Raw genomic sequence first — 144,179 nt, forward strand, 5'->3', positions numbered from 1 at the left:
TGTGTATGATTGGTAGGAAAGGAGACAATTAGGCGGAAAATTCCCGTCTCTTGAGCCCATTTGGAAGGACATTGACGATCTTGGTTGAACGAATATTGAAGGAAAGGCAAGAACTAAAGACCAACATTGCAAGAATAAGAAGGATGCGAAGGGAAGCATTCTGAAGAGGAATCCGAGCGTCCAAGGAACTAAGACGCTCGTCCAAGAACCCCGCAATCCGAGCGTCCCGACTCTTCAGCCGCTCGTCCCTCCATGCAGCAATCCGAGCGTCTTACCTCTTGGACGAGCGGACCATGGCGTCTTCAGCAAAGATGCCCATCTTTCAGAAATACTTGCGATTCCCTGCTTAGAACGTAGAATTGTTAATTACTAGTTTAGCCTTTGTTAACCTAATGAAGCACTACTATAAATACCTCATTTTGATGATAATCACAGGGGGCTTCCACATTAGAAAATCCTCTTAGAATGGATTAGGAGTAGATTAGATTAGATTACTCTTTAATCTTTCCACAAATTTCACATTAATCTCTCCTTAATTAATGTTCAAGTTTATTACTTTTGGGTAATTGAAGATTATCGGGCTATTATTGGAGGATTGACAACCCTTCATCAATCAATCAAGTTCTATTCTTTTAATCTTTGCATTATTATTTGCATCATCTCAAGTTTGGTATAATTCCTTTACTCTTTACCCTTTATTGTTTATTTCCTTAAGCTTTCATCATGTTTATACTTGTTGTGATGATTGACACCATTAATGACATGTTTCCCATGATAATGAGTGAGTAGTCCTTTAGCTAGGATTAGTGGGTAATTAAGGGAAGTAAACATGGGGATTAATCATGCTTAATCTAATAAGTTTCCATGATTAATTTGCTTGCTTGTTGTGATGTCAACCTATGCACATGTTATGCTTGATGAAATGCTAAGACTATGAATCCTTGCATTTTTACCCATCTCTTATCTACCCAACAATACTTGTAAGATATAAACTAACTCGAGTCTTGTTAGACCATGCATAGAAGTTGAATAGGAGGAATTAAGTCGATTTGTAGGTGTTGTACAATCTAATCGATTCGGCTCCGGGACCCAACTCTTCCTATGAACCGTAAGACATAAACCAACTCGGTTCCTTTACAACATTAATTGCCTGCAACTATGTAAACATGTTTGTATGATCAACACCATGAATCCCCTATGACCCCATGACATCCTAGTGCTTTAAGTCATTTGTTTACATTTCTTAGTTCATTGTTTGCTTTACTTTATTGCTTGCATTAGTCTAGGACACAACTACAAACCCAAACAAATTGTGACACTAGCATAAATTGAGATAGATAGACTTAGAACCCAAAGCACACCGTCCCATGGATCGACCTCGACTTACCACTAACTAGTTGTCTGTTGAGTATTATAAATGTGTTTGATTGAATGTGTGACGACCAACTCTTGTCCTATCAATGCGACGCACCACCCCAGTGCTGACCCCCAATCATCAGCCATCCTGTCTATGAGCCACAATGAAAAGGACAAGCCGGCCACATCAGCCGCCTCTCCTCCTCTACGGAAGCATCCTCCACCACCGCCTCGGATCCGGCAGCCTCCTCGGTCACTGCAGCTCCTCCGGGATCATCCTCCTCTTCCAAAACCTCAACAACGGACCCCATAGGTCCCAAATCGTACCCTGCGATCAAAAGAATAAAAAAAACACGTCAGCCGAAATTTTTTCATTATGACGGCGTAAATTGGACCAACCCAGAACAAAAACCTGCAAAGCAAAACAAGGGCAATCCCGCCCAAACCCAACCAAACAAAACAAAAACAATTCACAAAAAACGCACAAAAACGACTTGCCCTACTTTTCAAGCAAAAGACGAGTCAAAACAACCACAACAAATGAAAATGACATCTCAAGACCCACACAGGGTCCGCCAACAACCCATAATACGTTCCCAATGCAATGAGGAATTTTTCTACGGCTCAAAAAGCAATTCATACGCCAATTTGAGCACAAACCGGTCGAAAATTCAAAAACCACCGCAAAAAGGCAAACGTGATTTTATCACGCCTCAAGATGACCTAAACTACCAATAAGCTCCATTTCAAGGCAAACTGACTCAATTTAAGCCCAAACAGGCGCTTATTTTATCAGACATAAGACCGTCACAAAAGGCAAAAATTCCAATTTTGCCCACAATACCCAACAAAGGTCCACAATGGCAAATACGGACTTTCCCGACTACAATGCAACCTAGTGGGACCCACTTCCCAAGCAAATAAACTTGGCCTTGTGAAATGAGACGGTTCCTTCGCCTCACTCGCGTTTTTCGAGCATAGGGAGCGGGAACGGTGACCAAAATGCAAACTAAAAGCACCCCTATAATCCTAAACAGGTTTCTAACCTAGTGCAATCACCAATTTCACTCGAAATGGGCTCAATACAAAATGCCCAAATCGATTTTCTAGGGTAAAATTTTACCCTAATTCAATTAAGCTAAAGACCAACAAATTCAAATAGATTCAAGAGGAAATACATACCTTGAGATGACATTATGGTTGATAGCACGAATGGAAGTGAGCAAAGGTCCAACAATGGCGATTTTTGTGGGATTTTCGTGTCGAAGGTTGAAGATGAATAAGGAATTGAATGCAGCCAAGCCTCGCGTCTTTTACACAAAAATAGGGAAGCCCCTTTGGTTCGCAAGGTGGCTCGTGCCTCAATCAGGCCTCCCCTTGCTTTTTCACCGAAATTTGGGTTTTAGCCCAATTTCCCATATTAAACTTCGAGTTTTCGTTGACGACATTAAGGACCGTCATTTTTCAAATACAAAAACAAATAGTGAAATTCCAAAATTCACTATTTTTTCAAGTTTCAAAAATAATAGTGAAAATTCAAAATTCACTATTTCGTCAAATCTCAAAAATAATAGCGAAAATTCAAATCCGCTATTTCTCCAAACTTCAACGACGGTAATTAAAACCGTCAAATTTCAAAATAATAGTGAAATCAAAATTCACTATTTCCTCAAAATTCAAACGACGGCAATTAAAACCGTCAATTTCAAAAAACAATAGTGAAATCAGAAATCACTATTTTCCTTCAAAAATTTTCAAAAATAATAGCGAAAATTCATATCCGCTATTTCTTCAAATTTCAACGATGGCAATTAAAACCGTCATTTTCAAAAATAATAGTGAAGATTCCAAATTCGCTATTTCCTACACATGTCAACGACGGTACATAAACCGTCACTTCAATTAATAGTGAAGATTCCAAATTCGCTATTTCCTTCACATGTCAACGACGGCACATAAACCGTCACCTCAATTAATAGTGAATATTCTAAATTCGCTATTTCCTTCACATGTCAACGACGGCACATAAACCGTCACTCCAATTAATTGTGAAGATTCCAAATTCGCTATTTCCTTCACATGTCAACGACGGCACATAAACCGTGTAACACGCCCTCATACCAAGGTGCCTTACCAGGACCACCCTACCATGAAAGTGTGTTACCATCTCGGACGCCCGAGGTTAGTACATATCAAAAGCGTCTGAACTGAGCACATTTATTAAAGTACTGCAAGGTATAAAGTTTACAACATCCAAATCCAAATACTGGTTTAACAAAATACAACTCCAATGTCTGACAATAAAAGAAATCAGCTAAGACTCGACGGTGATGCTATGATGGTGATGACAATACTCCCATGACTGTCCCCAAGCTCACACTAGCAATACCTGTCAAGCCTGCTCACCATCCCCGAATGGATCACCGCAGATTCCACAAACAACAACGGGGTCAGTATTATTCAAATATTAAGACAAACAAACAAAGTAATCATCTGATCATCACTGTAACACCCCTATTTATTTAGGAGCCTTTAGCAAGACATTCCCAATAAATAGGACTGTTACCATCTCGGTTGGCCGAGGTAAATGATACAAATTAAAACAAACCAAAGTACTTTAATAACTTTAACTGAAATAATGGTTTTATTACATTGCCAACCGATTAAATTTAAACCTTAACATTACAATATACTACGCAATGAAATTACATAAATAAAGTTTTATAAGTCAACTAAGTGATCTAGACAACAATTATGGTCCAAGTCGTGCTCACGTCCCAATGCTCCCAAGTCGCCTAATCTCTAGTACACTGTTAAACTGCTCCCATTATGGTTCATCACGGTGTTCACGAATACACATCAACCACGAGGTTGAGTAGGGACTAAGCAAACAACGGTATTAACGACATAAATATAGACAATAGTGTTAATATAACAGTAAATAAACCAGCTTAGTAATAAAATTCACATGTTATGCTAGCACCCATAACATTTATCCATCCACAACATACCCATTCACATCCACTCCACCAAACTCCGTCCTAACGCTTCCTCGCCCGAATGTGCACATCTCCCTAGTAGTGAGCCTACTAGAGAAGAGATTTCGAGGGGCGGGTGATCAATCGACGCCACAAGGACTAGCGGTTGCTCGGGACTGGTCCCTTCAAATAATAATCAAGGACTAGCGGTATATCGGTCCCTTCAAATAATAACCAAGGACTAGTCAGTATATCGGTCCCTTCAATAAATAACTCACAAGGACTAGCAGTTTGGTCCCTTCCATCACAAAGGCGACAATCACCACTACTCATAAGCAACCCAACTCCATGTTCTCAATTGCACATCCGTAATCACAATCGCAATATATAAACAACCACATATATGAACAATTAACAAATAGATAAATATAAGTTGAGTAGGATAATCCCTACCGAGACAAATCGCGAATCCAATAAGCCAAGTACAAGTAACAACGGTCCCTTACGAATCCAAATCTACAATATAATAAATCACATAAATAAATAACTAACTAACTAGCTCCTTTATCATCACATCTTAATCTTACTAGAGTATAAAGCAATCACTTTATTTATTTAGATATCAGACCTCCTTATCTACCAGCACATAAACAATGTATGTACAATTCTCGATTATATAAAAAAAATTAAACCTTCTATACTAATACTCCCTACCATACAATAGCATGAATTAAAACTAAATTTGACTTTATATCCATTACATGGCACTATACTCAGCCACGCCCGACACTTATAATTCACACGCAAAACCCGACCATCCCACGCACACTCAACTGCCAGCAACCACGTAACTCGACGCCCATGAAGACCATTATCAATCCCCACGACCTTACCTAGCGACCAGTTCCAACATCGCTACACTTCAATTACCTCAGCCTGAATACAAAAACAAAACAGAGGACTACAGCATCGCCGCGACGGCAACGAAACAGCCCGAGACCATTATCTTTCCGCTACCCATTAAGAAACTAAGTTGTGGTACAAATTTTATATGATAACTCGATTCCTATGAGGATAATGGGCTTGGCGAAACTATGTCGAAATCGACTTAAAACAGAGACCCTAATGCTACTATCCAGCCCGTCATATGACATTAAAACGACCCCAACTTGTAATTAAGAACATCCTCAAGTGCACTCTCAACAATACACTAACAAAGAACAGCGAAGTACCTATAACCCGACTCCCAAATCGAGCCCAAAACAAGAGTATACGGCCTGTAATCTCACGCCCCCAGATGACCTTAATCTACGCTCAAATATCCGCTAACCGAACCCTCTTACCACCACGATCAATTATGGTAACCCGTCATCATACCCGACACTAAATCTCAACTATAAACAATCGAAAAACAATTGCTACATTAAAAGGACGAATGCTTGCTTACCTTGTTAGGTTTAGGAACCCGGACGATGGGCGCGGTGATGAACAGATGACTATGCTTAGAAGACGATTATGATGGTACAAAGGACTCTGTTGCCGGAACTCAATACACGCTCTCGCTCTACTTTTCTCTCTTTTTCTATTCTTTTACGGTTTCCTAGTTTGTGATACAAGGGTTATGTTTTGTAGTATATTTGATTACTTTGTTAGTCGAATACTGCTTATGGTTTGGGGTTTCCTTTTTCTTTTTTTTCCAAAAAGGATACGGAAACATGGGGCTTAAAAGATGGTCTTAATTAGCTAATAGCCCGATAAAATAATAAGATATAATATACTATAATATTCTATAATTATTATCAATGTACTCCACCTTTATTTTATTAAAACGTTTGCTAAAATAATTATTAAATTTAAAAGTACAGGGTATTACAGTCTTCTCCTCTTAAAAGAAACTTCGTCCTCGAAGTTAACGAAGTTTGGGCATATTACTGAAGTCACGCAAAACGACATGTCACTTATACCCACATGCCATAACACTTATATTAATCAACTCAAAATAAACAATAACTATGATTTAATCATTTAAAGTATCATAACAACACATCATTTAAAGAAACATAACCACGAACTTTCCGTATTATCACATTCTACCCCCCTAAAAAAAAACTTCGTCCCGAAGTTTCCTAGCCAATACTTTATTAAAAAAAAATACTTATTAGTTTCACCATCACCCAATACACTATCAATCTCCGAAGTTTAACTTACTAGTCAATCTGAATGCCAACTTATCATTCCACTAATTACCTTTCTCTCCATTTCCTTGCACCGTACTAGCTGCTCCAATTGTCTTTCCTCTGTTGCTTTGGTTACCACCATTACCTTGCCTCTGATCTGAGCCTCTGCCATACCCTCTATTGTTAATGTAGCTCCGTTGATCACTCCACTGACCCGAATTCCTATAGCTCCCATGATTACCCCCTCCATCTCCATTCCTTGGAGTACTCCTACATTCATATGCTCTATGCCCCATCCGGTTACATGCATAACATTTTACTAACTTTCCCTCACAATCCTTACCCGGATGATTACTACCACACACCCTACAATTATACACCCTAACTTCCGAACCACGGTTCCAACCACTACCATTTCGCGCTCCATCGCCATTCCCAAATCCTCTTGGTGAGCTAGTTCGAGATTTATTACTACCTCCCTTCTTGTTACCGCTCCTACTCCCTTCACCAGTACTCTCACTCTTCCTTTTCTCTCCCTTCTCCTTCTTCTCCTCCTTCAGCATATCAGCAATTCTCTCTGCATGTCCAGCTCTTTGATACACATCATCCATGGTACTTAGCTGACTAGCTGCAAGCCTCTTCTTAATAGTGGTTGTTAATCTCTTTTCAAATCTGAGTGCCAACATCTCATCACTAAAATTCAAATCAGCTACATATTCTGACAATTCCATAAACCTGTTATAATAAGTCTCTACTGTCATCTCCTCAGTCATCTTGAAAGAATCAAATTCAGCTCTCATCTTACTCCTAATATGTTCTGGTACAAAAACAGCTCTCATATTCTCCTTGAAACCCCTCCAAGTGATAAAAGGTTCCTCACTCTCCCTCCAAGCTTCCCTTATACTCTCCTTACTACGATTCCACCACAAACCTGCTTTTCCCCTCAAATAATAAGCAGCTTGATCCACTTGCAATTCCGCAGGACAACCCAGTAACTCAAAAAGGTTATCGAACTCTCTATGCCAATCCCCAAGTAAAGATGGTTCACCTAATCCGTCATATTTCGTCGGGTTGTGTCTTGCAATATTAGCACTCATCTTTGTTGGATCCTGAACTGACCCCTTAGCCTTTAGTGCCGCAGTCAAAGCCTCATTCATAGATATCAAACGGTCAATCTCCTCTTGGGACATGGTAGAGGGTGTAGGTGTAGATCTCTTTGGAGGCATGGTTCTATAAAAGTAAAACAAGACAACATAAGTTTCTATCCAAGTAAAGATGGCTCAACATTTTTAAATATTCTATACTTACAAAACAAGGTTTGGTCAACTCTGTCCTTTCTCACCCTCCTTAGGTCCTCCTAACATCACTCTCACCTCCCAATTATTATAGGTTAAAAATTGATAAAACATTTATTTTAAACTTTTAGTAAAACTCGCGTTTTTCGGAAATCAAAGTCAAGCTTTAACTTTCAAAAATCACCATTAAATAATCGTTACATTCTACATTGAGTTTTTATACTTTCCAGAAAATATAAAGAGTTTTCAAACCATGAGAAAAAGAATTAAGCCCAAATCTCGAATAATCATTTTATAAAGATTTTTACAATTCAGTGGGTCGAAACAAAAACCGATCAGCAATTTGTCAAAAACAAAAGTCAACTTGTAAAAATCACTATTAATTGTCATAAATTTACCTTGCAACGTGCCTTATCAATTTAGAAACATATTTGATTCTTTTAAACAGTGGAGTTGGAATCAAGCAAAATTATTAAGTAGGTATTAAATGATAAATTTTACAAAATTGTTTGTCGAAAACATAACTGCACAGGAACATTCTGACCACTGTCCACTAAATTATTTATTTCTCCCAAACCATGAAACTTTTAAACATGAAACTAACGGCATTGGTAAGCTAACTCACTGGGTTATCACTCATAAATATTTCAACCATGTATGATGAACGAAGGTTAAATGGTAACTAAATCTAATAGAGGTAAAATCTGACAGAATAAAGTTCAGCTCTAGGTTCCTTTCTACTAGGTCACAAGCCCTTATTAACACCCTTCTACTCCTATATCAACTCAACTTGGTCCATAAAATTTTACACACGACTAGTATATACTCTAAAGCATTCATATCACAAGCTTAATCATTTCATAATAAATTTTAAATAACATGGCTTTGGGATTCACACAACCGCATATCACTAGACATGATTCTACTATCACACAACGTTCAACCATATAATCAATATCAATTTATAATTACTTTCATGCTCATGATCAAAACAGCTCAACATCAACTCCTCATTTCATCCATTCCACACCCCTTAAAATCAAGGTTACGTCCCGTAAACTTAGTCATCAATGAAAACAATATTCAAACAAGGCAACCAAAACTCCTACGACAAAATAAACAATATTCATTTTAAATTACCCCACTCTGTAATATCTCTCAAGGGAACCGGTTCAAAACTGAAAGGGCCAGAAGTTTGGTGTGAGGGGGCCCCTAACTCATCCCAATCTTTAAGTGGGCTCCTAACAGTTTCTACCCGGGTTCATTTTATTAGACACGTCCTATGTTCATTATTATGTTCATTGGTTAGGCCTGAGGATCGTTTTGCTCTGATACCACTTTGTAACACCCCTATTTATTTAGGAGCCTTTAGCAAGACATTCCCAATAAATAGGACTGTTACCATCTCGGTTGCCCGAGGTAAATGATACAAATTAAAACAAACCAAAGTACTTTAATAACTTTAACTGAAATAATGGTTTTATTACATTGCCAACCGATTAAATTTAAACCTTAACATTACAATATACTACGCAGCGGAAATTACATAAATAAAGTTGTATAAGTCAACTAAGTGATCTAGACAACAATTATGGTCCAAGTCGTGCTCACGTCCCAATGCTCCCAAGTCAGCTAATCTCTAGTACCTGTCAAATCTGCTCCCCATTATGGTTCATCACAGGTGTTCACGAATACACAGTCAACCACGAGGTTGAGTAGGGACTAAGCAAACAACGGTATTAACGACATAAATATAGACAATAGTGTTAATATAACAGTAAATAAACCAGCTTTGTAATAAAATTCACATGTTATGCTAGCACCCATAACATTTATCCATCCACAACATACCCATTCACATCCACTCCACCAAACTCCGTCTTAACGCTTCCTCAGCTCCGAATGTGCACATCTCCCTAGTAGTGAGCCTACTAGAGAAGAGATTCTGAGGGGCGGCCAGTGATCAACTGACGCCACAAGGACTAGCGGTTGCTCAGACCGGTCCCTTCAAATAATAACCAAGGACTAGCGGTATATCGGTCCCTTCAAATAATAACCAAGGACTAGCTGTATATCGGTCCCTTCAATAAATAACTCACAAGGACTAGCAGTTTGGTCCCTTCCATCACAGTGCGACAATCACCACTACTCATAAGCAACCCAACTCCATGTTCTCAATTGCACATCCGTAATCACAATCGCAATATATAAACAACCACATATATGAACAATTAACAAACAGATAAATATAAGTTGAGTAGGATAATCCCTACCTGAGACAGTCGCGAATCCAATAAGCCAAGTACAAGTAACAACGGTCCCTTACGAATCCAAATCTACAATATAATAAATCACATAAATAAATAACTAACTAACTAGCTCCTTTATCATCACATCTTAATCTTACTAGAGTATAAAGCAATCACTTTATTTATTTATATATCAGACCTCCTTATCTACCAGCACATAAACAATGTATGTACAATTCTCGATTATATAAAAAAAATTGCAGCCTTCTATACTAATACTCCCTACCATACAATAGCATGAATTAAAACTAAATTTGACTTTATATCCATTACATGGCACTATACTCAGCCACGCCCGACACTTATAATTCACACGCAAAACCCGACCATCCCACGCACTCTCAACTGCCAGCAACCACGTAACTCGACGCCCATGAAGACCATTATCAATCCCCACGACCTTACCTAGTGACCAGCTCCAACATCGCTACACTTCAATTACCTCAGCCTGAATACAAAAACAAAACAGAGGACTACGGCATCGCCGCGACGGCAACGAAACAGCCCGAGACCATTATCTTTCCGCTACCCATTAAGAAACTAAGTTGTGGTACAAATTTTATATGATAACTCGATTCCTATGAGGATAATGGGCTTGGCGAAACTATGCCGAAATCGACTTAAAACAGAGACCCTAATGCTACTATCCAGCCCGTCATATGACATTAAAACGACCCTAACTTGTAATTAAGAACATCCTCAAGTGCACTCTCAACAATACACTAACAAAGAACAGCGAAGTACCTATAACCCGACTCCCAAATCGAGCCCAAAACAAGAGTATACGGCCTGCAATCTCACGCCCCCAGATGACCTTAATCTACGCTCAAATATCCGCTAACCGAACCCTCTTACCACCACGATCAATTATGGTAACCCGTCATCATACCCGACACTAAATCTCAACTATAAACAATCGAAAAACAATTGCTACATTAAAAGGACGAATGCTTGCTTACCTTGTTAGGTTTAGGAAGCCGGACGATGGGCGCGGTGATGAACAGATGACTATGCTTAGAAGACGATGATGATGGTACAAAGGACTCTGTTGCCGAAACTCAATACACGCTCTCGCTCTACTTTTCTCTCTTTTTCTATTCTTTTACGGTTTCCTAGTTTGTGATACAAGGGTTATGTTTTGTAGTATATTTGATTACTTTGTTAGTCGAATACTGCTTATGGTTTGGGGTTTCCTTTTTTTTTTTTCCAAAAAGGATACGGAAACATGGGGCTTAAAAGATGGTCTTAATTAAAACGTTTGCTAAAATAATTATTAAATTTAAAAGTACAGGGTATTACAATCACCAATTCCCAATCATCCATTCTCACACAGTACCGACTACACACCGAAGTGTGTAGCCCTGCCAGATTACCCATCGCAACAGGTAATCCTTGCCGCCAGTGGGTGACCGCAACCGATCCCACCTAGTCCAGCTCCTCAACGAGCGACTAACAGTCCCTGTCCCTTAATGTGCACATCCCCTCCCGTGGCGGATTCCACGGAGGGCGAACTAGGGTGTGAAGCCACTCCCGCAAGTGAATCCACCACAATCACAATCACATGATATCACAGCCGTCTCAATACCCTCACACCAACATCGTCACAACAATCTCCATACTCCGATGATCAACAGATAACAATAATCACAACAAACATATCTTACAAAGAACAGTAAACTGAGTAGGGAAACCCTACCTTAGCAATCAACAGTGGAATGAAATCGAACAATCAGAAAGGCTCCTCTACGAAGTCTTCTCCTATTCCTTAATCATATAACACAATTACACATTGCACAACCCCCATATTCCCAATTCCGTAAATGTACAGTAACCCCAACGAATACGAATAATATATAATTAGAACTTACCAACAGTAGGATGAGGAATTATACGCAAGAACTCCGAAGATTACACACACAACAAAGCTATGGAATAATTAAGGAGTGATTAGGGGGAGATTAGGGTTAACGTAGAAATGATGAAGTTGAAATGATGTTTTTAAAAACTGACGCGGGATATAAAATAATCTTAAACACTCCCTAATCAAACCGTCAAAATAACACTCGCCAGACCGACTACTCGGTCGAGTAAAGTTATACTCGGCCGAGTATCCGCTACTCGGTCGAGTATTGACTATACTCGGCCGAGTATTCATCGGCAGAACCAAAACAACTCACAACAACAGCACTACTCGGCTGAGTAGGCTCTACTCGTTCGAGTAGTCACCAAAGAAAATCCGTAGTATTACAGTCTTCCCCCCTTAAAAAGAACTTCGTCCCGAAGTTCACACTCCACTCTAAAACTAGGCACAACACAGCGCAACCAGACTATACTAACCACATATAACAACACCAAAGAACTACACAAGTCACCGCAAAATTCAATAACCCGACTCAAAACAGAACAGCAAAACAAGACAAAACACAACCGCGACCATCTCCTACCCCCCTAAAAAGACAACGGTTACGTCCCCGTAACCAAACATACTTGATAAAAAAGGTTAGGAAAACGTTCTCGCATAGCTTCCTCGGGTTCCCATGTGGCTTCCTCCACATTATGATTAGACCAAAGGACCTTGAGTAAGACCGTCTCACCATTCCGGGTCTTACGAACCTTGCGATGAAGAATCTCCTTAGGAATCTCGGCGTAGGACAAGGATTCATCAAGCTCGATGTTCTCCATTTCAAGGATATGCGACGGATCGCTCACATACTTCCGAAGCTGAGATACATGAAAAACATTATGTACCCTATCCAAAGCTGGTGGTAACGCTAACCTGTAAGCTACCTCGCCAACACGGTCCAAAATCTCATAAGGGCCTATAAACTTTTGGCTTAGCTTACCCTTTTTCCCAAACCTCATAACACCTCGCATAGGTGACACTTTCAAAAGGACCTTGTCACCTACCGCAAACTCCATGTCCCTGCGGTGTAAGTCGGCATAGCTCTTCTGACGATCTTGAGCTGCTCTAATTTTTTGCCGAATTAACTGGACTTGCTTAACCATATCTTGTACCAGCTGTGGCCCTAAAACCACCGTCTCAGAACTATCATCCCAACAAACTGGACTTCGGCATTTCGGGCCATACAAAGCTTCAAAAGGTGCCATCCCGATGCTTGAATGATAACTGTTATTGTATGAAAACTCGATCAGATCAAGCCTATCTTCCCAACTGCCCCCAAACTCCATAACACATGCCCTCAACATGTCCTCTAAGGTCTTGATGGTCCGTTTGAGTCTGACCATCGGTTGCCGGATGAAAGGCTGTACTCATCTTCAAAGTAGTACCCATCAACTCTTGCAGTTCTTGCCAAAACATGGATATGAACCTCGCATCACGATCAGAAACGATATCTTTAGGTATACCATGTAACAGAACCACATGCCTCCTGTAACCCAATGCCAGCTGCATCTTAGACCAAGTATCTTTCATGGGAACGAAATGGGCTGACTTGGTTAACCGATCGACAATCACCCAAATCATGTTGTTACCTTGCTGTGACCTAGGCAACCCCACAATGAAGTCCATGGAGATCGACTCCCACTTCCACTCGGGTACTTCCAAAGACTGAATCTTACCTTTTGGTCTCCTTTGTTCACCCTTGACCCTTTGACAGGTCAAACATCTGGCTACAAACTCAGCTACATCTCTCTTCATGTTTGGCCACTAAAAAGTCTTCTTAAGGTCTTTATAAAGCTTGTCACCCCCCGGGTGAACTGAATAGAGAGTGCAATGAGCCTCCGTCAAGATCACTCTTCGCAACTCTACATCCTCAGGAACACACCATCTCCCATCAAAACGAACACTCCCATCTGTATGGATAGAAAACCTGGAAACCGTTCCACTCTCAACCCTTGACTTCCACTCCTGAATCTTAGGATCAAGCTCTTGCTTACTCTTGATGTTCTCATACAACTCTGGCTCGATCGTCAAATCTCCGATGGTATCCCCCTCTCGAATCATAAAGATCCCCAACCTAGACATCTCATCCCTCAGCTTCAGCAAGGACATAGATGTACATAGCGAATGAACACTCTTCCTACTCAATGCATCTGCAACAACATTAGCCTTACCCTCGTGATAGATGATCTCCATATCATAATCTCCGATCAGCTCCATCCACCGTCTCTGTCGCATGTTAAGCTCCTTCTTAGTGTAGATATATTTTAGACTCTTATGATCAGAGAACACCTTTAAAGTTGCTCCATAAAGGTAGTGCCTCCAAATCTTAAGAGCGAACACAACTGCACCCAGCTCCAGATCATGAGTAGGGTAGTTCTCCTCATATTGCTTCAGCTGCCTCGAAGCATAAGCTATGACTTTCCCTTCCTACATAAAAAAACAACCAAGACCATTCTTTGAAGCATCGGTATATACCTCAAAGTTCTCACAACCCTATGTCAAGGCTAGAATAGGAGCTGTGGTCAAGCGTTCCATTAAGGTCTGAAACGCCGTCTCACAACTCTCATCCCAAACAAATCTGACTTCCTTCCTCATCAAAGATGTCATCGGCCGCGCTATGGTAGAGAAATCTTTCACAAATCTTCTGTAGTAGCCGGTAAGGCCTAAGAAACTCTGAATCTCAGCAACATTCTTGGGCGATTCCCACTTGGTTACGGCCTCAATCTTACTCAGATCCACAGATACTTTCTTCTTAGATATCACATGGCCTAGAAAAGCCACCTCTTCTAACCAGAACTCGCACTTAGATAGCTTGGCATAAAGTTAATTCTCTCTCAAGGTCTGCAAGACTATCCTCAAATGCTCCTCATGCACTTCCTTAGTCTTAGAATAGACTAAGATATCGTCGATGAAAACAACCACAAACCTATCCAAGAACGGTGTAAAGATCCGATTCATCAAATCCATAAAAGCTGCTGGCGCATTGGTCAACCCAAAATGCATCACCACATACTCGTAATGACCATATCGAGATCGGAACGCTGTCTTAGGAATATCCTCATCTGCTATCCTCAGCTGGTGATATCCCGACCTAAGATCAATCTTGGTAAACACACCTGCTCCACTTAGCTGATCAAACAAATCATCAATCCTCGGCAACGGATACTTGTTCTTCACTGTGACACGATTGAGCTCTCTGTAGTCAATGCACAGTCTTATACTCCCATCTTTCTTCTTGACAAAAAGAACTGGAGCTCCCCACGGTGACACACTAGGCCTGATGTAACCCTTGCCTAGCAACTCATGTATCTGGCTTTTTAACTCGCAACTCTTTAGGTGCCATACGGTAAGGTGCTTTAGATATAGGACCCGTTCCCGGCTTAAGCTCCACACTGAAATCAACATCCCTCTTGGGAGGCAAACTCGCTATCTCATCAGGAAAAACATCTTCGAACTCTCTCACCACAGATATCTCAGAAGCTGTCGGTGGCTCTACTCGGTGGTCTCTGACATGACAGAGAATCAAGGGACACTTCTTCCTCAAACATGACTTTAAAGTCATCACAGCTATGAACCTACACTTAGGCTTTACCACAAACCCTCTATAAGACACCCTAATACCCTTGGGCCCCTTTAAGGACACCCTCTTTTGCCGACAATCTATCCTGGCATCATACCTACCCAGCCAATCTATCCCGACAATCACCTCGAACCCATCCATGGGAAACTCTAACAGGTCTACTGGTAAATCTACCCCTCCAACTACCATAGATACTCCCTTATACAACTTGAGACACGACACAGACTCTCCCGAAGGTATGAACACGTCATCTTTAACAACCTCAAACTTTCCCAAACCCATAGACATATCATGACTCTTAGACACGAAAGAGTGTGTTGCCCCTGAATCAAACAAAACAAAGGACGGTACGTTATGAACAAGAAAGGTACCGGTAACTACATGAGCATCATCCTGTGCTTCCTGCTTGTCCATCATGAAAAGCTTCCCACTGTTCTTCTGTCCTCCACCCTGAACTGAAGCATTGGAGGTACTTGGCTTGGCTGCTGAATCCTGAGTGGTGATGTTGTTCTAGCGCTGATATGATCCACCACCACTGCGGTTGTAACCGCCCTGGTTGCCCTGTCCACCTCTATTTCCCCATGAACCTCCCGGTCGGTTACTAGCAAAACTCTGAGTCGGCCCCTGAGAAAAATTCCCTGACCGAGCTCCAGAACCAGTGCCGGGCTTGTAGCTCGTGCATTTCCGTCTTTTGTGGCCTATCCCACCACAGTTGAAGCATGTAAGGTTAGAGTTATCACTCACACTCCGACATCCATTCTTTCCCCAGCCACAAGATCCTCCTGAAAAACCAGCTCCACCAGAAAAAGCCTTAGCATGGTTGAAGTTCCCCTTCTTGTTGGTCGACTGACTGTTGCTTCCACTATCAGCCTTCCTCTTTTCCGCGGCAGTCCTCTCATCGATCTGTCTTGAGAGATCTACCATTCTCTCAGCTTGACCCGCTCTCAGATACACCTCCTTGAGGTCAGTAGCAACTCCGGCTGGCATACGGCTCACGATCTTAGCAGATAAACCCCTCTCAAAACGGAGAGCCAAACCTCTCTGTCGTAGCTGCATGTCCTCAACATAACGAGATAGCTCCAGGAACCGATGATAGTAGTCAGTGACTGTCATCTCATCCGTCATGGTGAAAGAATCAAAGTCAGATCTCATCTTGTGTCGGATATGCTCCAGCACGAACTGCTCCCTCATAGCACTCTTCAACCCAGACCACGAAATTGCTCCTTCCGCCTGGTAAAAAGCTCTAGCATCTTCCTTGACGTTTTGCCACCAAACTGCAGCTTCACCTCTTAGGTAGTACACTACCTGCTCGACGATCATGTCTTCCGGGCACTTAACCATTTCCATGAGAGCTTCAATCTCACGGTGCCACTTCTCGAGTAGCTTTGGTTCACCTACCCCATCATATGTGGGAGGGTTGAAGCGAGCAATGATGATGCTGAGCTGAGTGGCATCCATCGACTTCTCGTTCCCCTTTCCCACATTTTTGAGAGCTTCAAGGAGAGCCTCTTGTTGCTCAATCATGCGAGCAACCTCATCAAGAGTCATCTCAGAAGCTTGGATCTGCGCGGGAGTTCTTTTGGGCGGCATTTTGAGCTGACAAGAAATAAGGAAACGTAAACACAAAAGCCTATGGCTCAAAACGTAACATCCTTCCGCCAAAAGAACACTCGGCCGAGTATAAAACCATACTCGGTCGAGTATCATGGATACTCGGTCGAGTATTAGACTCCAGACGTGAATGTTAGAAACTCAAAAACAACACTCGGTCGAGTAAAACAACACTCGGCCGAGTAGCCACTACTCGGTCGAGTATACTTCTTACTCGGTCGAGTTATCACATACAGTAGCTACTGCTACTCACTGCCAAACAATACTCGGTCGAGTGCTTGGTTACTCGGCCGAGTATTCCCTACTCGGTCGAGTACCTGCCCTGCTCGGCCGAGTCACAAAATAGACGGGTATACAATATAAAGTTCTCTATCATGCTCACTATTCCCGCAACAAACACAGAACATCAAGGACTTAAATGCCACATTATAACCATACCAACATGCAATTTATACATATTCTAATTCCAACATAACAAACATTCACAAACCCGTCACCTCCACCATTTCCCCAATCACCACACTTACAAATTTCATCACATACCCTTTTCAATTATCACTATTACCACATGCTTCTTCACATACATGTACATACCAAACCTAACTCTCATCACACTTCCCATGTTACCGGCTCGAGTTAATGAGGGCCAATTTGCGACTCCGGGACGTCTCCCGAGTCTTTTCGGTACCTCCAAACAACTCTCCCCGGGTTCATTTTATTTAGACTCCCTAGGTTAATTAAATTCATTTGTTTAGGTGCCGGAATCTTCGGCTCTGATACCACTTTGTAACACCCCCTCATACCAAGGTGCCTTACCAGGACCACCCTACCATGAAAGTGTGTTACCATCTCGGATGCCCGAGGTTAGTACATATGAAAAGCGTCTGAACTGAGCACATTTATTAAAGTACTGCAAGGTATAAAGTTTACAACATCCAAATCCAAGTACTGGTTTAACAAAATACAACTCCAATGTCTGACAATAAAAGAAATCAGCTAAGACTCAGACGGTGATGCTATGACTGGTGATGATAATACTCCCATGACTGTCCCCAAGCTCACACTAGCAATACCTGTCAAGCCTGCTCACCATCCCCGAATGGATCACCGCAGATTCCACAAACAACAACGGGGTCAGTATTACTCATATATTAAGACAAACAAACGAATTAATCTTCTGATCATCACCAATTCCCAATCATCTATTCTCACACAGTATCGACTACACACCGAAGTGTGTAGCCCTGCCAGATTACCCATCGCAACAGGTAATCCTTGCCACCAGTGGGTGACCGCAGCCGATCCCACCTAGTCCAGCTCCTCAACGAGCGACTAACAATCCTTGTCCCTTAATATGCACATCCCCTCCCGTGGCGGGTTCCACGGAGGGCGAACTAGGGTGTGAAGCCACTCCCGCAAGTGACTCCACCACAATCACAATCACATGATATCACAGCCGTTTCAATACCCTCACACCAACATCGTAACAACAATCTCCATACTCCGATAATCAACAGATAACAATAATCACAACAAACATGTCTTACAAAGAACAGTATACTGAGTAGGGAAACCCTACCTTAGCAATCAACAGTGTAATGAACTCGAACAATCATAAAGGCTCCTCTACGAAGTCTTTTCCTATACCATAATCATATAACACAATTACACATTGCACAACCCCCATATTCCCAATTCCGTAAATGTACAATAACCCCAACGAATACGAATAATATATAATTAGAACTTACCAACAGTAGGATGAGGAATTATACGCAAGAACTCCGAATATTTCACACACAACAAAGCTATGGAATGATTAGGGAGTGATTAGGGGGAGATTAGGGTTAACGTAGAAATGATGAAGTTGAAATGATGTTTTTAAAAACTGACGCAGGATATAAAATAATCTTAAACACTCCTAATCAAACCGTCAAAATAACACTCGCCAGACCGAATACTCGGTCGAGTAAAGTTATACTCGGCCGAGTATCCGCTACTCGGTCGAGTATTGACTATACTCGGCCGAGTATTCATCGGCAGAACCAAAACAACTCACAACAACAGCACTACTCGGCCGAGTAGGCTTTACTCGGTCGAGTAGTCACCAAAAAAAATCCGTAGTATTACAAACCGTCACTTCAATTAATAGTGGAGACTCCAAATTCATTATTCAAATGTCAACGACGGCACATAAACCGTCACTTCAATTAATGGTGAAGATTCCTAATTCACTATTCCTTCAAATACCAACAGGAGGCTTCCTTGCGGAACCCGCTCATTTCAAAAAACAGTGATAGTGAAGATTCGAATTCACTATTTCCACGGCGTCATCATGAGTTCGCTACTTTCAAAACAAGCCCATTTGACGCGGCTATGCTCACGGTCCTTTAACCGACTGCCCCATGGCTAGCGAGCCTTACTACGCACCATGGCTGGCTAGCCTTACTACGCACCATGGCTGGCAAGCCTTACTACGCACCATGGCTAGCGAGCCTTACTACGCACCATGGCTGGCAAGCCTTACTACGCACGATGGCTGGCGATCCTTATTACGCATCGTGGCTGAAGAGCCTTACTACGCGTCGCGACTGGCGAGCCCTCATCAGGAACGTACCATGGCTGGAGAGCCTTACTACGCATTGCGGCTGGCGAGCCCTCCTCAGATACGCACTACGGCTGGCGAGCCTTTGTCCGTAGACCTGCAAGGACGTATCCGAAGATGCCTCAGGTATGACTGCTTCTTATGACTGGCGAGCTTTTGTACGTAGTCTAACGGACTTTAAATGACCCGTACGGATAGTCGACATACTCTAAACTGTTCCCGACGATATGTCCTTGGCTCGTACCCTCGAGTCGCCTTGGCGTCGCCCTTCCCGACGGCAGGTCCTTGGCCCGAATCCTTTCGAGCCGCCTTGACGTCGCTCGGGTCTCCAGGTTGTAATCTTCGATTGACCTGGGTGCTCTACTTTGACTTTCGCCCTGTCCAAGCCTCACTCAAAGTGGGAGCTCTGCTGAGACTCCAACAAACACCTGATGATTATCGGACTACAACATGTTTTGGAATCGCGGCGTTTGATCGACACTTTGTGTACAGCTTTACGTCGGAAAACTTAAAACGATTTCGAAAATAAAACATTTCAAAAATACCTGGAGTGTTTAATGCACAACGACGGGGTTGCAATGGCACTAACTAGAGTCAAAACCGACACCGAACCAAAAATCGACTCAAAAATTCAAATCCCGACTCCAACAACGAGTCAAACCGAGTCAACCACAAAAAAACAAACCTTTTCAAATCTTCTATGTTAAGGTTTCCCGGAATCTTACATAGTCAAGTACCAAACATGTTCATCCAATCTTAGGATAGAACAAATCATGATTGCTCTTGTGTGAAAGTGACAAGACAACTCGAAGACCCGCGACGTGGCTCGCGCCTCTTTGAGCAGCCCAGGTGGCCACGTCTCTCAAAACTCACACAACCACTCATTTTCCTATAAATACCCCTCAAATTCCCCTATTTGAGAAGACACGCGAGTGTCCGCCCCCTCTTTTCTCCCATAAAATTATCGACTCAACTTCTTAAGTCACAATCCGACGTGTATTTACGACCTACCGATCGTAAATACAAGCCTTACACATTGTATGGTACCGTCATCGTGCATTAAATCACATGACCGACCACTTCGACCACTACACCGTCACGAATCTTAAAACACTCTTTTTACTTACCAAAACGGTTTTAAACCGAGTTTTTTCCGACCAAACGAGTTGTTACACTTACGTCAGTCACTCGCCATAACCAAGCATGTAAGTATGAGGGTGTAAAAATCCTTATTTTATCATGTCTTTATTCGTTTCATGACTACAACATGCTAAAACATGCATAACATGAACCAAAACATGGAATAAACGAGCCAAAACTGATTTTGGCCTGAGATAGAAGCCCCTTGGTTCGCCGGCTTGCCCGCGCCTCAATGGGGTGTCCAGGTCAGAACTCAGCCGTATTTGTTCTCATCATTTCCTTTTAATTCATTTTCATATTTACAATCGGATTTTACTATTTCAAATATTTCCGAACCCTTTTTATTTTATTTTATTAGTTTTAACCATAAAACAACTGTGACACCCTCATTTATTGCGGAAAAGTAAACACATAATTCTAGATAAAAACTGCATGGATATGTTTGTAATAGGTTCATTTGGTTAAAAACCTGTAATTTTTAAAACCTGAACCTGTTATAAAAATATCCAAATGGGAAGGTGTCAAACATGCAAGGTCCAAAATAAACCTCATAAATAAAACATCGCTAAAGTCGCGAAATAAAGTTATACAACCCAAGTATGAAAAAGGGAGACATATGTCCCTAAAAAGTATATGACATAAAAAGTGTTCAAGGGTCACAATAAAATAAAGCCAATCTAGGTCCCAAGGTTACTCTGCTCGCTAGCTCGTCCATGTACCCCATATATGCATCACCTACCTGTCAATCGCATTTTATACAAATACAAAAACCACAGTCAGTGGGGAGTAACTCCAAGTTCTCCCAGCCACGAAATGTCATAATTAATATAACATGTAAACATAAGAATATTAATATGAATAACACATAGCCTTAGCATATAGATGCTAGACAATCATGCTTATCATGTGAACAACAATACAACAACACATAGTCCTAGCATGTGAATACTAAACCGACTCATACTACACTATCATGTGAATCACATAACATCCAGGAATCCAAACTCTATCAACCATAGCCGGCTTGCATCTCACCTTCTATGATTCATAGAATCATCAAACAAGAAAGGATAATATATCTAGAGACAGGCATAAGTTCTTAGGACAGTCAATAGTCACTCTGTAACTCGAGTCTATACCACGAGGTAAGGTAAACACCCTAGTCCTAAACTTGCGCAGACCTAGCGACATGCGGAAAGTACCGCATCCAAGACCCATGATCACACACATGAGTACCCCTAAGGAGTCCACCAAAGGGTTGGCTAGTACTTAAGCTGACCACATACTTCTAAGAGTACGTCAGGAGGTCATGCCCTAACTTGGATATAAGCCCACCAAGCTAAGACACAAAGGCTATTAAGCGGTGAACATACACTCGTCAAAGACTATAAGGGCCTATCTATGACGAAGGCCGAAATACTCACCTAGGACCTAGTCCCAGCTTGAATACTTTAGCCCACTCCACACAAGACAAGTAGGACACCCAATTAACCATAAGAGGGGCAAAGAGTCCAAACTTGCACACACAAAAGATCATACACACCCTAGCATATGAAAGACTACGCAAGAGCATATTCAGCTGACACTCCAACAATATCTCCAATATCGATAATAATCCAGATTCCAGCTAACCAACAATACCATAATCCATGAGAACAAGCTAAAATGGCAAAGAGGCAATAAGACTCAAGCATAAGGCATCCAAAGCATCCAACAACCAACATGTGAAATGATAATTACAAATATCAAGGCATAACATAAACATCCAATAACAACCAATCTCACCTCAAAGACAAACCCTCGACCCGAGTCCCGCGACGGGTCATCGGTCAAATCGAGGCTGACCGGTTTAAACCTAGTTTGACCAAATTCGTTCGGTCAATTTGGCCCAGCTCAGAGTCTTGGCCTACTTTGGCCCAAATCACAAAATTCATCACAATATCATTCTCATGCCATTTCCAATTTCTATCATGTGAAAGACTATCAACATAAGAAAATATATTCCAACTTACAAAATAACTAATTCCACAAAATTCTCGCATAATAAAATAGCATAAATAACCGTCTCACACAAGGGTAAACTTTTCTATAAATTTTAATCGATAAAACGACGCCATTTACTCATACGGACTCCGAATTGAGTGATTCAAGTGGCTAAACCACCTAATTTTTCGATGCCGTTCAATCTGTCATATTTTTGGAAATATAGGAAAACATCTCCGTCCGATACTGACGCGTTCCAGCCAAAACACGGACTTGTCACAACACATAATTCCTCATTCAAATTTGTTCCAAACAATAATATACAAATGGGTAACATAAACTAAATATAAGCATACTCATCTTACTCCATTCATTCATTTATCAACAAGATCGTCTCAGACAACAACAAACAACAACAAAAGACAACAAACAACAACAAACAACAAATACAACTATTAATGTGACATTAATTCGTCGAGTAACTCGGAATAGTTACCTTAAGCTAGCAAAGAGACAAGTAATAACTTGAGAAAGCTTGTAAAACCCAAAATTACTCTTCAACTTCAACAACATATGAGTCACCTAACTCATCTTCAAATTCTTCACCTATAAGAACAACAAAAACACAATTATTAAGCTTAAATTCGAAACCCTAAAAAAAGTGTCTTAAACAAAAATTGGGGGAAATGAAAATAAAGCTTACTAGTAGATGAGGATTGAAGAGAGGATTCCAAATATATAGTTTTTATGAGATTTGGTGGAGAAATGAAGGATTTATGGTGGATTTAGGGATTGTAAGGAGGATTTTTAGTGGGTTTTTGGTGTTTGAGAGAAGGAGGAGATAAATTGAGTTATGGAGGAAATGAAAATTGGAAGAGGGGACAAATGGAGGGTAGGTGGCTAGCCAAAAGGCATGGGGAGATGGGTCATTTGTTTACGTTTTGGTTCGTTTCGACGGAAATTAGAAATATTCGTCGAACGCGATTTCCGAGAAAATTAAAGTTCTTAAACACGATTTTACTAAAAGATTAAGTTCTCATATGCCCAATATCCAAACTCGTTTACCCAACGACCGTAAGAAATGGGAAAATCCCAATTTTACGACTTTTATCCGAAATCTATTTTATCAAAGGAAAAGGTTTAAATATAGTTTAAATCACTTTTAAACACTTCTAAACTATAAAAAATGATTACATTTCTTCAAAATAAAATAAGGTTATATTTTATCAAATAAATTTTATTTCAAATAAATTAATATTAAATTAAATAGATTAAAATATTACTCTTAAAATATAATAAAGGTTTTGAAATTTACGGGGTGTTACAATCATCCCTCCTTTTAAGAAGTTTCGTCCCCGAAACTTAGAAGAAGGAACATTGTATATATGTAGGTCTATCTCTTTAAAATCAAGTAAACAAAATCTTTAAAATATGAACGTATGAAATATAAGTGTCTTTTCAATGGAACGGAATATCCTCGTCGGTCGTCCAAGAACATCAACATTCCAAATCAAAGACATAAAAATATATATTTTTACACCAACAAATGAGAAAACCAATTATCGGGCGTCTCCAATAACGAGCTTTACCACTCATTGACGTTAAAACCAGTGGAAAACATTAAAACATTTCCAAAAGTCTATAGTTCGAAACTCTATAATAAGGATAATAACTCCACTAGCTATGACCAAACTCTAACTACGACTTTTAAACAACTAGGCAAGGACTACTAACGCGGAGAGTATTTAAGAGAAGGAGAGGAACACTCGAAAGGATAGCTAAAACTCACAAGAATTAGATAAAGGAAAGAGAATCACCTCACGATAAAAGTTTGGGATATTTAGCTAACATAGAAGATTCAGGCTCCCAAGTTTCTTCTTCGACATTTCCACAACGCCAAAGGATACGAACTAGGGGCACAACTTTGTTTCTAAGTTGCTTGTTTGCCCTTTCGAGGATTCGGATCGGCCTTTCTTCCAAAGCCAAGTTAGGTTCCAAATCTGGGATTTCTTCTTGAATAACATGGCTCGGATCACTAATGTACTTCCTCAACTGAGATACATGGAAGACATCATGAACCTTGCTCAAATTCGGGGGCAACTCTAAACGGTAAGCAACGGGACCAATCTTCTCAAGCACACGGAAAGGTCCAATGTATTTGGGACTCAGCTTTCCTTTCACACCAAACCGTTTTACCCCTTTCATAGGTGATACTTTAAGGAACACTCGATCATCAACCTCAAAGGCAAGTGGTCGACGACGGACATCGGCATACGATTTCTGTCGGTCTTGAGCGGCTTTCATACGCTCTCGAATGATCTGAACCTGGTTGATGGTCTCAGTTACCAAATCGGGTCCCAACACATGAGCATCTTGGACTTGATCCCAACAAACAGGACTACGGCACTTCCTACCATACAAAGATTCATAAGGTGACATCTTGATAGAGGAATGATAGCTATTGTTGTAGGAGAATTCGACAAGAGGTAAACATTTCTCCCAAGAAGTGTGGAAGTCTAAAGCACAAGCACGGAGGAGGTCCTCTAAAGTTTGGATAGTCCTCTCAGTCTGCCCATCTGTAGCGGCATGAATAGCTGTACTCATCAGTAGCTTACTACCCATGGCTTCTTGCAAAGCAGTCCAGAAACGGAAACAGAATCTAGGGTCACGATCTGAAACTATATCCTTAGGCACTCCATGGTAGCGTACTATCTCCCTCACATAGGCCTCAGCTAGGACATCTAATCTCCACGTCTCCTTGATAGGAATAAACCTAGCACATTTGGTCAATCGATCTACAACCACCCAAACCGCATCTTTTCCGCTAGCAGTCTTAGGTAAAGCCATCACAAAGTCCATGGAGATGGACTCCCATTTCCAAAGGGGAACATCCAAAGGTTCTAGCAAACCCCCTGGGTTTCTGATGCTCAACCTTCACTTTCTGACAGGTAAGACACTTGCTAACATACTCTAGGACATCAATCTTCATCCTAGGCCACCAAAACTGTAATCTCAAGTCTTTATACATCTTGTCACCACCAGGATGAATAGAGTAAGGAGAAAGGTGAGCTTCATCAAGGATCTTCTTCCTCAACTCGGCTACTCTCGGAACATACATCCTACCTTGGTAACGAAGGTATCCATCACTATCCACCACACAATCCTTAGCTTGCCCAAGTTGGATTTTTGCTTGAATGGACTTGAAAGTAGCATCCTCAGGTAGGCAAGTACGGATCTCACGGTAAAAGTCGGGTTCTGCACTCAAGGCACTAAGATAGTCAAAGCCCTTCCCAACAAGGCTTATCCCTAACTTTTGAAATTCCGTGGTAAGTTCACCAGGTAACACGCGGATAGTGCTCAAAGAGTGACTAGTCTTCCTACTCAAAGCATCGGCCACCACGTTTGCTTTCCCTTCATGATAAATCAACTCGGCATCATAATCATTCACCAACTCTAGCCATCTTCTTTGCCTCATATTCAATTCTTTCTGGGTAAAGATACACCTCAAACTCTTATGATCGGTATAAATGCGGCAATGAACTCCAATAAGGTAATGCCTCCATGTCTTCAAGGCATGTACCACGGCGGCTAATTCAAGATCATGAGTCGGATAATTCACCTCGTGAACCCTCAGTTGTCGAGAAGCATGATGTGGAGTGATGTCGTCGGGTCACATCCAATCAAACACATTTATAATACTCAACAAACTACTAGTTAGCGGTAAGTCGAGGTCGATCCATGGGACGGTGTGCTTTGGGTTCTAAGTCTATCTATATCAATTTATGCTAGTGTCACAATTTGGTTGGGTTTGTAGTTGTGTTCTAGACTAATAAAAGCAATAAAGTAGAACAAGCAATAAAAGAAAAGATGTAAACAAATGGCTAAAAGTGCTAGGATATCATGGGGTCATAGGGGATTCATGGTGTTGATCATACAAACATGTTTACAAAGTTGCAAGCAATTAATGTTGTGGAGGAACCGAGTTGGTTTATGTCTTACGGTTCATAGGAAGGGTTGGGTCCCGGAGCCGAATTGATTAGATTGTACAACACCTACAAGTCGACTTACTTTCCTCCTATTCAACTTCTATGCATGGTCTAAAAAAACTCGAGTTGGTTTATATCTTACAAGTCAAGTTGAGTAGATAAGAGAAGGTAAAAATGCAAGGATTCATAGGCTTAGCATTTCATCAAACATAACATGTGCATAAAGTTGACATCACAACAAGCAAGCAATTTAATCATGTGAACATATTAGATTAAGCATGAATCAATCCCATGTTGGTTTCCCTTAATTACCCACTAATCCTAGCTAAGTAACTACTCACTCATCATCATGGGAAACATGTCATTAATGGTGTCAATCATCACAACAAGTATAAACATGATAATAGAATGAAGAAATGAACAATAAAGATTAAAGAGCAAAGTAATTATACCAAACATGAGGTGATCCAAATAATAACGCAAAGAATAATAGAAGAACTTGATGATTGATGGAAGGTTGTCAATCTCCCAATAATAACCCAATAATCTTAAATTACCCAATAATAAACTTGAATAATAAACTTGAACAATAATTAAGGAGAGATTAATGTGTAATGTGTGGAAAGATTAAAGAGTAATCTATTCTAATCTACTCCTAATCTAATCTAAAGGAGGATTTTCTACTCTAAAAACTTGTCTAATAAAACTTGATGATTTGATTATTACAAATGGGGTATTTATAGTGGAAATTAGGTGGATGCATTAGGGTTAACTAAGGGCTAAACTAGTAATTACACTTTTGAGATTTGAGCAGGGAGACTCCGGTATTTCTTGAAGGAAGGGCGTCTTTCTTTGAGGCTTGAAGAAGGCGAAAATGCGCTGGGCTGGAATCCGGGCGGATTAAGGTGAATCCGGGCGGATTCTGAAAATGCAATCCGGGCGGATTTGGGAGAAGACGGGCGGATTCGGGAGATGCAATCCGGACGGATTTGGGAGAAGACGCTCGGATTGTCGTTCACGTAGCAAGGGAAAGTTTCCTGTCCAGGAATACGCCCGTCCCGAGCGAAATATGGGCGTCCTGGGCTTCAACCCGAGCGGGTTGAATTTGACCCAAGCGGGTTGAGCTGTATCTTGAGCTCGAATTGTAAAACGGACGTTATTTTCTCATCCGGACTCCTATTGGAGTGATTCAAAAGCCTAGATCACTTGATTTTTCGACGCCGTTCCATCTAGCATACTTTCAGAGCCAAAGGAGCAACTCTTGGCTTGCGTTCCGAGCAATTTTATTCATGAATGGCTTCCTTGTTTTTCCACCTTGCTTTAAACCTTATGACCCTTCTATATACTCATTATTCTTACATCATTGGTCATCATTCTTGCCTCCTCTTCATACTAGTCCACCTAATATCATCAATAAGCTTCCAAATATGCACGAAAGACGGGAATTTCCGCCTTATTATCTTCTTTTCTACAAAACATATGAAATGCGAGACAAAAGCAAATAGGAAGGTTTTGACGGATAAAATGGCCATAAAATGTTATAATAGTATGCAAAATAGGCTCAATTAGGGGACTAAATGTGCGCAAATAATGGTCACATCAAATATCCCCAAACCGAACCTTTACTCGTCCCGAGTAAAGAGGTGACAAAAACTAGACCTTTATTTAAACTAACCTACTAATATAGCCGATATGAGACAATTAGCGGGTCTCACTCCGCCCCTTCAACTCACAACAAGACAACCATGAGGTAGGATGCCTTCTTGCAAGGCAAGGTGGGGCTTGCCAAAATGGCGACACATCCAATCATTAAGCACACAAAATCATGTAATGGATGCATCTACAAAAGAATGGCCACTTTCCTCATCTAAGTGGCGGAAATTATCTACAAGGGAAGCAATTCAAGGGTACACACTCCTTTATAGATGCAATTTGTTCAAACTACTAAGCCTAGAAGGATACCAATAAATCACCTCCAAATTGTGTCAAGCTAGGGTACCTTTGTCCTCAATCGTTAAATGCTTTTGTCAAGAGTAGACTCCCTATGGTGTTAGAAACACTGGAGGATCGCGGAATTCCCCATCTTGCCTAGACAAGAAGAAGGGTCGTCCCCTCTCTACCATGCACAAAAATGGATACGATGGATAAAGGGATCGATAGATATTTGAGTTTCACTTTGGGAGTTTGCTTTTGTTTTTGTTATTCCCCCCAATTTCATGTGGCATATAACATTTGAGAACACTTTCTTGCCATTTCTTTTTGATTTTTGGCAATTCAACACTTGACAAATTTCAACATTTCTTTGCATTTCTTTTTGAACATTTTCAAAGTCACCCCATATGTAGTGAGGGTGCCTTATATTTGAAGCTTTAGGAGTTCTATTTTTGCTCCTCTTTTCATTTGATGCATTTTTTTGCAAACTTTCTTTCACTTTTCATTTCATTGAACTCAAATTGATTTCTTTTTGTGCCCATTCCCTTTGATAACAAAAATGTGGTAGAACATAGATGATGGATGCATGGTTTCAAGGGTCACCTTGGAATAAATGGTAGCCAAGGAGTTATCACACCACAAGGTACTCTTGACTAGGCCTTAATCCATGGGTCAAAGGATACTAGCATGACACATCCTAGGGTGTTTTACAAGTATTCTAACAAGCAAAGTCTTAAGAAGAAAAAGCATCTACTAGGGCCTATATACATTTGTCAAGCTTCCCAAGTAGACGGTTTCGCAAAATTTTTCTAACATGCAATTACATGCCATGATGCAACTAGCATATAAACATCCTAATGCATATGATTCTACCAACTAATATGACATATAAACTAAATGCAAGTCCTAAGTTCACATTGTTATACCGCATCAATCAAAATAAAGCCACATAGTCATTAACATAAAGAAAAAAAAGGAGATTGGAAAGATCATACCATGCGGTCTTCAATATCCTCATGTCTCGGATGTGGCGTAGTCGATCAATGTGAAAAAGGATAGAACAAACACAATATATACAAAATAATATATACAAGACTACACTACAAAGGAAATGAACATGTTTTTGATTTTTTCAATTTTCAAATTTTTATGGTTTTTTTTTTTTTTGTTTTTATGAAATTAAAAGACATATTTTTGTGATTTTTCGAAATTTTTCAACTTTTATACATTTTTGGAATATAAATTCCCATCCCCCACTTTATTTTGGACATTGTCCTCAATGTACATGTAGGAGTAGGAATAAAAAGAAAAAACATGTTTTTGGACTTTTGATTTTTTGAAATAAAGTACAAATGCAATGATATGATATTAATGAATGCATGCTCTAACTAAATGCATTTCTATATGACATATATAACAAATGAATGCAAACAAATCTATACTATATGATGCATGATTTCTAGTAAATTATGGTCACCTATGATCAAACTTCCCCAAACCGATTTAAACACTATTTCTAGTGTAGAAATGAATAGGTTTGGCCATTAGTGACAATGCATGAATTCTAGTCTACATGCAACTATCTACATGAATCATGTGAGATATATTACAATGCAACCTATACTACATGAACTCACTAATGTAAATGCAATATGAAATATAATACAAATGCAATCTAAATGTAAATGTAAATAACTAAATGCAAGTGTAAATGTAATGCAAAGTCAAAGGAAAGGATATCTTACAAATGGTGGTTTGAGGTAGAACTCCACCAAACTAGTTCAAATTGTAGAAATTCTTGTCCATAGAGCTCAAGGCTCTCAATAGTTGATCAAAGGTTTGTGAATGGTCCTCAAGTAAGCATGAATAAGTCTTGAACCATTTCAAAATGAAGTAGGGCCAATCCATGAGGGACCTCCCTTTGAACTCCTTCCCCTTCTCTTTTGCTTTGTGATGATGGCCTTCCCGACTCTTAAAACTAGCAAACTTGAGATTCTTGTCATGGGGGCTTTTCCGGTTGCTCCTATTTCTTCCAAAGTTGATGATGCGAATGCTTGGACTAGTCAATTCTCCAAGGATAGAAGGCAAACTTTCATGGCATTGATGATGGGATGTCTTAGGAGTTGGGATAGTGGATGCCAAATTTCCACATATAGACTCCTTCTTAACCTTTTCTTTGAGCTTCCCCACTATGTAATTCTTGTATGACGATTTGACTTTCGTGAGAAGGTCCATAATGTCATCTCCAACTATCATGGGCTCCATAGTGGGTGCGAAAAGGTTATCGTGAAGGCATTCCTCCTCTTCATCGAAGCAATCTTCAAACTTCTCAAGGATGGGTTCCTCAAGAAAGCTAATCCCATAACTCCATTCATCATTTGAGTACATATTTCCCTCATCATCTTCTTCCATAGATGCATCATCATCGCTTTCTCCATATGAATCATAAATAGGGGCGTCACTTCTCCTCAATAATTCTTTCTTCAACACCTTAAAATCCACATCAAAATTCACACCCTCATACTCACAAAGGCTAAGAGTATTTGGCTTACTCAACCTCATGCCTTTATCATCAAATACCACACTTTCATACTCACAATAGCTCAAGAAGATTGGCTCTTCCCACTTCACATCTTCTTCATCAAAGGTCATTGCCTCAAATTCACATTCATGTTCAATGCTCAAGAATTGGTGGGGAGTGTTTGGTTGGGTGGTTTCTTGGGTTTCCTCCATTTGGGCAATTCGAATTGCCAACTCCTTACCATGGGCAAGAATGCCTTGAAGAACATTATCCCTCTTTTGGCTCACCTCTAGCATTTGTTTGAAGAAGCTTTGTTGATCTCCGATCATTTGGAGAATCATATTTTGAATGGGTTCATTTTCTTGTTGTGGGTAAGTGTGAAAGTGGTTGTATTGTGGCAATTGAAACTCATTATGAAGTGGGTATTGGGTGGGTTGTTGTTGTGGATATTGAATGTGGTGATTTTGGTGGGAAAAATTTGGGTAGTGGTTAGGATTTTCATTGTACAAATAGTAAGGTAGGTTTGTGTTGACTTGCTCCTCAAACTCCCCATACCCATAGTCATACTCAAAAGATCCACCACATACTCCATATGTCAAGTCTTGAGCCATCATAGCTAAGACAAAGAAGTAACTACAAGCATTGAAACTACACAAAAACGGTAAGAACGATCCTTGAGGAACAAGTTCCTCAAGGTTAAAGCACAATTAAAATAGACAAACAAGTAAGAACTTAATCACATAGCACCGTCCCCGACAACGGCGCCATTTTGATGTGGAGTGCGATGTCGTCGGGTCACATCCAATCAAACACATTTATAATACTCAACAAACTACTAGTTAGCGGTAAGTCGAGGTCGATCCATGGGACGGTGTGCTTTGGGTTCTAAGTCTATCTATATCAATTTATGCTAGTGTCACAATTTGGTTGGGTTTGTAGTTGTGTTCTAGACTAATAAAAGCAATAAAGTAGAACAAGCAATAAAAGAAAAGATGTAAACAAATGGCTAAAAGTGCTAGGATATCATGGGGTCATAGGGGATTCATGGTGTTGATCATACAAACATGTTTACAAAGTTGCAAGCAATTAATGTTGTGGAGGAACCGAGTTGGTTTATGTCTTACGGTTCATAGGAAGGGTTGGGTCCCGGAGCCGAATCGATTAGATTGTACAACACCTACAAGTCGACTTACTTTCCTCCTATTCAACTTCTATGCATGGTCTAACAAGACTCGAGTTGGTTTATATCTTACAAGTCAAGTTGAGTAGATAAGAGATGGTAAAAATGCAAGGATTCATAGGCTTAGCATTTCATCAAACATAACATGTGCATAAAGTTGACATCACAACAAGCAAGGAATTTAATCATGTGAACATATTAGATTAACCATGAATCAATCCCATGTTGGTTTCCCTTAATTACCCACTAATCCTAGCTAAGTAACTACTCACTCATCATCATGGGAAACATGTCATTAATGGTGTCAATCATCACAACAAGTATAAACATGATAATAGAATGAAGAAATGAACAATAAAGATTAAAGAGTAAAGTAATTATACCAAACTTGAGGTGATCCAAATAATAATGCAAAGAATAATAGAAGAACTTGATGATTGATGGAAGGTTGTCAATCTCCCAATAATAACCCAATAATCTTCAATTACCCAATAATAAACTTGAATAATAAACTTGAACAATAATTAAGGAGAGATTAATGTGTAATGTGTGGAAAGATTAAAGAGCAATCTATTCTAATCTACTCCTAATCTAATCTACAGGAGGATTTTCTACTCTAAAAACTTGTCTAATAAAACATGATGATTTGATTATTACAAATGGGGTATTTATAGTGGAAATTAGGTGGATGCATTAGGGTTAACTAAGGGATAAACTAGTAATTACACTTTTGAGATTTGAGCAGGGAGACTCCGGTATTTCTTGAAGGAAGGGCGTCTTTCTTTGTGGCTTGAAGAAGACGAAAATGCGCTGGGCTGGAATCCGGGCGGATTAAGGTGAATCCGGGCGGATTCTGAAAATGCAATCCGGGCGGATTTGGGAGAAGACGGGCGGATTCGGGAGATGCAATCCGGGCGGATTTGGGAGAAGACGCTCGGATTGTGGTTCACGTAGCAAGGGAAAGTTTCCTGTCCAGGAATACACCCGTCCCGAGCGAAATATGGGCGTCCTGGGCTTCAACCCGAGCGGGTTGAGCTGTATCTTGAGCTCGGATTGTAAAACGGACGTTATTTTCTTATCCGGACTCCTATTGGAGTGATTCAAAAGCCTAGATCACTTGATTTTTCGACGCCGTTCCATCTAGCATACTTTCAGAGCCAAAGGAGCAACTCTTGGCTTGTGTTCCGAGCAATTTTCTTCATGAATGGCTTCCTTGCTTTTCCTCCTTGCTTTAAACCTTATGACCCTTCTATATACTCATTATTCTTACATCATTGGTCATCATTCTTGCCTCCTCTTCATACTAGTCCACCTAATATCATCAATAAGCTTCCAAATATGCACGAAAGACGGGAATTTCCGCCTTATTATCTTCTTTTCTACAAAACATATGAAATGCGATAGAAAAGCAAATGGGAAGGTTTTGACGGATAAAATGGCCATAAAATGTTATAATAGTATGCAAAATAGGCTCAATTAGGGGACTAAATGTGCGCAAATAATGGTCACATCAAAGCATAAGCAATAACCCTTCGGTTTTGCATCAAGACACAACCCAGGCCATGCTTTAAAGCATCACAATAAACATCGTAGTCCACACCATCCTCAGGTAAGGTCAACAAGGATGTCAAAGATAGAGTTTTTATAGGTCACTAGCATCAAACTTAAGGGAGGAGCAAGATGAAGCGAGGAAAAGAGGTATGAACGGTAACGCTCATGGTCAAAGAAGAAGGGAATTAGACAAGAAGGAAACGCCAAGTACTCGAATCCCGAATTACAACATCAGCCTAAACGGTTCCAAAAACTTCCCAACAACAAAACTTATGACCAAAACACTCCCAAGGAATTTCTCAAAACACTCATGTTACTTCATCCTAAGTTATTCCATGAAACAAGGTACTCCACAATAAGTGTGATCTAATCACTCCAGACCCTCAAACATCCACTAACAACTTCCACAAGATCAAGGTCAAGGTTTCCGACAAAGTTATACTCGTATCCAACTGGTGCCAACCATGGGTTTCTCAAAATGGTAAAACCCTCAATCAAAAATCCCAATACCACGCTCTAAATTGCCAGAATAGATTCCTCAAATATTCCACAAGGTTCTCCTATAAGGCAAGGTAGCAACATGTAAACCCAAAGTCTTCTTTCATGAAAGTCCACTCTACTACCCCCATCTACAACATCATCCCATCATCTCAAGTACTCAACACAACCTCAAGGTTTATAAAACTATAGGGTTAACAAATTCTTCTCAATACTAAGAGTCTCTCAACTCAAGAACTCTCCAAATCAGGGTTAAGGGTTAAGCACAAACAAACTCCACAAAAGTCCAAACTTTTCTAATCAAGGTCAACATCCCTCAAAAGAAAGAGTACTATCAAAAAGGCGTTAAGGAGAATTAGCAAAGAACAGAGAACAAGGTTAGGAAATACAAGAGTGACTTTCAAAGTAAAACAGAAGAGAGTTTAGAAGAAGGATAAGCACCAAGAGATAAAGAATAAGGCAAGGTACACAAAGAATGAGAAACATCTTCGAGGAAGTAGAAGCATTCTTCAAAGGTGAACAAATCTTCAGTCCTCGGCAATAGGCACCAAATCTTGATCTTCATGTAGGTAAGCTCGCGGTCATTGATCCAAGGGTACAAAAATAATTGACAATCAACAAACATGTTAGATCCTACCACGAAGCATACACAAAGAGATTACAACATAAGGTCCTAAGTCTACCCATCCTACCCATCTCTCAAGTTTATTATTTTAAGGTCAAGTTATTTATATTGGGGTGCACAAACGTGCGTCAGGAGCAAATATGCTCTGATACCAACTGTGACACCCTTATTTATTGCGGAAAAGTAAACACATAATTCTAGATAAAAACTGCATGGATATGTTTGTAATAGGTTCATTTGGGTAAAAACCTGTAATTTTTAAAACCTGAACCTGTTATAAAAATATCCAAATGGGAAGGTGTCAAACATGCAAGGTCCAAAATAAACCTCACAAATAAAACATCACTAAAGTCGCGAAATAAAGTTATACAACCCAAGTATGAAAAAGGGAGACATATGTCCCTAAAAAGTATATGACATAAAAAGCGTTCAAGGGTCACAATAAAATAAAGCCAATCTAGGTCCCAAGGTTACTTTGCTCGCTAGCTCGTCCATGTACCCCATATATGCATCACCCTGCCAATCGCATTTTATACAAATACGAAAGCCACGGTCGGTGGGGAGTAACTCCGAGTTCTCCCAGCCACGAAATGTCATAATTAATATAACATGTAAACATAAGAATATGAATATGAATAACACATAGCCTTAACATATAGATGCTAGACAATCATGCTTATCATGTGAACAACAATACGACAACACATAGTCCTAGCATGTGAATACTAGACCGAATCATACTACACTATCATGTGAATCACATAACATCCAGGAATCCAAACTCTATCAACCATAGCCGGCTTGCATCTCACCTTCTATGATTCATAGAATCATCAAACAAGAAAGGACAATATATCTAGAGACATGCATAAGTTCTTAGGACAGTCAATAGTCACTCTGTAACTCGAGTCTATACCACGAGGTAAGGTAAACACCCTAGTCCTAAACCTACGCAGACCTAGCGACATGCGGAAAGTACCGCATCCAAGATTCATGATCACACACATGAGTACCCCTAAGGAGTCCACCAAAAAATTGGCTAGTACTTAAGCTGACCACATACTTCTAAGAGTACGTCAGGAGGTCATGCCCTAACTTGGATATAAGCCCACCAAGCTAAGACACAAAGGCTATTAAGCGGTGAACATACACTCGTCAAAGACTATAAGGGCCTATCTATGACGAAGGCCGAAATACTCACCTAGGACCTAGTCCCAGCTTGAATACTTTAGCCCACTCCACACAAGACAAGTAGGACACCCAATTAACCATAAGAGGGGCAAAGAGTCCAAACTTGCACACACAAAAGATCATACACACCCTAGCATATGAAAGACTACGCAAGAGCATATTCAGCTGACAATCCTACAATATCTCCAATATCGATAATAATCCAGATTCCAGCTAACCAACAGCACCATAATCCATGAGAACAAGCTAAAATGGCAAAGAGGCAATAAGACTCAAGCATAAGGCATCCAAAGCATCCAACAACCAACATGTGAAATGATAATTACAAATATCAAGGCATAACATAAACATCCAATAACAACCAATCTCACCTCAAAGACAAACCCTCGACCCGAGTCCCGCGACGGGTCATCGGTCAAATCGAGGCTGACCGGTTTAAACCTAGTTTGACCAAACTCATTCGGTCAATCTGGCCCAGCTCAGAGTCTTGGCCTACTTTGGTCCAAATCACAAAATTCATCACAATATCATTCTCATGCCATTTCCAATTTCTATCATGTGAAAGACTATCAACATAAGAAAATATATTCCAACTTACAAAATAACTAATTTCACAAAATTTCGCATAATAAAATAGCATAAATAACCGTCTCACACAAGGGTAAACTTTTCTATAAATTTTAATCGATAAAACGACGCCATTTACTCATACGGACTCCGAATTGAGTGATTCAAGTGGCTAAACCACCTAATTTTTCGATGCCGTTCAATCTGTCATATTTTTGGAAACATTGGAAATCGTCTCGGTCCGATACTGACGCGTTCCAGCCAAAACACGGACTTGTCACAACACATAATTCCTCATCCAAATTTGTTCCAAACAATAATATACAAATGGGTAACATAAACTAAATATAAGCATACTCATCTTACTCCATTCATTCATTTTTCAACAAGATCGTCTCAAACAACAACAAACAACAACAAATGACAACAAACAACAACAAACAACAAATACAACTACTAATGTGACATTAATTCGTCGAGTAACTCGGAATAGTTACCTAAGCTAGCAAAGAGACAAGTAATAACTTGAGAAAGCTTGTAAAACCCAAAATTACTCTTCATCTTCAACAACATATGAGTCACCTAACTCATCTTCAAATTCTTCACCTATAAGAACAACAAAAACACAATTATTAAGCTTAAATTCGAAACCCTAAAAAAAGTGTCTTAAACAAAAATTGGGAGAAATGAAAATAAAGCTTACTAGTAGATGAGGATTGAAGAGAGGATTCCAAATATATAATTTTTATGAGATTTGGTGGAGAAATGAAGGATTTATGGTGGATTTAGGGATTGTAAAGAGGATTTTTAGTGGGTTTTTGGTGTTTGAGAGAAGGAGGAGATAAATTGAGTTATGGAGGAAATGAAAATTGGAAGAGGGGACAATTGGAGGGTAGGTGGCTAGCCAAAAGGCATGGGGAGATGGGTCATTTGTTTACGTTTTGGTTCGTTTCGACGGAAATTAGAAATATTCGTCGAACGCGATTTCCGAGAAAATTAAAGTTCTTAAACACGATTTTACTAAAAGATTAAGTACTCATATGCCCAATATCCAAACTCGTTTACCCAACGACCGTAAGAAATGGGAAAATCCCAATTTTACGACTTTTATCCGAAATCTATTTTATCAAAGGAAAAAGTTTAAATATAGTTTAAATCACTTTTAAACATTTCTAAACTATCAAAAATGATTACATTTCTTCAAAATAAAATAAGGTTATATTTTTTCAAATAAATTTTATTTCAAATAAATTAATATTAAATTAAAATAGATTAAAATATTACTCTTAAAATATAATAAAGGTTTTCAAATTTACGGGGTGTTACATTTTTCACCCTTGGTTCCTCATACCATGACGGTTAAATCCGTGTTTCGATGATAATATTTGGTAACTGACATTTAAAAGGTATTTAAACCCTTTTATTTCATTTCTTTACATTTTGGGAGGTATTTCAAAGCCTTTCGTCATTTCTTTACATTTTCAAAATAAGTATATTAGTCTCCAACACAAAGTCATCCTTAGTTCTACATACCATGCCGGATTTTAACCCGGGTACGATGATGAGTATCGACTAATTACATTCAAGTGAACTTAAGACAATTAGTTCATAATTATTTTCAAAACTATTCATGTTCAGTTTGTCAAGTCGAACCCGACACCGAATATCGTCAAAATAATGATGATTATTCGAGTCTCGTTCCTCAAATCAACAAATGCGGTCTAAACGACCCCTTCAAACCAAATCGGGTCAAATACCCATTTTTCAACACGTTTTACAACGTTTTTCAAATGGTCAGAACACGGCATATAACCGTTGGTTGACCCGTGCCTAAACAAGCCTTTCAATTCTCATTTTCAAAACCAGGGGAGGCCCGTTTACACCACCGGCTGGCTCGCGCCTCATGTAGCCGCCTGGTACAGGGCTTGTTCCTTTTTCCAGCATTAGTCCAGGACGATCTCGACTCCGGTTAGCCCGGATATAGGACGGATCAGATGACTATTTGCTCATTCAAAATCATATTTACAAAATGCTTTACTAAGACAAATGGATCACGTTATGCACCATAAACCTAATACGGTAAATGGATGTTTAATTTCCGTTTTACACGCAAATCAACCATAAATCCAACTCGACATCTTATACTTGATATTTGGATTAAATCAACCGACTTAGAAAGCTCTCACATGTTAGGTATAAATTATTGGATGCGCATTCATGCATTTAAACCGTTTTATCAACTTTTGCATTCAACCAACCAAGATCGATCAGTAGAGGCCGCTACCGCGGGCGGGATTGGGTGTCTGATTAAAGGGCTTCCCAATACGTACCTTCACCTCTTACTCAGAAACTTTAGATAGTGGACGACCTTATCCAGGGCGTACGAGAGTCATTCTAGAGATATGATGCTAAAGAGGGACGATTCCTTATCTTTAGTACCTATGTCAAACCCTGCTTTGTGCTTCGTTTGACCGAGGTATAAAGTGGATTCGAACGGGTTCCAAGCATCCCACAAATGCTTGGTGGCGACTCCGAACATCTCTAATCGTTTCGAGACCCTTACCGAGACGAAACCAACCGATCTAAAACGATCCGGTCGAAAGCATTTTTACGCCGCTGAGCGTGGCTTTCAAAAAGACCGCTGCATGTCCACAGATCAAAGTGGGCTCGTAGGTGAGCCATGTCCACAGGAGGCGACGAATCCCGACACCAATGTCGCAACATATTTTCGAAAGTATCCATGAATTATTTTGTGGAAGAAGAAGAAAGGTTTTCGTAGATATATTTTTCTTGTTTCGGATGATGAAACAATGAAGCATAAATGTCCCTATTTATAAAAACAATCAGCACTTTTTTCCGAAAAAAGGGGGAAGCTCATTTGCATCGCCCAAGGCCTCGCGCCTCTTTGAGCTGATTGTCAGGATCCACATCTTGATTTGTCCCCATCAAGTTGTGTTTCTTCCTGGCACATAGATTTTCTCACCTCAGGGCTCGCACTTCTTCAGGCCTATCCGAAATTTTTTGTGTTTTCTCACACTCACATTTCCTTGTTTTCGCGTTTTACGAAATCCGGTACGATTTCCATGACGCAGCTTTAAACATATGGGGTTTTCTCTTCTTATTTTAAGGGGGAAGGAATAGTCTCCCCGATCCACGATGGATCGTTTCCATGTTAGTCGAAAATCCCAAATTTTTTTTGCTTTTTTCGCATTTTCCACAAAAATCGAAAATTGATAACACGACGTCAATTTTTCCACAAAAGTTCAAACTCTTGCAAATCCGAGTTTTGATCAATCAAACACACTCGCAAATTCTCTTTTAAAATTCATCCATGACGGTTTGAGTTTTAGTTTTCGAGTCGCAGATCAATTTTCGGCAAAATTCGATGCAATTTAATTCAAAACAAGAGTTAATTGCTCCAAATTTCAAAATCAATTTTACTTGAAAAATCCAAATGTGACGACTTGTCGCGGAATTTTCAAACTTTCTATCCAATTTTAACTTCGAATCATCGTGGTTATTTTTGTTTTCAAATGCTTTTCCATGCTTACGTGTATGCGTATGTGCTACCTGTTGCGTGTTTTCTATACTAACGATGCAGGAACAAATGCCAAAGCAAAAGGGGAATAAGCCGCTGACCGTGCTCCTCCGAAACACAACACAAAAAAGCCAAACACAAACAAACTACAAACCAAAAACACATGTATACAAACCACCTCACGCAAAATACATCGACACACGTTTGATACAAACCACTGACCTTACAAACAGGATCCGGTACAAGTATTTATCATACAGACACTGGCCTAAAACAATGAACTGGGGGCTATCCGCCACCTACCGAACTATGCACTCCCTATCCATCAAATCAGAAAAGAAAGGGAACACCATGGAAAACAAAGGACTAACCGCGAAAGCAGAGGTGGTTACCATGACGGTAGTACCTCATTCCTACTCCGTAACAAAAAAAGGAAGAAATTCCTAGCACACTTCGGACGGCATGACAATCGGAATTGTGACTCAGTGCATCCCCCAACGTTAACCCTCAATCGTCGGAATCCAGCGATAAAAAGGAGCCATAACATATGGTGCCACCCCGATGTTGAAACCCAATCATCAGAAATCAACAACGATTGAAAACGACAACGTAGAACGACGCATTGGTGTTAACCCCCAACCATCAGACGTCCAAATTTCTACAGACAACAGCCAATGATCAACACGTGATCAAAGGCTGGACAAAGGCCACCAGGGAGAAACAGAACTCAACAAGGACAAGGCAACAACCGTCTCCTCTCCTCCTGGATCATCCTCCGCCTCAAAAGCCCCGGCCACAAACCCGGTGGGCCCAGAAGCCCCAGAACACTCATCTGAAATAAAAAAAAAAAAAACAAAACGTCAGTCGAAATTTCGGCATTACGAAGGCACAAAATGGACAAAATTAAAAAAAAAAAAAAAAAACAAAACAAAACCACCTGCAAATGCAAGAAACAAAACAAGGGCAAACCCGTCCGAACTCCTCCAGCAAAGCACTTCACAAAATTCACAAAAACGACTCGCCCTTCTTTTCAAGCAAAAGACGAGTGGAAACAACTACAAAATTTCAAAAATCACCCTACACTTCAAAAGCCACACAAGGTATGCAAAAATAAGCAACAAAAATTCCCGACACAACTGGGCATTTTTCACAGCTCTAAAAAAGGCAATTTTACACGAATTCGGGCGCAAGCTGGTCAAAAATTCAAATTAAAACCACAACAAAATCGCGTGATTTAGCAACGTCTAAGAGTGACCTAAAATTCTGTTAAGGTCCATTTCAAGACAAACCGGCTCAGTTTGAGCCCAAACAAACACTTATTTCGTTAGTATAAGACAGTCTCACAAAGGCAAAAATTCAAATTTTGCCCACAATGCCCAACGAAGGTTCAATATGGCAAATATGGTCTCCCCCGACTACAATGCAACGTAGTGGGGCACACGACTCAAGCAAACAAGTACGACATTGTGAAATAAGACGAACTTTCGTCTCATTCACGTGTTTTGCTCCTAGAGAGCGGGAATGGGGACCAAAATGCAAACTAAAAGCACCCTTATACTCCTAAACAGGTTTTAACCTAATGCAACCATCAATTTCACTCAAAAATGGGCCAAGCAAAAACGCTTAAATTAATTTTCAAGGGGTTAGGGTTTCACCCTAATTCAATCAACCAAAAGGCAAATAAATTCAAATGGAATCAATAGGATTTACATGCCTTGAGATGACATGATGAATTTGGCACGAACATAAACGAGAAAACAAGATCAAGAATGGTGAATTTGGTATTTTTTCGAGTGTCGAAGGTTGAAGACGAAGAGAATGAGGAGCAACTCATTCTCACGTCTTTTTACAGAAAAAAGGGAAAGCCCCTTGTATCGCTAAGGGGCTCTGTAGACACCTCGTTTCTGCACCTCCCGCAAACCACCCGGTGATGATTGGGCCGCATGTTTGATTCGCGGAACGATTTGTGACAGTTCGTAAGATTATCGTCAAGTGTTTGCTCAAATATTAATGTCAACCTCTTAGTTGTCATCTACGTCCTGATACGGTCGTTTTGGCAGTAATTAGAGCACATTCGGAGTCCGGGTCAAAAACCGTCTCCATTTTCTGATAACTGATAAATCCCGAGTCAGAATGTTCTGGAATGTTCCGGATATTTCTATTCCATATTTCACAAATTTTATCTTTTGGCAAATAATATCCCGTAATATTCACAAGATAATCGAATTATTTCCGTCCTACCATAACTCAAACGCGGAAATCTTTCTTCAGCAGGAGGAAACCTCCTGGGAATAGACGCAGCAGGTGCTGCGCCTCTTCCAAGGGACGCAGTGGCTGCTGCGCCTCTTCCCAGGCCCTTCTTTGCATGATTTACGTATCTTTTTTATATCTTTCCGAGATTCGCTTCCAAAGAGTCTCCGAAACCCTAATTCCTCCGCGTGATTAGTATAAATAGGAGCCTTCGCTCCTCATATTTCTGACGCGAGTGTCCGCCCTTCTCTTCTCCCTTTGCATTCTAGACTTCGTTCTTACTAATTGGCGCCTACGTGCTTGGACTTTCGACCACGTAAGCTCGGATCTTTCCGGGTACCAGCCTCTCCGTTGCATGACCGACCAATTTGACCAACTACACCAATAATCAACTTTAATTAATCAATCGTTTTCCTCTTACGAGGGCACTCTTTCATTGCATTCGCGTCGAGCATTCACTAGTCGATACTTAGTTCATCTCGTTCCGTCAACATGTAAGTCTGAGGGTGTATAATCCTCTTTTATTTATTGTACTTTTGTTTATCGTATCACTCATGTAAGATTTATGTCGAAAACACCGTTAAAACCGATTTCTAAAACCCTTCTTTAAAACTGTTTTTCGCGGATTTCCGTGAGAGAGACGTCGAGAAAAGACGCAAGAATCGCCGCGCCTCTTGAAGGAGCGCAGTCCCTGCTGCGCCTCTTCGTGAGGCTGCCGCAGTTCCTGCTTCTTTTCTTCTTCTTCGTCCTCTGTAAATTCCGTCTTTCTTATTCGTTTTCATATGTTGTCTTTAATTATTCGTCATGACAGTATATATTCACATGTATATTTTAATCATCATCATTAATTCATATGTTTTAGTTCATCATTGTTCCGACTTAAATCCCTTATAATCAATATTTGCGGGTTTTCGTTATTAATATTCAATTCGGGTTTCGGAGATTCAATTCATTCATATTGAATTTCTGGAATTCACCGTTGATATATTTTTATCTGTTCTTTATCATTAATTCGTCATCAATTCATCATGTTTAGTCTAATTATTTGTTTGTTTGTAATTCATTAACATCGTCCCTTCATGTAATTAATTCATTTGCATCCGTCTCATTCATGTTTTACTGCTTTTACGACCCATTCATATGTAAATAATCCATTAAATCACTTTCATCCGAGTAATATCATCAATCGATCCATTAAAATTAACAGTTAACATTAACGGTTTGTAGTTCCGGCTTCACAGCTAGAACTCACCCTTGGAACAGACGCAGCAACTGCTGCGCCTCTTCCAGAGGGCGCAGCTCTGCTGCGCCTGTTCCAGGATGAGTTCTGTCCCTGAACTCCGTTTCTGCTTTGACTTAGTTTAATTAGCTTACGTAATTAATTAACTAATATCCGTATTATCACCTGATTTCTGTTCGTTTATTTCTTTCTTTTATTCTTTTATTTCTTTTTCTCAAATTATCCATTTTAAAGATATTTTCGACATAAATCGCCTATCCCAATGTAATTATTGTAATTTCTTTTATTGTAATTTATTTATTGTAATTTATATTCATTTGTATGTTTTCACATGTAAATCGACATTAAATCCAACTTCGACCCAATTGTTTGCTAAACTAATTGTTCACCGACTTAGTTTAATTCTCACATGTTGGGATTAATCAATGGATGTTGCATTGCATGCATATAGCCGACGATATATCTAGTACGAATAACTTCCCTAATCATTAGTAGAGGCCGCTATCGAGGCGGGCGGGATTAGGTGTTCGATCAAAAGAGCTTCCTAATACGTACCCTCACCCCGTACTCCAGATCTCCGTGAGCACCCGTGTTCATTGGCATCCACGAGAGTCATTCTAGACATAGAATGCTAAGGGTAACGATTGCTTAGTGTTCATGTCACTACTTTGTGTCTTGACATGACACGAGGTATTCGAACGGTTCCAATTTCCCATAAAAATTGGTGGCGACTCCTTACAAAATGCAAACGCTTGTCCCCGTTTCTCACCAAGCGCCCCCGTGGGCGGCCCGCTGTCCACAGTTTGGCGACTCCGCTGGGGATATTACACTTACGTGTAGCTAGGGTGAAACTTGAACAAGGTTAGGGAATAAGTTTGTACAAGACAATTGTCGGTTTTCATAACTCGGTCTTCCTAGACCGTTTTATTCGGCCTTCCTAGGCCCAACCCAACCCATTCGACCAATTGTCCCGTCTAAACGGTCCTAATTCTTATTTGGGCCTAAGGATGGATAGCGATTGACGTCATCCATACCATGATGCTTACTCTTGTTTGTATCAAGGGCCTTCACTACTTGAGGAAATGGACTAGGAATCGGCCTTACTCTTGTTTGGCACGAGCCTCTCCACAGACTTCGGGTTTGATGGTTCGGTATGGCAACCCACCCTCTTAAATAAAAACCCTTTTAAATGCACTCAGCATCCCGTTATAATGCTTGTATAAATGTGTAAACCTTACGTGATCACCACTTCTAAACAAAACCATGACGAGCTTTCAAAAAAATCAAAATCCTCATTTTCAAACAAGAATTTCGAAAAGTAGGCCTTTAATTAGCGCAAAATCCGGTCAAAACTCTGTCCGTTTGTCAAGTCAAAATTCGGGCCACAAGCCCATTTCAAAACCTCACTTCGAGTCCACTCCTACAACTACACTACAGTTGACTAGGACACACATTTTCAAAGACCTTGTCTTTCTTCAAAACTCACTCAACACAAGTGGCACACACCCACTTCACGAGTCAAAACTTTCCTTCTTTTAGCAAGTGTGATAGAATGGTCGATCGTGTTTTGATTCGTCGCCGATCTCTTATCCAGTTTCCAAGATGCCTGGGTCAAGTGATGAAACAAACCTCCAGCAAATTCAAGAGAGTAATGATCGAATCCTAGCCGCGCTAACCCAAATGAAAATCACTCAAGAACAAACCTATGACCGCCTTGAACTTATCGAAGGCCGTATCTTTGATGTAGAGGGAAGGTTGCCTCCCCTTAAAGGTGAAGTACTACAATTTTCCGATGACGAGTCTAAAGATGAGAATCCTGCCCTAGGGACAACCGCAGCTGAGAAAAGACTCCAATACCTAGAGGAGCAATTGATGTACCTTAAGGGGGATGAGATCTATAGGGAAAACAATCGCAAATATGAAGCCGTCAATTCCAAATTGCCTACTAACTTTAGCATGACGGATATCCCTAAGTTTAAAGGACATGAGAACCCCTTGAACCACATCCGCGCCTTCAAGGACTACATGTCTATCAAAGGCATCAAACCCGAGATGTTCTTAAGGATCTTTCCTTCATCTCTTGACACCATTCCAAAGCAATGGTTCTACACTTTGGATCACAAAAAGGTCGCTACTTGGGAAGACGCCGCGATCGAATTCTCGAAACAATACGCGGATAATGTCGAGATCCAAGTCAACATGCGTACCCTAGAGGTTCTTACCCAAAATGACAAAGAAGGGTTCACCGACTTCCTAAGTAGATGGAGGAAGACTAGTACTCAACTAGTTGAACGCCCGGATGAGACCACTCTTGTGGAAAAGTTCGTGGATAATCTCAAGCCCATATATGCCAGTCACTTGAGATATCAAAACATCAAGACTTTCAAGGACTTAACCGTCCTAGGGACACGAATTGAAGATGACATCCGTAAAGGACTCTTGTCCAAAACGGTAGGTCGAGGATATCAAGGGTCCACAAGTCGTTCATACGGCTCAACTAGCAAGACCGACGAAGTTAACCTTCTCGAGCCATCCAAGAAAACTAGCCCACCAAGGAAGTTCACAAACCTTGGGGATACATACTCCAACGCTCTAAAAAGGCTAATGAAGCAAGGTAAACTCCAACCCATTGGACCTACTCCCGAACCCGAAAAGAAGTCCAAATTCTGGGATGAAAACTCCTACTGTGAATACCATAGGGGCAAAGGGCACGACACAGAAAAATGCAACAAGTTGAAACACGTGCTTCAAGATATGATTGAAGATGGTCGACTTCCAATTCCACCAGGAGGTAAGCCCAACAACACTCAGAATCCTCTTGGAGTTCTAGTGATTACAAGTGACGAATCTACCTTATATTGCTCACATCTCATTTCTCCCACCGAAAACGAAGTTCATGCAATTGAGAAAGAAAGGCTCTACTCTACTATCTCCCCTACCATTTCCGACTTCATCGCATGGGCAAGGAGTGTAGATAGACAAGTGTGAGAATTAGAAAACATGGTAACGACCTTACGCAATCCCAATGCAATGCCTAAAGAACGTGTACCATTGATCTTCTCTCAAAATGCCACTATGCAAGAAGTAGTCACCATGGTTGATAAACTAGTCGATCAAATCATACGACTAGAAAGTGATATCATGAGAATGAAGGAACTAGCTGCAATCAATGGGGTTTTGGCCGATGACGATGAAGACGAATACCTCATTGAAAACTCCTTAGTCAAGGAAATAGTCCAAAATGGTGAAGACCAACATGTGGATCACCTGACTCGTTCGGGTCGTCCATATCAAAGCACTACTCAAAACGGTCCAACCAACGTCATCACACCAAATGACAACGAAGACGACCCCACTGATCATTTGCTCAAGCAATTACAGAAAACTAAGGCTGATCTTTCAGTCTGGCAACTAGTGGCAAGCTCATTTCCGCATCGCCAAGCTTTACTGCAAGCTTTGGCCAAATTGAATGTAGCACATAACTCTACTCCCGAAGATGTAGTCAACTTGGTCTTCCAAGAATCACCGAGGCTAAGTAATCCTATTACTTTCTCAGATGAAGACTTGCCACCTTTTGGCGCTAGTCACAACCTTGCTCTATACATCACTCGTCATCCTGTCTAAAGAAGAACGTGCCAATGACTTTGGTAGATGATGGCTCCGCGGTCAACGTCATACCCCTCAAAACGGCATACAAACTAGGCATGAAGGAGTCGGATTGGACTCCCACCAATCAAGGTGTACGTGCATATGACGGTACACGACGAAAAGTGGTTGGACTTGCTAGCCTAACCATAGCCACGGGACCAATCGAGCGAAAAGTTAATTTCCAAATAGTGGACATCGAAGCTTCATTCAACATACTTCTGGGAAGGCCTTGGATTCACGCTTCCAAAGCGGTAACATCCACCCTCCATCAAAAGATCAAGATCCCACTAAATGGCAAAGTTGTGACGATCACTTCGTCACCCATCAAAGCGATAATTGAGAAGCAATCAAACAATCAAGTCCTTGCGGATCCCATATACGAACTTGGGGGCTTCCAAAGTGTGAACGTCATAGAAAGTGAGTTGGCACCCTTATACTATAATCCCTACTCCAACTTGGTGGTCAACCACATACTCAAATCCCAGGGATACTTCCCTGGAATGCCTTTGAACCCAATTCGGAAGAACACCTTCGCACCATACAAGAAAGGCAACTCGACAAGGATACCACTTGGATTAGGATACAAACCCACAACTGAAGAAGTTCTCGAAATGCTCGCTCAAGTCCAAAATCGCAAGCACGTGGGAGTCCAAATGAGACCATATCTCCCCACTCTAAATGGGTACTTCGTTCAAGAAGGAAGTTCAGAACTCTTCCATGGATTTCCCGAACCTTGACATTATCTTGAGAGGAAGTTAGCCGGAATCGAGATCTTTCACGATTGCTACTTCATTCCTCCCGAAACGGTTCCTACCGTCAAAACCCGTCAAGCACCTTGCTTCGACGAACAAGCTGTTAGCCTCTTGTTTGGAGAGGACCGATTCATTAGGGCCGCGCAGGATGAGATCATTACTATGATACTTCAAGACGATCGCTTCAACCCCACGCGTTGATCACGTAAATCGACACACAAAGCAGAAAGGATGGAGAAAATCTATCAAATGGACCAACAACCAAGGAAGACTCTTCAAACTCACTACTGGAGAAGGAGAGATGTTCAAAGGAGAACCAAAAGACGACGAGTTCGAGTCGGAGTCGGAGTCGGAGTCGGAGTCTAGAGAAGTCATTAGAGAGTCTACTCCTGTTGTCATCCCCACTCCCTTCGTTTCTCCTAGCTTAGCCTCGAGTAGTCACAGTAGTTCGGGGAATGCCCCAATTACTGTTCCTTTGCCGCCACTGACCATGGATCAGTTGGCTTCTTTGTTTCAACTTTACTCAAATCTTAATATGAATAAATCAGGTTCTGCTTACTCTCTGTGTTCTTTCGAGTGCAATTCTGTTTATGATGATACTGAGGATGACCAAGACCCAGACTTGACCGAAATACCTCCCTACGTAGCCAAAGAAATATTACAAGAAGGGGAAAGGGGACCAGTAATAGAAGATACCGAACCCATCAACGTAGGAACCGAATTAGAACCCAAAGAACTTAGGATAGGGACTACCTTGAGCTCTACCGAAAGGGCCGATTTCATAGACCTCCTAAATGAATTCAAAGACGTTTTCGCTTGGTCCTACAAAGACATGCCAGGGATCGACAGGGATATCGCCGAACATAGAATTCCTATTAAGCCGGGTTTCAAACCTGTGAAACAGAAGCTTCGACGAATGAGAACAGAATGGGCTCTAAAGATTAAGGAAGAAGTGGATAAACAATTCAAAGTCGGGTTCATCAAAGTTTCCGAGTACTCTGACTGGGTAGCAAACATAGTACCTGTGCCCAAAAAGGATGGGAGAATCCGTGTTTGTGTTGACTTCAGGGATTTAAACAAAGCGAGCCCAAAAGACGACTTCCCTCTACCTCACATTGACATATTGGTGGACAATACTGCAGACCACGCGTTACTATCCTTCATGGATGGATATGCGGGATATAACCAAATCAAGATGGCCATGGAAGATATGCACAAGACCGCTTTCGTCACCCAATGGGGAACATATTGCTATACAAGAATGCCATTCGGATTGATCAACGCGCGGAGCTACATACCAACGCACCGCAACTACACTCCTACATGACATGATGCACAAAGAAGTTGAGGTATATGTAGATGACATGATCGTCAAATCCAAGGAAAGAGAGGGACACATTGCAAACCTTCGCAAGTTCTTCGCAAGGCTACGAAAGTACAACATGAGACTCAATCCTCAGAAATGCACATTTGGGGTAACATCCGGAAAACTCCTGGGATATGTCGTCAGCCAACGCGGTATAGAAAAAGATCCCTCGAAAATCAAAGCTCTGATCGAAATGCCACAACCTCAAACAGAAAAAGAAGTCAGAGGATTCCTGGGAAAGGTACAATATATAAGTCGGTTCATATCGAAACTTACCATGATTTGCGAGCCTATTTTAAAGAAACTCAAGAAAACAGACCACACCATGTGGGATGATGATTGTCAAAAGGCGTTTGACCGAATCAAGGAGATATTGGCTAAACCACCAGTGCTCATGCCGCCACAACGAGATCAACCTCTTGGTTTATATCTCACAGTAACTGAAACTGCCATGGGTGCTATGTTAGCTCAAACTGTAGGAAGTGAAGAAAGAGCTATTTACTATCTAAGTAAGAAGTTCTTAGGATATGAGTGCAAATACTCGCAACTCGAAAAGACATGCCTCGCTCTTGTGTGGGCAACGAAGAAGCTACGTCACTACATGCTTAGCTACTCCGTCAAGATATATTCCAAAATAGATCCAGTCAAATACCTCTTCGAGAAACCCGTCCTCAACGGACGTCTTGCAAGGTGGACTCTGATGCTCTCAGAATTCGACCTCAAATATGTCCCACTGAAAGTCATAAAAGGTCGCGCCGTCGCCGAATTCTTCGCAGAGAATCCTACCAACGACGCACAAACCATAGATACTTGGTCATTTCCCGACGAGGACATACTTCAAACAGACGTGGACTCTTGGGATCTATACTTTGATGGAGCATCAAATTTAAGAGGATTCGGAATAGGAGTGTTGCTCATTTCTCCCGAAGGCGAGCATACACCGATTCTTTGTCAAACTCGACTTCGAGGTGACAAACAACGCTGCAGAGTATGAAGCTTGTCTCATCGGATTACAAGCGGCAATAAGCTTAGGCATCAAAAACCTCCGAGTACATGGGGATTCATCACTGATCATCAATCAAGTTACAGGATCTTGGAAAATCCGAAGCGAAAGCCTCGCACCCTATCAGGCTAGAATAGACCAAGTGGCTCAATTCTTCGATCACGTAACCTACTTACACCTACCTCGAGAGGAAAATCAGTTTGTAGACGCTCTTGCGAAACTTGCATCTTTGATAAATATGCCAAACCACATGGTAGAAATGCCTTTGTGTATTGAACGACGATCAGAACCGGCTTATGTCCATCAAATCACCGATGAAGAAGAAATCGCACAGGAACCCTGGTTCCAAGCAATCTTGAACTTTAAGCTTAACGGTACCTATCCACCGGATATGGACAAATGGGGACAACGTGCTATACGCCTATTAGCTTCCCAATACATCCTCATGCAAGGAGAATTATACAAAAGAACACCATTTGGTGTAGTCCTACGTTGCCTCGATCATTCACAGGCACGAAAGGTGATGGAAGAAGTCCACGACGGAGAATGCGGTCCTCACATGAGCGGGCCCATGATGGCAAAGAAAATCACACGTTTAGGGTATTATTGGACCACTATGGAATCTGATTGCATCAAATACGTGAGACATTGCCACAATTGCCAAATCTTCGGAAATGTACAACATGTCCCTCCTTCGTTGCTATACACGATGACATCTCCCTGGCCATTTTCCGCATGGGGAATTGACATAATCGGGAAGATAACCCCAGCCGGAACAGGAGGTCACTGTTTCATTCTAGTAGCAATTGACTATTTCACCAAGTGGGTAGAAGCGGCTTCCTACACTGCTCTTACAGCTAAAAATGTGGCAAAATTCATACAAAACAACATCATTTGTCGATATGGTTGCCCACATGAGATCATCAGTGATAATGGGTCACACTTCCAAGCTAAAACCGAGCAATTGCTAGCCAAATACAAGATTAAGCATCACCACTCTTCGCCCTATAGACCACAGACTAACGGCGCGGTAGAGGCGGCAAACAAGAACGTTGTCACAATTCTCCAGAAAATGACTGACAACTAAAGAGATTGGCCAAGCAAGATACCCTTTGCTTTATGGGGATATCGTACATCAGTTAGGACGCCCACTGGGGCTACTCCTTTCTATTTGACCTACGGCATGGAGGCCGTACAACCAGTCGAGCTAGAAATACCATCCTTGCGTATTCTACTCGAAAGCCAAATCCTTGAAGCCGATTGGAAGAGGGATAGATATGAAGAACTCATCCTCCTGGATGAACGTAGGCTACGCGCCTTGCATAATGTCCAAACATATCAAGCACGTATCAAACGAGCTTTCAACAAAAGAGTTAGGCCAAGAAACATCAAAGAAGGAGACTTAGTACTCAAATCGGTTAGAGCTCTTTTACCTGTCGACCCAAGGGGAAAATTCAAACCTAATTGGGCCGGACCATATCTAGTCAAATCCATACTCCCAGGGGGTGCGGTTAGGATCACAGACCTAGACGGGAATGAGTTTTCAAACCCCACAAACCTTGACCAACTGAAACGATACTATGCCTAGAATAGGACAAAAACGCGCCTCGCGTAAACCCATGTGTCGCTCTTGTGGCACTAAATAAACGGCCCTGGCCAAGCTGAAATAAGCTAAGTGTCACTATGCTCTTGCATTTTGACAAGATTGTCATCCTCATATCGTCAAATAAACTAAATTCGCACCTTGAGAACAAGCAAAAGCTCATGCTTATTTTCTATGTTCATTAACAAGCTCTTGCTTCGAACAATTATTCTTTTACATTTACTCGAACTACGCGCAAGGGTTTGATTTCGCTTCTTTAAGTGAATACGTAGGCAATCCTTCACCGGATTCAACCCATTATACCTAAAATGTAAATAGAAGGACATTTGCATTGCATTTGAAATTCGACAAGAATAATAAAAGAAAATCACAGCGGTTTCTTAACCATTCAACCTTTTTTTATTCCTTTCATTTTCTAATAATAATAGTACGCTACATAATAAAAAGTAGAATAGGCTAGGATTCTAAAAATCCCTCCTTTTTATTACAACAATAATAATAATAATCAAATAATAAATAAGGACTCGGGCTATTCCTCCATCTTCCCCTTGCCCTTGTCACTCTTGTCATACTTCTTGTCACGACCTCGGGCCGGGCGCTCTTGCACCACTTCAGACCTAATCACCAACGGTCTTTCTCGAGGCCTGACTCTCCCATTCTTGCCAACCACCATTTCCGCAACAGGAGTAGTCTTTGATTTCTTCGAAGGATGAATGACCTGAAATCCAGCTTCTTCTTCTCCTTCTGTCAGATGCTTCTCCTTCTCTTTCTCTCCCTCGCGCACCTTGTAGTCAACAGGCTCGCGTTTCCTCAGTCTCTCGCGCTCTTCCGAAGTCGCAGCCTTTCTCCACCTCAGATAGGAATCCGACACCCACAAAGCATTGGCGGAGAAGCTCAAGAACCACATGTTCCTTTGGGCCCATTTGATAGCCCACTCTCTTCGGCTCTCGGTGGTAAGCGCTACAAAGATCATGGAACGGTATCAAGCCTCGGGATAGTCTGCTTCAGCCCGACTTGCCTCATCAATCTCTCCGGAAAGATGCATACCATGAACTCCAATCCCGGAATACGCACGGACCTAGTGGGATCCAAAGAAGACACTCCAAAGGATGACTTGAGATGCCACCACGGACAACCCACCTAATCAACGGGCCATCATCATTCTTGACTTGTTCTTCCAATAGTCACAAACTCGAGTGAAGTCCACCATGTACAACCGCGTCCTCATCGCAATCATACGGGAATGATAGGAAAGTGCATGAACCGGGGCTCGAGCAATGGAGTCGTTCCATAAGCCAAACCTACCAAAAGCGGGTATTAGACACCGAAAAAAAAACAAAAAAAAAAAAAAAAAAAAAAAAAAAAAGAGGTGTCTTTTACCTGTAAGATGACGGGACTCCCCATGAATGGAAGATCGCGGTTGGATTTCCTATTATCCAAACCCAAGATAATCTCCCCTAAGCACAAGCAAGCTGGGCTCCTGCGCAGCTCCATTTGTTCGATAAGACCCAAAAGACGGGGATCACCTCGCAAATCTTCATCAACGTGTCCATGGAAGACATACACATGCAGCAAACAAAAGCCAAAGGCTCTCCTCCTGGCAACATAAGAGACGGTGGGGTCAGCCCTATTGATGAATCGGTCTACAAAGTCCAGCATTCTCACGCCTTTCGGGGTAACTAAGCGATCCACCTCAAGTCTAGTCAATCCAAGCAAGTCTCTGAATTTGGTCTTATACCCTTGTGAAGTCGAAGGAATGGCGGGTAAATGCTCGGGGTCCCACCCACCAATAGCAAAGAACTTCCTCCCAGGAAAAGGACAAATATCACCACCGGGAACACGAAAACATGACAATTTGGGTCCCAGAAGTCAAGGCAAGCATCCAAGAACGGTTTTACCACCTTAATGAGTTTCAAACTCAATAGAGACCCAAGGTTATGAGCACCCATGTCGTGCTTCTCAATATTCGAGAATTCATTAGTCCATTCCTTCAAGCGGATCTCCAAAGTATTCATAATGGCAATTTTCTCTTAAGAATTTATTTTGGGGAGTTCTATGTGGATTAACGGAAAAGAGACAGAAGAATTATATGATTTAAAGCTTCGTCGACGTTTCTATTTATACTAATTGTTGTTTCCAAAAATTCGCCAGAATAGACCGGCTTGGGAACAGGCGCAGCTCCTGCTGCGCCTATTCAAAGGGACGCAGCTCATGCTGCGCCTCTTCCCCAGTCTCACTTCTGCGATTTCCGCGTTTGGATCTCTCCTAATTCTATAATGAATAATTTCCTATTCCTACGGGATTTTCTTTTGGTAAATACGAGCAGTTTACCATGTTTCTGAAAGATCATAGATCCATATTAGACTCTCTAATAAAATAAATTTATCTCATAAATAGTTATTTATGTGATCTATGTAACATGCATGCTAATATGAAAGCATAAAAACAAAGTATAAGGAAAAACAATTTCCTTACATTGATTATAAGGTAAAATGGGCACAAATTAGTTCTCCTTACTAATTTGTTCTTGAGCTAAATATATGTGGATGATCCTCCTTGTATAACCTTCAACTAGAAAGTCTCCTCCAAGTAGCACCCAAGAACAACCCAAATAATATTAATAAGTAAGAACTAGTAACTTATTAATATGTGCCCTTGATAATAATACTAGTAATATTACTAACTATTCTTAGTAATAATGCATACTAGAGAATAATTGTAGAGAGATGGAGGAAGTTTTGTTCACATGCAAAATAATGAATTGTGTAAGAGAGGTAGTGTGAGCAAGTGAACAAATATATGGAGTGTGTAAGGGGGAAAGGAAGTGGCGGGTGGAAGGAGTCTTTAGTGGACAATTTTTGTTTTATATTTTTATCTTACATCACATGCAAAATGTAGTATAAGACATATATTATGGTAGTATACAAAATAAGGTAAAAATGATTATGTAAGTAATCATCCATTACACTTATTTTACACGGTCCACATGACCATATACGGGTCCATGTTGGTTTTTATATTTGTCGCACAAATCCGTGTAATTTCTCATTTTAAACATCGTATCATGTTTAAATGCTTCCATAATAAATTCGTCCAATTCACTCCGTAAATATACGTGTACCACTACACATATTATTTACGTACTAATATTAATCACATTAATCAATTAGTACAATTTTAGTAAATTAACAGTTAATTAACTAAAACCCGTTTCCTAAAACTTATTATTTAATTATCGCATAATTAAATAATAACTGCCGCTCCTCGAGTTCGCAACTCGAAATCTCTCTAACAATAATCGACTAACCTCTTAGTCTATAAATCAAGGGACTAAAGGAATTGTATCTCATACAATTAATTAGTTATCAATTTGGGTTCGTTCCTTTAGGTGTGACCGAAAGGGGTCAGTTGATCACCGCCGTCTCACGACAATAACGTCAAACTCTAGTCAGCCAACCGTTATCGATTTACGTTAATCAACTGACGAGGATCAAATAATTAAATATCTGATGATATTCTATTAATGAGATTTATTATGTTAACGCACTATTGTGGAGGACACTAACTCCAACAATCTCCCACTTGTCCGACACAAGGTGTGCGCTACCAATTCTCTTGTCCGTTTTAATCTCCCACTCAATGCAAGGTGTCTTTCAGGTCGCACTTGCACATGAACACATCGCGAGTGGTTTTCTCGATCGGGAGTGTGACTACCTGACCGGAAAAATCTCTCACAGATTACTTCCGAGCGTGGCCACGCATTTGTAGTCATTAACTCCTCGAGTGGCCTTGAGATATAGTTACCCAACGTGGGTGGACAATTTCTGTATGCCCTATCTATCCTATTGCACAATACTGACTCACCATGACCTAGTAAATGCCCTTTTGGCCTCCTTTCACGGCACGACCTAGGACAAAAACCAAAGTCACTCGGAAATCGCACCGCTCGGATAATAGTCTCCAATCAAAAGAATCGACTCATTAGAACATCTTAGAGATCCCCGCCACGACCAGGCGTCTATAATAGAACTTAGGGACTCTCTAAATGGTCACCGTCCGGCAAAGTGTCACACACTCTGCCTATGTAATCGACCAGTCATCACATATGACCTTATGGTGTTGAACAACCATCAATCGACTTACAATCTAGTCACTCCGAGACGTCACCTCATTAAGTGACTAGGGACAAAATACAATGTTCATCTTATTCACTTGAATAGTGTTCAACATTGTCTCCACAACTTATTCGGATAAACAAGGTATTAAAATTTAGTCACACTAAATAAAAATTCATAAAAGAATGAATACGAAAACAATGAATATGATTATCATATATATAATAAAAGATACACTATCCAATTATTACATATCCATAATCTAAAGAAAATCTGGTACTCGTCTCAATCCCATAGAGACGACATGACCATCATGCTTAGCCTTTGATAAAGGCTTGGTTAAAGGATCGGCAATGTTGTCATCTGTCCCAACCTTACAAATGTCAATTTCCTTCCTTTCCACATAATCTCTAATTACATGGTATTTCCTTTCAATGTGTCTAGATTTGTTACTAGACTTAGGCTCTTTGGCTTGAAAAATAGCTCCACTTTTATCACAATATAGAGTGATAGGATCTTTGGCGGAATGGACTACTCCTAGCCCCTCCATGAATTGCCTAATCCAAACAGCTTTCCTTCGCAGCCTCAGACGCTGCAAGGTACTCAGCCTCTGTTGTAGAATCCGCAGTAACACTTTGCTTGAAGCTCTTCCAGCAAACAGCTCCTCCATTTAGCATAAACACGTAGCCGGATTGGGATTTCATGTCATCCCGATCGGTTTGGAAACTTGCGTCCGTGTAACCTCTTACACACAACTCGGTTTCTCCTCCAAACACTAAGAACGAATCCTTAGTTCTTCTCAAGTACTTAAGGATGTTCTTTACGGCTATCCAGTGACTCTCACCAGGCTTGGCTTGATACCGACTTGTCATGCTCAAGGCATACGCAACGTCGGGACGAGTGCAAATCATAGCATACATGATAGACCCAACAGCGGAAGCATAAGGGACGGTCTTCATGTGTTCAATTTCCTTAGGGGTAGAGGGAGACTGTGACTTGCTCAAAGTAATCCCTTGGCCCATAGGTAGAAATCCTCTCTTGGAGTCTTTCATATTGAACCGGTCAAGAACTTTGTCAATATAAGCTTCTTGACTCAATGCTAGTATCCTCTTGGACCTATTCCTATAGATCCGGATACCTAAGATTCGTTGTGCCTCTCCCAAGTCCTTCATTTGGAAGTGTTTCCCTAGCCACTCCTTAACGGAAGTGAGCGATGGAATGTCATTCCCAATGAGCAATATGTCATCCACATATAGGACAAGGAATACAACCTTACTCCCACTAAACTTCATGTATAAACACGGTTCTTCCACACTTCTAGTGAATCCGTATTGTTTAATGACATGATCAAAGCGATGGTTCCAACTCCTAGATGCTTGCTTAAGACCATAAATGGACTTCTTGAGCTTACACACCTTCTTAGGGTTAGATGTATCCACAAAACCTTCGGGTTGTATCATGTACACCTCTTCTTCTAGAATCCCATTCAAAAAGGCGGTTTTGACATCCATTTGCCAAATCTCATAATCATGAAATGCGGCAACCGCTAAGATTATCCTAATGGACCTTAGCATAGCGATCGGAGCGAAGGTTTCGTCATAGTGTAAACCATGAACTTGGGTGAAACCTTTTGCCACCAATCTAGCTTTGTAAACATCTACATGTTTATCCACGCCGAGTTTAATTTTGTATATCCATTTACACTGAAGAGGTCGCACTCCCTCAGGTAAATCCACCAAGTCCCATACTTGGTTCTCGTACATGGAATCCATTTCGGACCGCATGGCTTCTAGCCAAAGCGAGGAGTCGGGACTAGACATGGCCGATTTGTAGGTAGTGGGTTCATTACTCTCAAGAAGTAACAAAACACCATCCTCTTCGATGTTACCAAGGTAGCGATCAGGTGGATTAGAAATCCTACTTGACTTTCTAGGAATAATTACCGTTTCGGAGGAAGAGGGAATGCTATCCTCCACGTTCTCCTCTACCTCGTTCTCGGTTTGTGGCTCTCGAACTTCTTCAAGTTCAAATTTTCTCCCACTCTGTCTCTTAGAAATAAATTCCTTTTCTAGGAAGACAAAGATCACGAGCCACAAACACTTTGTTCTCGTGTTTATTGTAGAAGTAATAGCCACGTGTTTCCCTTGGATATCCTACAAAAAGACATTTGTCGACACGGGTGCAAGCTTATTGTCGACTTGATCTTAACGTACGCTTCGCAACCCCAAATACGCATGAATGACAAATGAGGGACTCTCCATGTCCATATCTCATATGGAGTCTTATCGAACGCTTTAGTCGGGCTTCGATTTAGTGAAAAATATCTGCAGACAAGAGGGCAAAACCCCAAAATGAACTAGGAAGCTCGTTTGACTCATCATAGACCGAACCATATCAAGTAAAGTTCGGTTTCTCCTTTCGACCACACCATTTAATTGTGGTGTGCCAGGAGGAGTCCATTGTGATACTATACCACAATCTTTTAGGTGTGAATCAAATTCAATATTTAGATACTCACCACCACGGTCGGACCGTAGAGTCTTTATCTTTTTATCCAATTGGTTCTCTACTTCCTTTTGAAACTCTTTGAACTTGTCAAAGGCTTCACTTTTGTTCTTCATTAAGTAGACATACCCATATCTACTTAAGTCATCAGTAAAAGTAATGAAGTAGAGAAAACCTCCTCTAGCGGTGATGGTTAATGGTCCACACACATCCGTGTGTATGAGAGCCAAAACCTCACTTGCTCGTGTCCCTTTTCCCGCAAAAGGTGCACGAGTCATCTTGCCTAAAAGGCAAGACTCGCATGTACCATAAGATTCGAAACCAAATGGTTTGAGCACTTTTGATGAAGCAAGTCTCTTAATGCGTCTTTCGTTTATGTGGCCTAAACGACAATGCCAAAGGTAGGATTCGTTTGGATCACCCTTTTTGAGCTTTTTAGTTTCCATATGATAAACGTCATTAACATCATTTAAAACATAAATGCCTCCAATTGAAATGGCCTTGCCATAAACCACATCATTTAAAGAAAAAGTACAACACTTGTCCTTAATCATAAAACAAAAGCCTTCCGCGTCTAACGCGGAAATGGAGATGATGTTCTTAGTTAAAGTTGGTACAAAATAACACTTATTTAAATACAACTCTAAACCACTAGCTAAAGTGAGCACATAGGTCCCTACGGCAACGGCGGCTACTCTAGCTCCATTGCCCATGCGGAGATCCACATCACCTTTTGCTAGTGCTTGCACGTCCCTTATACCCCGCAAATGGTTACAAAGGTGAGAGCCACATCCGGTATCAAGTACCCAAGTGGAAGTACAAGCATAATTAACGTCTATCACATAGAGAGAGGAAATCATACCAATAGGCGTCACACGCCCTTCCTTGAGATCCTCCAAGTATTTGGGACAACTCCTCCTATAATGCCCCTTCCCATTACAATGGAAACATTCGGCCTCGGAGAGCTTGACACTTTTTGCCTTGGGATTGCCATTCACAACGGCCTTCCCCTTTCCCTTGTCAATTTTCTTTGACGATTTCTTGAATTGGGACTTTTCTTTCCCTTTTCCTTTCTTGACTCCAAGAGACATGTTCTTTAACTTCATGGTTAAAACATCTCCCTTTTCACTCCCACTAGCCTCCATATCCCTCTCCGCTTGGGTGAGGAGTGCATGAATTTCATGGTAACTCTTATCCATACCATTCATGTTGTAGTTTACCCTAAAGTGGGCAAACTTGGTGGGGAGTGAGTGAAGGATACGATCCACCACAAGAGTTTTAGGAATCTTACACCCTAGACGCTCTAGGATGTCAACATATTCGACCATTTTAAGGACATGGGGACCAACCTTTTGGCCCCTCTCAAGCTTAGCTTGAAAGAAGCGTGCCGCCGCATCGTATTGACGGACTTTAGGTGTTTGTGAAAACATAGTGATCATACGAGTGAATATCTCGTAAGCATTTAAAGAAATGCATGATAGCTTGAGGTTTGGCGATATTGACCATATCAACACATTCTTGATATCATTCAACATCCTCACATAGTCATCATGGGCGGTCCGCACCGCCGATGAAGCTCTTGCACCGGGCTCAATAGGAGGAGCATCGGTCAAGTAAGTGAGCACATTGTCGGACAACGCGGCACTTTTGATGTTGGATTCCCATTCAAGAAAGTTACTACCGTCATCTTTTAAAATACATTTGTCCATTACGGACCTTAGCCATGAATCTTTGCCTAGTGAAGTAGTCGATGGAGTTGATGAAGTTGTCATTGCGAATTAAAATGCTACAACAAAAAGGGAAAATTAACATTCATTGTTTTAAAAAATTACTTGTAAAAACATGTTTAGCAAGTTTTAGCATTTATATAATGACCTCCCACTAAATTATATAAATGATTCCAAGACCCAAATATTAAACAAAAATGAGCATCGCTTGGGCGAAACATCCCATAATTGCGTAAATTCGGTAAGTCACGTTGACTAATTCTACCTCTAGAACTCTTGGTCGACAAATTTCCTCAAATTTATCTACTAGCCCTGGAACACAAGACCGTCTTATATCCCGTTGAGTCCAACCAATTTTGGCGTGTGATAACCGCTTACCACCCTACTTACCCAAGGTAAAAAGAGAACACCCCGCTTGGGCGAGCGTGGCTCTAATGAACAAGAGATTCATAGGTGTTACTAATTGGTAAGGCTAATCTCAATTTTAGTTAAGTGAGAGATCTTGTCAATTTAGTCATAAATTCCTTATAAGTGAATTAATTCAGTGAATGTAAATGACGTGAATTGACAACCGCGAAAAATAAAATGCATGTGAATGGCGATTTTGGCATGCGCGAAAATAAAACAAGCAAACATGTAAGCATATGATTAAATCCTAGTATGGCCTCCTAGTTAATAAACAACTAGTCTATTACACTTCGGAAACCAACTCCTTGGTCCCTTGCCTCTTCATTCCTTAAGTGGCTCTTCCTTGTGGGATTTGGAACACCTTCCAAAAAAAAAAAGACTCCGTCTCGTTGTAATCCGTCTTTTGGAAACGCCGGTAAAATAACTATTACAAATTAATTACATAGCTATTCCTATTATACATTAATTAATAAAATGAATAAAACTATTAATTAATTACAAACCGACGATACGAGATCGTATTTAATTACAAACAAATCGATATTCCCATTCATTTCGGGTAATAACGATTAAAAATAACTAGGCCATACTAGGTACAAAAGATAAATACTTTAAATAAATGACAATCATTCATTCAACTTAAATAAATATGCTTAAAATGCTGTAAATATGATGCCAAAATCGCCCTACCTATCATTCATTGGTATCCATCTCGGTTTTGTGGATTTAATCGATTTTTAACATGTAAAAATCAATAATTAACTCTTAAATCTCATTTAAGTCCAAACTAATAGTCCAAACTGTTTTGAACCTCAAAATTAGTCCTCACTAATTTTATGACAAATTATTAGTTTGGTTTGGTGATAATTTGCTAATTAAATCGGAAAAATCATAATATTTAAGTAAAAATCCAAAATAATTGAAAAATTACCCAAACAATTGAAACAAAAAATTTTAGTATTCTGGAACACTCCCAAGAACACCAAAAAGTCATAAAAATTGCCCAAAAATTTCGGATAAATTTTGTGAAGAAAAAGATCGATATTTATCGGTTTTTAACCACTAAAACCAATAAATCATCAAAACAAAGTGAAAACACACATGCAAAATCACTTTTGACATTTAAATAATATTATTAAATGTACATAAATTTATCATGGGCAGAATCAAAAATTTCGAAATTATGATTAATTAATTTGACTTTTATCGACTTTTTACTCAAAAATCAATAAACATGCAAAAAATTCGAACCAACCTTCAACCTTTTGCATACAATCAGTAGAAAACATGCATGAAATACCATAAAAAGGCCATGCACCGAATCAACATTTAACTAATTTTAGTCAATTTTTCACTAAAATGCGACATTTTGACTCGGTTTTCTACCAAAAATCATTAAAATTAGCAAAATTACTTGACAAATCACCAAAAAATTCCACAAACCTTTTGAGATCAGTAGGTATGCATGTCCCAAAATTTCGTGCTAAAACCTCTTCTAACACAATTTTTGAGTTTTTACTAATTATCTCATAATTCATAAAAATGCTTAAAATCAACATGCAAATTACAAGCCTATGCTCTGATACCACTTGAAAGATCATAGATCCATATTAGACTCTCTAATAAAATAAATTTATCTCATAAATAGTTATTTATGTGATCTATGTAACATGCATGCTAATATGAAAGCATAAAAACAAAGTATAAGGAAAAACAATTTCCTTACATTGATTATAAGGTAAAATGGGCACAAATTAGTTCTCCTTACTAATTTGTTCTTGAGCTAAATATATGTGGATGATCCTCCTTGTATAACCTTCAACTAGAAAGTCTCCTCCAAGTAGCACCCAAGAACAACCCAAATAATATTAATAAGTAAGAACTAGTAACTTATTAATATGTGCCCTTGATAATAATACTAGTAATATTACTAACTATTCTTAGTAATAATGCATACTAGAGAATAATTGTAGAGAGATGGAGGAAGTTTTGTTCACATGCAAAATAATGAATTGTGTAAGAGAGGTAGTGTGAGCAAGTGAACAAATATATGGAGTGTGTAAGGGGGAAAGGAAGTGGCGGGTGGAAGGAGTCTTTAGTGGACAATTTTTGTTTTATATTTTTATCTTACATCACATGCAAAATGTAGTATAAGACATATATTATGGTAGTATACAAAATAAGGTAAAAATGATTATGTAAGTAATCATCCATTACACTTATTTTACACGGTCCACATGACCATATACGGGTCCATGTTGGTTTTTATATTTGTCGCACAAATCCGTGTAATTTCTCATTTTAAACATCGTATCATGTTTAAATGCTTCCATAATAAATTCGTCCAATTCACTCCGTAAATATACGTGTACCACTACACATATTATTTACGTACTAATATTAATCACATTAATCAATTAGTACAATTTTAGTAAATTAACAGTTAATTAACTAAAACCCGTTTCCTAAAACTTATTATTTAATTATCGCATAATTAAATAATAACTGCCGCTCCTCGAGTTCGCAACTCGAAATCTCTCTAACAATAATCGACTAACCTCTTAGTCTATAAATCAAGGGACTAAAGGAATTGTATCTCATACAATTAATTAGTTATCAATTTGGGTTCGTTCCTTTAGGTGTGACCGAAAGGGGTCAGTTGATCACCGCCGTCTCACGACAATAACGTCAAACTCTAGTCAGCCAACCGTTATCGATTTACGTTAATCAACTGACGAGGATCAAATAATTAAATATCTGATGATATTCTATTAATGAGATTTATTATGTTAACGCACTATTGTGGAGGACACTAACTCCAACAGTTTCAAGTTTCCTAAATTCGCGGGCACGCATTTCGAGGCGACATCGACACCTTCGCCATTTTCATCGCACTTAATTCTTCTTTTTATTATTATTCTAATTCATTTATTTATTCTTAGGAAATAAATTTCATTTTAATTAAATTTCATAAATTTCATTTTAATTTCATTTTTTTTTTCGGAAATAATTTTCTTTTGTTTAACAAATTCCAACATTTTCATTTCTACACTTACAGATTTCTATTTTTTTCTTTTTTTAGGGGGTAACCCTCCCTACCGTCCGGTCATTTCCGACAAAATTTTTGGAGACAAAATTTTTGCATTTTTGCATTTTTTTGTATCCTTTTGAGTCTCTTTTTGCGCTAATTAAGACCATATGTGCATAAAATGTATGTTTTGCGTGATTTCTATGTGAATTTCGGCAGCATGACGGCGTAAACCGTTGTCTACCAAACCCGTTCAAGAACTAACCTGCAGGTACAAGCAACACAACCCAGCAGCAAAGGCACTCAAAGCCATCATATATACAAATGTACAAGCAAACTGGGGGCTTGCGCCCCAAACCAAGCCCAAAGTCCAAGCAAACTGGGGGCTTGCGCCCCAAACAAGTCCGAAAATGTTCAAAATCAAATGTCCAAATGTACAAGTCTACAAAACTACGCGGAACTACTGCTGGTCACCCTCCAACTCAGCAACCCTCGCCATAAGAGCAGCAATCTCGGCGTCCCGAAACTCGAGCTCCCTCGACAAGCGAGTCGTCTCCTCCCGAGACTAGGCCAACTCTCGCTCCAGCTCGCGGTCACCCTGTAAAACAACAAATTGGCTCATGTCAATCAACTCAAACAAAACTGAAAATCAAAAATCAAAAGAAATCAAATGGGGTTCATACCTGACGACCTCGACCACCGACGAGTGCCTCGATGGCGGTAGCTCGTAGCCGGTTGGCCACCCTCCATAGTGCCACGAACCGAGATGGCGCGACCTGCATTTCAAAAGAAATTCTCAGTAAAGTGAACAAGTTCAATCAAATGTGTTCTTACACGAAAGGTATATAAGCTGGAGGCTCACCCTCCGAATCGATCGCCATCGTCGTCTAGGCCAAAGATCCGTCACGGCCTACGTCGAAGTCACGCAACTCGGAGATCGTCGTCCTCCCAGTCGCGTCAGTGTACTCAAGAGTCTCGGGGTACACTGGGGGCTCGATGCCCGCCGCCTCAACCTCCTGCAAAGACAAATAGCCCTCGTTAAGCGACGATCTTTCGTCGTAATTCCCGAAATCAAATCAAGAAAAGTAAAGGATACTCACCACTACTGGCCAGTACGCCAACCTCCCGTAAAGGAACGCCGAGTAGTCCTCGCCAGGGCGGAAGAGGTCGTCGTCACCACCGGCACCAGCCAGGTCCGCCTCCCTCTCAGCCTCAGTAGGCTCCCTGAACATCGTCCTCGGAGGGTCAATGGGAACCGTCAACGCGCCCCGAGAGCACTGACGAGCCAAACGCTCGCCCAGATACCACACAGGACCTATTGACGTCCACAACAGCAGCCGACTCGGGCTCCTAGGTCGAAGGACCTCAACGACAAAAGGAGGCGCTCCAGCGTACTCCGCCCAAGGTCTGGGCACCCACTGCGACAAGTTAAGGCAAAGATCATTCATATGATCAAGTGAAAGCAAAGGACAAGAAATATAAATACGGGTGGGATACTCACGCTGCTCAGCTGAAGGGCGTTAACATCCCGCCGGTAGACATTATGAGAAGAGCGCTTGCTCTTCGTTCGGCACATCACCCAATCCCTCACCACGGGATAGGCCTTCTCCAGCGGCTCTGTCCTCTTGGGCGCGAGACTCGGGAAGTAAGAGTACACCCATGCCTATAAAACAAAATAATCAATGACGATCTTTCGTGATTCAACAAAAAAAAGAATTTACTTTGGGCTAAAGGAAGGTTCATACCTCCAACAAGAGTCCGGTCCGAAACGCCGCCAGGAGAAGTCCCCTTCTCCATCAACTCCGGACGAACCATGGCCCTCATGAAGCGGATGAGGACCGCAAAACCAGCAGTGACCCAGTCCCAACGCCCTAGGGAACTCAGGTCAGAAAGAAAGGGAAGAAGCTTCGTCGATAGCCTTTCGCCCTTGTCTCCGAGGTAAATCGAAGACAAGAATCACCAAAGCCACAGACGAGCTCTCTGCTCAGCTGTACAAGGAGGAGGAGCAGTCTCCCTCCCATCGATCGTCACCAGCGCCGGGGTCTTCCCCGCAAAGTAGTCTCGGACGTAGGTACGGGTACCAAGCCCAAGATCGCAACAGCCTTCGGCGATAAGTTCCACCGATCAATCTCCTCGCCTCGGCCGAATCCGCTCTCATAGCAGTCTCCGACCACACCATCTCCTCGGTCCCCACGGCGGACCGAGAAATCATGCCGTAATCCTCCGAGTAACTCCCACCTCACCGAAAGGCAGGTGAAACGTGGAAGTCGTATCCCTGAATCGATCCAAGAAAGCACGGACCAGGCTAAGGTTGGCCCGCAACTTCCTCTTCACGATATCCCTCCAGACCTGAACCAGAGGACCAAACGCTCCACGCTCGATCATGGCCCTCTCCTCCGCCGACAGCCGCTCGTAGTGCTCCATCGCTGTCGTGTAACCCGAGAACGACCTGATGTTCCCGACCTCCTATTATGATTTGAAACAAAGCTATCTTTAGTTTTGAATGAAACTTGCAAGAAGTTTGGACAAAAAGAACGAAAGAGAATAGGTAATGAGTAGTGAATTCTTATTTACCAAGCTCTTCACCGTCCTGTAGGACAAGTGACCCTCTGCAGCCCACACAAGGTGCCTACTCTCCCAGGTCTAAGCCCACGTGGGAGCTCCCCTCAGCTGACGACCTCCTCGCCTGACGTTGGCCCGTCTCGGGGCCTCCTCCTCCTCCTCGACGGCCTCCTCCTCGTGAGCCTCGTCTCCAGTAGCCATCACCGCAGCAGTGAGGGCCTGCTCTAAAGCCTCCTCAACCGTAACAACGTCTATCTCCATAAGAGTCCTCCCAGAAGTAGAAGCCTCATCACCTGCACATTAAAGTAAATTTAGGCCGCGTCACATGACGACAAGCCTTTGTTAAGGAGTTTTCGAGCCTCTAGAGCCCTGAAAACTGCCCTTTCTGGCCATCTTTGGCCATATTCCCGCCAACCCAATCACTAATGTGATAAGTTGGGTGAAAGTCAAGTCCAAGTCAAAGCCTAGTTCCGGGTTCAAGTCGAAAATTCGGCAGCATTTCGTTATAACGGCGATTATGCCCTAGAAAGGTGTCCTGAAAAAGCTGTCACAAACTAAAATTTCGAGATGGCAGAAAGTTTACCCATCATCCAAGGATCCCAAATATCAAATTTCATCGCCAATGGACAATCGTAAGGCCATTTTCGAAGCAATTTACGGTTTAACTGTAAACCGTCTCAAAATTCGCTCAAGGGCTCAAAACTCGATGAAAATTCAAAGCAAATACATGGTTATGTTCCTAACATTGCCTACTATCCATTTCTAGCATCAATTTGGCAAAGCAAATCCATTTGGGGGAAAAGCCCCAAATTATCGATCAAAAGGGTCGAAAACCCTAAATCCCGCGGCTCAAAATTCGACAAATGTAGATGATTAATGCAAGATTAAGACACATACCTCGATTAGTCATCTTTAAAGCAAGCTTTTGGATCAAACCTCGACGGAAATGGTGAAGATTTGAGAGAGAAATTGAAGGAAATGTGTTTCGAAATAATGAATAAAACCCTTCTGATTTCGCGTTTTTACGCGGAAATAGCCAAATTGGGGAAAGGGCGCAGCAGGCGCTGCGCCTCTTCCAAGAGACGCAGCTCTTGCTGCGCCTCTTCCTCGCGTTCCCTCCATACAAATTTTCAAAAATTCGTTATGAGTTCGTTATTTGTGGGCCCATCTTTGGTGCGCCTCTTCTTTAACGCTATTATATTCTTTTGGCCCGTTTCGATGATTTTCTTTCGTTCCGGTCCGCATTTTGTCCGCGCAGCAGTATTTTGCAGTATTGCTCAAATCATTTTATCCGCGCAGCAGTATTTTGCAGTATTGCTCAAATTATTTTACCCGGCGCAGTAGTATTTAGCAGTACTGCTCACTCAGGATTTATGCCATGGCGATCAAGATGTTCCTAGTCGTCAATATATTCCCCAACGAGAGTTCGCTTGAGACCGACGCAAGCAGATTCAACCTCAAGTTTTGCCAGAGTTCGCTTGAGACCGACGCAAGCGGATTCCCCAGCAGTTTCTACCGACGTCCTGCTGCTTTCACTATATTTTGTGTTTCCCCGCGGAGTTCGACAGGGTGTCGTTCTCCAGAAGTTCCTATACCCAAACCTTAGCCACCTTTAAGTTGATCTTATTGTTAGGCCTCCTTCCCGTTGATGTTTTCCTTTAGGGTCCCATACCCTAGCACAATCCTTATATAACTTTTAGGTCTTACCCTTAGCTCCCACGCTCAACCTTAGCTCCTATGCACCTCCGGAAGCATCTCGAGAAAGAAGTCTCAGGTATGGTCTCTTCTTATGGCTGGCGAGCTTCCTTACGTAGTCTAATGGACTTTAAACGACCCTCCCCGATAGTCGACAGACTCTAAAATGTTCCCGACGACAGGTCCTTGGTTCAGACCCCTTGAACCGCCTCGCGTCGCCATAGTCGTCAGGTTGTAATCTTCGATTGACCTGATGGCTATACTTTGACTTTCGCCTTGTCCAAGCCTCAGTCAAAGTGGGGGCTCTGTAGACACCTCGTTTCTGCACCTCCCGCAAACCACCCGGTGATGATTGGGCCGCATGTTTGATTCGCGGAACGATTTGTGACAGTTCGTAAGATTATCGTCAAGTGTTTACTCAAATATTAATGTCAACCTCTTAGTTGTCATCTACGTCCTGATACGGTCGTTTTGGCAGTAATTAGAGCACATTCGGAGTCCGGGTCAAAAACCGTCTCCATTTTCTGATAACTGATAAATCCCGAGTCAGAATGTTCTGGAATGTTCCGGATATTTCTATTCCATATTTCACAAATTTTATCTTTTGGCAAATAATATCCCGTAATATTCACAAGATAATCGAATTATTTCCGTCCTACCATAACTCAAACGCGGAAATCTTTCTTGACAGAGGAAACCTCAGGGGAATAGACGCAAGCAGTCTTTGCGCCTCTTCCAAGGGACGCAGTGGCTGCTGCGCCTCTTCCCAGGCCCTTCTTTGCATGATTTACGTATCTTTTTTATATCTTTCCGAGATTCGCTTCCAAAGAGTCTCCGAAACCCTAATTCCTCCGCGTGATTAGTATAAATAGGAGCCTTCGCTCCTCATATTTCTGACGCGAGTGTCCGCCCTTCTCTTCTCCCTTTGCATTCTAGACTTCGTTCTTACTAATTGGCGCCTACGTGCTTGGACTTCCGACCACGTAAGCTCGGATCTTTCCGGGTACCAGCCTCTCCGTTGCATGACCGACCAATTTGACCAACTACACCAATAATCAACTTTAATTAATCAATCGTTTTCCTCTTACGAGGGCACTCTTTCATTGCATTCGCGTCGAGCATTCACTAGTCGATACTTAGTTCATCTCGTTCCGTCAACATGTAAGTCTGAGGGTGTATAATCCTCTTTTATTTATTGTACTTTTGTTTATCGTATCACTCATGTAAGATTTATGTCGAAAACACCGTTAAAACCGATTTCTAAAACCCTTCTTTAAAACCTGTTTTCGCGGATTTCCAGTAGACAGACTTCGAGAAAAGACGCAGCAACTGCTGCGCCTCTTCGAAGGAGCGCAGTCCCTTCTGCGCCTCTTCGTGAGGCTGCCGCAGTTCCTGCTTCTTTTCTTCTTCTTCGTCCTCTGTAAATTCCGTCTTTCTTATTCGTTTTCATATGTTGTCTTTAATTATTCGTCATGACAGTATATATTCACATGTATATTTTAATCATCATCATTAATTCATATGTTTTAATTCATCATTGTTCCGACTTAAATCCCTTATAATCAATATTTGCGTGTTTTCGTTATTAATATTCAATTCGGGTTTCGGAGATTCAATTCATTCATATTGAATTTCTGGAATTCACCGTTGATATATTTTTATCTTTTCTTTATCATTAATTCGTCATCAATTCATCATGTTTAGTCTAATTATTTGTTTGTTTGTAATTCATTAACATCGTCCCTTCATGTAATTAATTCATTTGCATCCATCTCATTCATGTTTTACTGCTTTTACGACCCATTCATATGTAAATAATCCATTAAATCACTTTCATCCGAGTAATATCATCAATCGATCCATTAAAATTAACAGTTAACATTAACGGTTTGTAGTTCCGGCTTCACAGCTAGAACTCACCCTGAAACAGAACGACGCAAGAATCGCTGCGCCTCTTCCAGGAGAGGGCACGCGACTCACGCTGCTGCTTTGTTCAGGATGAGTTCTGTCCCTGAACTCCGTTTCTGCTTTGACTTAGTTTAATTAGCTTACGTAATTAATTAACTAATATCCGTATTATCACCTGATTTCTGTTCGTTTATTTCTTTCTTTTATTCTTTTATTTCTTTTTCTCAAATTATCCATTTTAAAGGTATTTTCGACATAAATCGCCTATCCCAATGTAATTATTGTAATTTCTTTTATTGTAATTTATTTATTGTAATTTATATTCATTTGTATGTTTTCACATGTAAATCGACATTAAATCCAACTTCGACCCAATTGTTTGCTAAACTAATTGTTCACCGACTTAGTTTAATTCTCACATGTTAGGATTAATCAATGGATGTTGCATTGCATGCATATAGCCGACGATATATCGAGTACGAATAACTTCCCTAATCATTAGTAGAGGCCGCTATCGAGGCGGGCGGGATTAGGTGTTCGATCAAAAGAGCTTCCTAATACGTACCCTCACCCCTTACTCCAGATCTCCGTGAGCACCCGTGTTCATTGGCATCCACGAGAGTCATTCTAGACATAGAATGCTAAGGGTAACGATTGCTTAGTGTTCATGTCACTACTTTGTGTCTTGACATGACACGAGGTATTCGAACGGTTCCAATTTCCCATAAAAATTGGTGGCGACTCCTTACAAAATGCAAACGCTTGTCCCCGTTTCTCATCAAGCGCCCCCGTGGGCGGCCCGCTGTCCACAGGCTCGCGCCTTTTTGGCTTGCCCTTGCCTTTTCAGGCGAATTTTGGGCGTTTAGCGCAATACGCCCATCCAAGGTTTAATTTCACAAAACAAGATAATGAAATTCAAATTCGCTATTTTTCACAAATTTCAATCAACAGAATTAAAAACCGTTATTTTAATCACAAAAACAAGATAGTGAAATTCAAAACTCGCTATTTTTTTTCACAAATTTCAAATGACGGAATTAAAAACCGTCATTTTCATCACAAAAATAAGATAGTGAAATTCAAATTCGCTATTTCTCACAAATTTCAATGCTGGAATCGAAAACCGTCATTTTCATCACAAAAATAAAATAGTGAAATTCAAATTCGCTATTTCCACACAAATTTCAAACGACGGAATAAAAAACCGTCACATCCAAAAAAAATGGAATAACAAAACTCAAGATTCAATATTTTTCACAAAATTCAAACAAACGGCATTAAAAACCGTCACACTTTCAAACAGGATAGTGAAATTCAAATTCACTACTTCTCACAAATTCCAAATCACGGGAAGACGGAATCAAAATCGTTATCTCTCAAACACGCATCAAATGGCGGAATGCACATCTACCCTTTCTACAAACTTTCAATAAACGGCAATAAAAACCATTACCTCTCTTCGAGATTCCAAATCACCGCCAACCACAGGAGCCAGGCTCGAGCCTATCTCTTTCCGGCGCTAAAAACATCCAATATAAACATCGAAATTCCCCAGCAGGATATCGGAGGCCTCCCCACCGAGCCCGCTAACTCAACAACCTCTCGAAATAGGCCCGTCCAACACGGCTATTTCCCACAGTCGATCATCCAACATGGCTAGCGAGCCTCAAAACGCACCGCATTCAACATGGCTGGCGAGCCTCAAAGCGCACCTTCCACATGGCTGGCGAACCTCAAAACGCACCACATTCGACATGGCTAGCAAGTCTCAAAACGCACCATCTCCAACATGGCTGGAGAGCCTCAAAACGCACCGCATTCGACATAGCTGGCAAGCCTCAAAACGCACCATCTCCAACATGGCTGGCGAGCCTCAAAACGCACCACATTCCACATGGCTGGTGAGCCTCAAAACGCACCTTCAAACACGGTCGGCGAGCCTCAAACCGAACCTTCAACGCGGCTGGCGAGCCCCATCATATCCGCAAACATGGGTTGCAAGCCTTCGCGTGCAAGAAAGAAACAACTCAAGGACATATCCCGGAGATGCCTCATGTATGACTCCTTCCTATGGCTGGCGAGCCTTCGTACGTAGTCTAACGGACTTAAAATGACCCACACGCATAGTCGACAGACTCTAAACTGTTCCCGATGACAGGTCCTTGACTCGTATCCCGGAGTCGCCCTGGCGTTGCCCTTCCCGACGGCAGGTCCTTGGCTCGAATTGTTTCGAGCCGCCTCGACGTCGCTTCGGTCTCCAGGTTGTAATCTTCGATTGACCTAGGGGCTATACTTTGACTTTTGCCCTGTCCAAGCCTCAGTCAAATTATGGGCTCTATAGATAACCAGTATCTGTTGAATCCCAAATAAACACCCGATGATTATTTGACTACAACATGCTTAGGAATCGATACGTTTAATCGACAGTTTTGTATAACTATATGTCGGAAAACTCAAAAGGATTTCGAAAACAAAACATTTCAAAAACTTTTCAAAAGTCCTTTATGCACGACGACGGGGTCGCAACAACACTAACTAGAGTCAAAACCGACTCAAAAATTCAAATCCCGACTTTAACGAGTCAAACCGAGTCAAACACAAAAAACAAACATCACAAAGCTTCCATGTTAAGTATACCCGGTATACTTGAATGGTCAAGTACTACAATCATGCCATCCAAAACCTAGGATAGAACAAATCATGGTTTCAATTGCGTGATAGTGACAAGACAACTCGAAGATCCGCGAAATGGCTCGTGCCTCTTCGAGTAGCCCATGCGGCCACGTCGTTCAAAACGCACACAACCACCCATTTCTCTATAAATACACCTCAAATGCCACCATTTGAAGGTACGCGAGTATCCGCCCCCTCATTTCTCCCTTAAAATTCTAGACTCGACCTCTTAAGTCACAAACCGACACGTGTTTTCGACCTACCGATTTAAAATACAAGCCTTACACATTGTTTGGTACCGTCATCGTGCATTAAATCACTTGACCGACCATCTCGATCAACTACACCATCACTAAACTAAATAAAACACTCTTTACATTGCTAACACGGTTTTCAACCGAGTTTTTCGACCTAACAAGTTGTTACACTTCCGTCAATTTCTCGTCTCAAGCCTAGCATGTAAGTATGAGGGTGTAATAATCCTCTTCTTTCATGTCTTTTTATCTGTTTTATGACCTTAACATGCTAAAACATGCATAACATGGTCCAAAATACGGATCAAATGAACCAAAACCGTGTTTTGACCAGAAACAGAAGGCCCTAGTCACCACTAGGTACCTCACGCCTCAATGGGGGTGTCCAGGTCATAGCTCAAACGTCTTAGTCATTCTTTCCATTTTTCATTTCATTTTACAACCGGTTTTTACCGTTTCATATCATTTTTATGATATTTTTTAACCATAAACCATTTTCACCCTTGGTTCCTTATACCATGACGGTTTAATCCGTGTTTCGATGATAGTAATTGGTTAATTACATTTTAAAAAGGCATTTTAAAATCTTTTTATTCATTTCTTTACATTTCAAAACAAACATATTAGTCATACATGCAAGTCATCCTTGGTTCTGAAAGACCATAACCCCAAATTAGACCTCTCTAATTAGGTTATCAAGATTCTTTATTTTAGAAATTGTTGGATCTATGTAATATGCATGTAATATTTAAGCTATTTTAAAGAAAAAGATGAGGAAAAACAATTTCTCCTTTCATTGAGAAATGGTAGTATTTGGGCACAACACGATCTCCTATCTTGTTGTTCTTGAGCTTAAAATAAATGGCAAGATCCTCCATCTTCAAGTGTCCAAGATAGAACACCTCCTTTCTTAAGCACCCAAGAACTTACTCCAAAATCTTACTAATATTAACTAGATATTATGTAAGATTGCCCTTGAAATAATATAAAAATCTATTACTAACACTCTTAGTAATTTTGTTTTGAATTATTAACTCTTAATAATTTTCTTTAGATTTTTAGAGAGAAGAACAATAATCATTTTTCCACATGCAAGACAAGTGAAAAGAAAAATGAACAATACCAATGTGTTGTGTTGATGGAGGAGGACGGTTGGGATGGGAAAAGGGGGAGTGTTTTCTTTCTTACATTTTTATTGCACCCAATGCTCATTTGTATGGGTAAGCACAAAAAGTACAATGGGAAGTGCACCCAATCAAAATGGCATGTGCATAATCATTGTGTTTTATGCACAATTATCCATAATGCACACGGTCCAATGTGACCGAGTCGGGTCCGTTACAGTTCTTATATTTGTCGCACAAATACGTATAAATTTTATTTAAACATCTCTTTATGTTTAAATGCTTCCCAATTAAATTTGTCAAAAAACACTCCATAAATATACGTGTACAGCTACACATATATTTTACGTACCAATACTAATCACATTAGTCAATTAGTACTAATTTAACAATTAACTGCTTAATTAATAATTCCCGTCTCAAATAATTTATTATTCAATTATCGCATAATTAAATAACAATTTTCGCACCTTCGAGTTCACAACTCGATATCTATCTAAATTAATTAATCGACTAACTCTTAGTCAATTTATCAAGGGACTAATTTAAACTATATCTCATATAATTAATTAGCTTTCGTGTTGGGGCTCGTTCCTTTAGGTGTGACTGAAAGGGATTAGTTGAACATCGCCGGCTCACGACAGTAACGTCAAACCCTAGTTGGCCAACCGGTACCGATATACGTTGATCAGCTGACTAGTATTGTCAATGAATATCCATGCATATTCCTTAATGAGATTTAATAATATTATATCGCACTATTGTGGAGGACAAAAAAAACTCCAACAATCTCCCACTTGTCTGAGACAAGTTGTGCGATGGCAATAACACACAATTGTAGATAACTCCTTATCCCAACAATATCCTGCTTGTACTATACAACGGTGTGTTACCGATTCTCTTGTCCGTTTTAATAACAATCTTCCAATCAATGCAAGGTGTCTTTCAGGTCGCACTTGCACATGAACATATCGTAAGTGGTTTTCTCGATCGGGAGTGTGACTGCAAGACCGGAAAAATCTACCATAGATTACTTCCGAGCGTGGCCACGCATTTCTCAATCACAACTCCTCGAGTGGCCTAGAGATGTTTAAACCCAACGTGGGTGGACAATTCCGGTTTGCCCTATCTATCCTTTTGCACAATACAGATCACCATGACCTAGTAGATGTCCTTTGGCCTCCTTTCACGGCACGACCTAGGACAAAAACCAAAGTCACTCGGAAACTTCATTGGCTTAGATAATAATCTCTAGTTTAAAGAATCGACTCATAGGAATATCATAGAAATCCCTGTCACGATCAGGCATCTGTAATAGATCTAAGGGACTCGATAAATGTCACTGCCAGGCAAAGTGTTCCACAGTCTGCCTATGTAAACGACTAGTCATCCTTATGACCTTATGGTGCTGAACCTACCATCAATCGTCTTACAATCTAGTTACTCCGAGACGTCACCTCATTAAGTGACTAGAGGCTAATACAATGTTCATCCTATTCACTTGAATTGGGGTTCAATATTGTCTCCACAACCAATTCGGATAAACAAGGTATTCATGTTTTCAGTCAAACTGAATAATTGAGTTTTTAAAGAGACTCAAACAATGAATGCGATCATTACTTACGTAAATATTAATACTCTATCCAATATTTACATAACGATCTTCAGCAATTAAGGTATACTCCTCAATCACATTGAGATGGCATAACCATCATGTCTACCTTATACCAATGGCTTTGGTTAGAGGGTTAGCAACACTTGCATCACTCTAATTTCCATTGCTATTTTCCTTTGTTCTATGTAATTTTTTCATCACATAGAACCTTTTTGGGTACATGTCTAAACAAGTTTTTAGACTCTGGTTCTAAAGCCAGTCAAACAGTCCCACTGTTTTCACAGTCTCTCGGAAGACGATATTTGGCTAACAGAACTACTCTAGTTCCATTAAATTTCGGATATCTACTCTCTTTTACAACATCGGATGTTGTATTGTACTTAGCTTTCGTTCATGATTTATATGTATAATTCTTATACAAATCCTTCATATGACATCTTTTATGTATAACTTCTTATACATATATGTATTACTTCTTATACATGTATAACTTCTTATACATATTATTCTTTATTATGCACATAACACTTTTACATGCAAACCATTCCTAAACAAGGCCCATAACATCTTATAAGCATAGGAATGTTATCGTGTAACTCTTTTACACGAAATTCATAAATTCCTCCAAACTACAAGAGTAAATCCTCAGTGCTTCTCAAGCACTCAAGGATGCTCTTGATAATCATCTAGTGACACTCACTAGGAAATGATTGGTAATGACTTCTCATATTCTCAATATGATAAGTGCCTGACGGAAGCAGCTTTTAGCATATTAAATAGATCCTGCAGGGGAAGCAAAAGAGATCATATTTTGTGTTCAACAACTTGAACGAGTCAAGAATCTTATCACATAAGTCTCTTGACTAAAACGCTAATATCCATGGAGATCTATCTCATTAGGTCCAGATATTTAAGATGCGCCATGCTACTCTCAAGTATTCACCCGAGAATATTTCTAGTCACTAATATGTCAAACACATATTTAGACTAAGAAACATCACCTTAGCTCCCACTAAACTCCATGTATCATCATGGTACCTCGATAACTCGAGTAATACCATTCTGATTGACGACATTGAACCCAAAGTTCCAACTCTTTGACGTATATAAGATCACAAAAGGGATCATTCAAGCATGGTAGGCTTCAAGCATTGACAAGATCAACAAAACTTCTCCCTTCATGAGTAACATTCAAGGAGAAAGTTTCGTTATTCTTTTGCAGAATCTCATCCTCATGAAAGGCTATATTGCTAAGAACGTACGAATTGATAAAGGCATTTGGCTTGTCACAAACTCTCTGTAACCAACTCAAAATTAAAACATATTATGTAACCTTTATGGGAAGATCAAGGTAACCTAATTTGGTGCAAAGTATTCGCCCCAAATAAAGTCTTGAAGACATCTTGTGTTTCCTTCCTTATCACATCTTGTGCAAGAAGACCAATTCGAATTGCATGGTGACACGCCATCACATAAAGTTCATACTATAGAAAAGCCTTTGATGAGGGTTGAAGATTTGTCACTTTCGAAAAGTAACGCAATATTACTTCAAAATTATCTCCTTATAACCACTGAGCCACAATAAAGAACATCTTCTTGCATTGTACTCAGTTTGTGGGTCTTGGACTTCCGTAAGTTCAAAATTTCTCCCACTTTGTCTTTCAGAAAATGAAAATCTTTCTAGAATGACAGCATTACGAGCCACAAACTCTTTGTTCTCGTTTTGGAGGAGTAAAAACCAAGTGGTTAAATATTGGATAACCCTCATAAATACATAAATTGGTTCTGAACATAAACAGTTATGGTCCCAAATGTATAAAAATGACAAGTTAGGGACCCTCCCTATCCATATCTCATATGAAGTCATTTAGGCTATTATAGTCGGGTTTTAAACTTTTAGTGAGAAAATAGCTTACAAAATTGCGAAAAACCGCAAACTATATCTCATAAAGTTCGGTTTATCTTCTTGACTACACCATACTCTATGGTTCACAATCTTCTTAGTGATCGATCATCAAGGTCATTACTTGATATTACCCATTTGACCTTTAAAGTCATTACTTTGAAATTTCCGATCAACATTTTGAACTTGTCGTACTTTTGGTTTACTACTTCATTTTGAAAATATTCCACGTTTCAAAAATCACTTTTATGTCTTATTAAATAGATACGAAGTATTCATATCTACTTAAGATTACGGTAAAAGTAACGAAGTATATATAACCTACTATTGGCCTTACACATCCGTATGTATATGGTCAATCACCTCACTATTTGTGTTTCTTTTCTGCAAAAGAAAACATAATAAATGCACACACACCATAAGATTCACAATCAAATGGTTGTACGATGTACTAATCATTTATACGTTAAAACGATTTTAATTGAGGTTTTATCAATTGGGTTCACCGGATTAGAGACTTTATAATCTACAATATAGTATAATATTTAGTTTTCGTGAAGAATGTAAAATACCTCTAACTTGAGTGGTCTAAACCAACCACCAAGTTATCATAGGAGTAGGTACAACCTTTTGTTTTAAATCACCTGAGTGATGACTTCTATGTGTAAACATAGATGATTACATTCTTTTAAAACCAAATTTAGGTACATTTGTCCTTATCGAAATCATTGCTACTCTGGCATCATTTCGATAAAAAAATGTCTTATGCTAGACATCTTACGTTTTATCAATTCATGTAAACTTCTTTACAAAGAAATAACCCGTAATTGGTATCTCGTACCAAGATAGTGGAACTAGCCTATCCATTGAGTAGATGTCTCTTTCAACTTTGTTCTAATGCATACATCTAGGGTTGCTTCTTCTTAACTCCCACTCACTTTCACATTCCTCTTTGCTTCAACAAGCAAAAATGAATCTCATGAAGACCTCTCTTCATGTCGTTCGTGATATTTTATACACTTAGTAAGAGTAAATTACTGTAAGGTGAGTGCAACATGTGGCAAAATCTCAACTTCTTGCGAAATTGGACTACCTTACTCTTCAATTGTCATCATATGCCTAAACTCTTTACCGCATAAACATTCGATTTGGCCTTTCTCGAAGTGAGCCATTTGACGGTATTATATTGGAGTATTCTATGTGTTTTTGAAAACTCTTTTCGCAAACTTTTGAATTACTCTTGAGTAATTAAAACTAATATGTCATCATCATGACGGAGGTGTCACTTTCGAAATCAAGACACTCTTGATAAAATGTGACTCCCATTTAAACTCGTAATAAGAGTTTGGAACATGAAACCCCTTTTTAATATGTATGGACATTAAGTTGTAAAAAATATCTCAAAAATCGTTGTAAGCTTATGTAGGTGATTTGGAAAATCATATTACCAATCATTGCTACCAAATTCCTTCAAAGAAACCGCTTTCTATAAAAGAACGAAACGAGTATAATAAAAAATAGAGGATGAAAGGAGGATGAAATGCACGATTTCATAGGAAATGCATTAATGAAAATGAACGAGAAATAAGGAAAATCAACATTCAAAGTTATAAAAACTTGATAAACATTTTTAATAAGTCCATTTATATAATGACCTCTCACTAAATTATATAAATGATTCCTGTGATACTATAAATGTTTTTTGAGTAATTATAACTTTGCTTATGTGGTTTTATACGATTGTTTATTTATGTTTTATGCATTATACACGTGCGATTGTCTTTATAGTGTAAGTTGTGATCATAGCATTTCTATTGGAATGTATGGTATTAATGTTTTGAGAAGTTCGGGTGAACTTCGGGGGCAAAGTTCTTTTTAAGGAGGGAAGACTATAATACCCGGTAATTTAATGGCATGGTTAGTAGCTAGTCAATGTAATACCCGTATCAATTATAATTTAAATTAGTTCAATTAAGTAATGAGTGGTATTTGGAGTTATACGAGTTGATTTCGGAAATTAGTATTGGGAATGAACGGGGTAATAGCCTAGTTAAACTAGAATTGGTAAATTAATGGATTACCCATATCCAACCTATTAAACCACTTCAAACAAAAGAACCCACCTAATTAATAAACTAATAAACTTTGAATACCACCCGTAAAATCTAACCCATCACATAATTAAGTTATTAACCAAGAAACCCTTGTTTATCAAAACTCAATGAAAACCATATAAGTACCAACGCAATAGAAAAGTAGAGGGATAGCGTGAGTTGAGTTCATGGCCGCAACAACCGAGTCCGATGTAGCATCTTCATTGTCTTCGAGCCATCATCACCTACTTTTCATCGTGTAAACTTTTCCATCGTTATCGTGCCCTAAACTGGTTAAGGTAAGTCGTATGATTTCTTTTATTTTAGCAAGATATAGGACCGTCTTAATTGGAATTTGCTAGCGATGTCACTGGTAATTATAACGGGTAGGACAGGTTGACGTGAGGTCTGCTTGATGATCGTTTTGAAGTCGGTCTTGGGGATGGGTATGGCAGATGTAGGACATGTTGTGTTGTTCTGATTTGGGTACGGTGTTTTGTCGAGATCATACGCTGTGTATAGGTCAGGTTATCGTGTGAGTATAGTGTAACAAACTAGTGTGGCGACAGAACTCATAGTTGTGGTGTTTTTGGATTAATCTGTTGTCAATACGTTGAGGTGGTTCCTCGTACCATCTGTTCTAACCGTGAGTAGTCACGGGGCTGGCGGGGCGTTCTACTTTGGTTGTTTAAGGTTTTCTAGGAGGTGGCGATATCTAGTTGTAGTTATGGTGTATGTTGTAGCGGTGCAGCGTGGTGGTAGTCGGATCGCCGAGTTAGCTAAATTGTGCGTGTAGAGTTTAAAGGTAACCATCGGTGCAGGTGAGTTGTTTGAGTGGTATACCATGGTTTGTTTCTGAGTAGATGTAGTTAGTCATGGTAATAGGTGTTAGTGGTTGGCTCTCGCTGTTCCTGTGGAGTTTGTGGGGCTCTATAGAAGGTGTAGCGATGGCTTGAGTTAACAAGGGTGTCGGGTATGTCTTCCTACGTAATAGTGTGCATGCTTGTACTGGAGATATAGGTTAAGTAGGTGTCTTGGTGGGTGGGTTAGTAAATTAAAAGTTGATTGATGGTATGATTACGTTTTGGATCACAAATGAATTGGTAATATATTAATAAGACAAATATAGAAATTCGTTAAGTTTAAGCTACACTAGTATATCTTGTACTTGTATATATAGCTGATATGTGTATTCGAGCCATATTATAATAGTATAGTAAGTGGCGTAAATCTTGTGTTGATTACTGATATTAATCGTTGTAGATATCGAGATAATAAAGGATGATACTTGGTCTATCTTTGCTAATTGGATTTGCAGCTGTCTCAGGTAGGAATTTCCTACTAAACTCGGGTTTTATTGTTAAGTGAATGAATATTTAATTGTGACGGTTGATGAGATTAATGTTAATATTGTGATTTATTATTGGAGACGGAGTATATGGGTAGTTATTGACGGAGCTGTATGACGGGATTGTTATTGAGTTTTTTATTGTTGGTTATATTTGGTATGGAGAGTTTATTATTCAGTTGAGCATAACACGCAGGGTGTTACTGCCAGTTGTGCATAGCGAGTAATCGTTACTGCCAGATGTGCATAGTAAGTAATTACTACTACCAGAGATAGTTGCGCATACTAAGTCATTACTACTGCCAGTTGTGCATAGTACGGATGGTACTACTGCCAGTTGAGCATGGTATGAGAGTACCACTGCCAGTTGACTTGAGCATAGCACGGTGTTGAGGGGGTTGTGCTACTGCCAGTGATGTAAGTGAGTTGTACGGATGAAGTGATTAGAATTTGAAGGATGTTTATTTTGGTTGGATTATTATTGTTGTTTAGTTTATTCCTACTTAACCTCGTGGTTGACCGTGTATTTGTGACCACCTGTGATGAACCATAATGGGGAGCATATTTGATAGGTACTAAAGATTAGCTGACTTGGGAGCTTATGGGGATGCGTAAGAACTTGGCCAGTCTACCTACACATAGTTTATTATTCACTTTATTTATTTCCGCTGTGAGTTGTAATTTATTTTATATCAAGTTATGAAGTTGGTTAATCTGTAGTAAACATGTAATCACTAAATTTTATTTAAAGTACTTTAGTTTGTGGTACTTTGTTATTCACTACCTCGGGAAACCGAGATGGTAACGCTCTCATTTACTTGGGAGGCCTAGCTTAAGGCTCCTGAATAAATGGGGGTGTTAAAAAGTGGTATTAGAGCAAAATGATCCTCAGGCCTAACCAATGAATAATAATGAACTTTGGATGTGTCTAATAAAATGAACCCCGGGTAGAAACAGTGAGGAGCCCCTCTTAGTGCGGTTAAGAAGGATCCCTTAATTCGTACCATGGCCCTCTCAGTTTTGAACCGGATACCTTGGGGAAGGATAACGAGCGATGGGTAATTAAAAAGATTATTGATTAAATATGGGTCCATGAATGCTTTATGTTAGGTATTTATCTAACCTTAATGCAGGCGACGAAGTGTGGTAAGTATTGTGAGGTGGCATGAATGGCCTAAGGCCGTGTGATATTGAAGTAATATTGGGATTTTTGCAACTTGGGTGATCAAATTAAATGTATTGTATGGTGTATTGGATTATCAATTGTTTTATATATATGAGAATGCAGATGCTAATAGTATTAATTGGATGTTTTACATGTTTGGATGTTGTCGGATATGTTAAGTAGAAATTTCATGTCTAGTGATATGCGGATTTGGTGACCCCGAAACCATGTTTAGCTATTTATAGTTAGCAATGGATATATAAATTTAATGGCGTGAAAGAGAGAATGAGTATTTCTTTATTTCAAAGAGTAATCTTGTACCTAAGGTTTGGATAATGGCAAATGGTAAAAAATGGTGTTGAGATACCTTTAGAGAAGACAGTGAGCTTTGATGAAGTGACTAGATGAGTAACTATCTTATTGTAGAGGGATTATAAGATGAGAGGGATGTCATTAATAATTTATGGGTCAAATAGGAAGATATATATATGTTCTGAGATAGATGGTAAATATAAGAGTTCAAGGAGGTGAGATTGAGGATTAATGCGATAAAGGATAAGTCATGATATATAATGAGTGTTATTACCATGGGGTTTTCGTTTTAGTGATTTATTAGCTTGATATATGGTCAGTTAGTGAGATGAATACAGTTAATGTAAGGATGAGGAATTTAAAAGAGATAAAGGTTTGTGAGAGGAATGAGATATAAATGAGGAATTTATTAACAAGGAATATGTTATAATTGAGTGGAAGGGAATTGTACTTAGTAAGCTTAATTTGTTTTATATGAAATGTTATTGGTTGTTTGAATTTAATTGTGGAAACTGGAAAGAGCGGATTGGAAATAGATGAATATGCACAAAGTGTTAGATGAGAGAGGGAATAATTGAAGTATGCTTTGGGGAAAACTATTATTATGAATTATTGGGAATTGATTAAGGAGCAATGAGAAAATAACCAACTCGTGAGGAATAAATAGTAAGAGTGATAATTTGGATCGATAGGTGGAGAATTGTGGTGAATTTGTTGGTATTCTGTTGTAGCATTTGTATGGATATGTGAGTTGGGTAGAGAGTATTTGTGAAGTTTGTACTTGAGTGTGTGGATGAGAGTGGTAGATAAAATTATGTAATCTGTTGATGTTAGGACGGATAGGAAACTTCCGGACGAAGTTTGTTTTTTTTACGGGGGTAGAATGTGATACAACAAATGTTTTTTGAGTTATTATAACTTTGCTTATGTGGTTTTATACGATTGTTTATTTATGTATTATGTATTATACATGTGCGATTGTCTTTATAGTGTACGTTGTGATAATAGCATTTATATTGGAATGTATGGAGTTAATGTTTTGAGAAGTTGGGGTGAAATTCGGAGAAGAAGTTCTTTTTAAGGAGGGAAGACTGTAATACCCGGTAATTTAATGGCATGGTTAGTAGCTAGTCAATGTAATACCCGTATCACTTGTAATTTAAATTAGTTCAATTAAGTAATGAGTGGTATTTGGAGTTATACGAGTTGATTTCGGAAATTAGTATTGGGAATGAACGGGGTAATAGCCTAGCTAAACTAGAATTGGTAAATTAATGGATTACCCATATCCAACCTATTAAACCCCTTCAAACAAAAGAACCCACCTAATTAATAAACTAATAAACTTTGAATACCACCCGTAAAATCTAACCCTTCACATAATTAAGTTATTAACCAAGAAACCCTTGTTTATCAAAACTCAATGAAAACCATATAAGTACCAACGCAATAGAAAAGTAGAGGGATAGCGTGAGTTGAGTTCACGGCCGCAGCAACTAAGTCCGACGTAGCATCGTCATCGTCTTCTAGCCATCATCACCTACTTTTCATCGTGTAAACTTTTCCATCGTCATCATGCCCTAAAATGGTTAAGGTAAGTCGTATGATTCCTTTTATTATAGCAATATATAGGACCGTCTTCATTGGAATTTGCTAGCGATGTCACTGGTACTTATAACGGGTAGGACAGGTTGATGTGAGGTCTGCTTGAAGATCGTTTCGAGGTCGGTATTGGGGTTGGGTATGGCGGATGTAGGACATGTTGCGTTGTTCTGATTTGGGTACGGTTTTAATGAAATTTTATCGAGATCATACGCTGTGTATAGGTCAGGTTATTGTGTGAGTATAGTGTAATAATTTAGTGTGGCGACATAACTCATAGTTATGGTGTTTTCGGATTAATCCGTTGTCAACGCGTTGAGGTGGTTCCTCGTATTATCTGTTTTAATCGTGAGTAGTCACGGGGCTGGCGGGGCGTTCTGCTTTGGTTGTTTAAGGTTTGCAAGGAGGTGGCTGTATCTGGTTGTAGTTGTGGTGTATGTTGTAGCGGTGCAGCGTGGTGGTAGTCGAATCGCCGAGTTAGCCAGGTTGTGCGTGTAGAGTTTGGAGGTAACCATCGGTGCAGGTGATTTGAGTGGTATACCGTGGTTTGGTTGCGAGTATGTGTAGTTAGTCATGGTAATAGGTGTTAGTGGTTGGCTCTCGCTGTTCTTGTAAAGTTTGTGGGGCTCTATAGAAGGTGTAGCGATGGCTTGAGTTAACAAGGGTGTCGGGTATGTCTTCCTACGTAATAGTGTGCATGCTTGTATTGGAGATATAGGTTAAGTAGGTGTCCGGGTGGGTGGGTTAGTAAATTAAAAGTTGATTGATGGTATGATTACGTTTTGGATCATAAATGAATTGGTAATACCTTAATAAGACATATATAGAAATTCGTTAAGTTTAAACTACACTAGTATATCTTGTACTTGTATATATAGCTGATATGTTTATTCGAGCCACATTATAATAGTATAGTAAGTGGCATAAATCTTGTGTTGATTACTGTTATTAATCGTTTTAGATATTGAGATAATAAAGGATGATACTTGGTCTATCTTTGCTAATTGAATTTGCAGCTGTCTCAGGTAGGAATTTCTTACTCAACTCGGGTTGTATTGTTAAGTAAATGAATATTTAATTGTGACGGCTGATGAGATTAATGTTAATATTGTGATTTATTATTGGAGACGGAGTATATGGGTATTTGTTGACGGAGCTGTATGACGGGATTGTTATTGAGTTTTTGTTGTTGGTTATATTTGGTATGGAGAGTTGATTATTCAGTTGAGCATAACACGGAGGTTGTTACTGCCAGTTGTGCATAGCGAGTAATCGTTACTGCCAGATGTGCATAGTAAGTAATTATTACTGCCAGAGATTGTGGGATTTATCTGTATGCATCCCTTTGACTTAAAGGATTATAACGAATTTATAAGTTGATTACTAGTCATAAAATGAATTCCATAAACAAAAGGTAGAGAATTAGAAATAACCTTCGGTCCTAGCTAATTCGGCCTATGAACAACATCACAATGATATTCTCCTATCAGTTGCACCCAAGATGCTCCGAGAAATGCCCTTTGATTTTGCTAGAATCGATTCCTAAATTTTCTGTAAAATTTTAGGTTATTTTTGTGTTTTTTTTATGAGAGGAGGCAAGGTTGAAAAATTAGGTTAGAATTATGATCTCTACACTCCTCTTATGTAACCGAATTAAGAGTGAATGAAGGAGATATATTCTCTTCTAAAATCGACCCATATGACCGAAATAAGAGAATTAATTTCTCTCTTTTTTTTCGGTTTATTTGCTTACCCAAAATAAGGAGATTAAATCTTCTTATTTTGGTAGTATGCAAAATGTATAAAATGTATTAAATATAAATTGTCATCTAGTGAGGATCGATCCCATAACCTCTTGGTTTGAGTACCCTTACTATTACCACTATGACACATTCATCTTGTTGATTAAATATAACCGAATACATTTAATTACGAATTAACATATTAATTCGTCTAAGCTTATATCATATACATTAATTAAATATAACTTATTATATTCAATTTACGAATTGACAGTTAATTCGTCTCAACTAATATTATTTCATCGGCATTAAATAATTGTCTCATCAACACATTGACTAACTGTTTAGTCATATAAGGCATCAATGTGATTACATTTCCATAACCACATCTCTCAAACACATCCTTTAGGTGTGACCTTTAGGGACCAGTTGATCACCGCCATCTGTATGATAATAACGTCAAACTTTCTAGCAAGCCAACCGTTATTAGGTAATCGTTAATCAACTGATAAAATACGAAGTATACCTTTGTGAACCTGTAAGAGATTTACAAATGTTATCACACTAATTTGTGGAGGACACAAGCTCCAACAAACACCCACTTGTCCTCACAAGTGTATGTGCGATAACCGATTCTCATATCCTAAAATTTCTCCCACTCAATGTAAAACAATTTGCAAATCCGTATTCACAAAGGTCGTATTTTACAAGCTATCATTATCAAGAGTGGTTTCCCCGACTAGAGAGTAACTTAACTGATAAACAAATCATCATTCGAGTATGGCCATGCATTTCAGTTACTACTCCTCGAGTGGCCCTGAGAAATAACTATACCTGATAAAGGTTGGATATTTTCCTCAACTCGAATTCTGCCGATGTAAGCACAGTATGAAATGACACAGAAAAAATCTACTTAGCCACCAGTTATGGCAGACCGTGAGAAAGAAACCAAAGTCACACAAAAACTGCCTTAATCTCAAGAGACAATCGATAGTCGAAAGAATCGACTCTAGGAACACAATAGATGTCCTATCCACGACCTGGCACCGAATGTTTTTAAACATTTAGGACTCCATTACGTTGTCTTAAAAAATTTTCCTACGAGGTATCGTTATAATCTCGCATCTGTGATCGATCAGTCAACCGTTTGACTTATGGCTCGTTGAACCCACCATCAATCGACTGCACAATATAATAGCCAGAGTTATTAGCTCTTGTAGGCGATTACGGACCAAAACAAAATATAATGTAATTCAGTTCACTTTGTGGTATTCAATGTTGTCAGTACAATCCACATGAAAAACAAAATATTATAATAAAACGATGAAGTTATAAATAGTATATGAAAAAAATAATGTATCAAATTCATAATCAACTACTACAACTCAGGAACACGTTTTAATTCCCATGGAAATAGCGTGCCCTACATGCTTATCATAATTCAACGATTCAGTAGTAGAATCTGCTACAACACTCTGTCTGGAACTCTTCCAGCTGACCTCAGCACCATTAAGAGTGAAGACGAACCCGGACTGAGATTTTGAATCATCTCGATCCGTTTGGAAGCTAGCATCTGCGTAACCGATTACGCATAGCTTAGTATTGCCTCCATAAGTCAATACCCTATCCTTAGTCCTCCGTAGGTACATGGATTCTTTTTGTACCGACTCGTCATACTCAATGCATATGCCACGTCTGGACGTGTGCATATCATCGCATACATGATTGATCCTATTGGAGATGCATAAGGAACACGACTCATGCGCTCAATCCCTTCAGGCGTCGTGGGTGACTGAGACTTGCTCAACTGCATCCCAGAAGTCATTGGAAGGTTCCCCTTCTTGGAGTTGGTCATGCTGAACTTCTCAAGAATCTTATCCAAATAAGACTCCTGACTAAGTGATAACGTCCGTCGTGATATATCTCGGTAGATACGGATTCCCAAAATGCGTTGTGCCTCACCCAGATCTTTCATCTGGAAATGGTTCTTCAACCGTTCTTTAACCGAAGATAGGAGAGGAATGTCATTCCCAATCAGGAGTATGTCATCGACATACAGTATCAAGAATACAATCTTGCTCCCACTCGACTTGATATATAAGCATGGTTCTTCGACCGATCGAGTGAAACCATACTCTTTTATCACCTGGTCGATACGATGATTCCAACTCCGAGAAGCTTGCTTAAGTCCATAAATGGAGCGCTTAAGCTTGCATACTTTCTTAGGATGTTCAGGATCTATGAAACCCTCGGGTTGCATCATGTACAACTCTTCCTTCAAATAACCGTTTAAGAAGGCGGTTTTCACATCCATTTGCCAAATTTCATAGTCATGAAATGCGGCAATCGCTAAGATTATCCGAATGGAACGTAGCATGACTACGGGTGCAAAAATTTCATCATAATGCAATCCGTGCACTTGATTGAAACCTTTTGCCACAAGTCGTGCCTTATGGGTATCTGGTTGCGCGTCTACAGAATGCTTTATTTTGTAAAGCCATTTGCACTGTAGAGGTTTTACCTTATTAGGTAAATCAACTAGATCTCATACGTTATTCTTATACATGGAGTCCATCTCGGATTGCATGGCTTCGAGCCATAGCTTTCAGTCGGAACAGGCCATAGCACCTTTATAGGTAGCGGGTTCATTACTTTCTAGAAGTAAAACGTCATTCTCCTCGACCATACCAATGTATCTGTACGGAGGATGAGAGACTCTACCCGACCTCCTAGGTTCCTCAGGAATACTAACCGTATCATCAGTTGGAGGAACAAATTCCTCCATCCGTTCCTCGGTTGTTGGTTCTGGAATCTCCGACAGCTCAAAGGTTCTATTACTTGTCTAGTTCTCGAGAAATTTTCTCTAAGAACGTCGCACTAGCCGCAATAAAAACTTGATGTTCGGTAGGCGAATAGAAGTAATGACCAAATGTTCCTTTTGGATAACCTACAAAGTATGTCTTGACCGATAGCGGGCCGAGCTTATCCTCGTGTCTCCACTTGACATAAGCCTCGCAGCCCCAAACCCGAATAAAGGACAAGTTAGGTACCGTTCCCTTCCACATTTCATATGGAGTCTTGTCGACAACTTTAGTCGGACTTCGGTTAAGTATAAGAGCAGCTGACAAAAGAGCAAAACCCCATAATGAATTAGGCACTACCGTGTGACTCATCATGGATCGAACCATATCAAGTAAGGTTCGATTTCTCCGTTCGGACACACCATTAAATTGAGGTGTTCCAGGTGGAGTTAACTGTAGAACGATTCCACAGTTTTTAAGGTGTTGATCAAACTCATTTGAAAGATATTCGCCACCCCGATCTGAACGGAGTGCTTTAACCTTTCTACCCAGTTGGTTTTCAACCCTGTTCTGGTATTCCTTGAATTTCTCAAAAGACTCACTTTTATGCTTCATTAAGTAGACATATCCGTATCTACTCAAATCGTCCGTGAAAGTGATAAAATATCTATAGCCATCTTTAGCGGTAATTGACATAGGTCCACAAACATCAGTATGTATGAGTCCTAATAGGTCACTGGCGCGCATTCCAACACCTTTGAAGGAAATTCGAATCATTTTGCCAATGAGACATGATTCACACGTGCCATATGTAGAAAATTCGAATGCGGGAATAGTCCCATTATCGACGAGTTTCTTTACGCGTTTCTCATTTATGTGTCGCATTTGACAATGCCATAGATACGTTAGATCTTTGTCACCAACCTTTAATTTCTTATTATTCACGTGTAATACTTCCGTGGTTTGATCTAAGATGTAAATTCCGTTCATGGAAACTGCTTTGCCATAAGTCATTTCATTGAAAGAGAAAATACAGCTATTATCCTTTATTGAAAATGCAAATCCGTCTTTATCGAGTACGGAAACAGAAATGATGTTCTTAGATAAACTAGGTACATAGTAACAGTTATTTAAAAATAACTCAAATCCACTAGGGAGCTGGATTACTTATGTTCCTTTGGAGACTGCAGCAACTCGTGCTCCATTTCCAACTCCCAGGTCCACATCACCCTTTCCGAGAGGTGTGATATTCTTTAGGCCCTGAAAATGATTACACAGATGAGAACCACAACTGGTATCAAGTACCCAAGTTCCGAAAATTGCATGGTTAATCTCAATCATATGAATATAAGATGACATACCAACAGGAACGACGCGGCCTGCTTTGATGTCCTCATGGTACACGGGACAGTTCCTCCTCTAATGTCCAGTCTTGTGACAATGGTGGCACTCAATGTCACCGCCCTTGCTCTTTGCCTTGCCCTGTGAGCCACTAGTTGTTGGGGCTGGTGTCCTTTACAGTTAGTGCAAGGACTTATAAATCTCTAAAAGGATCAAAGGGCATACTTTTGGTATTATTATCAGTTGATCCACGTTTATCAATAACGGTTGGCTTGCTAGATAAGTTTGACGTTATTGTCATACAGATGGCGGTGATCAACTGGTCCCTAAAAGTCACACCTATAGGATACGTTTGAGAGATGTGACGGTATGAAAATACAGTCATGTAGATGCCAAATTTGACTAACCAGTTAGTCTGAGTTATTTGACTAATAATTAGTCAAAATGTGATGTTGAGATATTTTATTTAATACGGATTAAATAAAAATGGCTAAAGACGAATTAAGCGGTTAATTCGTAAAATTAAATATAAGCAATTTATATTTGATTAATGTATATTGGATAAATTAATTATACGATATTGTCTTTGTCGGACACGTATTAATGATTCAACTAATCCGTGTTATTAGTTGATGCTTTATTATCCGATAACCGATGACAGTTTATAATGAAACCGTGTCATATACATTTAGCGCATTTCGGGTCGTACCATGAGTTAAAAATAAGAGAAAGTGGAAAGCCCACTCTCCCCATCTAAAGCTCACGGCCGAACCAAGCTCAAAAGGAGAGCTTCCTCTCCTATTTGCCCTAATCATTCATTTTGAGGAAAATTGAGGGTTTTGAGAAAATTGCCTCTCAAAATTCGGATCTCTCATCCAACGAAAACTCACAAAACAATCCTCTCAATATTGCAAGGCAATTAGAGGATTCATTCTAGCACAAGGGCATTTCTCAAACGATCTTGGGTGCAACATTTAGGAGGAGATCTACTTTGATCTCTCATTGCCAATTTGCACTAGGACCGAAGGTTATTCCTTGATCTTTATCGTTTCATCATTGTTTTCGTTTATGACAATAATTTGCATATAAAATTTGCGTTATAATCCTATAATTAAAGGGTCTTATACGGATATTACCCCACAAGTGGTATCAGAGCGAGGCCACGTAAATTTTTCTATGTGATTTTCATCAAACGAATTTTGAATCGATGGATTTTTCCTTAATTTTTTGTCACGGCAGCCTTTTATTCATCACGGCATTATTTTTTGTTGCTGCGTTTGCTGCGTTTTTTTGTGCTATTGGATCCGTGTCAAGTTTACATGGTGATGGTTGTCGTTTGTTTTGTTTTCATTTTGATCTTTGCATATTATTTTGTAATCGATATTCATTGCAATATGTTAGAGATCTATCAAAATGATTGCATAAAATTTCGTGTGGCAATTTTTTTTGTCTCGGCCAGAATTTTTTTTGGGAAAACCGTGAGGCCTTAATGGCCTGTTTTCTGTTTTTGCATCGTTTTGCGTGCCACACATTTTGTTAGATCATTCGATCTCTTGTTTGTTTTCGATTTGTTCTTTGCGAATTGTTGTTTTAAACGATAATTACAACAATATGTGAAGATCATGTCATTTGTAATTTTGTTTTAATCCGGATTATGTTCAAATTGCAATTGAGTTTTGTCAAATCGATTTTGCTTGTTCTTGATGAGGCTCACGTTTTTTGAGCCGATTGTTGTTTTTTTTTGAGCTCTCGGTTTTTAGCTCCAAAATAAAAAAAAAAAATTTTTTTTTTCGTGGGTACTGTTCACGCCCAGCAGTAAAAGAAAAAAAAAAAAATTTCCTGTTTTTTTTTCGGCCATTATTGCTTAATACGGATTTATGCACTCGCTTGATAGTGAAACGGTTCACCCACGAACAATTTAGTTACTTTAAAACGATTTAAAGTAACGGATTATCATGAATTAAAATTAAGTTGATGAAGCGGTTTTGTCACATAATTTTAATTGTTAAAAAGGTGGTTTGGATAATTTAACATAATTACGGAATTATGTCACGAATAAATTTAATTTAGTTGATGCATTTTATTTATCGTTTTTGATTATTTTGAATGCTTTTAATTACGTATTTATTTATTTTACAAACGGTTGTAACTTAGTGTGGCCTTAGTAGAACGTGTTACCGTAATGATGGAACACGGTCTTGGTTGTATTTTGAGATCTCGTATCTCCATTTTTATTTCTTTTAATTACAGTTTTTTATTTAGAATGTAAATAGGTTTATATTTGTAAATTTTAAATTGTAATTTTGAGAAGACCAAAGATGGAGACCGGATGCTCACTCCCGCTACATGGAACAAGATGGAACATCAAGACAAGCTTCTCGGGTCCAACGGTGGATTCCAAAGTTGTTTTATGTTCTTTTTATAAGGATAGGCCACACTAGGATTTTTATTTACGTATTGCATTCTTTTATTTCTTTTTTTTCGTAACGATAATATGCATCATATTCCGCCTAAAAACCAAACCACCTAATTATTGCATGAAAACTGACACATATAGAGGTCACGAGTTAGTTTTCTTTGACATTCTTATGTCACATGATTTTAAGCCATCACCCAAATTAATTCATTCACGCAGACGCTAGTTATTCGTTCACTTAATATGATTTATAATTTAGTTGATGGGATCTTCATCGTATAAACAAAAATTGAGAATAGTCTTTATAGGTCAAACTCGAATGAGTCCCTTCTTCGTCGGTAGGCATAATATGACCCCTTCTACGTCGGGTAAGTTGGAACTGATTGACCTATTTTATCTCAACACTATGGTCACTCGTACGATCCTGTGATCATGGTGGACTATAGATAGGATTTACGGAAATCTATCGACCAAGAATTCTTACGAAAGAATTAGCTAAACAGTTGGCTTATCAATTTACAGAAATTGAGTCTTGGGATCACTTGTATTATTCTTGAGGGAGATCAATTATGCAAGTGCCATGAGTCTACACGTTAAAATGAATTTTAAATAGACTTAAATCACCTCGATGAGTTGCTTATTTCGTTTTTGTTTTTCTTTCTTTTTCAGTGTAGAACACGATCTATTTAACTGCTATAACAAATGGCTGGTCATACTAACGACCCAATGCCAAGTGCCACATTGGACCGTGAGTCCTGGCTTCGGATCTTCATGAATCAGATGAATCGTCTACTCGATCGAAGAATGATGGATCAAACTTCGCGGATTGGGAGGCGGCATTACGGAATGCCGCCGCTGCTGGCGATGGGAAGCTCAAATATCTATTAGAGCCCATCCCGGCAAACCCAGGTCCCACGGCTAGAGCTAATGAAATCGCCAAGTTTAACGATTTCGTCATGGAAGCGGGTGCGATTAAAAAAGTACTCATTTTTGCAATGGAACCCAATTTGCATAAACGCTTCATAGCCCATGGTGCAAACAAGATTTTCACCACGCTCACTAAGGAATTCTCGAAAGCACCGAGAATCGTGACCTATGAGCATACCACTCGCTTCTTTGATGCGAGACTCGAGAAGGGCCAACCAGTTAGCCCACACATTCTCAGCATGAATGAGAATGTCGAGAAGTCGGAGACCTTTGATTGTAAGATCGGCGAGAACATTGTGATCGACCGCATGCTTCATTCACTCCACGATGGTTTTGCGCTCTTTAGAGCGAATTACTATATGAATGATTTGAAGAAAAGCCCCCATGAATCGCACTCCTTCTCGTACAGACCGAGAAGGACATGAAGTCCAGTGGGAGCATGAAACAGGATGTTCTCGTTGTGACAAACAAGGGAAAGGGTAAGGGCAAAGCTCGAGGCAAACCTAGCGTAGGTAAACCCGAAGTTCAAGAAGTCGGGTCCAGGTAAGAGTGGGCCTGGTGAGTCGAGCACCTCATCGGGCGCGACAAAGAGCAAGAATGAAAACATGGAATGCCATCATTGCCACAAGACTGGGCATTGGAGGCGTACATGTCCTGTTTATCATGAGGACTTAAAGGCGGGTCGTGTTAAACCTGTTGGTATGTCTTCTTCTTCTACTTTTATTCATATGATTGAGATTAACCACGCAAGTTACGGAACTTGGGTACTTGATATTGGTTGTGGTTCTCATCTGTGTAATCATGTGCGGGGGCTCCGAAACATCGAACCCCTCGTAAAGGGTGAGGTGGACTGCGTGTCGGGAATGGAGCACGAGTGGCTGCCGTCTCAAGGGGAACATACGTGATCCAGCTTCCTAGCGGATTTGAGTTATTTTTATATAATTGCTATTATGTACCCAGTCTTTCGAAAAACATTATTTCGGTTTCGCACTTGACAAACTTGGATTTTCATTTGTAATAGAGAATAATACTTGCATTTTCTCTTTACACGATATGATTTATGGCAAGGCAGTTTCCATGAACGGAATTTATGTTTTAGATCAGACCACCGAAATATTACACGTAATGAATAAAAAGTTAAAGGTTGGTGACAAAGATCAAACGTATCTATGGCACTGCCGTATGGGACACATTAATGAGAAACGCGTAAAACAACTCATAAAGAATGGAGCTATCTCGGCCTTTGATTTTCAATCATTTGGCACGTGTGAATCATGTCTCATCGGTAAGATGACTCGGATATCCTTCAAAGGTGTTGGAATGCGCGCTGCTGACCTATTAGGACTCATACACACGGATGTATGTGGTCCTATGTCAATCACCGCACGAGAAGGCTATAGGTATTTCATCACTTTCACGGACGATTTAAGTAGATATGGCTACGTCTACTTAATGAAGCACAAAAGTGAATCCTTTGAGAAATTCAAGGAATACCAGAATAGGGTACAGAACCTATTGGGTAGAAAGATTAAAACACTACGTTCAGATCGTGGTGGCGAGTATCTCTCTCACGAGTTTGATCAACACCTTACATGATCGTGGGATTGCCCTACGTTAACTCCACTGGAACACCTCATTTGAATGGTGTGTCGAACGGAGAAATCGAACACTACTTGATATGGTTCGATCCATGATGAGTCACACCGTGTTACCTGACTCATTGTGGGGTTATGCTCTTCGTCACCGCTCTAATACTTAATCAAGTCCGTCTAAAGTCATGTTGACAAGACTCCATATGAACTATGGAAGGAACGGTCCCTAACTTGTCCTTTATACGGGTTTGGGGCTGCGAGGCTTATGTCAAGTGGAGACACGAGAATAAGCTCGGCCCGCGATCGGTCAAGACATACTTTATAGGTTATCCTAAAGGAACACTTGGTCATTACTTCTATTCGCCAACCGAACAACGTGTTTTTGTTGCGGCTAGTGCGACATTCTTAGAGAAGGAGTTTCTCGAGAATGCAAAGAGTGATAGAACCTTCGACCTGTCGGAGGTTCCAGAACCAAATACCGAGCAACCATTGGAGGAATCAATTCCTACAATCCCGGCTGCGGTGAATATTCCTGAGGAACCTAGGAGGTCGGGAAGAGTCTCTATTCCTCCGGACAGATACATTGGTATGGTCGAGGAACATGACATAGATGACGTTCTACTCTTAACGAGTAGTGAACCCGCAACCTATAAAGGTGCCATGACTAGTTCCGACTCAAAGCTATGGCTTGAGGCCATGCAATCCGAGATGGACTCTATGTATGAGAACAACGTGTGGGATCTTGTTGACTTACCTGCTAAGGTTCGTCCCCTTCAATGCAAATGGCTTTACAAGATAAAGCATTCTGTGGAAGGTCAACAAGATATCTACAAAGCACAACTAGTTGCTAAAGGTTTCACCCAAGTGCCAGGTTTGCACTACGATGAGATTTTTGCACCCGTAGTCATGCTGCGTTCCATTCGGATTATCTTAGCGATTGCCGCTTTTCATGATTATGAAATTTGGCAAATGGACGTGAAAACCGCCTTCTTAAACGGCTTTTTGGAGGAAGAGTTGTACATGGTACAACCCGAAGGTTTCATCGATCCACAACATCCTAAGAAAGTGTGCAAGCTTAAGCGTTCCATTTATGGACTTAAGCAAGCATCTCGGAGTTGGAATCATCGCTTCGACCAAGTGATTAAAGAAAATGGATTTACTCGATCGGTCGAGGAACCATGTCTTTATATCAAGTCGAGTGGGAGCAAGATTGTATTCCTAATATTGTATGTCGATGACATACTCCTGATTGGGAATGACATACCTCTCTTAACTTCGGTGAAAGTATGGTTGAAAAACCATTTCCAGATGAAAGATCTGGGAGAGGCACAAAGAATTCTAGGCATCCGTATCTATCGAGATAGATCACGACGGATGTTATCTCTCGATCAGAGTCTTACATAGACAAAGTCCTAGAGAGATTCAAAGCATGACTAACTCCAAGAAGGGGTTTCTTCCTATGGCTCCAGGGGTGCATTTGAGCAAGTCTCGGTCACCGAGAGACACCGGAAGAGAAAGAGCGCATGACACGGATTCCTTATGCCTCGGCTATAGGATCAATCATGTATGCCATGATATGCACACGTCCGGACGTGGCATATGCATTGAGTATGACAAGTCGATTCCAACAAAGATCCAGGTGAATCACATTGGATGGTGTCAAGAACATTCTTAAGTACCTACGGAGGACTAAAGATTGGGCATTGACTTATGGAGGCGAACAAAAGCTATGCGCAACCGGATTCTGTGCAGATGCTAGCTTTCAAACGGATCGTTATGACTCGAAATCTCGATCCTGGATTCGTTTTTACTCTTAATGGCGCTGCGGTCACTGGAAGAGTTCCAAACAAATGTTATTACAGATTCTACGATCGAGTCCGAGTACTATGCCGCGTGCGAAGCTACAAAGGAAGCGATATGGATGCGTCAATTCTTACATGGGCTATCTGTAGTGCCTAGTTCGAATGACCCGATCACCATCTATTGCGACAATAGTGGTGCCATCTTCCAAGCTAAGGAGCCTAAGTATAGCAACAAGTCTAGACATGTACAACGGAAAGCTCATCTAATCCGAGATTACGTGGAGCAAAAGGAAGTAGTGATAGAAAAGATTGCTACAGATGATAACATAGCAGATCCTCTCACTAAACCATTACGACAAGATAAGCATGAAGGGCACGTTAATTCCATGGGAATTAAACGTGTTCCTAAGTTGTAGTACTCTTTTATGGATTAGATTCATTCTGTTTTGTACTTTATACGACATCATCGTTTTGATATTTATATATATTTTGTTTTTCATGTGGATTTGTACGACAATTTTGAACACCACAAAGTGAACTGAACAAACATTATATTTTTAGTCCTTAATTGCCCACATGAGTGATAACTCGGCAATTATTTTGTGACGTTGGTTGATGGTGGGTTCAACGAGCCATAAGTCAACCGGTTGACTGACCAATCACAGAGGCGATTTATACGGATATTTCGTAGGACACAATTGTGACATCGACGTGGAGTCCTAAATGTTTTATAACATTCGGTGCCTGGTCGTGGATAGGACTTCCATGGTGATCCTAAGAGTCGATTCTTTTGACTATCGACTGTCTCTTGAGACTAAGGCAGATTTTGGGTGACTTTGGTTTCTTTCTCACGGTCATCCGTAACAGGGGGCCAAGTAGATTGTTTCTGGGTCATTTCATGCTGTGCTTAGATCGGAAGGAGTTCGAGTTGAAGAAAATATTAAGCCTTTATCAGGTACTCGATATTTCTCAGGGCCACTCGAGGAGCTGTAACTGAAATGCATGGCCATGCTCGAATACGTATTCGTTTTATCAGTTAAGTTACTCTCTAGTCGGGGAAACCACTCTAGATACAGATCGATTGTAAAATACGACCTTTGCGGATCCGGATCTGCAAATTGTTTTACATTGAGTGGGAGAAATTTTAAATGAATATGAGAATCGGTTATCGCACATACACTTGTACGGACAAGTGGGAGTTTCGTTGGAGCTGTGTCCTCCAGTGAGTGCGGATAACGTCGATGCACATACACTTGTACGGACAAGTGGGAGCTTGTTGGGGCTGGTGTCCTTTACAGTTAGTGCAAGGACTTATAAATCTCTAAAAGGATCAAAGGGCATACTTTTGGTATTATTATCAGTTGATCCACGTTTATCAATAACGGTTGGCTTGCTAGATAAGTTTGACGTTATTGTCATACAGATGGCGGTGATCAACTGGTCCCTAAAAGTCACACCTATAGGATACGTTTGAGAGATGTGACGGTATGAAAATACAGTCATGTAGATGCCAAATTTGACTAACCAGTTAGTCTGAGTTATTTGACTAATAATTAGTCAAAATGTGATGTTGAGATATTTTATTTATTACGGATTAAATAAAAATGGCTAAAGACGAATTAAGCGGTTAATTCGTAAAATTAAATATAAGCAATTTATATTTGATTAATGTATATTGGATAAATTAATTATACGATATTGTCTTTGTCGGACACGTATTAATGATTCAACTAATCCGTGTTATTAGTTGATGCTTTAATATCCGATAACCGATGACAGTTTATAATGAAACCGTGTCATATACATTTAGCGCATTTCGGGTCGTACCATGAGTTAAAAATAAGAGAAAGTGGAAAGCCCACTCTCCCCATCTAAAGCTCACGGCCGAACCAAGCTCAAAAGGAGAGCTTCCTCTCCTATTTGCCCTAATCATTCATTTTGAGGAAAATTGAGGGTTTTGAGAAAATTGCCTCTCAAAATTCGGATCTCTCATCCAACGAAAACTCACAAAACAATCCTCTCAATATTGCAAGGCAATTAGAGGATTCATTCTAGCACAAGAACATTTCTCAGACGATCTTGGGTGCATCATTTAGGAGGAGATCTACTTTGATCTCTCATTGCCAATTTGCACTAGGACCGAAGGTTATTCCTTGATCTTTATCGTTTCATCATTGTTTTCGTTTATGACAATAATTTGCATATAAAATTTGCGTTATAATCCTATAATTAAAGGGTCTTATACGGATATTACCCCACACTAGTTTCACCGGGCCCACTCGTACCGTTTCCTGGCTTCTTAAACCTTGGCTTACCTACAGTTAGGTCGCCTGGAGCTTTGCTCTTACTTTTACCCTTGTTGGAAATCGTGAGAACATCCTGCTTCATGCTCCCACTCAATTTCATATCCTTCTCGGTCTGTACGAGAAGTGAGTGTAGCTCATGAGGACTTTTCTTTAAGTCATTCATGTAGTAGTTTGCCCCGAAAAGGGCAAAACCATCGTGAAGAGAATGAAGCATTCGGTCAATGACAATGCTCTCACTGATTTTGCAATCAACTGCCTCTAACTTCTCGACATTCTCAATCATGTTAAGATTGTGTGGGCTAACCGGTTGGCCCTTTTGGAGTTTCGCATCAAAGAAGCGACAGGTATGCTCATAAGTAACGATCCTCGGTGTTTTTGAGAACTCGTTAGTGAGCGTGGTGAAAATCTTGTTCTCACCTTGGGCAATGAAGCGTCTCTGCAAATTGGTTTCCATTGCAAAGATGAGTACGTTCTTTATCGCACCCGCTTCCATAACGAAGTCACTATAAGCAACTATATCTTTAGCTCTTGCATTTGGGCCTGGGTTTACCGGTATTGGCTCAGTTAGATACCTGAGCTTACCGTCAGCAATGGCAGCATTCCGCAATGATGCCTCCCAGTCCGCAAAATTGGACCCGTCATTTTTCAGACGTGTGAACTGATTCATTTGGTCCATGAAAATTTTCAGCCAGGACTCGCGTCCAAGTGTGGCACTTGGTCTTGGGATTTCGTTATTTCCAGCCATTTGTTGTAACAGTATTATCAAAGTAAAAGTGTTCTACACTGCGAGAAGAAGAATAAAAATAATAAGCATGTGCATCGTTTATAATTTTTAAGTCTAATGAACTACTGTCATAACGCGAAGACTCAAAACATTTATACAATTGACCTCCCTCAAGAATTATATAAATGATCCCAAGACTCAATTATCTGCAAATTGATAAGCTAACATTTTAGCTAATTCTACCGTTAGAATTCTTGGTCGATAAATTTCTGTAAATTCTATCTTTAGTGCATCATAATCACGAGAAACTCTTCAGATTATGATGTTGAGTTAAACTAAGTCAACACAACTACTTACCCAACGTAGAAGGGGTCATATTATGTCTACCGACAAAGAAGGGATTCATAGTTGTTTGCCCATATAAAGACTAATCTCAATTTCCGTTTTAGAGAAAGATCCCATCAACTTTATTTTAATTCATTTTGAGTGAACTAATATCTAGCATGCGTGAATGAATAAACTAAGGTGATGGCTTAATAAACATGTGACATCTGTATGTCTATGAAAAATAACATACAACCTATATGTGTCAATTTTCATGCATATTAGTAGGTGGTTTGGTTTTAGGCGGAATATGATGCATTAACTAGCATGTGATTGAAAAACAATAGGAATGAAAAACGTAAAAACAATAAAAAGTCCTAGTGTGGCCTATCCTATCAAAATGGACATTAAATACAAATTTGGAATCCATCCTTGGACCCGAGAAGCTTGTCTCGATGTTCCATCTTGATCCATGTAGCGGGAGTGAGCTCCAATCTCCATCTTTAGTCTTCTTTGAATATTACAATAAATAAATTTACATAATAAACCTATTTATTACATTCTAATTTCAAAACCCAAAAACTAAAGAAAAAATAAAGGAGATTCGAGATCTCAAATTATATTAAAAATTTTGTTCTCATCATTACGAAAACATAATTTGACTAAGGCCACACTAAGTATTACAAATTACAACCGATTGTACAAAAAATACGTAAATAAATTCATTCAACGATTCATTCAACAAAAATAAAATGCATCAACTAAAAATAAATTAAACATACATAACACAATTCCTTAATTATGTTGATTAATTTATCCAAACCACCTATTTAAATTATCAAATTAAGTGACAATTCCTCAATTAGTCACATTAATTTCAATCTTAATTCATATTAAACTTGTATTATGAATTTAATCCATCAATATTTTAAACTGCTTTAAAATAATTAGGTCTCTATTAATTATGAACCGCTTCACAATAATAAATTTGCCAAAACAAAACAAAAATAAAGACTCCCTTTTTTTAATTTATCTCGGCAAAACCCGAAAAAAAAACAGAATTTTTCTTTTTTTTTATTCTGCCCAGTCGTGAACAGTAACAGAAACTGAATTTTTTTTTCTTGGCTGAAAACCGAAACAAAACAAAAAAAACCCCTTTTTTAATTTTTATCTTCACGGTTTTTCTGTAAAAGCCAAAACAATTTTTTTTATACACTGTTCACGGTGAACAGTAACAGGAAAAAAAAAGTCTTTTGCATTTGGCATAATGCCCTAATTGCAAAAACATTAAGATGAACAAAAATCGTTTATTGATGCTATTAGAACGCGATTAGCATATGAATTAATGAAATATGATTAATGTATATGCCAAAACTATATAGAAAAAACAATTTTTTTATATCATCAACATGACGATTCCATTTATAATTTAACTTAATCTTCATTAAACCAAAAACTACCAATTTATCATATGTTTATATTAACTGATTAAATAACAATATGAAAAATCGAAATGGAAATATTGCATCAAAAACAAGAACAAAAACACCGGCTGCAAAAAAAAAAATTAATCGGCATAAAAATTTTTTTTCAACCGTGGTTTTTTTTTCTTCTTTTTTCGAAACCCTAAAAATTGTTTAATCCAATTTTATGAAAATCATCAAAATAAAATTCGTGGCCTTGGCTCTGATACCACTTGTGGGATATATCTGTATGCATCCCTTTGACTTAAAGGATTATAATGAATTTATAAGACGATTACTAGTCATAAAATGAATTCCATAAACAAAAGGTAGAGAATTAGAAATAACCTTCGGTCCTAGCTAATTCGGCCTATGAACAATATCGCAATGATATTCTCCTATCAGTTGCACCCAAGATGCTCCGAGAAATGCCCTTTGATTTTGCTAGAATCGATTCCTAAATTTTCTGTAAAATTTTAGGTTATTTTTGTGTTTTTCTGATGAGAGGAGGCAAGGTTGAAAAATTAGGTTAGAATTATGATCTCTACACTCCTCTTATGTAACCGAAATAAGAGTGAATGAAGGAGATATATTCTCTCCTAAAATCGGCCCATATGACCGAAATAAGAGAATTAATTTCTCTCTTTTTTTCGGTTTATTTACTTACCCAAAATAAGGAGATTAAATCTTCTTATTTTGGTAGTATGCAAAATGTATAAAATGTATTAAATATAAATTGCCATCTAGTGAGGATCGATCCCATAACCACTTGGTTTGAGTACCCTTACTATTACCACTATGACACATTCATCTTGTTGATTAAATATAACCGATTACATTTAATTACGAATTAACATATTAATTCGTCTAAGCTTACATCATATACATTAATTAAATATAACTTATTATATTCAATTTACGAATTGACAGTTAATTCGTCTCAACTAATATTATTTCATCGGCATTAAATAATTGTCTCATCAACACATTGACTAACTGTTTAGTCATATAAGGCATCAATGTGATTACATTTCTATAACCACATCTCTCAAACACATCCTTTAGGTGTGACCTTTAGGGACCAGTTGATCACCGTCATCTGTATGATAATAACGTCAAACTTTCTAGCAAGCCAACCGTTATTAGGTAATCGTTAATCAACTGATAAAATACGAAGTATATCCTTGTGAACCTGTAAGAGAATTACAAATGTTATCACACTAATTTGTGGAGGACACAAGCTCCAACAGAGATAGTTGCGCATAGTAAGTGATTACTACTGCCAGTTGTGCATAGTACGGAGGGTACTACTGCCAATTGAGCATGGTATGAGAGTACCACTACCAGTTGAGTTGAGCATAACACTATGTTCAGGGGGTTGTGCTACTGCCAGTGATGTAAGTGAGTTTTATGGATGAAGTGATGATAATTTGAAGGATGTTTATTTTGGTTGGATTATTTTTGTTGTTTAGTTTATTCCTACTCAACCTCGTGGTTGACCGTGTATTCGTGAACACCTGTGATGAACCATAATGGGGAGCAGATTTAACAGGTACTAAAGTTTAGCTGACTTGAGAGCTTATGGGAATGCGTGAGAACTTGACCAGTCTATCTAGAAGTTTAGACCACATAGTTTATTATTCACTTTATTTATTTCCGCTGCGAGTTATAATTTATTTTATATCAAGTTATGAAGTTGGTTAATTTGTAGTAAACATGTAATCGCTAAATTTTATTTAAAGTACTTTGGTTTGTGGTACTTTGTTATTCACTACCCCGGGAAAACGAGATGGTAACGCTCTCATTTACTTAGGAGGCCTAGCTAAAGGCTCCTAAATAAATGGGGGTGTTACAATTCCAAGATCCGTTTTTAGACAAAAATAGGCAACGCTTGGGCGAAACATCCCATAATTGTGTAAATTCGGTAAGTCAACGCTTGACTAATTCTACCTTTAGAACTCTTGGTCGACAGATTTCAAAAAACCCATCTACTAGCCTCGGAATACAAGACCGTCTTATACCCCTATTGAGTCCAACCAACTTTGGCGCATGATAGCCGTTATCACCCTACTTACCCGAGGTAAAAAGAGAACCCCCCGCTTGGGCGAGAGTGGCTCTAATGAACAAGGGATTCATAGGTGTTAATAATTGGTAAGCCTAATCTCAATTTTAGATTAGAAGAATGTGAGAGATCTTGTCAATTAGTTATCATTCTCCTTTAAGTGAACTAACTAGGTGAATTTTCGATAACTTTAAATCGACAATAGAAAGATAAAAGCATGAAACTAAATAAAATGCATGTGTGGCGATTTCGGCATGATGAACTAGCATAAAATAAATAAAACACGCAAAAACGGATAAATCCTAGTATGGCCACCTAGCTAATTAAATTAACTAGACTATTACATATTCGGAAACCAACTCCTTGGTCCCTAGCATCTTCATTGGAACATCTTCCAAGCATGCACCGTCTTGTGGGATTTGGAACCTCTACCAGAATAGACTCCGTCTCGATGTAAATTCCGTTTTTTGAAATGCCGGTAAAAATAACAATTACAATTAAATTACACAGCTATTCTTATTATACATTAATTGATTAAATAAATAAAAACTATTAATTAATTACAAACCGACGATACGAGATCGTATTTAAATTACAAACAAACCGTTATTCCCTTACATTTCGGGTAATAAAGATTAAAATAAACTAGGCCATACTAGTTATAAAAATTGCATAAATAATTAAATAAATTACGTTCATTCATTCAACAATAAAAAAAAATGCTTTAACTTTCATGCCTAAATCGCCCCTTTAGCATAATCTTTTAAAAATAGCTCAGTTTTGCGGAATTTATCGATTTTTACCCGTTAAAAATCAATAATCAACACTTAAATCTCATTTAAGCTGAAGCTAATTGTCTATCCTAATTTAGAACTCAAAATTAGTCCACACTAATTTCTTAATAAGAATTAGTTTGAATTGATATTATCCATGTGCTATTTAAATCAGTTTTTATCACGACCTTGATTAACAATTCAAAAATAATTTTAACCAATACAAAAATTTTTACACAAAAATTTTGTATATTCTGGGACTCTCCCAGGGACCTAAAAAGGTTAAAAATTAAGTCCAAATATTTCAAATTAAATTTATGAACAAAAACATCCACATTTATCGATTTTTATGGAATAAAATCCAATAAACATCAAAAAGTGTGAAAACTTTTTCTAAATTTCACTTTTATCATATAAAACAAATTTTGGAATATACCAAAAAAATTTATACCCAGAAAATTCCGTTTATTATTTTTGAATAAAATTAGCGATTTTTAACCAATAAAAATCACAAAATATGCAAATTTTCATAACTTTTTACGAAATTTTACAGAACATTTGTAATACTTGTATGTGATGACATATAAAACTTTCAAGGTCATAATCCAAGTTTAACTATTTTAGTTAACCTCTTAACCAAAATACGATATTTCCGACTCGGTTTTTTTTTATAAAAATGATTAAAAATAGCAAAATAATTCCGCAACTCACCAAATTTGACCACAAATCATTTGAGATCAGAAGGTATGCATGCAAAAATTTTCGTTCAAAAATATTCATTTTAGCACCATTTATAAAATTAAAATTATCTCATAATTAAATTGAAATGCTTAAAATTAACATGCATAATACAAGCCAAAGCTCTGATACCACTTAAAAGACAATAACCCCAAATTAAACCTCTCTAATTAGTTTATCAAGATTCTTTATTTTAGAAATTGTTGGATCTATGTAATATGCATGCAATATTTAAGCTATTTTAAAGAAAAAGATGAGGAAAAAAAATTTCTCCTTTCATTGAGAAATGGTAGTATTTGGGCACAACAAGATCTCTTATCTTGTTGTTCTTGAGCTTAAAATAAATGGCAAGATCCTCCATCTTCAAGTGTCTAAGATAGAACACCTCCTTTGTTAAGCACCCAAGAACTTACCCCAAAATCTTACTAATATTAACTAGATATTATGTAAGATTGCCCTTGAAATAATATACAAATCTATTACTAACACTCTTAGAAATTTTGTTTTGAATTATTAACTCTTAATAATTTTCTTTTGATTTTTAGAGAGAAGAACAATAATCATTTTTCCACATGCAAGGCAGGTGAAAAGAAAAATGAACAACACCAATGCGTTGTGTTGATGGAGGACGACGGCTGGGATGGGGAAAACGGGGAGTGTTTTCTTTCTTATATTTTTATTCCACCCAATGCTCATTTGTATGGGTAAGAACAAAAAGCACAATGGGAAGTGCACCCAATCAAAATGGCATGTGCATAATAATTGTGTTTTATGCACAATTATCCATAATGCACACGGTCCAATGTGACCGAGTCGGGTCCATTACAGTTCTTATATTTGTCGCACAAATACGTGTAAATTTTATTTAAACATCGATTTATGTTTAAATGCTTCCCAATTAAATTTGTCAAAAAAACACTCCGTAAATATACGTGTACAGCTACACATATATTTTACGTACCAATAAGTATCACATTAGTCAATTAGTACTAATTTAACAATTAACTGCTTAATTATTAATTCCCGTCTCAAATAATTTACTATTCAATTATCGCATAATTAAACAACAATTTCCGCGCCTCGAGTTCACAACTTGATATCTCACTAAATTAATTAATCGACTAACTCTTAGTCAATTTATCAAGGGACTAATTTAAACTGTATCTCATACAATTGACTTGCTTTCGTGTTGGGGCTCATTCCTTTAGGTGTGACTGAAAGGGATCAGCTGAACACCGCCGTCTCACGACACTAACGTCAAACCCTAGTTGGCCAACCGTTACCGATATACGTTAATCAGCTGACTAGTATTGCCACTGAATATCTCATGCATATTCCTTATTGAGATTTAATAATATTATCACGCACTACTGTGGAGGAAAAAAAAAACTCCAACAGGTTCCACATACCATGTCGGTTTTAAACCCGAGTACGATGATAAACATTGACTAATTACAAACAAATGAACTTAATACAATTAGTTCATAATCATTTTTCAAAACTATTCATGTCAAGCTTGCAAAACAAAACCCGACATCGAATAGCGTCAATACAATGATGATTATTCAAGTCCCGTTCCTCATATTAACACAAAAGCGGTCTAAACGACCTTTTCAAACGAAGACGGGTTCAAACACCCCATTTACAAACCCTTTTACAAACGTTTTTAACAGTAAGAAGACGTCCTTTGGACAGTCAACTGCCTTGCGCCTAAACAGGCTAACTGTTTTCCAGTTTTCAAACCAGGACAGGCCCCTTTGCATCGCCTGATGGCTCGCGCCTTAATAGGCTGCCTGATGCAGGTCCTGCTTCCTTTCCGGCACTTGTCTAGGACAATCTCGACTTCGGTTAACCCGAATACAGGATGGATCAGATGGCAAGACTCCCCTTTTTCTTTGTGTTTGCAAAACGCCTTTCTAAAACAAATGGATCACGTTATGCACCATAAACCTAACTCAGTAAATGGATGTTTAATTTCCATCTTGCATGCAAATCAACAATAAATCCAATATGACATCAATTACTTGATATTTGGATAAACAACCGACATAGAGGGCTCACATGTTACGTTTAAACTTGTGGATGCGCATTCATGCAGTTACCCGTTTTACCAACTTTTGCATTTAACCAACCAAGATCGATCAGTAGAGGCCGCTACCATGGGCGGAAATTGGTGTCCGATAAAAGGGCTTCCTAATACATACCTTCACCTCTTACTCAAAAACTTTGGATAGTGGACGACCTTATCTGGGGCGTGCGAGAGTCATTCTAGAGATAGGATGCTAAAGAGGGATGACTCCTTATCTTTAGTACATATGTCAAACATCGCTTTTTTGCCTTGGTTGAGCTAGGTATAAAGTGGATTTGAACGGGTTTCAAGTATCCCACAAATGCTTGGTGGCGACTCCGAACATCTCTTGAATCGTTTCGAGACCCTTGCCGAGATAAAACCGACCGATCTAAAATGATCCGGTCGAAAGCATTTTTACGTCACCGAGCGTGGCTTTCAAAAGACCGCTACACGCCCAACAGATCGACTTTGCGTGTAGGTGGGGCCATGTCTACAATAAGAAGGTCGAGTAATGAAAATTGACAACTGTCTCATAGAAACTATTCCCTAACCTTGTTCAAGTTTCCCCCTAGGTAACACTAGACTTATTCTAAGTGTATCATCCCCAACGGAGTTGCCAAACTGTGGACACAGCCACCCGCGCCACGCGAACCTGCGCGTTGGTTACGACGCGACGACACTTCTCCCACGGATGGGCCGTTACCAATTTGAAAGGCATTAAACCCGGTGAAAGGTTTGACAAGCCTTCATTTGTGGAGTCGCCACTAATTTTTATGGAAAATTGGAACCGTTTGAATACCTCGTGTCATGCCAATACACAAAATAGTGACATGAACAGTAAGAAATTCATTACCCTTAGCATTTTATGTGTAGAATAACTCTCGTGATGCTAATGAACACGGATGTTCACAAAGATCTTGAGTAAGGGGTGAGGGTACATACGTATTAGGAAGCTCGTTCATTTGAACACCTAATCCCGCCCGCATCGATAGCGGCCTCTACTAATGATCAGGGAAATCGTTTGTACTCGATATGTCGCCAGTTATTTGCATGCAATGAAACATCCAATAGATTAATCCTAGCATGTGAATATTAACTATGTCGGTGAACAAACTATTTAGCATTTAATTGAAAGGTCAAAGTTGGAATTAGATTGATTACATGTGAATTGCTAAGTAATTAAATCATGCAAGAATGATAAATTGTATTATATGAATTACAAGAAATAAATTACAATCGAATTTACAATGAACAATTGAATTTACGTCACGAGTATGCTTAAAAAAGGGATTTGAAGTAAAAAAAAATAGAAAGAATATGAGAAATATAAAAATAGGTCAAATTGATAATGATAATAAGGATAATAGTCGATTAAAGCCTAATTAGAAGGCCTACGTAAAAACGAGACGAGTTCAGAGGCACGAGCCACCTCAGAACGGTTGCAGTATCTGCTGCTTCTCTTAGAACAAGCGGATCAGTTCATGCGACTGTTCTTGAGTTGGGTTCTGACTGCGAAAGTCAGACTCGTTAAACGTTATAGTTCGTTGGTTGATTAAGATTGATTAGGGAAAAATATCTCGAGTAGAAGTGATTGAACCGTATTATATGCATATGAGATCGTCGTAAAGCAATTAAAATGAATTATCACAAGTTAATGTAATGTCGGAAAACGGGTTTATATACAAACTTCAGATTTAGAGACAAATTTAAAAGGTTAAAAAGAAAAGAACAACAGAATTAAAAACATGTACCAAAGAGGAATTCGAGGGACTTGATATGAACAAATCGAGCCTCTTGAATCCGGGTTTGAATTTAATGACGAAAACTCACAAATATCGAATTATAAGGGATTTAGGTCGGAATTATTGAAAAGGATTTTGTAAAACAAATTTGTAAATAAATAAGAAAAAACCTGAAAGGAAGTAAAGAAGAAAACGGAAGAAAACCGAGCCTTCGAATGAAATAGAGAAGACACAAGGAAGAAGAAGAAGAAGAAGAGCAACAACGGCTAAGCAGCCTCTGGAAGAGGCCTAGCAAGTGCTGCGACTGTTCCAGAAGGCGCAACTGGTGTTGTGTTTCTTCTCGACGGTGTCTCTCTGCTGTTTCGTCAAAAGGGTTTTAAAACATGATTTTGAAAACGGTTTTAAACATACTCGTGATATAAACTCGTACATTAATTGATATAAAATAAAATAAATAAATAAATTAGGTTTTACACCCTCAGACTTACATGTTTGACGAAGCGAGATTAACTAAGTTGTCGTATTAGTGATTGCTCGACTCGATGCCGAATGAAAGTATCCTCTAAAGAGGAATATGAAAAAGATTGATTAAAGTGTAGTGGTCAAATTGGTCGGTCATACAAACGTGACTGGTACTCAGAAGGATCTAAGCTTACGTGGACGGTTGATTAAGCACGTAGACATCGCAAAGCAAGAGCGCGGTCTTAGAATGCAAAGGGAGAAGAGAAGGGCGGACACTCGCGTGAGAAATATATGAGGCGGAGGCCTCTATTTATATTAATCACACACATGAATTTTGGTAAGGGTAAAATTAGGAAAGGAATCCGGAGAAAATCCGGAAACTGGAGAAAACGCAGCCTAGGAATAGGCGTAGCAGGAACTGCCACCTTTCCAAGAGGCGCAGTACCCGCTGCGTTCTCTCTTGGGTACTTTCCTCCGCAACAAGAAAGATTTCTGCGGTTGATTTTAGGAATTAGGGAAGATGTGAGCTTCCTTATTCCGCAAGGTAGATATTTCCGTGATAAAAGATAAAATTTAGGAATATTACTCTGGAAAATTCCAGAATATTCCGACTCGGGTTTTAGACGGTTTAGAAAAATGGAAACGGTTTTTTACCCGGACTACAAATGTTCTCTAATTACTGTCAAAACGACCGTATTGGCGCGTATATGACGACCATGAAGTTGACTCGACTGTTTGAGCTATCACGTGTTGATGAACTTACAAAATGTCATAAATCGCTCCGCATAATCAAACATGCAGCCCAATCATCACTGGGTTGTTGGCAGGAGGTGTAGAAACGAGGTGTCTGCACACCTCATTTACCGAAACCACTGAGCAGCCCACAACACGACTGCTGACTGAATGAGGTTCCCTCAACATTCTTCACCTTGACCTTAGTCCACCACAAAAACTTGTCTTCCGAAATAGTAGGGCATACCGTCGCACATGCTAACTCACTTCACTTAGCCCTCGGGTGCTCCTTCTTTGCTCGTGGCATAGAATTTCCTGGCATTCGGCAATAATCAACATCTCCAACTTTAGCAACTACACCTAATGCACCAAGTCCATCTACCGAATCCTCCTGGTAGCTCAACATGTCATGTCCTACAGAAAGAGAAACAAAAGCATAGTCCTCCATCTTGCTCCCAACATGGGGTGGAGGTGTCAAAGCAATAGCAAGACATGACTCAACTATAGGACTATCAACTACCCTATCACATTCTATAGGGGAAACAACATGGCAAGGTACAACTTTCATAGGTGCCCTATGGACACTAGACTGGGTGTATGTAAATTTCTCACTCCCCACCTTAAATGTCAAAGTTCTCGCTCCTACGTCAAATATGAACCAACAATGTGCAAAAATGGTCTCCCTAAGATAATAGGGGTATGAGTATCCTCAGTAATGTCCAACATAATGAAATCAACGGGTATAAAGAACTTCCCCACCCTCAGACGAACATCCTCTAGGATCCCTAAAGGCCGTGACAAGGAACAGTCTGCCATCTAGACAGTCATATGTGTGCATTTAAACTCACTCAAATATATATTTTTGGCTAAAGACAAAGGTAAGACACTGACACTGGCACCTAGATCCCATAAAACATTATTTATTGTACGGGTGCCTATAGAACAGGCTATAGAAAAACAACATGGGTCAGCTAATTTGGGTGGAGACCTGTTTTGTAGGACTGCACTACACTCCTCAATAAAAGCAATAGTCTCCACCTCATCAAAACTTCTCTTTCGAGTCAAAATTTCTTTCATAAACTTAGCATAAAAGGTACCTGAGTAATGAGTTCTGTGAATGGAGTAGATACCTCGAGATTCTTGACAAGTTTCAAAAATTTCCCGAATTGCTTGTTAGGTTTATATACCTCTTATAAGATATTTCTTATGGTGAACTAATAAAAATTTTAACATAAGTTCATAAAGATCTAGTGCATGCATAATAAAATAAGAGATGAAAGGAAAAATAATGTTCCTTACATTATATATGGTTCAAACTTTTGGGCACAAATAAGGACACCTTCCTTATTTGTTCTTGAGTTTAAATACTATGGATTATCCTCCAAAATCCCAAGTATAGAGATACTCCTTTTGTTGCACCCAAAACAAGACCCTTAAAGCTTATATACTAATTAACTAGATTAATATATAAGATATCCTTAATAATTCCAATAATACTTGTATTACTGCACTAGTAATATTATGTGATATTAGAAAATGGTTGGATAATTTTTATAGATTCTAAAACTATTTTTAGAGAGATGAGAAAGAAAACTACACAATACAATATTGTAAGAATGAATTAATGTGTAAAATAAGAACCAAACCCTTATTGTATAGGGAAAGTGTCGCTTTTGGAGGGCCAAGAGAAGGCCAATGCATGGCATTTTCTTTTTCTTTGTTCTTCACAAGAAACTAGATGTAAGGCTACTTACAAATAGGTTATGATTGTGTTTTATTTAACAATTAAATAAAACACCCACTAACCTATTAAACCCTCCATTTTTCGGTCCATTTATTAAAATGGAGTCCATTTTATTTTGTCAACTTTCTCAATTGTATCATTGTGTGATATGTGACATATAATAAGTCATATGTCATTTTAATGCATACTTAACTTATTAAATATCATTATATATAAAAATAAATCACATACAATAAATCAACTAGTAATTCATAATTACATGTAAATAAAATGGGTCATGTAAATATAATCTACAACCTTTTGCAATTATAATTTACCAATCATTCTTATTTCAATTGTTTCATAAACAATAATCAATTTTAGTAATAAAATCTTTGAATTACTAAAATGAATCTTATTTAATCAAATTATAATAAGATACTTATTCTTACTCACAAATTGTTCAATTTTAAGGAGTTAATTAACTTGTATCAATATACAATTAATTAACTTATCTATTAAGGGAATTGTCCTATAGGTGTGACCTTAAGGGATCAACTGATCACCATCGTCAAACGACAGTAATGTCAAACTCAAGTTAGCCAATCATTATCGATTAATGTTGATCAGTTGACTATATAATTAAATCATCCCTTACGCATTCTTATCATGAGATTTAAACATGTGATCACACTATTGTTGAGGGCACTTACTCCAACATTGCTGCTCAATCTTGGTATTTAGCTGTCGGGCAGGAAATGGGAGCTTGATCACAATTGGTGGCTCAGAAGTTTTCTTCTGTTTATCAGAATTTTTCTTAGCAGTATTAGAAGTCGAATCATCAGTAATAGGCAACGGAGCCGCAATCTTGTCATTAACATTAACATCCAATTCTTCAATAAACAAATCACCACCATCTTTAGGCATTTTCGATCCGTCATAAGTAAAACTACTTCTTAGGTTGATATTATTTACTGTTTCATGTGCCTTACCTGGTTGAGAAGGCGATTCCTACAGTGCGCACCGAACTTCAAATGGCTGGCATTTCTTCGTCACTTGGGCAAATCAAGCGGTTTTCATTGTGTTTGAAAGCTAAAAGTATAGCTTTCATCTCCAGTTTGAATCACTTGATTATCAGTTGTAGAACTCTAGTTATGACAGTTTAAAGTAGGCACCAGTAATGTGAAGCTCTTCTTTTCCTCGATAAGCTTCCTTACTTCATTAAGGACTCCAAAAGAATGGATTTCGAGCTCCATTTACATCAAGACTAGGAACGGGAGCTCGTCTTACCTTTGTTGATAGGATTTAGCTTTTATTTGCACATTTGGGCGATTAACCTGTAAAAACCATAAAATGTACCCAAATTAGCAAACTTGAGGAATATAACAATAAATAGGATATAAATTGCAGTTAAATGCGTGCCCAAATAGACATTTAATCGCATATAATGAGCACGCATCAACCTCTTTGACCACCATTGACCACTATAAAACGGGCTTGACCTAGATTTATAAGGTGTTTGTTGTGCAGTTTTTATACCGTCTTTGGGCTTGGTTTTAACCCTCTTTTGTGGCATGACCTAGGGTGGCTATGGGTGGTTATTGTTGGGGATTGAGTGGAGAGTGTAGTGGTGATTGTGGGTGGTGGAATGGGTGTCGGTAAGGGTGTTTAAAATGGGTGGTTTGGAGGGTATACGGGTTTGTGTGTTGTTGATGGTTGTTGTTGTTGTTAATGAGTGTGTGGTTGTTGGCCTCGGGTTTGGTGGCGGTTATGAGTGTTGGGCAGGCCATGACCACCGTGGCTAGGTGGGGGTAGTGGTGGCTTGCGGTGGTGGCTGCTATGGTGGTGTTTTGTGTTGTATGTCGCGTGTGTGTGTATGGGGTTGTGGGCTGCCTTGTTCGTTGCTGCTGTTGCTGGTTGTTTTCGTGGTGGTTGTTGGTTGTTGGGCGCTGGTGTGGTCCACCATGGCTGGGTGGTGGTGATCCACGGTGGCAACGGTCACTACAAGAAAAACAATCAATAGCGACGGATATATTGCGACGGATGCAAATTCCGACGCAAACAAGTCGGGACTTGAACTAAGTAGTTGGGGCTGTTTTGGGGCGGTTTTATGGGTTATTTTCGTGGGTTATGGGTAGCGTGTTTAAGACGGGTTTTAATTATTGTATAATGGGTTGAGTCGGGATTTGAACTAAGTAGTTGGCGGGTAGTTAAGTCGGGACTTGAATTTAATTATATAATATTATTTAATTGCATTAGTAATTAGATTAGTTAGTAATTATACGTATTTATTATATTTATTTAGGAGACGGTTTTATGAGACGGTTTTGTGAGACGGTTTTATGAGAGAGATCTTGCTTGAATCGAGTAGCTTATCGAGATTTGCTAAAAGGTAGGTTAATCCTACTTGGTTTCAATATATTTAAATGGTCATGTGAGTCGTATTAAATGGTCATTGCATTATAACATGTTGTCGTGAATAGTGAGAATTAATATTCATATCGTATTTGGGAGCTTGCATCATAATGAGTCGGTAATTGACATATTGTGTGGTATCTTGCATTTATTATGTTTGTCATGCATATTGGAGGACATTACGGTTTATGTTGGTTACTTGTTGTTGAGGTGACGTGAGGCGATTGGGAGACCGCCTCACGCTCTAATTGGCTCTTGGAGCTTCCCACTCCAAGAAGGACGTGCACATTAATGACTTGAGTTACAGAGGGACTCATGTGCTTGAGGCACGACGTATGGGAGGGGATCCGATTGGCTTCCGGAACAGGTACGTCTGGGAGTGTTCCGGTACCTGTTTGTAAGGTGCAGTGTTGTGGGCGTGTCCCTGGAAACAGTGGTTGTTGGTACGTCTGGGCGTGTCCCGGTACCGGCGTGTTGATTGTATAATCGTGTCTCATTTATATCATTGACATGTTGCATATTTATTTATTACGTTGTGTCTTATGTTTAATAAGTGAAACTGACGTGTTGTGTGTCCGTGTCATTGTCACCTATTTCCGGGGTGGCCTGTATCCATATTATATTTTTAATCATATAGGAGCAGGTTAAATGCAGGTTGTTTTGGTGTCACGCGGGAGACGGGACGCGCTTTGAACTTGGAGTCGAGTACTTGGATAGTTGATAGATAACGTAGATGGTAGTCAAGTTGTATAGTTGACTTTTATTTTATTCTTCCTTTGTTATGTAAATTACTAAACTTGTTATTTATATAAAGAGTCTCTTAATTGTAATTCCGATTTCACTACCTCGGGAAACCGAGATGATAATATCTCCTAGTTACCTTGGCCGGGTAAGAAGGGGGTGTTACAGGTACTGTTACATTTCTTGGTTCTAGCATAATCACATGTCGATCAATGAAGCAAGCTATAGTTGCATTATCTACAGCAGAAAGTGAGTACATAGCATCATCACAGGTATGTTCTTAATCACTTTGGCTTAAGCAACAATTATGTGATTATGGGTTAATTTTTGGGTTGTGTTCCTATTTACTCTGATAATATTAGCACTATTCTTATTTCCAAAAATCATGCCAACATTCTAGAACAAAAAATATAGTTATTAGTCATCATTTTCTGAGAGATCATGTAGAAAAAGGAAATATTGAATTAGTCTTTTGTCCTCCTAACGATCAAAAAGCTGATATTTTTACTAACCCTTTAGCTAGAGAACGATTTGAAAAACTTCGTCTAGAAATTGGCTTAATTAATGATAATTGACGTTTTAGTGTTTATTTTTCTCCCAATGATTGACAAGTTCTGAATAAAGTTAAATTGTGTCCGTATTATGTTAGATGAATACATTTGTTATGCATGATTTGAACGTGTTTTTTATTATATGAATCTAGTCATTTTTCTTGTACAAGACGCAATATTTGTTCATGCAATTTATCTTATATCATATGATTTAATATTTCATTATTTCCTGTATTATGAATATCTTCCAAATACTCCAGAATATTTTAGAGATAAAAATATTATTCGTAATGAAATAGTTCCTCATATGTAGTATGATATAATCTTACAAAAATTTGCTAGCTATTTTGTATCTTTGATTCTCACAAAAAAAAAATCCGTCACTATCTTCTGAATATTATGTTGCTGAAATAATAAAAGATAAGGGACCCTTTTAGATTAGACTCCTACCAAAACTCTATCAAATCTTCTCATATCTTTCTTTTTCTCTTTTTCCTCACCTCATATCCCTCTTTTTCCCAAAAACACTCTTTCCAAAACCTAATAATTACTACCTATATAAAAAAAAACCAACCTTTACCCTTCTCCTATCACCATTAAACTATATAAAAAAAATACAACATATCAACAAGTTTTTGCATCTCTCTGTCTAAACTACCTTTGACCATGGCACCCAAGAAGAAAAATCAAACTCCTAAAAGCAACATTCGTACACGATCCTCTGCTTATGTCTCGGACCTCGAGTCAGCAAAATATGACTCGTCCGTGGGTAAGAGACCAAAGTTTAAAAAAAGAGAAACTACTGAGACGAATGGTGTCTTACTGGAAAATAAGCCTATTGATGAAGCCTTTGATGATATTAGGCTTACAAAAGCGAACTCAAACAGGTTGGTATGGTTCTTCGATATCCTCAGTTTTATGGTCGAATCTTTGAGACAAATTGGTATAGTGATTCTTCTGGTTTACTAGATATTAAAGCTGATTTAGAATTTCAACATTGGGGAAAGTTTCTAGCTACCCCACACAAAATTTACCATATCCTATTAGATCAGTTTTGGGGAACTTTGAGGATTGAAAAGAAGATGTTATGTGCTAATTTTGGCGATAAATTCATCAAGATAACAATGGAAGAGTTTGGTAATATGGTGGGTCTTAGTTCCAAAGGGATTTAGATTCAGACGTGGGATGGTTGTGGTTGATGCTGAGGCAAAGTTGAGGTATAAACGGTTATTTGATGGAGGTTCTATGTTAAATTCTCAAGTAACTGCTACCTCTCTTTTGTCTATTGCAAAGCTATGGTTGAATGTTGTTCATAACTCCATTCTACCAAGAAAGAAGGGAAAGAGCAGGGTGCATAGCCATGAAGTCAGGTTGTTATTTCACATTCTCAATAGAGATAAGGTAAATATACCATTCTTAATTTTCAGTCATATTGAATATGCAGTAAATCAAGTTTCTAAACGAAGTGTGGATTGTACTATTATCATACCTTACTAAATGTGGCTCTCGTCTCTCTTTAAATCAAAGAGTGTTGTCGGACAATTGGTTAAACCAGTCATATGTAAGGACTATATGTCTGATACGATTTTTAGGCAAACGAAGTTGTTCGACGAACATGGTTTGTTGAAGGGAATGAGTTATGGTTCAGTTAAGGGAAAAGAGAAGGTGGGAGATGGTAGTGGTGTGACTGCTAAGGTTAGTGAAGAGGTTCCTAATGAACCTATAAGAGGAGGAATGCGGTTGTGTAATGATCAAGTTTTATTTGATGGCATTCAAGCTCTTCTTGCATCGAAATTTGATGAGCTTGAAAAGAAAGTGTTTGAGAAAATAGATGAAAAGAAGGCTGGTGAAGGGTAAGATAGAGGATCGGTGGGTAATGCTGAAGTGATGAAGGGCATTAATGAAATTAAGGCCGGATGTTGTTGATAAGCCGTAAGCTAGACACGGTTACAGCTGATTTTGAGTCAGCTAGTAAAACCATACTCAAATCTTTGGATCCATTTGCTGCAGTGAAAACTTGTATGGATCGAATTTCATTGTCAGTCTCAAGCTTAATACACGATATAGATGGTCTGCAAACTGGTGGAGATAAACTGGATGTGGGTTTGACAAAAGCAACCAAGTTGGTGCGTAATAAAAAAACTATTACAGCTTCACGACACAACGAGGTAATGGATCATCTTCGTCTAATCTATGATGATACCTCTAAGAGTCGTAACATCCTTGATGCCATTAACCCTAACAACAAGTAGTCAGCCAACCTTAGGATTAATTGTTTCTATATCTTTCGTTTTTCTTTTCTCTTTCTCTTTCAGTTGTGTGTGAACAATTGTAATTCTGTTCTTGTTCTTGTTAATCGACTATTTGCCTATTAATGCGTGCATTTTATATAGACTTTTTGTACCTTACTTACACGCATTTATGTGCATATTTAGTAGTGTTTAGCTACAAATGTCTCCCGAATTGTCTACTTTGGTTTCTCTTGTATTATTTGCAGGTATGAACTAGAGAGGAGCATCATCAAGCCTAATATATGTCCCTATACATGAATTTAGGAGATGAGTTGAGTCAGAACTTGGAGACTACTATTTTGTGATGCGCAAAGAAGTAAGGAAGCTAGGCGAGCAAAGGAAGAGCTTCGAATTACTACTGCCTAATTTGAAGAGTCATACCTCGAGTTCTACAAATTATTTTCAGGTGATTCAAATTGTAGATGAGAGCTTGTCCGCTTAGCTTTCCAAGCCACCGGAAACGATTTGTTTTCCCAAGTAACGAAGAAGTAAAAGCTGTTTGAATTTCAGTGTGCGAAGCAGGAATTGTGCGCTGGAAAGTACTCGATCGAGTACTATCTTGTTCGATCGAGTAGTTATTATCTTCGATCGAATGGCTTAATTTTGATAGTGTTCGATCGAGTACCTAAAGTCTTCGATCGAGATGTTTTAGCTTGGATTTGTTCGATCGAGTGATATAAAAGTCCTGATCGAGTATTTAGTTGTTGGACGCGGGGTTTTTAGCTTAAGTTTGTGTTTCAGGTTTAATAATTGTCTTTCCTATAAATAGGAAAGACGTCATTAGGTTTAATCTCTCCCACCATCTCTTAATCACTTTTTTTCTGCCTTGGATATTATTCGACTACTCTGTTTTTCCGGATCTTAATTCGTATTCCTCTTTTCACTCTCTCTTTAATTTGCGATGTTTATTATTTCTTCATCTTTTGTTCTTGTTATGTTTATGCATAGCTAAAGCCCTCTTATGTTAGGATTAGGGGAGCCATGGTAGTGGATTGACGATGTTGTGAATAGGTTAGATGATTGATTGTGAGAAATGTTTTATGGCAATATAACTGTAATCGTTTAGTTGTAAGTGCACGCTTCTAAACCCATTAAATTGGTTAAATTCAGTCCTAGATCGGAAGATTGGAATGAACAGACCCGTTATGAAAAGTAGATTACTCTAATGAGGACGGAAGTTAAGTTAGATGTAATCTAGGGTGGATAGCGGATCGGAAGGACCTTTCCTTTGCTCTTCTTACAGTAGATCGGCTGAACTATTTATGACTGGATTAGTAAACTGCCATGGTGAATCGAATTCCTAGCATACTTCTGTTTAGTTTCTCTCAAACTTTACTTTTATTAGTTTAGTTTATTCAACTCAAACCCCCCAAATTGTGACCGTAGACAGACCGATTAACGAGTAGATAGTGACCACCTCCCTGTGGAGATCGATCCTACTTCCACTAGCTTCTGTTTAGACCTGTCAAAATTCGACCCGACCCAAAAACCCGTCCCGCCCGACCCGTTTTTTTAGGGTTACAAACCCGATTTTTTCGACCCGCGACCCGTTTGACCCGAACCCGAAATGACCCGTTATTTTAGGGTCGAGACCCGATCCGAACGGGTCGACCCGTTAGGTCGAGGGAAAATCATGAATTTTATTTAAAATATTAATATTTATATATTATATTTGAAAATATAGTTAAAAAATTATTATTATTTTAGTTAAAATTAAAAATTCAACCAAAAAGTCAATTTTTATAACTTTTATAATATTTAATAATAAAATAATTATTAAAAAACTTTATTTTAATACTTATATCACTATAATTACTGTATATGATGAATATGATTAAAATAATAATTTTAAATATATTTTACTTTTTCAAAAAATATTTTTTAAATTAAAAAAATCGTTTAAAAAAGACGTTAAAAATTATGTCTTGATCCGTATTCTGACCCTAACCCGACACGTGACCCATATCTGACCAGACCCGTATTTAACCCGACCCGTATTCTGACCCGACCCGGGACCCGACCCGCCCGACCCGTTTGACAGGTCTACTTCTGTTAGTTGTTTTAGGTATTTATTTTTGGTACTAAACGACAGGTATCAAATTTTGGCGCCGTTGCAGGGGGAGCAACTATTTTATTTACTTGTTTATTTTTGTCTGTCTTTAGCCTCAAGAGATTTATTCCTTGAGGCAGTTCTCATCTTTTTATCTGGTGTTGTTTTTTTAAGAAATCTATATCTCATTATACAACATATTCATATATGTTTCAAATTTATTTAGTCATAAAATAAATTCTAGATCTTATGCATGCAAACTAAAAAGGTAAGAGAAGAAATCATGTTCCTTACTATGATAATTTAGGTCATCATATGGGCACCAACAAGATCTCCTTCTTGTTAGTTCTTGAGCTTTACAATAATGGATGAACATTCATGACTTCAAAATAGAAGCCCTACAATTAGTAGCACCCAAAACTATCCCTCAATCCCACAAACTAATATGTACTAGATATTTGTAACGTGGTTTACCTTAAAATTGATTACTAATACTCATATACTACTACTAGTATTATTAGTTATTGATTCATATAAATTAGATTCATCAAACTTGATTTTATGATGAACAAGAGAGAGAAGTTTTTATGTTTTTCTTAAACATGAGAGAATGATAAAAATGAGGAAAAATCCTCTCACACCCTCACCAAAACCGGTTGGTGTATGTGTATATGGACCATATTCTTTTTTCTTTTTGTCTTCACAGATAAATTGGTGTAAGGCTTTGTCATTGTCAAGTCACTATCAAGTGTCAAAGACAAATGAATAAGACAAATGAATAAGACAAAATTTCTCAAAAGCCCACCAATATTTCAGTTTTGATGTAGTAATATGGAGTTCATTTTATTTTTGTCAATTGTACAATTGTATGTCATGTGACATGTGACATGTCTTATGTCATGTTTTAATTTAAAATGCATATTTAACAAATTAAATATCATTTACAAATTAAATAAATCATATTTAACAAATTGACTAGTAATTTAAAATTACTTTCTCATAAAATGGTCATTTAATTACTAGTTAGTATAATTCACAATATCTTGTAATTATAACTAACTTATCATTCTCATCTCGCGTGTTTCGCAAACACCGATTAATTTTAGTAATATAACTTCTTAAATTACTAAATAAAATCTTATTCAATCACATTATAATAAGATGTCATTTTCTCTCTGTGATTTAGATGTAAGGAGTAGATCGAGATGCGAAGGGATTCTATGGGATAGATGTTTACGTAAGTACAAAGTGTGAGATTTAAGTTGGGATGGGTTAGTATACATAGTATGTTCATAAGAGCTTGTAACATAGTAAAGAATGACCTAGTGCTGAAACTCGTTTTGTTTGATTTTACTCTTAAATTGACCTTACTGCCATTTCTTTTCTGTTTATTGCCTATGGATGAAAATTTTATGAGAGATAGCCTCGTGAGTTAGTGTTCATTTGGCGTTGGTTTCATGCTTATAGGATATATAGATTAGGAGTAATAAATATTTTAGTGGGCTGTGGTCAGGAAGTTCCTGTGCAGTGATGTTTCGACCAACGATTTTGTAAAAATCCTCATTTAAATTGTATTAATAATTTTGGCATAATTCCAACTCCATCGTTCAGAAGATTCGCATATGTTTTCAAATTGATAAGCCACGAAAATTCTTGATGTTTCTATATTAAATGGTAAGTTTTGCAAACTGACCCAAGTTTCGGACCAATTGCTGTCACATACTTGTTTGGACCAACTGAGTTGTAGAATCCTTTAAAAATTGAATTCTTGAACTTTGGACCTCATTCTTTTTCTCACGAATTATTAACTCTCTGTATATTATAAAAAGTAATATAACTCAAGTTTTCGTTGAACGGTTATTTATTCGTGATTTTTTTGGAAGTTACAACGTGAATCATAACTTTTAAAATGTGAATGCTATGTTGAGTTTTCATGCAGTTGTTCGATTATTTCATGAGCCTTATTAATGTGAAATTATAGTGTCCTTATATGATGATAGTAGCACACATATTCATTGGTTATGTATCTTAACTAGTGATAAAAAAATAATTAAAGTTTAGTTTATAACATTGTTGGCATGATAGTATGAGTGAAATTGAATAGCTTAATTTGATTCTTAATCGAGGGTGAAATATTTTATACGAGTCCAGTTGTTTGCATATTTTATGCTTGGCATGTTATAATATATCTGGTGTGTTCATCATATTTGTATAGTGGTCGGATATATATAAATATAAAACTATATTGTCATATCTTGGTAAAGTTGGTGGCGTTAAATGTTAACTTGATTGTTCTAATATACTCGCATGAATATTTATAATAATTATGTTCAAATGTTTACACATGGATGGTAGTAATGAGTATGTCTAAATGTTCACACATGTAGGATGTCATCTGAGTTCTAATGTCTTTTATGTGAGTCTGTGTGCCTATAGTTATACTTATTACTTTCATTGCATTAATTTATTTCAGTTGAACCTAAACTTATGATATGATAATAAAATAGTGTTGTTGCTCCTTATTGGATATGTTCATAGTTGTATTGTCATGAAATGCTAAGGTGATTGTTGCAATTGTCACGATATTTGAAATATAGTTTGATATAGTTACGATATAGTTACGATATTTGAAATATATTCTCGAACCGTCGCTATGAATTATAATGAGATAACCCTTTGATGATTCACATGTTATGCGTATGTTTAAATGATAGTCGTTATAGTTACGTTTAATTGAGCCGCGAGTTGCCTATTTGTTCAAACCGTGCAAACTAGAGAACTTGTTCACCTTGCTAATCTTTTGTCATAGATAATGTTTTACAAGTTATATGATGGTATATGTACATGTTTAAGTTGTTTATGCGATATCTTTTGTTTTCTTTGAAAATGAATTATCTTTGAGTTGATGGATACAATTGAATGGTATGGTTGCTAAAATGTTAAACATATGTGTGATATGGAAGTAATTTTGTTGTTATTGTGAATCATATAACCATTAATACTCAATTGTAATTTCACTTGTTTGACTTCTACATTATTAAGTTAATTACTCATGACTTACATCGATGGTTCCGTAAGGAGTTTAACAGGAATTTTATAATGTGCCTCCGATCTAAACTAATAATCTTCTTATATTGACTATATGGTTAGACTCTTGTCTAGTTCTTATGACGTGATAAATCGTTTTAAAATTTAACATGTGATTGAGTTGGTACTTATACTTTTGTGTGACCATGCAACCCGTGATAAATAGATCTGTAATAAAGAGGTAAAATTTTGATTGAACACAGTTAATTTGTAGTTACTTGCTTTACATCATGGTACGAATCGTATGCTTTTTTCGAGACGTCACCGGGGGAATGTGTACGATCTAAAAGGTCTCCGATTAAATGTCGTAGTCGTGTTAGCCGTGAATATAATCGAGTAAAGAAGTGCAACTAAAATCCTGATGTTGAGGTAATAGTCGTTCATTAGTAAAGATAGGACTGAAATGAATAAGATGAAACTGTAAATTACGAAATATGAGTCGACATCTAAGCTTGTATTGTTTGAAGGAATTGAGTTAAGTTTATCAGATTTTGAGTCAAATGGATTCTATGGACGGCTCTGTTATAAGATTTATGTTAAGAAAGTTATTCACCGTCTAGTATGAAAGTAAAAGTTTTGAAAATGAAGTTAAATTTTGTCGTGTGAGTATAAATTCGGAATGAGATTTCGGCCGGTGTCCGGTTGTATGGTTTCATAATATTTGCTAGTCCGGAGGAATGAAGCTAGAACGGAGTCACAAATAGTGGGTTAATTTAGTCATGTTGTTCGTTCATGTAGTGAATTAGTGGGTTGTGGTTAGTTACGAATGTCAAAACGGGAAATGTAATGTGGTGATTTAAGTGAGTTGTGTGTTAACATGGTATGTTGATATTAGCATGATATGTAATGAATATTTGTAAAATTGGTGTAGTTAAATACATTTAATCTTTTATGTCATGGTGTTGGGTGCGGTTTAAATATATTTAGCACCAAGAATGAAATTTTATGTATGATAGTATTGTATGTTAACTTTCCAATATCATTTGTTTACTCGCTTGATCGACTCGACCAATAAGCTTGTAAAATTTGCCAATCAATGTGCATTCGTCATTCGTCATTCGACCAATATTTCTTGGAAAATATGTTATTTGACATGAACCATATGTGAGAACCTAAGCATCTTCATCTTTGTAACCTGAGTAGTAATGTATAAATTAGATTGACAAGCAGATCCTGTGAATGTTATTGCATGTATTGATTGATATGAAGAGTGTTTAGATTAATCTTTGAAATGTCTTAAGTTATTCAACATGGCTTTTGCTCCGATCCGTGGCGATGTGCTATAGCAGCAGTAACTGTAGCTTCCTTGAGAGAGCTTGTATATTGATTGTCTTTAGTAGGGATTAGTTAACTTGAACGTGAGTTGTGAATCTTTTATCCTCTTTCAGTTGTTAGCAGTAGTTTGAGAACTTTTGTTATAATAATGATGGTTACGGGGACGTAACCATGTTTAAGGAGGGTAGGATTGTAAAATCTTTATACTTTCATGTGTGATTTCTCAGTTTGGCTATATTGGTTATGCGTTGTGTGGGTTATGTTGGAGTGTTACATGTCTGTGTTTTTGTTATGGTTAAACTTCGGGGGACGAAGTTTATTTTAAGGAGGGTGGAATGTAATCTGCGTTTAATATTCAATTTGGTGGGTGCCTTACATACTTTTGTATATGCGTTTCATAATTCGTTTGCGTTGGTTGGTAGAGAGGGTAAACTTCGGGACGAAGTTTCTTTTAAGGAGGGTAGACTGTAATACCCGGTATTTAAATATGATATTATATTAGGCCGAGTTACCAGCTAGGTCGTGTAGTGTATTTGTGACTCGGGTAATTATGTGACTCGGGTTTTAATTAATCTAACTAGGCTAGGCCCGTATCGTCTTAATAGCACCTAGCCTATATGTATAAACCATCTAACCAAACCCTAATCTCCCTATCACCATATTCATTTTAACCATGAGAAAAGAGAGAAAAGAGAGAAGAGGGAGCCGTGTGTGAAGGGAGCCGCGTGAGGAATTGCGAGGCGATTTCTCAGCCTATTCTCATCCTATTTCGTAAGTAGACTATCCTATTACCACTTTATTCAATTATTAGCATAATTATAGTAGTATTGGGATAATTTTCGTAACCCTAGAATTGGTTTGGGGGTTTTTGATTATAAATTGTATGAGATAAATGAATGGAATAGTTACAGCAATTTACAGATTCGTTGGTCTGTGTTTTTTGAGTGTTTTACCTGTCTTAAGGTCGTGGGATGGAAAAAGTTAAAGAAGAGACTCATGTTTATTCCAAGCCTAGTTTATGCCTGTGAAAATTGGTAGCATTTCACCGTGCAGTTTTTCCTGAAGAAATTATTTGTGAACGTCTATCTAAAAAGTCCGCAAATCAGTAGAGGCTGAAAGATTACTTCTAAAACATAATTTTGATATTGAATTGGTGCAGGGTATTTTTCATATATTTAATTTAAAGAGTTTAGATGAGTTAGGCGTTGGTTTTACTTAAGAATCATTTGTCAAACTCGTTTTATGAATCAATACTTTTTATGCAACGATTTCTGTCAGTTTTTGGAAATCAGTCTGAAAACCCTTGATAGGTTTGGAATTTGAGAAAAACACGTTAGATATAAATTGTAGCGAAGACTCATGGGGTTCCAATTCAATTGGCCTTGTATCAATTCGAATTTTCTGGAATTAGTTATTCATTTTATACCGAGTCTTCCATGAGCAGGAAAATCAGGAAAAGTCGTGTTTGTTCTTTAAATTGATACTCCTATTAAGTTATGATGAGTCTAGGTTATGTGCATGATTAATTGACTGAGTAGATGGTAATTATACATAATTATGTTATGTAGGTGATGGATAAGTGAAGGATCATAAGTGATTGCTTGTGTGTGCTTGGATTGCGAAAAGGTAGGGAAATACACTTGACTTATTATCGTTGATGTTGAATTGTGTTGACTTGTTTGTGTTTCGTATGACCAAACTGTGAACGTTGACTTGCTTCGTGGCTGTTGATTTACGTTATGATTCATATACTAGAAGGTGATTGACTGAATTGATCGTATTGAGTATGTTATAACAACATTTGGTAACCGGCATGATTTTATGATTGATCAGTTCAAAGATATATATATTGTGTTGCATTAATTTCTTTTGAGCATTCATATGCATTGGAGATGGAGGATGTTGTGGTGATGTGGTGTGGTGAAGATGATGTTGTAATAAGGCCCCGGGCGGGTTCTGCAGACTTGCCCTGGTGTCCTCAGTGGAGTGGCAGATCGGCTACGGTCGATATATAGTCTCAGGGGATCGGTATGGGTGGGTGTTCGGGTTATGAGATATGAGTTGAGATGGAGATGGAGGTGACGGAGGAGCATGCATATCATATTTTGTTGTTTCATTGTATTCCCTACTCAACCTCGTGGTTGACCCCGTGTATTCGTGAACACCTGTGACGATCCAAATATTGGGGAGCGGGCTTGATGGGTTTATGAGATAGGTGGGAGCTTGATGGGCGTGAGACACTGGATCAGAAGACTTAGTAGCTAGATCATCATTTAGAAGACTTTCACTTTCATTTATGTTAGTTCCTTGTAATTTGATGTAAAAGAGGTTTTGTAATAATTAAGTTAAAGTAATTATATATTTTGCCTTGGAGTTTAATTTGTTATTCACTACCTCGGGAAACCGAGATGGTAACAGTCCGGTTTATTAGGGAATGTCTTGCTAAAGGCTCCTTCATAAATCGGGGTGTTGCATTATTCGACTGCTCTCTTTTTCTGGATCTTAATTCGTATTCCTCTTTTCGCTCTCTCTTTAATTTGCGATGTTTATTATTTCTTCATCTTTTGTTCTTGTTATGTTTATGCATAGCTAAAGCCCTCTTATGTTAGGATTAGGGGAGCCATGGTAGTGGATTGGCGATGTTGTGAATAAGTTAGATGATTGATTGTGAGAACTATTTTATAGCAATATAACTGTAATTGTTTAGTTGTGAGTGCACGCTTCTAAACCCATTAAATTGGTTAAATTCAATCCTAGATCAGAAGATTGGAATGAACAGACCTGTTATGAAAAGTAGACTACCCGAATGAGGACGGAAGTTAAGTTAGACGTAATATAGGGTGGATAGCGGATCAGAAGGACCTTTACCTTGCTCTTCTCAGAGTAGATCGTCTGAACTATTTTTGTCTGAATTAGTAAACTGCCATGGTGAACCAAATTCCTAGCATACTTCTCTTTATTTTCTCTCAAACCTTACTTTTATTAGTTTAGTTTATTCAACTCAAACCCCCAAAATTGTGACCGTAGACAGACCGATTAACGAGTATATAGTGACCGCCTCCCTCTAGAGATCGACCCTACTTCCACTAGCTTCTGATAGTTGTTTTAGGTATTTATTTTTGGTACTAAACAACAGGTATCACCTATTATATTATGCATGTTCCTTATTTTGTTGATGTTGTGTGCTAATCTTTCATGGTATTATTATAGTCTCTTGTCCTTTTCGATGAGGTCAAGAGGGAAAAAACTAAACCTAAGATTAGATTATTGTTAGTTGTCAATCGTTTAGAACGACTTTTGATCTCATTCTGTTTCTTTATGATTTTTGTTTATTATCGTCTAATGGTTTGATGTAGGTTTTGGATTTAATGCTTTGAATCCTCTATCTCGTACATTTCTTTTGAATTATAGATGATATATATTTGAGGCGGAACGACCTTAGAAAGAAAACTCATGTAATGTTTGGAAAGACTTGACATCATCAAAAAGGGGGAATTTTTGTTGACCCTAGGTCTTGTTACGTTTTGAAGCATGTCAAGTTCTTATAAAGCTTGTATTCTTTCAAAGTTTATCTTATTTATGCATTTATGAGGTTGGTATGTTTTGAGTGTATATTATTTAGGAACCTTGCTCGTATTCAATGGAAGCATAAAGTCAATGGTCAAGGTCAAGAGAAAATCTACAAAGTCGTTCAAAAGTCCAAGAGTGAATACTAAGGACATACAATGTAAAAAGGAATTTTAGAACTATGCACGTTTTTAAGTTAGACTTGAGGTAATGGTGTCCTCGGATGAGGGAACGATAACCTCAGGTGAAATTGAGTACTGGCTGAACCTGAGGAGACCGTATCCTCAGTTGAGGGTACGATGTCCTCAAGTATGCAGTAACTTATATATTTTTTAGTCTTCTCTAAAATTCTTTAAAGGTTTTTTTTTGTTGAGATATTATCTTTTAAAAACTCTAATATATTATTTTCAATGTGAGAGTTATTTTAGGACGAAATTCTAGTTTGGATAACTTTTGTAGAAAGTTTTTATTGTATCTTATTTTTCAAGATATGAAAGAATATTTTGACAATAAGATAGATAAGCTTAGGTTTTCTTCTTTAATCACTTCTCCAATCTTTTATATATTTTCTACTTTCAAAAATAACTTTGAAATTATTCTAGCTTTATATTTTATTCGGGTAAGGAATTTATATAATATATTTCTAAACTAACCGAAATCTTTGAAGATTTTAGTTTATCTTCTAAGTTATCTTTTCATAAAATATAGATGTGGACAAGGAAATTCATCCACGCAATGTTTCTTTTCAAAAAATATTTTAGTCGCCACTACATTTTTAAATGGAATTTAGAAACCAATTTAAAGATTTCAGATTCGTGTGAGATTACGTGTTAGGAAGTTTAAATAATTTCATTAGAAAAACACCCAGCCCCGCGCGTTGCAATAACAGCCTCTACTAATGGAAAATGATGGCTATTTTGGTTATGAGAACATGTACGAATGCATACATTTGTTTAGTTCCTAAACATGTGAATTTCATTCTAAGTCGATTTACTGCAAACAAACTTGTCAAGTTAATTTAACATGCGAATTCATTTTAAGTAAAACAGCAAACAAAGGGAGGGATAGAAGTTTTGTTACGCTTAGCATAAGATAGAATAGCAAATATTAGAGGTCAGAATTACAAAACAATTGCAACAAAACCAACAATCAAACAACAACCTACACGGCCGAAACAAACACAACATGGCACGTAATTCTATGTGTCATACATGGCTCAAACACCGGTTATGCAAGGCCTAATCTAGGCCGAATCTTGTTTCATACAAGTGATATGCAATAATCTAAAGCATACGATGTGAAACAAAACAAACAAGCAATCAATTTAATTGAATATTTCATAAGCAATTAACATGTGATTAGAAAAAAACAAAGGGGACTAAAATTCATATCAAAACATCCCCTTATAATCATGATTCTCATGTTATTCATAGCACAAATCAAGAGATCAGATAAACATGCCATCGCTTGATTAAACATGGTAATAGTTCAATTAATTCTTAAACCAAAACAATTATACTTAACACGCAAATCTAACATGTGAAACATACTAAACAAAAAAAGAATAGACCAATTCTAGGCCTAGAAAACCGTGCCACTCATCCTAGGCTCACGGTACCCATACCAATGCAAATCAACACAAATAGTTCTAATTCATGCGATTTAAACAAGCCTAATCAATTAAATTCTAATTAATTAAACTAGCATGTGAATAAGACATATGAATGAATATTAAAGCAACTATTCTAGTCATAAATTCGAAACATGTGAAGGGATTAGACAAACAATCAATACTTGATATAATTATTTCATAATTATGATAAAAACATGTTAATAATCAATAAACATATGAATTAATTAAATAAAACATGCTAAGATAATCAAACTAACATGCTTTAATAATCAAAGACATAAACTTTAACAAACTAAGACAAGTGTAACTCATAAATTCAATCATCATCCTTAAATTAATCTAATTTAAACAAGATTAAATCAATTAAATCAATTAAACATGTTAAATCGGCACGCGATAAACATAGAATAATTCTTATCCTAACATAAAACAAATCCACACAAAAAAGGCCATTCATTGGCATAATCAATACTACATAATCACGTTCTCCTACTTTTAACATCAATAAATAATAAACATCGTTTAATTAACAAAATAAATTGATTTAATTATGTCTGAATCCGAATACAAGGATATGTCAATGAGAAGCGAAACGACCGGCAATCTAGCGGCTTTCTTTGCTACTCAAGTCAACGCGGGTATTCAAATTGGCACTTTAACTCATATTCTTATTTATACTAATTATTTCATACTTAATAATTTATACGATAATAATACGATGTAATAAACATAATTAAAAGACGGAATTAAAAGGGAGAAAGTAGGAATTTTTTTGCACCCTCAACCTACATGTATTGTTTAAAAAGTCTTGTGTCGTAATCGATATTTGATCTTGTTTCGAGGGGCCGTCGACGACGAACACAAATTAATTTGCAAACACGTTTTTTTAAAGAGTAAATTGATAAAGAGTACCAATATATGGACCCTTTTTGGTAAACAGTACCAACATAATCAATAATTTGTAATCAGTACCAAAATATTAACTTTTATCTATTAAAAGTACTAAGTCGCCTTTTTACTCTAGTTTTTTTCATACTTCATTTGTTTTCATTTAAGAGAGGGAGTTTGAAAGTGGGTGAGTTGAGATTTGTACTTGAATGATGGTTTCTTGGACTTTATCTAGTAGGTGAAGATGGGATTTTCATGAGACTTGGTACTATTCGTAGAAAAAAGTTAATATTTTGGTAATGATTACGAATTAATTATTATGTTGGTACTGTTTATAAAAATGGGTCCTTATATTGGTACTCTTTATCAATTTACTCTTTTTTTAAACTCAAACACCGTTTTTCAAACTCGCATTTCTCTCTTGTTTCTTAACCAATTTTCGATTGAAAAGATGTTTTGGAATCGTGGTGGAATGTAGATTTTGAAAGTGTAAACAAAAAAAGATCTTTTTTATGTAAGGGGTACAAAAATTGAGGCAGAACAGCTACTGTTTCACGGTAGAAATAACGCGAAAACAGAGTGTCTGAACACTATTTTTCTAGCCAATTCGAGCACGATTTGGGTTTTGTTTCTGGACGTTGAAACTTGGAAATGGATGATGAGTGTGTAGAGATGGTATAGGTACAAAGTTACGGAATTGGTGAACCCATTTTGAGCGGTTTTGAAGGAGGTATATATAGGAAGACGGGAATGAAATGAATAGGGTTTTTGAGCAAATATGTAACACCCCTGATTTTCGGCTAAATTAAAATTAATCCTTACATATAAAACTGGCCGAATTACATGGATATTATAGTTAATATACAAAGTCTCTTATTACAAATATCTTTTACACGATAAAATATAGAATAGAACAAAACTTTTACAAAGCTTTAAATAAAATCTTGGGTTGAAAAAAATCCTTTTGAACAGCAGCGGAAGTCACCTGAAAATAAAATCAGAAGACAAAAAGGATTACTCCCATGACGAGTAGCCCAGAAGGGAGAAAACATATCAGCCGGGGAGCTGAGTAACAGATAATACCTCAATATAAGCATCGTAGTTTTAGTCATGATGTGGAAACATACACACGTAGAAAGAAAAATAAACACGGAGTATAAAAAAAACACTCCCTGATAACTAAACTCAAACTCAAATTTACTCCATGATATAATGCACTATCATCCCAATAATTCAATCTCCACTCATTACTCCATCTCACTTATTACTCCGTCTCATAATATAATACTCCAAAGTAACCCGATATCGTATTCTCATCATCGACCCTAAGACAAGGACAAGGGGTGAGTGAACTGGCGGAAAAACCGCAAAATTATATATCCATCTCAATATCGATTCTAACTCATAGAATATAACTCAATAACCATGGTCACACTAGACCGTAAAATATAACTTGGCTCAAAGGCCCATAACTAAACTCAATACCGGTAACGAATATTCATCTCAATTTCAAAATCCATATTGTCAAAGGTTCATAGAACCGTGCTCAACACTTAGAGTAAAACTCTAAGCTACTCACCCATAAGCCGAGGTCAAAGAAGACGACAATAAAAACACGGTACCAAAAGCCAATGTCTCAATCTCATTACCTGATCGAATGCCATATCCAAAGTAATAAACAACCATAACACATGTCCGTTAAAATTAGGCACACGACACCTTCTAATGTACCTCCCCTTAAAATTAACATGTTTCCCATAGTATTTCCTTATCATTCATACTTACCAACGACAAAATCCATATTGAATGATCATGCATCACTCTTTGAATACCAAAGTCATTTCCTTGCCTTATTAATCAAATACGTACGAAATTCGTTTGTTTTTCTTTACTAACGTCTCCCATCACACAAGATAAGATCTCACCAACAATATCATATTCTGTCAATTCAACTTGGGCACTCCATAAAACGAAAATAAGTCCCCCGTCTCGCCATAAAATTGTTTAACAGTAAAATATATAAAAGTTAGTATTATAAATAATCAAGTAACAATTATCGCATATAAAGTCCATTGTCACAATTTAAGCACATATAACACAAATAATAAATAACACATAAACATATAACCCTAAACAATATTAAGAGTAATAAGGACGGTAGAATCGTGTTACCTTCAACTCGCCAAATAAATCAATTATTCCTCGTAGAAAAGAATGCTTCTCACTAATTCTGATCCATTACTAAGTTGATAAGCAAAAGAGCTTTGATGGTAGAGAATGGACAATAATTTGCGACCAAAGTCAACGAAATATGTGAACAAAGTAAGGAGAAGAAGGCTTGAATATTTTATTGTAGCAGTGGTGAATTACGATGGATGATGTTTAAGAATTAGGATGATAATCATTCAAGGAAGGCTAGATAAATTTGATTAAGCTTTGGTTTTATTGTCTGCCGTTTTGACGAAAGATGAGAAAGAGACAAGACAAATAAAAGTTTTATGTAATCCTTGACAAAGTTGATACGGGTAATTATTATTAATAAGGAGATATAAGTTGGGCTCGAGGTGTAATATTACGGTTTTTTTGTACTGTTGGGTACTCTATTGAGTAAGGCTTACTCTATCGAGTAAGTGAGTTTTGGTTACGAAATAGTGTATAGTTTGATGGGTACTCGATCGAGTAAGTGACTTACTCGATCGAGTAAGTCGGTTTTACGAATTGTTTTTGACGGGTTTTGTTAGCAAGGCGAGAAACATATATAAACACCTTTCGTCAGTTCTTTTCACTTTTTACCCGACTTTAACTTTTACAAAGATTAAAACAAGTTACGTTGCTTCTCTCTTTCGCGTTGCTATCAAATCCCAAGGTTTGTGTCGCCGGATTTCTAAGTTCTTTACGCCGTTGAGACTGTCGCATTGTGGTTAAGCTTCTAGTATGATTTTTATGTCGTTCCACTGATTTTGGTTGGAACCCTAATTGGGTATTTTGGGGGTTTTGGGAGTATTGTGAGTCTTATATGGTAATTCTATGATTGTGTGATTGATAAGGGGTGATTTCGTAGAGAAATGTTTTTGATTAGCTGATTGTGACGATCTTGGTGATTGCTTTTCCAGGTAGGGTTTCCCTACTCAGTTATTGGTTACATTGTATTTGATGGTTGATTGTTGATGGTCGTTTAATGTTGTTGATCTATATCTTATTGGAATTGGTAATTGGTAATTGTCGATGTATAGTTGGTTGGTTGTGTTTGTCTGTGGTTCGCGAGGTACGTCCTCAGCTGAGTGGAGTCACTTGCGGGAGTGGCTTCACGGCCTTGATTTTCCCTTTGTGGAACCCGCCACAAAGGGGATGTGCACATTAAGGAACTTGGGTTTGCACTCGGTATTGATGAGCGGGGCTTAGGTGGGAATGGCCGCGGTCCCCCACTGACGGTTAGGATTACTGGTTGCGACCGTAATCTGGCTGGACTAGACCTTCTAGCTAGTCAGGTGATTCGTGATGTGACGGAGTTGGGTGATTGTATGTATTGTTGATATTGTTGTATCTTATATTGTGTAATCAGTAATTGACCCCATTTAATTGTTTTACAAACCGTGGTGATCCATTCGGGGATGGTGAGCTGTTATTGAGCAGGTATGAGATGGATTGCGCAAGGGAAAGCTGGGATTGAGTCACCACGTGTCACTTAGAGTCTTCCGCTGTGTCGTCGAACTTTATATTTCATTTAGTTGGTGTTGGTACTTGGAACAGTTGTATTTTCATTTGACATTTTTGGTTTTGGTTTGTATCGAACTAAACTTATTTAATAAAGTACGTTCTTTTATGGTCTTTTTGATATACATTGCCTCGGGTAACCGAGACAGTAGCACTTCCATGCATTAGGTGGTCTTGGTTAGGCACCTTGATGTATGGGTGTGTTACAAAGTGGTATCAGAGCCATGTTTTGGAACCTGTAACTAATGAACCTAATGAACCTAGGGAGTCAAACTAAAATGAACCCGGGTAGGAGTTGTTTGGAGCTAATGCAAAGGCTTTGGAGACGACCTAAAGTCACGAACTCGCCCAACAACTTTGAACCGGTCACTATGGGGTGTCATGGGATCTCTATGTGTTTACCAATGATCTATTGCATATGTTGGATGATATGTTGTACGAAAATGTTGGATGAATGATTGTTTAGGAATGGAGGCTGTGGTGGAAAAAGGTGAAGTAGATCATAGGATAATATGTTATGGATAATAATGTTGCATGATGAATGATTTATAATGTGGCTTAATAGTAACATAAGAATACGATATTTGCGTTTGATGTATACGTATATATATCTTTGTTGCGAAAAGTTATTAAGTTAAAGCATCCGGGTAGCTAGAAAATTCGGCATGGCTCGATCGCGTAGGCACAACTCGATCGAGTGGGTTTATGGCTAAGTTGAATAGTCGCTGCTGCTTTGTGCAACTCGATCGAGTAGGAGGAGTACTCGATCGAGTGGTGGCTACTCGAACGAGTACGTAAGTGACTCGATCAAGTGCGTTTTGTTGTACGTTCTGGTCAAGTTTTGGAGTTGAGGTACTCGATCGAGTAAGTGGGCAACTCGATCGAGTGACCTCTACTCAATCGAGTGGGTATTGTTACTCGATCGAGTATGTGCTATACAGGTCGTGTATGCTTTGAGTCGTAGGCTATATGCTTACGGTTGTCTTTCCTCTTATAGCTCAAAGATATGCCGCCAAAGAGATCCGCTATGTACGCTAGGGCACAAGAAATGAGTGTGGATGATATAGCGAAGATGCTTGAGCATCAAGATACGCTTACCAAGGCCCTAAATAGATTTGGGAAAGACAAACATACCGGGGTAGACTTTGCCAAGATGAGCACTACGATAGCCGCTTCAACCTAAAGGAGTATATGTTGGAAAATGTGTCCTCAACAATAGTGCGATCACATGATTTAATATCATAATTAAATCTCATATTAAGAATACGTGAGGGATGATTTATTATATAATCAGCTGATCATCATTAATCGGTAATGATTGGCTGACTAGAGTTTCACATTACTGTCGTATGACGGTGGTGGTCAGTTGATCCCTTAAGGTCACACCTAAAGGACAATTCATTTAAGGGATAAATTGATTAATTGTATGACGATACAAGGTGATCAATTCCTTAAAACTGAACAATTCACTTGTGAGAGAGAATATTGATATCTTATTGTAATGGGATTAAATAAGATTTATTTTAGTAATAAAAATGCTTTATTACTAAAATTGTTTATTGTTTGAGAAACAATAGAGATAAGAATGAATGGTTAATTATAATTACAAGATGTTGTGAATTATAATTATATGACCCATTTTATTTGTGTGATCAAGTATCACTAGTCAATTTGTTGTATGTAATTTAATTAATTTATAAAATGATATTTATGTGATAAATATGCATTTAATTAATTAATAACATGTAACATACTACATGTGACATATTGTGTGACAAATGACAAATTGACAAAATAAAATGGTAGTCCATTTTATGATATATGGACCGAATGGAGGGAGTATTAGGGGTGTGAGGATGACATTATTTTATGAGATAAATAAAACATCATCATAGCAAGTATACTAGCTTACACACCTAATGCATTGTGAAGACAAAAAGAAAAAGGCAAAGATGCCTTCTTGGCCTTTTCATACCCAGCCTCACCTCCTCTTATGAGAACTTTTGTTCTCATTTTTCCACTTACCAATTCACAAGCATTTGTTCATTCATTCTAATATCACAATAAGATTACTAGTGTAGTAATAATAATAATATTCGAATCATTTTAAGGATACTAGTTTATTAATCTAGTTAATTAGTATACTAGTTTAAGGGACAAGTCTTGGGTGCAATCTAAGGAGGATTTATACTTTCGGATCTTGGAGGATCATCCAACACATTAAGCTCAAGAACAAGTGAAGGAAGGTGACCTTACTTGTGCCCTATATTTCGAACCAACCAACAATGTAAGGGATATTGTTTTTCCTCATAAATCTTTTATTTTGTTATGCATGCACTAGAGTGGGAGTAGATGGATCGTTACGAACATATCTTATAGTGTTACTTTGTGAAAGTAATAGAACTATAGAATAGGAGTATAGTCAAACTATAATCGATAAAGATAGAGTAGTATCATAGTTCAGTGGGAGTTTATCGCACATGTCTTATTGGTTAAAAATATTACTTTGTGAAAGTGATAGTATTATGACCTTGTTACATACGAGCCGTAGCATTACAATTCAAAAATTGTTACTCAAGAGTAGATTTACTTTAAAGCAAGGGTCTCTTTAAAGGTAAATAGAGCTTTAGAGTACTCAAATGCATAAGATTGACATAAAGATGTTGATCAAGATTAATTATGTTAGGAGTTGCAGCATTTCATTTTAGTGAAGAATGGCAAATAAAAATTCGCTTTTCTAAAATGGGAATTTAGAGAAGGATGTGTTTGGAACACAAAACCTTAGATAAAGATCTAAAAATCCTAACATGTTATGCGTAACTTTCTTAAGTGATCCTAGAATGGTCTTTAGCAAGCATTAAAGGATTATACTTTTCGTTCATGTGATAATAGTGAATGGTTTCATTCACATGATTGAAGAATCATGATTATACATGAAGTTAAGTGGGAGCTAGAATTGTTTCTCCATGTCTTATATGTTGATGACATATTACGTATTGAGAATAATGTACCAATGCTCTCTTCTGTGAAAGAGTGATTGGAGACTTGTAAAGGGATGCAAAGTATTCTAGATTTTTGAATCTATGAGAGAGAAAATTGGCATAGAGTTGAGAGTCTTATGAGGATAAGATCTTTCATATCTGTTAAAAATCAACAAGGTTGAATGGGTTATTCATGATGATGAAAGTGGAATTACTATGATGGAGTCATAGTCGTTCACTGAACCTATTAAGTTGTTGATTACATGAAATCGATTGCTAAAGTTTCCACCATTAGAATGATCATGTATGCCAACAGACGACGTACATGCCATAATGTGATATTGTAGGGTAATATCCGTATTAGACCCTTAAAATTTAGGACTATAACGTAAATTTAACATGCAATTTATGGTCATAAACGAAATACAATAGAAAACGATAAAGATTAGGAATCAACCTCGGGTCCTTTGATGTGCGGCGTAAAGAACATAAATCAAAGCAGACTTCCTCCTAATCGTTGCACCCAAGACCGTCTGAGACTATGCCCTTGTGCTAGAAATGCTCTCTAATTGACTTGCAATATTGAGAGAGCTATTGTGAGGTTATTCGATGTGAGATCTAGAAATTTCAGAGAAAAATACTCTGAAACCCTAATATTTTTGTCAAAAATGAATGATTAGGTTAGAAAGGAGGAGAAGCTCTCCTTTTGTTCCTTTCATTCGGCCAAACCGAGAGCCACATTGGGAAGTGGGCTTCCACTTCCTCTTATGTTTAACTCGTGGTCCGGCTCATAAAATGCTAAATGTATATGACACGGTTTTATTATAAATCGTCATCGGTTATCGGCTATTAAAATATCAACTAATAACACGGATTAACTGAAATATTAATACATGTCCGACACAGACGATATTGTATAATTAATTCAATATACATTAATCAAATATAATCGTTTATATTTAATTTACGAATTAACTGCTTAATTCGCCTTAGCCATTATTATTTAATCCGTATTAAATAAAATATCTCAACATCACATTTGACTAATTATTAGTCAATAACTCCGACTAACTGCTTAGTCAAATTTGGCATCAACATGACTGTATTTTCATACTGTCACATCTCTCAAACGTATCTTATAGGTGTGACTTTTAGGGACCAGTTGATCACCGCCATCTGTATGACAATAACGGCAAACTTATCTAGAAAGCCAACCGTTATTGATAAACGTGGATCAACTGATAATAATACCAAAAGTATGCCCTTTGATCCTTTTAGAGATTTATAAGTCCTTGCACTAATCGTAAAGGACACCGCCCCAACAAGCTCCCACTTGTCCGTACAAGTGTACGTGCAATAACGTTATCCGCACTCACCGGAGGACACGGCTCAACAAACTCCCACTTGTCCGTACAAGTGTATGTGCGATAACCGATTCTCATATTCATTTAAAATTTCTCCCACTCAATGTAAAACAATTTGCAGATCCGGATCCGCAAAGGTCGTATTTTACAATCGATCTGTATCTAGAGTGGTTTCCCCGACTAGAGAGTAACTTAACTGATAAAACGAATCCGTATCCGAGCATGGCCATGCATTTCGATTCTGACTCCTCGAGTGGCCCCGAGAAATATCGAGTACCCGATAAAGGCTGAATATTTCCTTCAACTCGACTCCTTCCGATCTAAGCACAACATGAAATGACCAAGAAAAAATCTACTTGGCCCCCTGTTACGGATGACCGTGAGAAAGAAACCAAAGTCACCCAAAATCTGCCTTAGTCTCAAGAGACAGTCGATAGTCAAAAGAATCGACTCTTAGGATCACCATGGAGGTCCTATCCACGACCGGGCACCGAATGTTATAAAACATTTAGGACTCCACGTCGATGTCACAATTGTGTCCTACGAGATATCCGTATAAATCGCCTCTGTGATTGGTCAGTCAACCTTTTGACTTATGGCTCGTTGAACCCACCATCAACCAACGTCACAAAATAATTACCTTGAGTTATCAGCTCACGTGGGCAATTAAGGACCAAAAATATAATGTTTGTTCAGTTCACTTTGTGGTGTTCAAAATTGTCGTACAAATCCACATGAAAAACAAAATATATAAATGTCAAAACGATGATGTCGTATAGAGTACAAAAGAGAATGAATCTAATCCATAAAAGAGTACTACAACTTAGGAATACGTTTAATTCCCATGGAATTAACGTGCCCTTCATGCTTATCTTGTCGTAATGGTTTAGTGAGAGGATCTGCTATGTTATCATCTGTAGCAATCTTTTCTATCACTACTTCCTTTTGCTCCACGTAATCTCGGATCAGATGAGCTTTCCGTTGTACATGTCTAGACTTGTTGCTAGACTTTGGCTCCTTAGCTTGGAAGATGGCACCTCTATTGTCGCAATAGATGGTGATCAGGTCATTCGAACTAGGCACTACAGATAGTCCTTGTAAGAATTGACGCATCCATATCGCTTCCTTTGCAGCTTCAGACGCGGCATAGTACTCGGACTCGATCGTAGAATCTCTTTGTAACACTTTGTTTGGAACTCTTCCGGTGATCTGCAGCGCCATTAAGAGTAAAAACGAATCCGGACCGAGATTTCGAGTCATCTCGATCCGTTTGGAAGCTAGCATCTGCGAACCGGTTGCGCATAGCTTTTGATCGCCTCCATAAGTCAATGCCCAATCTTTAGTCCTCCGTAGGTACTTAAGAATGTTCTTGACATCCATCCAATGTGATTCACCCGGATCTTTGTTGGAATCGACTTGTCATACTCAATGCATATGCCACGTCCGGACGTGTGCATATCATGGCATACATGATTGATCCTATAGCCGAGGCATAAGGAATCCGTGTCATGCGCTCTTTCTCTTCCGGTGTCTCGGTGCCGAGACTTGCTCTAGTGCACGCCTGGAGCCATAGGAAGAAACCCCTTTTGGAGTTAGTCATCTTTGAATCTCTCTAGGATCTTGTCTATGTAAGACTCGATCGAGAGATAACATCCGACGTGATCTATCTCGATAGATACGGATGCCCAGAATTCTTTGTGCCTCACCCAGATCTTTCATCTGGAAATGGTTTTTCAACCATACTTTCACCGAAGTTAAGAGAGGTATGTCATTTCCAATCAGGAGTATGTCATCGACATATAATATTAGGAAGACAATCTTGCTCCCACTCAACTTGATATAAAGACATGGTTCCTCGACCGATCGAGTAAATCCATTTTCTTTAATCACTTGGTCGAAGCGATGATTCCAACTCCGAGATGCTTGCTTAAGTCCATAAATGGAACGCTTAAGCTTGCATACTTTCTTAGGATGTTCTGGATCGATGAAACCTTCGGGTTGTACCATGTACAACTCTTCCTCCAAATAACCATTTAAGAAGGCGGTTTTCACATCCATCTGCCAAATTTCATAGTCATGAAAAGCGGCGATCGCTAAGATAATCCGAATGGAACGCAACATGACTACGGGTGCAAAAATTTCATCGTAGTGCAAACCTGGCACTTGGGTGAAACCTTTAACAACTAGTCGTGCTTTATAGATATCTTGTTGACCTTCGACAGAATGCTTTATCTTGTAAAGCCATTTGCATTGAAGGGGACGAAGCTTAGCAGGTAAGTCAACAAGATCCCATACGTTGTTCTCATACATGGAGTCCATCTCGGATTGCATGGCCTCAAGCCATAGCTTTGAGTCAGAACTGGTCATGGCACCTTTATTGGTTGCGGGTTCACTACTCGTTAAGAGTAGAATGTCATCTATGTCATGTTCCTTGACCATACCAATGTATCTGTCCGGAGGAATAGAGACTCTTCCCGACCTCCTAGGTTCCTCAGGAATATTCACCGCAGCCGGGATAGAAGGAATTGGTTCCTCCAATGGTTGCTCGGTATTTGGTTCTGGAATCTCCGACAGGTCGAAGGTTCTATCACTCTTTGCATTCTCGAGAAATTCCTTCTCTAAGAATGTCGCACTAGCCGCAACAAAAACACGTTGTTCGGTTGGCGAATAGAAGTAATGACCAAGTGTTCATTTAGGATAACCTATAAAGTATGTCTTGACCGATCGCGGGCCGAGCTTATCCTCGTGTCTCCACTTGACATAAGCCTCGCAGCCCCAAACCCGTATAAAGGACAAGTTAGGGACCGTTCCCTTCCATAGTTCATATGGAGTCTTGTCACCAGCTTTAGGCGGACTTCGGTTAAGTATTAGAGCAGCTGACAGAAGAGCGTAACCCCATAATGAGTCAGGCAACACGGTGTGACTCATCATGGATCGAACCATATCAAGTAGTGTTCGATTTCTCCGTTCGGACACACCATTCAACTGAGGTGTTCCAGGTGGAGTTAACTATAGGGCAATCCCACAGTCCTTAAGGTGTTGATCAAACTCGTGAGAAAGATACTCACCACCACGGTCTGAGCGCAATGTTTTAATCTTTACGCCCCTTGATGAGGTTCTGTACCCGATTCTGGTATTCCTTGAATTTCTCAAAGGATTCACTTTTGTGTTTCATTAAGTAGACATAGCCATATCTACTTAAATCATCCGTGAAAGTGATGAAATACCTATAGCCTTCTCGTGCGGTGATTGACATAGGCCCACATACATCCGTATGTATGAGTCCTAATAGGTCAGCAGCGCGCATTCCAACACCTTTGAAGGAAATTCGAGTCATCTTACCGATGAGACATGATTCACACGTGCCAAATGATTGAAAATCAAAGGCCGTGATAGCTCCATTCTTTATGAGATTTTTTACGCGTTTCTCATTAATGTGTCCCATACGGCAGTGCCAAAGGTATGTTTGATCTTTGTCACCAACCTTTAACTTCTTATTCATTACGTGTAATATTTCGGTGGTCTGATCTAAAACATAAATTCCGTTCATGGAGACTGCCTTGCCATAAATCATATCGTGTAATGAGAAAATGCAAGAATTATTCTCTATTACAAATGAAAAACCAAGTTTGTCAAGTGCGAAACCGAAATAATGTTTTTCAAAGACGGGTACATAATAGCGAGTTATATAAAAATAACTCAAATCCGCTAGGAAAGCTGGATCACGTATGTTCCCCTCGAGACGGCAGCCACTCGTGCTCCATTCCCGACACGCAGATCCACCTCACCCTTTACGAGGGGTTCGATGTTTCGGAGCCCCCGCACATGATTACGAGATGAGAACCACAACCAAGTATCTAGTACCCAAGTTCCGTAACTTGCGTGGTTAATCTCAATCATATGAATAAAAGTAGAAGAGGAAGAAGACATACCAACAGGTTTAACGCGACCTGCTTTTATGTCCTCATGATAAACAGGACATGTGCGCCTCCAATGCCCAGTCTTGTGGCAATGATGGCATTCCATGTTTTCGGTTTTGCTCTTTGTCGCGCCCGATGAGTTACTTGCCTCACCAGGCCCACTCTTACCCGACCACGACTTCTTGAACTTCGGTTTACCTACCGCTAGGTTTGCACGAGCTTTGCCCTTACCCTTGCCCTTGTTTGACACAACGAGAACATCATGTTTCAAGCTCCCACTGAACTTCATGTCCTTCTCGGTGCGTACGAGAAGGGAGTGCGTTCATGAGGACTTTTCTTCAAATCATTCATATAGTAATTCGCTCTAAAGAGCGCAAAACCATCGTGGAGTGAATGAAGCATGCGGTCAATCACAATGTTCTCGCTGATTTTACAATCAAGCGCCTCCAGTCTCTCGACATTCTCAATCATGCTGAGAATGTGTGGGCTAACCGGTTGGCCCTTCTGGAGTCTCGCATCAATGAAGCGAGTGGTATGCTCATAGGTCACGATTCTCGGTGCTTTCGAGAATTCCTTAGTGAGCGTGGTGAAAATCTTGTTTGCACCTTGGGCTATGAAGCGTTTCTGCAAATTGGATTCCATTGCAAAAATGAGTACGTTTTTAATCGCACCCGCTTCCATGACGAAGTCGCTATACGTGGAGACCTCGTTAACTCGAGCCGTGGAGCCTGGGGCTGGCGGGAGGGGCTCAGTTAGATACTTGAGCTTCCCGTCAGCAGTGGCAGCATTTCGTAATGCCGCCTCCCATTCCGCGAAGTTTGATCCATCATTCTTCAGTCTAGTAGACTGATTCATCTGATTCATGAAGATCCGAAGCCAGGACTCACGGTCCAATGTGGCACTAGGTATTGGGTCATCGAGGATGCCAGCCATTATGTTATTAGCAGTTTAAAAAACGTGATCTACGCTAAAAAAGAGAGAAAAACAAAAACGAAATAAGCAACTCATCGAGGTGATTTAAGTCTATTAAAAATTCATTTTAATCGTGTAGACTCATTGCACTTGCATAATTGATCTCCCTCAAGAATAATACAAGTGATCCCAAGACTCAATTTCCGTAAATTGATAAGCCAACTGTTTAGCTAGTTCTTCCGTAAGAACTCTTGGTCGATAGATTTCCGTAAATCCTATCTATAGTCCACCATAATCACAAGATCGTACGAGTGACCATAGTGTTGAGATAAAATAAGTCAATCAGTTCCAACTTACCCGACGTAGAAGGGGTCATATTATGCCTACCGACGAAGAAGGGATTCATTGGAGTTTGACCTATAAAGACTATTCTCAATTTTTGTTTATACGAGGAAGATCCCATCAACTTAGTTTTAATTCATTTTAAGTGAACGAATAACTAGCATTGCGTGAATGAATTAACTTAGGTGATGGCTTAAACTTGATCGTGTGACATAAGAATGTCATAGAAAACTAACGCGTGACCTCTATATGAGTCAGTTTTCATGCAATTATTAGGTGGTT

The sequence above is a fragment of the Silene latifolia genome, chromosome 9 (assembly GCF_048544455.1).
Source record: "Silene latifolia isolate original U9 population chromosome 9, ASM4854445v1, whole genome shotgun sequence".
In the NCBI taxonomy this organism is placed as follows: domain Eukaryota; kingdom Viridiplantae; phylum Streptophyta; class Magnoliopsida; order Caryophyllales; family Caryophyllaceae; genus Silene; species Silene latifolia.